At 44.4% G+C, this 140,269-nt stretch overlaps 11 protein-coding genes across 33 annotated transcripts; 4 read left to right on the plus strand and 7 right to left on the minus strand.

The window, feature by feature from the left end:
- Positions 1-745: 745 nt before the first annotated feature.
- On the minus strand, positions 746-14,188 carry clasrp (CLK4-associating serine/arginine rich protein). Of its 7 annotated transcripts, none has more exons than XM_013134661.4 (21): positions 14,087-14,188; positions 12,575-12,714; positions 12,285-12,382; positions 11,583-11,684; positions 11,321-11,400; positions 10,588-10,672; positions 10,339-10,478; positions 10,009-10,105; positions 9,539-9,617; positions 9,364-9,437; positions 9,240-9,281; positions 8,078-8,272; positions 6,968-7,291; positions 5,473-5,661; positions 5,175-5,214; positions 3,598-3,658; positions 3,323-3,381; positions 2,771-2,817; positions 2,589-2,674; positions 2,372-2,396; positions 746-1,429 (listed from the first exon to the last, which is right to left on the minus strand). In XM_013134661.4, exons 2-21 carry the CDS (start codon positions 12,671-12,673, stop codon positions 1,387-1,389), a joined length of 1,965 nt encoding a protein of 654 aa, XP_012990115.1. In that variant the 5' UTR covers positions 12,674-12,714; positions 14,087-14,188; the 3' UTR covers positions 746-1,386. The 7 variants fall into 7 exon arrangements, 6 of the variants coding, with proteins under 6 accessions (XP_012990115.1, XP_012990107.1, XP_012990114.1 ...); XM_013134653.4 differs by having other exon boundaries at positions 2,589-2,689; XM_013134660.4 differs by having other exon boundaries at positions 6,968-7,294.
- A 2,187-nt stretch (positions 14,189-16,375) lies between these two features.
- On the minus strand, positions 16,376-53,623 carry LOC105011857 (protein jagged-2). Of its 5 annotated transcripts, none has more exons than XM_010872291.4 (13): positions 51,754-53,623; positions 49,125-49,463; positions 32,789-32,843; positions 28,094-28,348; positions 27,263-27,323; positions 26,723-26,853; positions 25,832-25,951; positions 25,030-25,143; positions 22,995-23,108; positions 18,827-18,940; positions 18,193-18,416; positions 17,931-18,081; positions 16,376-17,805 (listed from the first exon to the last, which is right to left on the minus strand). In XM_010872291.4, the coding sequence occupies exons 1-13, from the start codon at positions 51,886-51,888 to the stop codon at positions 17,360-17,362; spliced, it is 2,259 nt and encodes a 752-aa protein (XP_010870593.2). In that variant the 5' UTR covers positions 51,889-53,623; the 3' UTR covers positions 16,376-17,359. The 5 variants fall into 5 exon arrangements, with proteins under 5 accessions (XP_010870593.2, XP_010870584.2, XP_019905795.2 ...); XM_010872282.4 differs by having other exon boundaries at positions 17,907-18,081; XM_020050236.2 differs by lacking the exon at positions 51,754-53,623 and adding an exon at positions 51,365-51,701 and having other exon boundaries at positions 17,907-18,081.
- A 5,586-nt stretch (positions 53,624-59,209) lies between these two features.
- Positions 59,210-61,943, minus strand: snrpa (small nuclear ribonucleoprotein polypeptide A). The gene is made up of 7 exons (XM_010872269.4): positions 61,816-61,943; positions 61,375-61,447; positions 61,107-61,279; positions 60,807-60,989; positions 60,518-60,682; positions 60,124-60,212; positions 59,210-59,960 (listed from the first exon to the last, which is right to left on the minus strand). The coding sequence occupies exons 2-7, from the start codon at positions 61,445-61,447 to the stop codon at positions 59,801-59,803; spliced, it is 843 nt and encodes a 280-aa protein (XP_010870571.1). The 5' UTR covers positions 61,816-61,943; the 3' UTR covers positions 59,210-59,800.
- Positions 61,944-63,025: 1,082 nt separating this feature from the next.
- Positions 63,026-66,602, plus strand: c1h19orf54 (chromosome 1 C19orf54 homolog). Of its 4 annotated transcripts, XM_010872213.3 has the most exons (7): positions 63,026-63,211; positions 63,703-63,874; positions 64,290-64,358; positions 64,592-64,716; positions 64,945-65,074; positions 65,699-65,769; positions 65,856-66,602. In XM_010872213.3, coding segments are annotated over exons 1-7 (900 nt in total). In that variant the 5' UTR covers positions 63,026-63,210; the 3' UTR covers positions 66,188-66,602. The 4 variants fall into 4 exon arrangements, with proteins under 4 accessions (XP_010870515.1, XP_034148113.1, XP_034148148.1 ...); XM_034292222.1 differs by lacking the exon at positions 63,026-63,211 and having other exon boundaries at positions 63,218-63,874; XM_034292257.1 differs by lacking the exon at positions 63,026-63,211 and having other exon boundaries at positions 63,218-63,874; positions 64,290-64,325.
- Positions 66,585-81,619, minus strand: itpkcb (inositol-trisphosphate 3-kinase Cb). 3 transcript variants are annotated; one of them, XM_010872237.4, is made up of 8 exons: positions 81,497-81,619; positions 77,995-79,527; positions 69,800-69,899; positions 69,505-69,718; positions 69,173-69,377; positions 68,979-69,080; positions 68,809-68,880; positions 66,585-68,607 (listed from the first exon to the last, which is right to left on the minus strand). In XM_010872237.4, exons 2-8 carry the CDS (start codon positions 79,183-79,185, stop codon positions 68,353-68,355), a joined length of 2,139 nt encoding a protein of 712 aa, XP_010870539.2. In that variant the 5' UTR covers positions 79,186-79,527; positions 81,497-81,619; the 3' UTR covers positions 66,585-68,352. The 3 variants fall into 3 exon arrangements, with proteins under 3 accessions (XP_010870539.2, XP_034148097.1, XP_019903028.1); XM_034292206.1 differs by lacking the exons at positions 77,995-79,527; positions 81,497-81,619 and adding an exon at positions 74,289-74,397; XM_020047469.3 differs by lacking the exons at positions 77,995-79,527; positions 81,497-81,619 and adding an exon at positions 72,478-72,903.
- A 482-nt stretch (positions 81,620-82,101) lies between these two features.
- Positions 82,102-91,859, plus strand: gfm1 (G elongation factor, mitochondrial 1). The gene is made up of 18 exons (XM_010872199.4): positions 82,102-82,292; positions 82,436-82,588; positions 82,701-82,833; positions 82,954-83,158; positions 83,244-83,360; positions 83,450-83,600; positions 83,698-83,852; positions 84,042-84,126; positions 84,257-84,394; positions 85,585-85,686; positions 85,805-85,861; positions 86,695-86,832; positions 87,013-87,095; positions 90,019-90,181; positions 90,348-90,492; positions 90,616-90,776; positions 90,873-90,926; positions 91,130-91,859. The coding sequence occupies exons 1-18, from the start codon at positions 82,218-82,220 to the stop codon at positions 91,259-91,261; spliced, it is 2,247 nt and encodes a 748-aa protein (XP_010870501.1). The 5' UTR covers positions 82,102-82,217; the 3' UTR covers positions 91,262-91,859.
- Positions 87,321-92,303, minus strand: lxn (latexin). 2 transcript variants are annotated; one of them, XM_010872175.4, is made up of 7 exons: positions 92,067-92,303; positions 89,314-89,481; positions 88,948-89,007; positions 88,546-88,711; positions 88,276-88,412; positions 88,111-88,173; positions 87,321-87,774 (listed from the first exon to the last, which is right to left on the minus strand). In XM_010872175.4, exons 1-7 carry the CDS (start codon positions 92,232-92,234, stop codon positions 87,658-87,660), a joined length of 879 nt encoding a protein of 292 aa, XP_010870477.2. In that variant the 5' UTR covers positions 92,235-92,303; the 3' UTR covers positions 87,321-87,657. The 2 variants fall into 2 exon arrangements, with proteins under 2 accessions (XP_010870477.2, XP_010870488.1); XM_010872186.3 differs by lacking the exon at positions 92,067-92,303 and adding an exon at positions 89,685-89,794.
- Positions 92,304-95,901: 3,598 nt separating this feature from the next.
- LOC105011813 (coatomer subunit delta) lies at positions 95,902-101,958 on the minus strand. The gene is made up of 10 exons (XM_010872160.4): positions 101,575-101,958; positions 100,243-100,506; positions 99,565-99,744; positions 99,257-99,462; positions 98,938-99,099; positions 98,577-98,742; positions 98,153-98,300; positions 97,914-98,022; positions 97,517-97,721; positions 95,902-97,378 (listed from the first exon to the last, which is right to left on the minus strand). The coding sequence occupies exons 1-10, from the start codon at positions 101,575-101,577 to the stop codon at positions 97,289-97,291; spliced, it is 1,533 nt and encodes a 510-aa protein (XP_010870462.2). The 5' UTR covers positions 101,578-101,958; the 3' UTR covers positions 95,902-97,288.
- Positions 101,959-102,387: 429 nt separating this feature from the next.
- hmbsb (hydroxymethylbilane synthase, b) lies at positions 102,388-110,831 on the plus strand. 2 transcript variants are annotated; one of them, XM_010872146.5, is made up of 14 exons: positions 102,388-102,538; positions 104,239-104,292; positions 104,703-104,775; positions 104,866-104,915; positions 105,112-105,167; positions 105,466-105,543; positions 105,911-105,988; positions 106,089-106,164; positions 106,724-106,837; positions 107,141-107,179; positions 107,764-107,883; positions 108,333-108,386; positions 108,590-108,676; positions 108,794-110,831. In XM_010872146.5, exons 1-14 carry the CDS (start codon positions 102,515-102,517, stop codon positions 108,965-108,967), a joined length of 1,077 nt encoding a protein of 358 aa, XP_010870448.1. In that variant the 5' UTR covers positions 102,388-102,514; the 3' UTR covers positions 108,968-110,831. The 2 variants fall into 2 exon arrangements, with proteins under 2 accessions (XP_010870448.1, XP_010870439.1); XM_010872137.5 differs by lacking the exon at positions 102,388-102,538 and adding an exon at positions 103,942-104,062.
- Positions 110,832-113,106: 2,275 nt separating this feature from the next.
- Positions 113,107-114,214, minus strand: tcnba (transcobalamin beta a). Its single transcript, XM_010872125.4, has 4 exons — positions 114,076-114,214; positions 113,861-114,005; positions 113,485-113,621; positions 113,107-113,385 (listed from the first exon to the last, which is right to left on the minus strand). Exons 1-4 carry the CDS (start codon positions 114,146-114,148, stop codon positions 113,324-113,326), a joined length of 417 nt encoding a protein of 138 aa, XP_010870427.2. The 5' UTR covers positions 114,149-114,214; the 3' UTR covers positions 113,107-113,323.
- A 9,146-nt stretch (positions 114,215-123,360) lies between these two features.
- On the plus strand, positions 123,361-139,076 carry abcg4b (ATP-binding cassette, sub-family G (WHITE), member 4b). 6 transcript variants are annotated; one of them, XM_010872103.3, is made up of 17 exons: positions 123,361-123,944; positions 125,268-125,439; positions 126,213-126,268; positions 126,442-126,691; positions 131,349-131,466; positions 132,008-132,140; positions 132,300-132,350; positions 132,470-132,615; positions 133,067-133,190; positions 133,616-133,730; positions 133,991-134,136; positions 134,251-134,349; positions 135,518-135,686; positions 136,082-136,182; positions 136,833-136,991; positions 137,182-137,300; positions 137,598-139,076. In XM_010872103.3, exons 3-17 carry the CDS (start codon positions 126,257-126,259, stop codon positions 137,821-137,823), a joined length of 1,968 nt encoding a protein of 655 aa, XP_010870405.2. In that variant the 5' UTR covers positions 123,361-123,944; positions 125,268-125,439; positions 126,213-126,256; the 3' UTR covers positions 137,824-139,076. The 6 variants fall into 6 exon arrangements, with proteins under 6 accessions (XP_010870405.2, XP_019898123.2, XP_019898091.2 ...); XM_020042564.2 differs by having other exon boundaries at positions 125,271-125,439; XM_020042532.2 differs by lacking the exon at positions 125,268-125,439.
- The last annotated feature ends 1,193 nt before the right edge of the window (positions 139,077-140,269 follow it).

Here is a 140,269-nt window from a genome sequence, read left to right on the forward strand (position 1 = left end):
ACTACGTCAGAGCACAAACCAAGCCATGAAGGCCATGGAACTCTCCTTAGACCTCTGACAAAGAACTGAGTTGAGGCGTAGATCTGGGGAAGTATTGAACATTCCCAAGCAGCGATCTCCATCATTGGCAAATGGAAGTAGTTTGGAACCATCCAGACATCCTAGAGCTGGACGTCCAGCCCAATTAAGAAACCGGGTTAGAGGGTCCTTGGACAAAAAAGGCAAAGGCCACTCTTACAGAGCTTAATAGTCTGCAGAGATGGATTCAGTGATACCACCAATCAAATCAGAGCTTGAGAATTAAACTGCCCAAATCCAGGTGTGTGCAAGCCGCTAGAGGCACAGGCCTCCCAAGAAGACTAAAATCTGTGATTGTTGCCAAAGACGCCTCAACAAAGTACTGAATAAAGGGTCTGAGTGCACAAGTTCTGTTCCTTTGACAATAAATCGGCTCAACGTCTAAAAACATGTCATCATTGTCATTGTGTGATGTGTGTAGACTGATGGCGAGCCCATCAAAGGGCTGTATAAGCAACTTCTCATATCAACTAAGTCCCGCCGGTATGTTTTTAAATTATTACCTGGGGTCCAGAGGTCTCTCAGGGTTTTGCCTATTGTATAGGATTAAATGCATATCAACAGGATGGGCCAATCATTGGACCTGTATATTTATCATTTTCATATTTGTTGAATCCTGTCCAGTAGCTAAATCCCTTAAGTTTAAAAAGAAATGGGCTCCAGAAACAATGCTTGGATTAAGGTTTATAGTAATGACAACATCAACCCAATAGGCCTACATCTGATCATTTTGGGTATTTTATTTTAATTTCTCAGTTCGATGTCTTCATTGTATTGGACTAAAACAAAAATACTTTATTGGTTCCTCTGAAAAAAACACCAAGTGTAATTTCACAGGGTAAGTGGCTGGGGCCAATGCATGAAAAAAAGTAAACGATTATCCATCTTTTCCACACATGGGCTTACACACTCCTGCAGGATTTTATCAACTTTTACTCATTTGTAATTGAAGAAAATTATGTACACAGATGAATGGGAAATATCAAATTATTTTACATCCTATTCATGTAATAGGCAGTGATGCCTACATGAGAGAAAGACAGAGAGAGAGAGAAATGGACCAAGTGGAGAGATAGAAGAGAAAGAACAGGTTAAAAGAAGAGCATTCTGCAGTATTGCTGAAGTACTATAATGTGACTATGCGTTCTAATTCAACTCGTCCAATCAGGTCTCCCCATCTGTCCCTCACTCCACCACCAATCCTTCATTCTGTCCCCCCACTTCTCCCCTTTTCTCTCATGTCTCTCTCTCCACTGAGGGAGTGGGGAGAGGAGGGGTTGCGGGGGTCAGTGGGTCCAGGCGGTGGCTTCAGTAGCGGTAGTATGGACTCCTCGAGCGGGAGCGGGACCTCCTGGAAAGAGGGCCGTTTGTAAGTTTGGAAACCAGTGTATAGTACAGATATTCACCATCCAACATGACCACAACTGTTAAATTGGACACAACTGATTAGTTAACACACAACACGTAAATCCAATGACAATATCTCTGTAGATATTGGTTCAATCAGTTGTCCTCCAGTATTTGCTGGTGCTTGCTAGATTGTGTGAGGGCATTTAACTAAACTGCCATCTAATGTATCTCCGGCTCATGGGAACGAGCAAACCTGACAGCACTCTGGTCAATGTAAAGGCTGCAGAAGTCTGCAGTAGAAATATTGATAGATCGGGTTGGGAACCTGCTGTAAATCAATAACGCCATGCAATCCAAACACACTGAATGCCATCCTTGGACAGAGTAGATCTGGGTAACAGGTTCAACATGGAGTGCGAAAGTAAAAGATGAATTAAAAACTATCAAAATGTTGATGGACTAGTTTTTCCCTCCTAGGTTTCCCTGGAATTTATGTAATGTTGCTCTCTTCAGAATGTGCCCGGCTCATCTGAAAACCCCAACCAACACATGGACCTGACAGGAATGTGGGAGGGTTTCTTAAATGTAACATCCAAATCCAATTAAACATTTGCAATTCAAACTAGCATGTTTGGGACAAAGACACAGGTGATGGAGACAGAACACATTTGAATTAGAGTGTGAGAAGACGGAAAAAGAAAGAAAAGGTGTGGTGTGCGCACATCATAGGCATTACAGACAGGGAAAAATATGTAAATATGCTAAACACTGAAGAAAGGAATATATGAAATTCAGCCAAGATAAAATGTCCTAATTTCAGTGCGACAAAGAGTTGCCTGAGAGAGACAACAGCGAGGGTGTCAGAGTGTACGATGCTCTGTTGAGATGGTGACAGCAGAGACATGGTCGTCCCACAACATGGTCGTTCCTGTAGTTCACGTACCTTCTGGAGGAGCTGTAGTCACGACCTGCATGAAACAGAGGACAGAGGCATTGAACCAACCAGGGCCCACCAGAGACTTCAATCACCACAACACTCTCAACACTAGTGACCAACTGGTTCACAACTGGTACCCAACCCCTGGTTCACAACACCCCTTAGTTGACCACTAGCACCGGCACTGGTTCACACCTTGTAACGGGGAGTGACTCAAACTCACCATATTTAGACGGGGAGGGCGAGTGACTCTGTCGTCCGTATTGTCTCTCCCACTCATCCCTCTCCTTCTCCCGACGCTCTCGCTCCCTGGAACACACACCACTGTTCACTCAGGGCCATACAGGACCTCCCTCACACACACACACATGCGCGCACACACACGCAAACACACTCCTTTCTTACTTCATCCGGATCTTGCGTGCCATGGCTCGAAGCTCTCCCTCTCGCTCCTGTAAAGTAAACACCCAGCCATGAGGGCCAATGGCAAACACACACCTATTCGGAAAACAGGTGTGGAAATAACATCCCATCATGCTCTAGGTCTTGTAGAATATGCCTGGCAGGCCCAATTGCCCAGATATTCTTTCACCCTTACTAGAGGAGATCTGTGACTTAGAGAGGGGTAATTGTTGGGGCACGTTGGCCAAGAGCTTTAGTGACAAAGGCTGAACTCACTGATGTTTCACAATGTGCCATTCAGTCAACCCAACGGAATGCTTACAGAATATTCCAGATTGATGCATAGCATTTTCTACCACCATTAACAAAAACACCAAATCGTGCAATTTCTCAGGGGAAAGAACGTGGTTGTCTCCCTCCTGCACAGTTCCAGACACTTCTGGTTATTTTGGCCTTCATATAAAAAGGACTGTCTCAGGGAAACACCGTTTCTAGTGGGACCGCCACAGGGAACGGTGGTTGGCTAACGCTTCACAGACACACAAAGACACGCACCGCTCGCTTATTCTCCTGCTGCATGACTTTCGCCTGCGCTGCTTTCTTATCCGCCTTGGCTATGAGGGGAGGGGGGACGGGGGGGGGGGAGACAACAAAAACAACAGAAGATGAATAAACACATTCAACTCAGCATACACGACAAAAGGAAATCACAGCGCATTTGGACATCGTCGCATCAGGAGTTCCGGCCCTAATTAATACACTTGTTAAAAGGCGGCAGGACCGACGTCTGGGCGGAAGTGACCCAACAGTCCCTCGCTGCGTCTACTCACACTGTCTGTTCAACGCCTTCTGCATGCGTATCTTCAGCTTCTCCTGAGGGGTCATCTTGGGCTGTAAGGAACACACACGCATCAGCGCACACTCGCAGGGCAGAAACGACAGGATGTGTGCGCGTGTCCAAATGGAGACGGGAGGCCAGAAGACCTGGGCCGCGCCACTCGGCAGCTGGCCTGGCCACAGTTACTCAGGTGTGTGTGTGTGTGTGTGTGTGGGTGGGTGTGTGTCATGCTGACTGTTTGTCATGTCCTGTCTTGTCCTCTGCAGGACTGGTAGAGCAGGCTACGTGCTGTGAGTACAGAGGAGGCCGACCGCAAGCCCGCAGCTGTTGCACACAGTGGCAGGACAGGCTCAGGTTACACTGGTGCCGACCCTCTCTGTGTTTGCCTGTACAGCAGGGCTGGGCACATCAGTTCCCGTTCAATCCAGGAAGCACAGTGAAACTCAGATTCTCTCCAGTGCTTTTTAACGGGGCAACACCCCACGTGGGTCACACTGAACTGACTCGGACAGAACAGCGCCCAGACCCTGGGGTACAGGCCGCGTGAACGCCGGGGAGGCTGGTTAAGGCTAGAAGACACGAACAAGGCGAAAACAACGTCCAGCAAGTTCAGTAACGAGAAAAACGCCAGCGGCGCTCCCCTCCCCAGTACATTCCTGTCGACACTCCCTGGACAGGCAGGAATTCAGCCACTGCTGGGGGGGGGGGGGGGGGGGGGGGGGGGGCGCTACAGGTTTAAAATGGCCGCCGACAGTTGCGTTACCCTCCATTAACCATCAGACACCTCCACGGGGCGTTTCCCTGGGGGTCCTCACAGGGGGAGTAGCTGCACTGAACCCTGAAGCGCTGCGCCTCTGAAGGGGGAGGCGGGGAGGAGTTTGCTCGGAGTCCAGGGGGAAGTGTGGCTCTCTCTTATTCCTGCGTGCTCAGACAAGATCAGGGCCTCTATTCACGTTGGTGACATGCGGCCCGCCTCACTACGCGGCAGGAGTGTAAATTGTGGGAAGAAAAGTTTTTCTGATGGTATCTCTGTGACTCATGACAGACGGGCCCTCATAGACAAAACTATTGTCTGACGATTCACTCTTATATGGCTTCCTTTGCCACCACCTTGTTCACTCACCTGGCCCTTTCAGATCAGTGGGAACGGAGCAAGGAATCCATTTAAGAGCCTCGGACAACGGCATCAGCGGCACATCCAGAGTGACGCACAATAGTGAGGGCACACGTTTTCATAACTTCCACAAACTTGTCCACACCTCCCCATGGGAATCGAACCCACAACCATGGCGTTTCCCACTACCAACTAAGCGAAACTTGTGGCAATAGGCTCACAGAGTGTTTGTTCGTTCTGTGGAGTGAAATGTGTCAGCACTGAGAACACCCGCTCGCTCACGCACGCACACACAAACACTTCATTTTCATATGGATATCTAGTCTGGTGGGAGGGGGCGTGGGGTTAAATGACTCTGGGTGACAGTGGCCTGATGGACAACCAGCTCAGCCTGTGAGGGGTCAGGGGGACGGAGACTTTAGCAAGAAACCCAGCTAGATCAAATTCTTACTGACTTTGGCAGCTCCTGTCTCTTTACCACCCGGAGTATCAGGCCTAGAAGGGGTGAGACAGAGAGAGAAAAGGCCGTAGGGCAAAAGGGAGGGTGAGAGAGAGGAAGAACAAAACAGATGAGAAAGTAGATAAAGGAGAAGTAGAAAATGTTAACATTTCAAGTCAGAGAGCGTCACCTCCAGGACACTAAATAAACAATCTAATGCAGCTGTGTGTTGTTTTAGACTACATGTAACTCTGTGTGTGAATAAATATCTGTTCACTATCTGTTCACTGTGTGTGTGTGCAGTTGTGACTCACTTTCTCAGCTTGTCACAGAGAGCAGTGGCAGAGGGCTGCCCTCCTTTGTGGGAGGGTGAGGGGGTGCAGCTGAGCTGGGGGGACTGGGAGGCACTGGGGCTACTGCTGACCCCCCTTCGGTGGCCTCCAGAAGAACGCCCCCTACCCCCCCGCCTGGCACGCTCCCCCTGCCGAGAGTCTGAGCGGGATCTGGGAACAGAGCGGGGGATATAACATGTTAATGGACATGGTCAGTTGGATGGTTTCCAGCAACATGGATTAGAATTTACTTATAAATGGTCGCCCAAACAGCTTGTCCAACCTGCTACATAGAAATGATCCCTGGGAGTTGTTCATTCAACTCTGTGGAGAATTTTGTAAAATCAAGGGATATTCCCACATTTCTTTAAACTAAAATATTTGCTAAAAAGTAGTAGTGACAATATTTATTTATGCCAAGCCACCTGCCACAGCCAGCGAACCAGGCCACGACTGCTATAGGAGCTCATTTCCACTGGCAGAATGGCTTCAAGGAAACAAGTAGCAAAACATGATGGTTAAGAGAAAAAGGCCCAACACAGTCCACCAAACCACTGCAGAAAGACTGAACAAGATTCCTGCAAAGGCGTAAACAGTACGGAATGGTTTCCCTGACAAAGGCACCAGGACATACACTAAGGCACATCCTGCATCCGACCAGGCCAGAAGAAGGTAGTCTTTCTGACCACAACCCCAATACATCTCGTCAGAGAACAACTGGGACAATATAAGACGCCCAACCAGGAGTGGCTAAGGAACACCATTTACTCATCAGAACACCATGTTTGATACAATCAGCATTGAGCGCACACACTTTTGGGTGGATCCCAGGAAAAAGAGAGGAATTATATTTCCTCTGTCCTCCGATCAGCAGCTTCCTAGACCCTCAACTGTTACATCAGACCTACATTCTCAAATATCCTCTGGGAGAATTTTCCCTCCACCAAAGCAGGAGAGCAACCCCTACTGCTTTCAGAAAGACGTTACACGGACGGCAAAAAGGTGATCAGATGTGTACAATCACCCAGCGCCCACAAATACTTCCAAGACAAAAACAAATATAGATCTTTCAGTGTAGTTGCCGATTCTTTTTTTTTTTTTTTTAAGGATTTACCAAATCTCTGGAACCCTTAGTTGGGTGTGACTAACTTCAACAAACCAAATGTTAGTTAACAACACTCAAATATGAGCACAGTATTTAAGAGTTTAAGAGTAGGCGGTTGGATCCAAAATAAACCTAATTGGAGAAAGACAAAAAATCCAGTCAAGCAAAATTTTTGTCCCCATCTCCCTATCAAATAACCAAAATCTGAATCCCCTAACCACAACAAAACGGGGATTAAAACTGGGCTCCATAAAGGCATCCACAGTGACCTCCAAATAAAGCTGAGACGTGACCCCAAGGTAGGCCGTGGGGTCACGGGGGTCTCAATCTAACAGGGTTTAGAAAGGTACATGGTTGTTGTGGCTCTCTCACCGTGTGCTTCTGCGTGCGGTGAATCGACACCCAGCATCCCGGTCCCGTCCCCTGTCCATCTCCCGGTCTCTGTCCCGGTTCCGGTCTCTGTCATTGGAGCGGGACCGTGTCCGGTTGTATCTCCTCCGTGACCCAGCTCTTTCCCCGTTAGCTCCCCTGCCGCGAGACCGCGAGTCCGAGCGCCGTCTCGACCTGGAGCGGGAATACCGCCTGTCCCTGCCTCCTCCGCGGCGCGTGTTGCGGCGGGAGCGAGAGGAGGAACGAGAGGAGGAGCCATTGGAGGAGGAGCGAGAGGAAGAGGAGGGGCTGGAGGAAGAGCGGCGTCTGCTGAACAGAGAGAAATACAGATGTATTAGTAACAAGCCACTGGCTGTCCTCATCAGACCCGTCGCTTTGACTTCCTGTTATTCATTCAGTGCTGCTACCGTATGACATGAAGATCATTAGCAATACGGTCATGTAACACCACACAGGCAGGACAGAGATCTGGACCTGAACATCTCTCCATACATCCCAAAAAGAAACAATCCTTGAGCACAATTTAGAGGTTCTTAAAATTTAAACTGTAGGGGAATCCCTATGTTCTTAAAAGGAAAACTCTTAAAACATTTATTTTTGGGGCTAAGATTTAACACTATCCCTGGTAATATATATAGTGGTCAAAACATGCTCAATGGGTTTCTTGTTTTGGGGTTCATCCAGGCCATCGATGTGTTCCTTGAGCTGATGCAAGGATTAACACGCCAAAGCAGTTCTGCTCGAAAGTGAACAGATACTGAAATGTTCAGCATTTTCAGAAGAATTATTTAAACCTGATATGAGGGGGAAAAAACTAATAAAATCTAAATTTGGTGGCACCGAGCCTCTGGGATGTACGCAGTGACAGTGGCTGACCCTAATAAAATACGACGGCAAACTTAAGACGGCGATACACAAATGGACATGTATCTCTGCATTAGCACACGGTTAGGACTGCAAAATGTGGTTATCAAACACTTTCCTAGTCTGAGCTCCACTTGACCTACCAATCTCTACAGCTGTAGTCATTGACAGTAACATGACTGACAGGAGTAAACAACCAATGGAAACCGGAAGGGGAAAGCTACCGACCGGGAGCCCCTGCTATGACCTGCGGGGTGGTGCAGCGAGTTGGCGGGGGTGTGGCCAGAGTGGACAGGGGGTGGGGCTTGGGTAGCCGTGGCAGCCTCCTCGTCACTGCCTCCGAAGCTGGTGATGAAGGTGATCTTCTCGGGGCCCGGGGAACGGGAGCGCGACCGTGACTCCGAACTTGACTCCGACTGAGGCCTGAGGAGCACAGGGGAAGGAGGCGGGATTCAGTGATGTTGTCCGTCTGCACTGAACAAAGTGTTGCCTTGAACCTTACAAGCAAGCAGCTGATCCCCGTTAGCGGACTTAGCCGTGACCGGAAAACCCGGAGAAACACTCAGCAGCATGAAATGCTGCACAGGCACCGGGCTCACCTGTTGCTTCTCTCATTCACACATTGTTCAGAACAACGACATAACCCTGACGGCTGAAAACAGATGTGATTTTAGCCCTCTTATTTAGACCTAATCAGTGAGTAACTACAGATCAATCTGCGCCATGGCGTGTGATTGACGGAAGAAGAAAGTGGGACAAACCGGGAAAGACATTGGTCATTTTCTGCCAATGCTGCCTTGTCCAAACCGCTACTAAAGAAGGCATTCAGGCCCATTGTCAGATTGACAAGTGATTTACATACCTGAAACATTACTGACTTATGGTGACAATCTAAAACTGTCTGACATGAGCTGATCTGCACAAAGCCACCCACCCCCACAGAAATATGAACTTTTCAGTTTTTCCATTCTCTTAGCAAATACCACATACCAATAAGATGACGGTAAATGTAATCAGCACTGCTGTATAAAAGAAAAAAAAACACTATACCAAAGGCACAGTTAATAAAATACAGAGAATCAGACAATGTAGATGACCCACTGCTTTTGGCTTACTTGCATTTACCAGCCGGGCATAAAATACAATACTGGCGCTTTAGACAAGGTTTACAAAGACAAGGAAGTGAGGCCTAGTGTGGAGCCGAGCTCCAGCTGTGACCCCTCTTCACTGGTCCCCACATGAGGCTCACTTCCAATAAATGTACTTATTTTGCAGTCAGCCAATTCTAAACAGCCGCGAGAATACTTGTTTTGTCCAAGTACTCAGCACGCCCCCAGAATTAGGGTGGACTTAGAAGGAAAAGAAACGCAGAGGCCGGACTCCCACTCACCGTTTGTAGGGGTCGTAGGTGGGGCTGTCTCTCCTGGCATAGCTGGAGGTCAGAAACAGAGAGGGGGTCATGGGATGGTCTTCTCTGTGCTACACCGGGACAGTAAATGAGGTGTGGTGTATACCTGGGTGGGCTGATCTGTCTGCCCTTCAGTCTCTTCTCTCTGAACTCCCTCCTCTGACGGCGAGAACGACGGCCCTGATGTCAAACACAAATATACAGTTAGTGTTGATATTAAGAGAAAGTATACTGACACAAACACACACACACACACACACACACAGCATGCACTTTCTTACCGAGTACATGGCCTTCTCTGCCTCCAGAGCTTTGGCATGTTTGATTGCCTCCACCTCATCCTTGTCTTTTCTCAGCATCCTGTCAACAGTCAGCCAAGTAAACACAGCACTAATTACCTTTCGACAGTCAGCCAGTAAACACAGCACTGATTACATTCTGTCAACATTCAGCCAGTAAACAGCCCTGACAAAATTCTGCCAACAGCCAGCCAGTAAACAGCATTGATTACATTCTGTCAACAGCCAGCCAGCAAATAGCACTGATTACATTCTGTCAACAGCCAGCCAGTAAACACAGTGTTGATTACATCCTATAAACCGTCAGCAGTACACACCCATGACATCCTACAGTTCACCTCTAACACAACAGGCAGATCAAAACATTTTCTGCATCGGCCACAGAGATGTCATGGCGACAACATGACATCCACTTTGGTTCCCACTCCAGATAACGAAGCATGTAAACTGACCTGACAAAGTCCCCCTCTGACATTCCATATGGGGTGGCCATCTTGTTCAGATCCAACTCTTGCTCTGTGTTGAGCTCATCAACATCCACCTCCACATCTGAAACACACATAATGGTATTTAGAAAAGAGAAAGAAGACAGACTCAAGATTCTGCACACATTATATCATCCAGTGGGCCTGTTGGACATTCCAGTGAGTACGACACATTAGAAGTTGTTGCTGACCGTAATGACAGTCATTTTAAATAGGTCATTCACAGATCGGTCAGCCATTGCAACAGCCACTCCTGCAACGATGAGCCCAACTACCCAGACGGGTATGGACACCCACCAATGTCGGGGATGCCCTCATCCTCTTCTGATTCGCTGTTCTCAGAGTCATCCTCCTCCCCTTTCTCCTCCTCCTCCCCAGGCTCGGTCACAGTGCTGTCCTCGTACGTGTAGCCAATGGTGGCCTTCTCCTTAGCGAGCCTAAACAAAGGGGAGGGGTTTATTAATAACTAAACACAAATCTAAAAACGAGGGGGTGGATTCTCAAACCGTACATTGAGAACGTGGAGGTTGTTGGAATGGGACTCACTTTTTCTTCTCATCCTCATTTGGCCTCTGTAATCCACCGTAGAGCTCATCCATTTGAATCTGGTACAAACACTGCTCCTCAGAGACTGCAATGGGACAGCAAGATGTGGTGAAACACTGAGAAATAAATAAGACCACATGCCCAGTGGGAGGAAGGCATAAAGACACATGGCGTTGCACAGCGGTTATGCCGGCCTTCTTAAACGCCTCTCCCAACCAATTTTTTTACGTAGTATTTTCTTTCTTTATAGAGAAAATACATTTCCATATTATGCCGTCACTTAATATTGATTACATAAAATGTGTCTGTAACATCATTTCTGAAAATTGTGTAACATATGTTTTTTGTTGTTTTATAATAAAAACATGGAAGTATAGGGGGGCCGTAAATAATTTTTTTAAATACAATTTTCAATGGTAAGCGATAACACTCTGGGAAATAAACTACAAGCGCAGTAAAAATTATCTCACATAAAAAGTAGTGAAATCCACAAATAAAAAGGAGAATCCTCATTAGTTTAATTATCTCAGAGTAAGACTGGAGAGTCCTGGAGACCAACGTCCCATACAGAGCCACGTTCCGTTTTTGCCTTTACCAGCGCATGCGTTTCCTGGCGCCCATGACCAGTGTGCATAAGAAGAGTGAAGTTAAACAGACATTTCTTTATCTCAACACTTGCTAGATTAACATTCCCGGTCCGCTGTCCTCGAATCCTTCTCAGGCGGATACTCACTGCTGGCGAAGTCGTTCTGCACCAGGCCTCTGTAACGCTCATAGTTGCACTTCCTCTCCTCTGACTCCTGTTCTGGGGTGCTGCAACCAACACAGGACACATCAGTACCCCTGACGAAAAACAGCGGTCCCACAGAGCACGTTTCCCCTTTCTCACGGCCACAACACATCGACTAGCGTGTTTTACAGCGGTAACCAACAGCCGCGAGGACACTCGAGCAGCGTAACACGTCTGGAGGACGGGCCTCGGGGGGGCCACTTACACTGAGCTGAGGAGGGGGGGGGTGAAGGTGGGGATGTAGTCCAGGTGGGCTCTCACGTCAAACCTGTCAATCATGTTGTTGGTGTCTCCCTGCCAGGGCATCCTGGGGAACCCCACATCAGAACATCTTTATTAGTATTCACAGGAGATGGGATTGTGTGGTGATGTGAAGAAAACAAGGATTAAGGCAGAGCAATTCTGAGAAGAAAATGTTACTTTCTAAATATAGAACATCGCCCAGTTGCCATAGACATTTGAAAGGTACATCTTTGACCTAATCACAAATACGAGTTAGCATGGACAATCCCAGTTTAACCGAACCTTCCTTCTACACTTTAAATAACCTATCACAGCAGGCGTTCAAAGATCGACCCACGTATGCCAAACTGTGGTTGTGACGTGAACTGTGCTGCCTCCATTCTTGGCAGAACTTGAACTCGAACCTGGGAACCTATGCGACATACGGTAGGGGGATTTCAAACCAGCAACCTTTCGGCTACCGGTCGACGCTCCAACGACTAGGCTATCTGCCGCTCAGTACACCACAGTGACAGTGTGTCAAAACGGTAACACAGTGCGCCGCTATACAGTGTGTAGCCCTTTCACACTGGCCACACTAATAGGGTGGTGAAAGCGTGTCTGCATGTACAACATGCATGTCTGGTCAGTGCTGTATCCAGGGTGTGTGTGTGTGTGTTCTCACATGTTAATGGGGCTTTCTGCGGCGAGCGCTACGGCAGAGTCCAGATGGATCTTATAGGCTCGGCCATGAACCTGAAGGAACTGGGCCGGGTCCTTTTTCTGTATAGGAGAGGGGAGAAGACGACAGCGGGTGAAACCTCACCAACCAATCACTGACGCCGCTCCTGGAGAGCAACACGGAACCAAGGCTTCTGCTCCAGGAGAGCAACGGCAGGCGAAACGCCGTCAAACCTGTGCACATCGTGACAGTCAAAGTAAAGGGGCCCAAAAGGGGCGTGCCGTGTGACTTACGATCTTCTCGTAGTACTCTCGCCGGCGCTCGCCGCGCCGTTTGTAGTCCACCATCATGCCTCGCAGCTTGCGCTCATGTTTGCGGGCCTCCTGCCACATAACGGCTCCGCTGGGGGTGGGGGCGCGGCGGGGCACGGTGGCTGGGGGGGGGGGGGGAGACCGGTGGATATAATGAATACCACACTAAATTAGTTCAACAACAACAAGCACCATAGGGGGATTTTTATAAGAATGCACTACACTCACACTTTATGAATATGTTTATGAGTATGTTAATCACACACACAGACAATCGGTATGGTAAACAGTATCAATATATAATGTATGTCTTTTTTTCAAGCAGTCATCAGTGTATACGCAAAGTACCATCATGTTCCTTAAATTAAAGGGTCCCAATGGCTCTACTTCTTGTGGAGTGTCCAGAACATGCACCACCAATGTTTCATTATGTAATGGTTTGAAGGGTGGATCCCAGAAACTTGTGAAACAAAGTTGGCACACACCTCAAATGAAAAACATCACGGCATGGTCAGATGACGTAATGTAAGATGTTACTGTATAAATGTGAGTTTTGAACAAAGGGTTTATCCTGCAGGTGGACCTGGCAAAGGGTTTATCTGCAGATGGACCTGGCTTCTGTGATTTTCATTGTTTTATGATTTTCATTAAAGTCTCATTTGATTCACAAGTTCCGGAGTTATTGCATATTTTTTGTGAAGAGGGGAAACTGTTTTTCCACGACATAATTTCGAAAGGTATTCCCAAGCATGGAGCCTTAGATCCATTTTGTAATTTTATTGTCACACGTTTCCCCCCTGTATAGATCTAAACTACAGAACGGATCTAGAATACGGATTAGCAACAGCTGGCACGTACAGAAGAGGGCTTTCTGATCTACCGACGTAATACCTATGTCAATCTGAATAACGCCATCAAATCGCTGGGTTGGCCTATTCATCGTGTAGTCAGCTAGCTACGCAGTTTTCAACAAGTATAAACACTGCCTTGAGATTGTTCCTTGACATCTTTCAATACCTTGCAGGCATGGCTATATATGTAGTTACTAAAAAGGTAGGTATGGATGTTAACACAATTTGCACATCCCTACAAGGCACTATACTGTAAGGGCAACCAAAACAACATGGAGGGATATCATAGCACGCTAGCTAATGTTACCTAGTTTCACGTTGCTAGCAGGATAGCCTATGTTCTTTTGCAGACTGTGTTTACAGTATTAGTAAGGTCTTCAGAAAATACGTTTTCGTTTGTTCCTGATTTTGCCACCCAATGCTAGTCATGACATATACTAATTGGCACACTAATGTTAGTTAGATTAGCTACCGTTAACGTTAGCTGTTTAGCTAGCTACCATTCAGCTAGCCAGCCTGTAGCTAGCACTGAGCCAGGGCCTGCATGTGTGGTTGAAAATATATGTACACATAAGTTTTACGTTGTATAATACGTGCATTAAATCTTATGGGTAGTTGATTTATCCAGCAGATATTTGAATACCTGTTTTTGTAGACCAACACCACACACTTGAAATGTTTCTTCTGATTGCTCGGCTGAACGTTGGCAGCCGAAATCATCGCTTTCTGAACGGAAGTAGGTAGATTCACTCTGCTACCCGGATGTTGTCAAACTATTTCAGTACTTTTCAAATTATAATGATTATAAAATGAACTACACATGTATTACTTTGAAAACAGTTTAAGTGGAGGGACATGCCTTGCAAAACATTTCCATTGAAAATCTGAATATAATTTCAAGGGAAGTCCACTGCTGATTGTTTTATTGGCAACTCTTCTGATTGTATGTTTTGAAAAACGTTTGAACATAAAGTAAGAATTATAAAGCAATAATTAATGTCGTTTTGTTTTAACTGTTGCAAACTAGGTAATATAAGAGCACAAGTTTTTTTTTCTCACATTGACTATGTCTATTGTCCAAAAGATGGCGCGAGAGGACCTGTCCTTTCAGGTCCGTTCAGGTTTTGTTCACTAATGATTATCTCAAACCAGACGCTTTTGCCGAAGGATGGCGCTGAAGCAAAACCCAACACCTTAACGGGGAAATGTATATTTATCCAACCAGGTAAAATGTGTTACTTTACAGAACATGTTTTACACAAAAACTAATATATGTTTGAGATTGATCCAACATTTTGTATTTTATTTTAGAGAAGTGTTCCCCCAAACAAACATACTACACACGAACAGTTATGCCATTTTATAAGGTACCTGAACCACCCCCTTACGTGCTGACGTCCACGCCTTACCCCTTTGTTACGTAAATAAGGTATTCACTTAAATTAGGTGGATACAAATGATGGATAAAGACAAAAATATTACTTGCTTTAGCCCTCCAAAGCATGTGGAGCCCACATCCAAAAATTCTGGTTTCCAAGAGCTGTTGGTTTCTGGCCCCTGAAAATAGACCTAGGAGGAATTGGCATAAACATGAAAAACACCCTCTGTGACTTTAACCTTGAACCCCAGATCATGGAATCAAAGCAAGATGGGCCATGCATACAAAGACTCCAGACACCAAACTGGACATAGACAAAGTACCACTTGACTAAAGAATATGACATCACTATAGACTCAGTGGGTAATACACCCAGCAAAAATCCAGGGACGATGGATAATCAACGAACAAGGAACTGAAAACAGTGAACTTTGACCACTGGTGTATTTTGATGATGGGTGGGTTGTGAAGTTACATCCTGGGCTGCTGAGCAGGTGTGTGTGTTGGGTAGAACCTCAGTTTCCTATGTTTCCTCATACTCAGGGTGGGGACGGGAAGCCCATGGTCATTTCCACCCTTTACCCTGTGTACAAAGGGCAAAGGTCACATTTATCATGCCCATAAGCCTTCTCACTCACACTGCTGTGTAATTCCACTCACTTCCTGTCTCTCACGTGTAAATCACATACAGTAGATTCATTCTCAATGTATTGCCAACCCATCTTGACACAGACAGACAGACAGAGAAGCATACTGACAATAAACCCTCACAGACCATTACATTATATTGAAACTTTAACGATCCAAGGAAGGAAATATGTTTTTTAGAATGTTCTCTGAGAATAATACAATGCATTTATTTGTGTCTGTGTAATTGTGTCAGATTTAAGTCATTGCTGTGAGGTTGTCGTGAGTGTCGTGTGACCTAGTGACTCAGTCATTTAACACAATATGGAATATCCTCTCAACACTGGCCTTCCCATGCTAAAGAAACAGGCTGAACTGGACATAGAACTGCATTACCTCAGATTTTTTCTCTCTCTTTCTGTCTTCTTCCCTCACTAATAAAAATTATAAGATTCGACTACCAATTGAGGTAGTTGAAGAGCTTTACATAGTAAAGGGGAAACTCAGCTCATCCAGCTAATTTATGCCAGAACATGCAGCAGGCGTCTGCTATGAGGTGAAGAATTATAAATGCCAATTAAGGACGAGGAGGAAGATTAGGTGGCCATGATAGGAATAGGGCCAGGAAGCTGTGACCACAGTTATTACACCCATTTAAGGTTTCAATCCTAAATACTGCGACCCTGTGCATGCAAAGTCCTCTTCTCTGCCCTGGGGCGTTGGGATTTGATCTTACGACCAGAAGGAAGAGTGCTGCCAGCATTCCAACATCACCGCCAGCAGCATCCTGTCACCAGCCCAGGGACCGACGAGGACCCAAGGCTGGATCCAACACAGCATCCATAGAGCTATCCATTCGCCTTATCCATTTGGGTTGAAAAACAAATAACTCTTTGACCCGCGGCTTTGGAAGGTAAATGCCTTTTATTTACATGCTGACATCCCCAGACGAATGGATGGAGAGGAAGGACACATAGAACCAAGTGAAAAGGGGACCTTCAGAGACAAACCACAGTACAAAAAGAGCAATATCGATATTTACAACATATATACAAAATAACCATTGTACACATAGGTATAAAAACATTTTACATCTTTGTGTTGCAGAAACGACACAGGCAACAAATGTTGTTTTATTTCAGTTCTTTCATGATTCAATGGATTGGGGTCAGGCTCCATTCTTTTTTAACCTTTCCATTTTTTTTATACAGTACAAAGTTGTATTTATTGATCATTCTTCTTCTGTTCTTTTTCTTTATTATTTTTTGTCATTGTTATTTCCCCTGGCAACAGGCATGAAGGCCTGGAATGGTTGTCACAGACACTTCGCACTGACAGATACACACACGCACACGCACACGCACACACACACACACACAATAATTATACCACAGTTTATCCTTCAAATAATGAATGTGGAAATGGACTTGTTAGAAGTTACACCACATTGCCCTTTCTCCGCTTTGCCTGGAGCTCTAGGTTCAGTCATCAATGATAGGCCAGCCAGGCCAGTAGAGTGACATCAGATGGACATTGACACATGAATGGCTCCAAGGGGTCCTCACAGTTGTTCCCTCCTTCAGTCCCCACGGAGACACACAGGCCAACCTGACTCAAGGCCAATGCACAGGATTAGATCCCCGGTCAGTAGGTCAGGAGGGCATGAGGTTGCGGATGAGCTCCACACTGTTTCTTGATGAAGTCCATCCCCAAAATAGTTTCAGACCAGCTTAGCCACTTTGTAGGCCAATCGTTCTACACCGATTTCAGCCAACATAAGGTCAGCCTGAGACATCTCAGCTCACAAAAGATGAGGGGTCAAGTCAGGGAGAGATGGGTCAGGGTGGGGTCACCACCACAGGAAGCTATGCAGTGGGCGCGAAATAATAAAAGCCCCTGAAAGTTCAAAGGTCACACCTCCAGTTCCTGGCTGTCCGAGTGGTGGAAGCGGTTGAGCTTTTCCCGCTCCAGATTGGATATGTCCTGTTTGGGGGCGTGGTTTGAGGATTTAAGTGCAGGGGAGGGGTGTGATGGGGCCGGGGATGGGGGCAGCGTGAGTTCAATCTCCTCGCAGAAGTGCTGTGCAGGGGCTGTCATCCGAACGGCGGTGTGCGGGGTCAGAGGTGGCGGGGGAGGCGCGGCTCCTGCGCGCTCCAGGTTTCTAATGAGCGTGACGGACTCCCTCTGGTTGTTGATGCCCTCCTCCTGGGGTCCACCCGGAGTCTTTTTACGTCGCCGGTGGAGACGGGAAAGGAGGAGGGCACATGCTGTGCAGCCGCAGGCCAGCACCAACGCTGACAAGCCCACCAACACCATGTAGAGATTGACTCCTCCCACAGCCGGCCCTGACATGGCACCTATTGAGGCAGTGAGGCAGAGAGGAAGGAAGACGCATGTTAGTCAGTCAACAAACACGCCCGACAAACACGCCCGACAAACACGCCTGACAGGCACGTACCTGTGTCGTCCCACTGCAGCTCACCTGGACAGTGTTGGCCTTGGCAGGGGTCCTTAAGACTCATGCACTCGTTACCGTAATAACCATCAGGGCAGGCACACATGTACCCCCCCTCTGTGCTTCGACAGGACACCCCCTGCTGGCAGGGGTTGGGATCGCACAGATCCACCGCCACCTGGAACCAGGCGTCGGTGTTAGACAGGTGCAGAGATGATAATGCAAAGAGGATAATTCCAAGAAGATAATGCAGAGAGGGTAAATGTGAGACTGGAGCGGGATGCTTTACCTCACAGAACCTCCCAGCGTATCCCATGGGACAGCTGCACAACACCGCGCTGCCCTCCTTCCAAACACACTGTCCACCGTGCTGACAGGGGGCGCTGTCACACAGACTGGGGCTGGTGCGGCAGTCCCTCCCAGAGAATCCCGGCAGGCAGGTGCAGTGCAAGCCGGACCCAGAGTCCTCGCAACGTCCTCCGTTCAGACATAAACCCTGGCAACTGTTGTTCCCTTCAAAACAGAGACAGATTAGCACACTCAAAGCCACCCACACACAAACACAGATACAGACACACACACATACACATAAGCTGTAAATGCCAGGAGAGGGCATGACAGCGATTCACACTGGAATATCTTTATTTGTCTTCATGACATTTAGAAGCTGAGCTACGACATTCAGTAGTCAAGAAGTCAAATAAACGTGATATTGCTTGTGAAGTAATTTCAGACCACCAAGCTGGTTGTGCATTATTAGAAATGCTTTCACAGACAACAGGCAGCCCGCTGTGGAATTTAGTGTAGACTCAGTAAAAATGCATGGAGGGGGCAGTTTTAAATGACAAGAAAAGAGTTGTGGAGAAAAAAAAAGGATCAGAGCTGTACTAGACCATCTCCCTCCGCCTTGACCTGATACTCACTGACATCACAGCTCGGCCCCACCCAGCCTGGCAGGCAATCGCACAGGTATCCACCAATCAGATTGCGGCAGGTACGGGCATGAATACACACACCTATCTCACACTCGTTGGTGTCTGTGGAGAGATGGGGAAGTAGAGAGGGTGATGGAGTTTAAGGGATGGTTTGACACAAGCCCAGGTAAGGAGAACTCCACCCAAATATCACTTTTAGTCAAATTCAAGTAAAATTAGCTGGCAGGCTGCTTGTGTGTTTGTGTGTGAGTCATTGTAGTGTTTCCCCGCATTCTGCCCCATAGAGCTTTTGTTTTTATAACTAAATGTTTTCATATCTTCAACCAAAACCTACAAACCCAATTCCAAAAAAGGGACACTGTACAATTGTGAATAAAAACAGAATGCAATGATGTGGAAGTTTCAAATTTCAATATTTCATTCAAAATACAACATAGATGACATATCAAATGTTTAAACTGAGAAAATGTATCACTTTAAGGGAAAAATAAGTTGATTTAAAATTTCATGGCATCAACACATCTCAAAAAAGTTGGGACAACTGTGTGGCATCCCTTCTTCTTATTATAACAGACTGCAAATCTCTGGGGACTGAGGAGACAAGTTGCTCAAGTTTATGAATAGGAATGTTGTCCCATTCTTGTGTAATACAGGCTTCTAGTTGCTCAACTGTCTTAGGTCGTTTTTGTCGCACCTTCCTCTTTATGATGCGTCAAATGTTTTCTATGGGTGAAATATCTGGACTGCAGGCTGGCCATTTCTGTACCAGGATCCTTCTTCTATGCAGCCATGACATTGTAATTGATGCAGTATGTGGTCTGGCATTGTCATGTTGGAAAATGCAAGGTCTTCCCTGAAAGAGACGATGTCTGGATAGGAGCATATGTTGTTCTAGAACTTGGATATAACTGTCAGCATTGATGGTGCCTTTCCAGATGTGTAGGCTGCCCATGCCACACGCACTCATGCAACCCCATACCATCAGAGATGCAGGCTTCTGAACTGAGCGCTGATAACAACTTGGGTTGTCCTTGTCCTGTTTAGTCCGGATGACATGGCGTCCCAGTTTTCCAAAATGAACTTCAAATTTTTATTCGTCTGACCACAGAACACTTTTCCACTTTGCCACTGTCCATTTTAAATGATCATTGGCCCAGAGAAAACGCCTGCGCTTCTGGATCCTGTTTAGATACGACTTCTTTTTTGACCTATAGAGTTTTCGCCGGCAACGGCGAATGGCACGGTGGATTGTGTTCACCGACAATGTTTTCTGGAAGTATTCCTGAGCCCATGTTGTGATTTCCATTACAGTATCATTCTTGTATGGGATGCAGTGCCGTCTGAGGGCCCGAAGATTACGGGCATCCAGTATTGTTTTCCGGCCTTGACCCTTATGCACAGAGATTGTTCCAGATTCTCTGAATCTTTGGATGATATTATGCACTGTAGATGATGATGATAACTTCAAACTCTTTGCAATTTTTCTCTGAGAAACTCCTTTCTGATATTGTGCCGCTATTTTTTGCCGCAGCATTGGGGAAATTGGTGATCCTCTGCCCATCTTGACTTCTGAGAGACACTGCCACTCTGAGAGGCTCTTTTAATACCCAATCATGTTGCCAATTGACATAATAAGTTGCAAATTGGTCCTCCAGCTGTTCCTTATCTGTACATTGAACTTTTCCGGCCTCTTATTGCTACCTGTCCCAACTTTTTTGGAATGTGTAGCTCTCATGAAATCCAAAATGAGCCAATATTTGGCATGACATTGCAAAATGTCTCACATTCAACATTCAATATGTTATCTATATTATATTGTGAATTAAATATAAGTTTATGAGATATGTAAATTATTCCATTCCTTTTTTACTCAAAATTTGTACAGTGTCCCAACTTTTTTGGAATCGGGTTTGTAATATAACTAAAAGGAACCCGAGATAAGAAATAACACAAAGTTACACAAAACTCAATAAATGGTTGCTCACATTGACTGCAACCAAACAGTTCTGTGGTTGTAGATCAGCCTCTCACAACACAATGGAATGATTGAGACCACTCTTCCATGCAGAACTGCTTAAACTCAGGGACAGTTTTTAAGCCTAAACTGCTCATTTAATTTGGAAGGCCATTCCAGAATGTTGAATGTATTGCTTTTCAGTCATTCTGTAACTTTTGGATAGTTGTCTTACTGTACGACCCAGGTCGGCTTCAGATTCAGCTCACGTGTATCTCACTTGACATTCTCTTTTAGTGCTCTCAGACACGGAGCAGACTGCATGAGGATGTTAGGTCTTCCAGGTCATTGTGAAGAAAGACCCAAACCCCACCAGCACACTTGCCCTTTGATACGGGATCAATACTGTGGAATGCGTACACACAGGGACAATACAGATCCAGGGATGTCTGGTGAACAACAGCTATTCCTCAGGGCTGCTTTGCTGCCTCTGGGCCTGGTCAAATTGCCATCTTTGAGTCAACCTTGAATTCTATATGGTACCCGAGAATTGTTGTGGAAAATGTGAGACCATCGATCAAAAAAGATGAACTGTTATAAGATTCATGGATCTTAGAACAGGACAATCCAAAACACACAAGCAAACCTAAAAAGACAAACGGAATGACAGAGTCAAAGCCCAGACCTGAAACCCTTTTTAAATGCTCTTGGTGGACCCTGGCATGCAAGAAAGCCCTTGAACATGACCCAGTTCAACCAGTATTATAAATAAGAGTAGTGGAAAAGAAACCTCCCTGTCGATGAAAAACACTAACAGACCCGTTACAAGAAATGCCTACACAAAGTAATTTCAGCCAAAAGGGGTAACACTAGCTATTGAAACTAGAGGTGTACTTAACGCCCACCCATCAACTGTACTTCCCACAGTTCTGGGTGTGGTGGGGGGGGGTGTCTCTGAACATGTTAGAGGGGGGGCAAATGGAGCGGCGGAATCACTTCCAGTGTAGCCACAGAAACAGCGGTCAGTCTCAACCACATCAGACGATAGCCTCAGGGGGCCCGTCTTCTCATTCAGGTGATATGCTGAATGAGAAGGAGGCAGCCAGGTAACAGAAGCCCTGATGCTGTCATAGGGGATTCAAACACCAGAGGTGGGAAACAGCGGAGGACGTCCTGTATACTGGTCTGGGAACAGCCCGGGGAGTGCGCGTCACCATCCGGTGGCGATGGGGAGGGTCTCAGGTACATACAGAGAGACAACTACTGTAATTCAAACTCGTTCCATACAGTGCCTGTTGCCTTTCGTGCCCTGTTAAGGTGTAGACAACCAGGTAAGGGGAGTCGCTAAATTATCATCAGTGACCTTGATGCATCAAATACAAAGGAGGAGGGAAATTCTCTCCCGTTGAATGAGTCTGACTCCTGGGATGTGAATGCGTGTCGAGTAACTCAAATGAAACGCTTGGTCCTGTCCTGTGAGTCAGAACTCTGTCCTGTGAGTCAGAACTCCGTCCTGTGAGTCAGAACTCCGTCCTGTGAGTCAGAACTCCGTCCTGTGAGTCAGAACCTGTCCTGTGGGTCAGAACCTGTCCTGTGGGTCAGAACTCTGGGTTGTGAGTCAGAACATTTCCTGTGTGTCAGAACTCCAGGTTGTGGGTCAGAACCTTTCCTGTGGGTCAGGAACCTTTCCTGTGGGTCAGAACTCTGGGTTTTGGTGCGTGTTTTGTGTATCTATGTATGACTTTGTATGATGCAGTCTTTGTGTGTCAGCATGTGTGTGTGTGTGTTGGTGGGAATGCGTAGCAATGTACTGTATGAAGTGGGACTGTAGAAGATGATCAGGTGTCAGTGTGACATATCACTACAACACTCAGGAATATAGAGACTGTCATCCTGAAATATGTTTCCACGATGAGCCCCAGGCACGTGTGTGTGTGCGTGTGTGTGTGTGTGTGCGTGTGAGTGTGTGTGTGTGAGTGTGTGTGCGCGACCTGATTCGATACAACTGATGTATCATGTGTGATTAAAACTGAAAATGCGTCAGGGCTTCGGGGGATTTTCTTTTCAATATAAAAGCGCAGGTCCAACAGACAGGGCGACGGGCATACTGACTCAGACCTGTTGGCGGGGTTCTTTACGTGGATAATGTACTACGTCTATGCAGACGAGATGCTACTGCTCCATAGTGTCCATCTTACTGACCCAGTTGGCAGGTCCTGCCGGTCCATCCAGGGGGGCAGAGGCACTGGAAACCCTCCACAGACTCCTGGCACGTCGACCCACGCCCACAGGGTCCGGAGTCACAGTGCCGAACCGCTACAGGGGAGAGGTCAGCCGTTAATGACAATGAGAAGACCGTCAACTCACACAGTTGTGTGCTTGTTTCAGGCTTCTTGTCTGCATTCACAGTGTAGTTCAACAACTGGCTGCTAACAAATGACTAGAATTTAAATGTGCAAATGTAAATCTGTGTGGCATTGCAAGTGTGTGTGTGTGTGTGTGTGTGTGTGTGGGTGTGTGGGCGCGCGTGTTTGTTTTCATTCCCATTTTCTTCCTCTGGTTCCTGTTTAAACACAGATAAAATAATAAAATAAATAAATAAAATAATTTGCTGCACATTGTTCACACCTCACAGGATCTCTCGTAAGCCTGCTTTCCCATCCAGAATGAGAGGGATGGGGGAGAGGGGGGGGGTAGAGAGAGGGGGGAGATGGTGAGAGATAAGGGTTGAGGGGACAAAGGAATATGGGAGAGGAGGGAGCCTGTTTCTACTCTGAAGAGGAATGAAGAACAGAGAAAGAGAGATACAGAGAGCGAGAGGTGAACAGAACAAACAGAGCAGGCAGGCTGGGAAAAAGGAAGTGAGAGAGAGGAAGGCAGGGTGAACTCAGCCTCATATGTCGTATTAATACAGTAACTCTGGTATTCCCATCCACAGACACTGTAGCCAACGTCTCTCTTTGGTCTGCTCCTCTCTCATATCCGTGCCTATTCACCCGACAGTTACACCACTGTCCACGACCCCAGCCCTAACACAAAGGTGGACCCTGACGGTACCCATTAATCCCTTCAAAGCCACAGGGGAAGACCCTTAAAAAGTACCCTCCAATTAACATTCAATAGAAATCCCTCCTGAAATCAGGTACGGTCATAAGTCCCCCAGAAAGGATCCTCCACTACACCTTAGAGGCAGAGGGAGGCGACAGTTCAACTGTGCGCCATGTTGCTTACAAACGGCCGCATGATTGTAGCATTCCAATCAACATCCTTACCACAATGTAATTACCTTGGGAGGTTTTGTGTCAACACGGTCTCTTTCGATAGAGAGCACGATTGAAAGCGGCGAAGAAAGGGAAAGAATGAGAATGAGAGAGAAAGTGTCTGAGGGAAGGGGACAGAAAGGGCCTGCAGCGGTTATTCTCTCTGTCTGTCTGTGTTTTTCTTTATCTATTGTTAAGTCTGTCTTATCTATCTATACATTTTTCTATCAACCTACTAACCCGTTTATCAATCTGCTGCACCTATCATCATAGTAAAATAATGTTGTGGCAAAATCAGAGGCCGTGATACCAGTTATCAGATATCCTAGTCTGCACAGCAGGTGGACCCCTAGCATTTCAGACCAAAGGCACATGGGTATACTTATTTATCTTCTGTGCTTGCATCATGCACCCACACACACACACACACACATGCACAAACACACACACACACAGAAAGATCACATGGTCTTTTGACAGCGCCAAACGCAGAACCAGACTGACACTGTAATCCGCCTTAATGTGTGACCCCCTGGCCTCCCATTGAAGTCCAACATTCTGCAGGCTGTGTGGGCCCGGTCAACTGGTGGGATGAAGGTGCAGGCAGACACAGGTGATTGGTCCTCTTGTCTTAACATCAGTCACTCATCTTATTTTAAATGCTTAAGCCTGTTAGCTAATTGGATTGCTGTGAAGCTCTGGCAAGGATCAAAATACATCCCTATCCCCATATACCGTCAACACACCTCATGATAACCTTCTCCACTTAGCGAGACATGGGCTGGGACCCACACACACACACACACACACACTCAGAGACAAACACTCCGTCTGTGATTGGGGAACCGCATGTCTGACGTTGGCCTGGGTGTCCTGTGAATTAGTCTCATGCTGGATGATGCTGATTACAACCTGGGCACTGGCTCTGCTCCGTTCACAGCCAACCATGGGGGGCTGTGTCCGCGAGTTCTGATTACCTTCTAGGCAGGTGGGTCCGGTCCAGCCATTGGCACAGACACAGTTGAAGCCAGACGGGTCCTCGACGCAGCTGGCCCCATTACCACAGGGGGACGACAGACACGCGTGTTCCACTGGGGATGCAAAGGTGGTGGAGAGAAAGACCGAAGAGAGGGAGAGCATATTCAACGTTGTTTTGTGTGTCCATTATTTTACCACGTAAGTAGACTGAAAAGGGAACCGTTACTGGGGGAGGTGAAGGGATGAGTGAGCCAATTGGAATTAGGGGTCTTTAGGTGCCCAATTGCAGTCAGGATGCGGAGTAACATCCCTGGTGTTACAGTCTTGGTGGCCTCAAAGAGTCAGGACACCCATTTAAAGTGCCTCCTGGAAGAGGGCACCCGGCCCAGGTCATTAATGACCTCATGGGGTTTTAATGACCTCAGGGGTTAGTGACCTCAGGGGCTTAATGATTTCAGGGGTTAATGACTTCAGGGGTTAGTAACCTCAGGTTTTAATGACCCCAGGGGTTAATGACCCCAGGGGGTTAACCCCATGAGGTCACTAACCCCAGAGGTCACTAACCCCAGAGGTCATTAACCCCAGAGGTCACTAACCCTGCCCTGGGGCATCATGTTGCCTCCTTCTGAACCCCAAACCCCATATCAACAGCATCTGCTCTTTTGTCCAGTAACTGACTTCAGAGACAAGCCAGCAGTGGAATGTAGAGTCCTATGAATCTGGTCTAAAACTGCCTATTGGCCATAAGTCCATTCATGCTGGTGTTATGCACAGAAGGAACGCCAAACTAAATGAGCTCACCAATATCACAGTTGCGCCCAAGGAAGCCCTCCCTGCATTCACACTGGTACTCATTAGGCTCTGTGTTGGAACAGGTGCCCCCGTTCTGGCACGGCTGGTGGGTACCACAGTAGTTCAGATCTGAAAGAGAGAGAGAGAAAGATGCAAGAGATGACGAGAGAGGACAGAGACAGACAGCAAGATACAGAGAAAATAAGAATGTAGGATGGCAATGGGATGAATAAGACAGATAGGGAGATAAAGGAAGATTTACATAGAGAGAGATAAGGTTATACGGTAGGGAAGATGGGACCATGGCGACAGAGGGTGAGAGAGTGAGGAGGTCAGGGGGAGTGAAGGAGTGGGGAGGTCAGGAGGAGAGGAGTGGGGGAGAGAGGAGTGAAGGAGTTGAGAGGGAGGGAGAAAGGAGAGGGAGAGAAAACAATTCTTTATCTGTTGTCCTTGATCTGAGAAGCACACAGAAGCACTCTGCTACATTAGTGGGAACAGATACACAGAAATACACACTGAGCCACCTGAATGGGGGGGTGGGGCACCCGGAGCTCAGGACCCCACCTAGCTGAGCAGCACCAAGCCCAGCTCACATTCACTTTACCCAAGGCTATCAGCTTTCCCCTCACAACGCTCCACTGCTGGCCCCCCCACGGCTCCCACACCGGGACACAGGTCAGGGAGGGAAATGTTGGGGAGATGTTGGTACAATGTTTCATTAATGTTCTGGGAACCAATTCACGGTCACTAAGAGTTCTGAGGGTTCTGACGCACGAGCACCCTGACCCTGTCACCTCTTTTCGACTCATAGTCTCCTTGAGACCAGGAAATGACTGGTACTCTCACACACACATACACAAACTTTGATAAAACACACACATACACAAACTTTAAGCTCACCTTTGTCACACAGCAGGCCCCCCCAGTTGACGTCACACACACACTGCCACGGTTCAACACAGCTTCCATAAACACAGCCCGGGAACGTCAAACACTGATCACACAGAGCGCCCTGGTAGCCATAGTGACACCTGCCGACACACAGGAAGAGGGAGCTTCATTCAGGGAATATAGAGTTAATATCCAGGGAATATAGAGTTAATATCCAGGGAATATAGAGTTAATATCCAGGGAATATAGAAAGTTAATATCCAGGGAATATAGAGTTAACATTCCGGGAATATAGAGTTAACATTCAGGGAATATAGAGTTAATATCCAGGGAATATAGAGTTAATATCCAGGGAATATAGAGTTAACATTCAGGGATTATAGAGTTAACATCCAGGGAATATAGAGTTAACATCCAGGGAATATAGAGTTAACATCCAGGGATTATAGAGTTAACATTCAGGGATTATACAGTTAACATTCAGGGATTATAGAGTTAATAATATATACAAGTATATCGAGGTAAATCTGTTTGAAGGAGCAGACTCACTTGCATTCTCCAGGCACTGTGCAGAAGCCATGGGTCTGGTGACACCCTTGTCTGCACACCGCTGCAACACAGAAATCAAAACACATCTAATTACATCACTGATCAAATCACTGTCCAGGAATTCACTTTGGATATTTCAGAGTTCCTCTATTTTGTGTTGTACCCCATTCTGGGTATAGCTTCCCTGGGGTTTTCATTCAGATACCATTGTGGGTGGTCATTAATGTCTCTAAGGTTATTTTACTGACAGCTCTTCGGTCCAATCAAGACCCTGCAGTGGAGGAAGTAATGTGGGCCAGAGGAGGAAGTAAGTTGGACCAGGAGGAGGAAGTGAGGTGGGCCAGAGAAGGCCAGCAGAAATTGGGAGAGCCACAGGATGTCATTACTCCAGGCTCATATCCTCCATGATTTCCGACATGATTTCCTTGATTCAGTCTCACATCAGCACCTTAATGATGACTCACCAGCAGGAATCATGCCATCCAGAGGGCCGGAGATCATATCATTTTGACTTTTGGTGTGCCAGGGATTTTCCGGGCTTGGTAGTTACGATGTTAACAATAGGTATGAATGACGTACAAAGAGCTACCAGTCATAACCCAGGAGGAACCATTACTTGCATTCCATCTAATCATAGGGCACACCGTCCTGACCCAGATGTACCCGTCACCTGGAACACAGCCGGATCTCAAACATAAGAAAACCTCTAAAGTGGGCTAAGACCCTGAAAAGCACCTAATCAAGGGTTTGTAAAAACTCCCTCCCAGCTCCTGTGAATGTGACAGATGAGACTCCGAAAACAAAGCCCGTCCGCCCAGCAGCGGTCCTCACCCTGCACGCACTCCGGCCCGGTCCAGCCATCTTTGCAGACCTTGATGCCGGTCTGGTCACAGTCGAAGTGTCCGAAGAAGTCGTCTCGGGCGCGGCAGAAGTTGTTGCAGAAGGGCCCGTAGTAGTTGGCGTCACAGCGGTAGCGGAGGCGGTACTCCAAGCTGAGGGTTCGTCCGTGGTGCCGATAGGTCTGCCACTGCTCTCCCGAGTTCAGCATGGAGGACAGGAGGACACGCTCAATCAAACCAGCCTGACCTGACAGGCACACGAGGGAGAGAGTGAGTGAGACGGAGGAGGACCTGCCCTGAGGGAGGATAGGACAGACAAGACGGCATTCGGGGAAGGAGGCACCCTATGGTTGAGGTCTACTGAGGAAGGATAAACAGGGTTAGGAGAGGAGGAGTACAGAGTGAGGTGAAAGGGGACAGAGGGGGACAAAGGAGGACGGGGGGGACAGAGGAGAACCAAGGGGACAGAGGAGGACAGAGGAGTACAGAGGGAGACAGAGGAGGACAGAGGGACACAGAGGAGGACAGAGGGACACAGAACGGGACAGAGGGAAACAGAGGAGGATAGGAGGAGGACAGAGGAGTACAGAGGGAGACAGAGGACAGAGGGACACAGAGGAGGACAGAGGACGTCAGAGGAGAACAGAGGGAGACAGAACGGGACAGAGGGAGACAGAACGGGACAGAGGGAGACAGAGGAGGATAGAGGAGGACAGAGGGAGACAGAGGAGGACAGAGGGAGACAGAGGGAGACAGAGGAGGACAGAGGGGGACAGAGGAGGACAGAGGGGGACAGAGGGGGACAGAGGGAGACAGAGGAGAACAGAGTTTGGGTGGTGACATGGTTAGAGAGCAGGAGCCTGGGGGGATTTCCCAGAGGGGCTGTAGTCTCCACCTCAGTTATAATCCCCCCTGACAGGGTATTAACTCACACAAAGCACTGTGGTGTGTCTGTGTGTATGTATGTGTGTCTGTGGTGTGTCTGTGTGTATGTCTGTGTGTCTGTATGTGTCAGTGTGTGTGTCTGTCTGTCTGTCTGTGTCTGTCGGTGTCAGTGTGTGTCTGTCTGTGTGTCTGTGGTGTGTCTGTGTGTATGTCTGTGTGTCTGTATGTGTCAGTGTGTGTGTCTGTCTGTCTGTCTGTGTCTGTCGGTGTCAGTGTGTGTCTGTCTGTGTGTCTGTGGTGTGTCTGTTTGTGTGTATCAGTGTGCGTGTCTGTCTGTGTGTCTGTCTTTGTCTCTGTGTGTGTCCCCGTCTGTGTGTCTGTGGTGTGTCTGTAAGTGTGTCTGTAAGCATGTCTGTGTGTATGAGTGTATGTGGTGTGTGTTTGTGTGTGTCTGTGTGTGTGTGTCTGTGTTTGAGTGTGTGTGTGTTTGTTAGAGCTAGACAAAGACTGGGAGTGTGAAACACAGTCTGGATGTGTGTTTAAGAGATGGGAGATGGAGCTAGAGATAGACTGAGAGAATGGAGCCGATAAGTGAGGGGGAGAGAGGGGGGGAGAGAGAGGGGAAGAGAGAGGGGAAGAGAGAGGGACAGAGAGAGGGACAGAGAGAGGGGAAGAGAGAGGGGAAGAGAGAGGGGGAGAGAGAGGGGGAGAGAGAGGGGGAGAGAGAGGGGGAGAGAGAGGGGGAGAGAGGGGGGGAGAGAGGGGGGGAGAGAGGGGGGGAGAGAGAGGGACAGAGAGAGGGGGAGAGAGAGAGGGGAAGAGAGAGGGGGAGAGAGAGGGGGAGAGAGAGGGGAAGAGAGAGGGGGAGAGAGAGGGGGAGAGAGAGAGAAAGGGAGGAAAATAACTAATAGCACATAACAAACCTCCTGATGGAGGGATGAGATCATCTGGATTGAAAAACAAAAGAATGAAAACAGGGGCATATGTTGTCTGAGCACTGTTTTTGTGTGCCTCCATGTGTTTCTCTGTGTGCGTGTGTGTGTGTGTCTCTGAATGTGTGTGCATATGTACGTGTGTGTGTGTGTGTCTGTGTGTTTTATGGAAGGGGGTTAAAGGGGGGGTCAGGGAAGATAGTGGACACTAAGCAGGTTGTTATGCCAGCTGACACTGACCAATATCTGGTCAAGACTTGGAGCGTTCTGTTACTGAGTCTCTGGCCGCGTCTTGTGTAGCTGTGTGTAAATGTGGTTGTGTATAAGTGTGGTTGTACATAAGTGTAGGTCTGTTGTAATTGTGCATTTGTGGCGTGTGGCTATGTGTGCAAGCGTGGCTGTGTGTGTGTAACTGTGCATTTGTGGTGTGTGACTTTGTGCAAGCGTGGCTGTGTGTGAGCGTGTGTTTGCGGTGTGTGGCTGAAATTAAGGAACCAACTGCTACAGCATGTGTTTTTCTTTTTTCTTCACGTTATGCCTCTGAGTCCAGTAGCTAATTTCAGGAATCTGCGGAACCCTACTACTAACTGTCAGGGAGAGAGAGACATCATAAAGAGGGCGAGAAGAAGACATGTAGCGAGAGGAACACATTGAGGGGAAAATAGCACCAAACAAACACCCACAGCCACAGAGACACACACACACATCAATAGAGAAACACACGCACATGTCAGAGTGAATGTAATCTCCGTTCTTAGTAAATGTGTCCCAGTCCTGTATGTTGGATCTGTATTATTTGTCCTTGACGCTGTGAGAGAACACACCGCCGGGATGAAAATTAAGCCCTGTCCTACCTTCTCGTCCAAATCACCTGAGCCAACAAATCAATGAACAGACAGATAACAGCTATAAGCTCAACAGGCAAACCCCTCGTACGCGTCTCGAAACGCACACAGAACGGGGATGTATGGGAGAAAAACCAAGGAAAGGAGAGAAGCGAGATTAACAGGGAGAGAAAAGAGAGAGAGAAGGGGAAAGAGGAAAACGGAGAAAGATGGAGAAAGTGCGAGAGAAAAAGAGAGCCAGGAGGATACAGAGAGTCCTGAAGATCAAAACCAGTCATCCCACAGTCACCCAGTCACCCAGAGAGCGGATGAAGGTCAGTGTTGAAGCGTTGTTGATATGTTCTCCGTCTCTCGGCCAAGCACTATCTCAGCGCCCTACATGGTGTACTACTCCCTATCTCAGCGCCCTACATGGTGTACTACTCCCTATCTCAGCGCCCTACATGGTGTACTACTCCCTATCTCAGCGCCCTACATGGTGTACTACTCCCTATCTCAGCGCCCTACATGGTGTACTACTCCCTACGAAGTGCTGAATGTAGGGCACTTTTCAGGGGATACAGTGCAATTCCAGACTGAGTCCCTGGATCAGTGGTAGACCGGTACCGCTCAGTGTCATAAATCCACCTTGCTTACAGCCATGTCTGACTGTCTGTCCTTGCTTTATAGGACATCTGCTACACAGCTGAATGTGTTTGGGATGAGCGTAGCTGGCAGCAGGGAGAGAGGCTTAAAACCAAATATCAGGAAGAGAGAGACAGAGGGAGAACACGAAAGAGAGAGAGAAAGTGACTATTTTAGGAGCTCAGAAGTACGAATGGACGGGAGGAGAGACGGAAGAAGATGAAGATGATGAAGAGGAGGAGATCTGAGCTTAGCTTCCCAGGCTCTCGTTATCTCTCCAGGTATCTGTTGGCAGACTTCTGCCTTCTTCTGGGCTGGAAGTACCCAAGAACAAGGAGCCAGGAGAGGAGTAGCAGAAGGAGTTTGGGATAGATACATCTTTGTATTTGCATGTAATGACTATTGAAGTGTGTGCATTGTGAGTGTGTATATGTCGCTGTGTGTGTGTGTGTGTGTGTGTGTGTATGTGTGTGTTTGTGTATGTGTGTGTTTGTGTATGTGTGTGTTTGTGTATGTGTGTGTTTGTGTGCATCTTGGTGTATGTCTGTCTGTAGAGAATGTCGCTCACATTCTTAGATGATGACCCGAAACAACAAGAAGCGCAGCAGGAAATTAAAGAGTCAGACTGTGAGACCCCAGAAACATACACACACACACACACACACACACACACACACACACACACACACACACACACTGGCTGTGCCTCCTTTAGGAGACAGACAAGGAACAAAGTGAGGACAGAGGGGAACCACAGCCACGGGTCCCTAAGGCCACATTCACCCTCCCTCCCTCCCTCCATCCATCCCTCACCCTCCCTCTATCCTCCTTCCCCCCTACCTCCTCCCTCCCTCCCTCACCCTCCCTCTATCCTCCTTCCCCCCTACCTCCTCCCTCCCTCCCTCACCCTCCCTTCCTCTCTCACTCCCTGTTCCCTCAGTTCCTCACCCTCCCTCCCTCCATCCCTCACCCTCCCTCCTTCTATCCTCCTTCCCTCCCTCCCTCTCTCCCTCCCTCACCCTCCCTCCCTCTCTCCCTCCCTCACCCTCCCTCCCTCTCTCCCTCCCTGTTCCCTCAGTTCCTCACCCTCCCTCCCTCCATCCCTCACCCTCCCTCCTTCTATCCTCCTTCCTTCCCTCCTTACCTCCTCCCTCCCTCACCCTCCCTCCCTCCCTCTCTCCCTCCCTGTTCCCTCAGTTCCTCACCCTCCCTCCCTCCACATTTTCCTTTAACATATGTGGGAAAGTTTGAGAGTCTGGCTCAAACAAAGAAAACAATGTAGTCGTTCTCCGCAGCTACCATTTCTCTTTTTCTGTCTCACACACACCAGCATACACACACACAGACACACACCCAAACACACACAGAGACACACAACGGATACTCTGTCACCAGTCATACCTGGTTCTGTTTGGTTGTCATGATCCAGAGCCTCCAGCACCAAGGAGAAGGATTTCTGAGAAGGACAAAGAGACAATAAAGTTAATTCAATTGTTTTGTCACAAAGTGCTTACAGACGCCCACATGAGCCAGAAAGAAGACTTGTCAAAAGAGGTCTAGTGATTAAAATAGGCACCAGTGTTGTTTCCCGACAGTGTGGAAGTTGTTCTAAACCTGAAACAGAGAACTAAATCCATACAGCAGCACTGATGTGATTTGGGATGCCAGGCCCTTATAGACAGGTAATAGACAAGTCTTAATACAATAAAGACTAGCTCCAGGCTAGGGATGTCACGAGAACCGATACTTCGGTACTAAGTTGAGGCCAAAACTCTGAAAACTCATGACGCTACTGTTGGTACCGCTGGTACCAGGATCCAAAACCTGACAGGTGGAGGTAAGAGCGGCTGCAGCCCTGCCTCCACTCGATGAAAAGAAAAACTTTCCAAACTTTGCGTTCGAGGCGGATGATCAGGGAGTAATAAATTCACAAAAACCACTATGCAAACGGTGCCTTCAACCCTTCGTGACTAAAGGAGGAAACACATCCAACTTAGCAAACCACCTCAAAAAACAGATTTTTTAGCGGTTTAAATATTTCCGGACTCATGGTCTGTCACCATGTCAGTAAATCTGAACTTCTGTTGCCCTCTGAGTAGAGGTGTGTGTGTTAGCATCTGCTGTTTTCTTAAGTGCATGGGATTTATTGTTATTGAGTTTTTTACTGTGGTATCAAATTGGGTGTTGAGAATCTAGGAATTTCACTGGTATTGGTATTGACTATATTGGCTATAACAGATAGGTCTTAATACAGTAAAGACTAGCTCCAGGCTATAACAGATAGGTCTTAATACAGTAAAGACTAACTCCAGTCTGTAACAGACACATCCTGATAGAGTAAAGACTAGCTCCAGGCTGTAACAGACACATCTAGTAAAGACTAGCTCCAGACTGTAACAGACATCGTAATACAATAAAGACTAGCTCCAGGCTATTAGAGACATCTTAATAAAGTAAAGACTAGCTCCAAGCCGTAAGAGACACATCTTAATACAGTCAAGACAGGCTCCTAGCTATAACATGGCCTGTAAATTGGACCCAGACAAACAGCTGACATTGATCGTGGATTAAAAACCTCCCGTCTCAGCGGAGATAGATAAGAAAAGCCAGATGGGTCTTTTTCATTTTCACATTCAGTCTTTGGTGCGTACAGCTTAGCGATTAATAATTCAGACCATCTCCATCCCTCCATTTCTCCCTTTCAACAAAACACCCCAGCACTTGCCATGCAAATAACCCTGACGTGCATTCTGGGTAGAGTATCCTCCTAAAAGGCTACGTGGATGTTCAGTCACGCCTCAGCTCTAAGGGCCCACCGCTGAGGGGATGAGTGGATCAGGGAGCGAGGATGGGAGGGCGGTGCGGTAGTGGGTCTAAGGTGAGCCGAGACAGAATAAAGAGGCTGGAATACAAGTTATCCAGACAGTGGGCGAATGGCCAGCGAATTATCCAGGCAGGAGACAGAGGGTGCGGCAGCGCTGACTGCAGGTTGAAACATTCAGGTGTGGAGAAAAGGATGAAGACGGGGAGGGGAAGGTTCAACGGGGGTGGTGATACATTAATGTCGGTCTGTGTGTCTCTGTGTGTGTGTGTGTATGTGTGTCTTTCTGTGTGTGTCTGTGCCTCTGTGTGTGTGTGTGTCTGTGTCTCTGTGTGTTTGTGTGTCTTTCTGTGTGTGTGTGTGTGTCTGTGTCTCTGTGTGAGTGTGTGTGTGTGTGTGTGTGTGTGTGTATGTGCCTCTGTGTGTGTCTGTCTCTCTGTATGTGTCTGTGTGTCTTTCTTTGTGTGTCTGTGTCTCTGTGTACCTATGTGGGTGTGTGACCTCAGAGGTAAGGAGAAGATGAGAGGTTGGACATTGAATAAATAGGTAGCTAGATGGGTGGGAGTCAAGAGAGCACATCAGGAGACTCAGAGAATACAAATACTAGATTAACTGGCAGGGTGGATGAACTGACAGGATGGATGAAGAGACAGAATGAATGACCTTTTAAGATGAATGAACAAACAAGACTGACAAACTGACAGGATGAACAGACAGGATGGATAAACAGACAGGCTTGGATGAACTGACAGGATGGATGAACTAACAGGGCGGATGAAGAGACAAGGCGGATGAAGAGACAGGGCGGATGAAGAGACAGGGCGGATGAAGAGACAGGGCGGATGAAGAGACAGGGCGGATGAAGAGACAGGGCGGATGAACTGGCAGAATGGATGAAGAGACAAGGTGGATGAAGAGGCAGGATAGATGAACAGACAGGATGGACGAACAGACAGGGTGGATAAAGAGACAGAGTGGATGAACTGACATGATGGATGAGGGAAAAAGACGAAAGGTTAAAGTGACGTCAGCATACATATAGTGAATGCATCAGGAGGGGAAAGTGGCCAATCAAAGAGATAATCCCATAATACCTGAATTTTCCAACAATAGGATTTTCCTATAATAATTTCCTATCAAGTGAAAGACAGACTCAGCTGACCATGTTGGCAACAACTCTCTTAAAACAGCCTGGAGAAATATTGCAAAGCAGAAGTATCCCTTTAAGGGAGAGAAAACTGGGGAGGAGGTAAGGATGTGGAAAACAGTGCCAAGACACACACACACACACACACGTACACAACACAAGGGCACGTACGTGCACATTCGCATACACACACACTCACTCTCTCTTTCTCGCTCTCTTCTGACACCCACGACCACTGTGGATTAGAGAGGTGGAGTAAGTCCTACCTCAGTGTACACCTCTCCACTATCCCCCCTTTGTTGTTTACAACCCACCCCTATTCAGTCCATCACACACACACACACACACACACACGATGCTGTAGCCCAGATCAGTCACATCGTGCTAATGAGAGCCATCGAGACGTCCCAGAGTGCCTGGAGGGTATTTGTGGCTCGGCCCATTTGGATCCACTGATGTTTATCATCAAATTTCTCAGCACAAATGGACCCTCCTAATAGACAAGAGTGGCCAAGAAGGCGGACCCTAAGAACGTTGCCTGTTCTACCTCTTCTATTTCCACAGGGGAGAGGACTAGGCTCAGGGGTCATTTTGGCCAGACATTATCATTGATTTGGATGTACCGTCTGAAGAGTTTGGGGTGGGAAATGAAGCCATGTGGGACGGACACACTCACAGCATTACATCACAGCTGGCCCTTTACCAGAGTCCTGGCTAATGACACCTTTCCTATCCCCTTTCCTTCCTGTGATCCCTCTGAATCTCTCTGTTTTCTAACCACACCCCGCCCACTTCCTGCCCCGCCCTGTACCTGCTCCCAAGAGAGGCCTCATATCACCCACACAGACACACAGTGCCCAGGTTGTTGATACACAATGATATGCCACGGTTAGGAAGGTACCTCAGAGCAGCCCAGTTGGGGTCCTACTCTGAGAACGACAGTAACCGCAGTTACAGAACGTGTTCTTTAATTACTTTACATAGGTGATCTTGTGACTGCCTGACTGTAAACAGTATACCCTCCAAAAAAATCTGGGTTAGGCTCCTGTGCTACCAACCAGATTGTCCAACTCACTACTAACACATTTATTCTTACTGACAGAAACACAGACATGTATCTATAAAGACACTTTTATCTACTGTCTCACTGACAGAAACAAAGACACATCCACTGTCTCACTGACAGAAACACAGGCACATCCATTGTCTCACTGACAGAAACACAGATACATCCATTGTCTCACTGACAGAAACACAGATACATCCATTGTCTCACTGACAGAAACAAAGACACATCCACTGTCTGACTGACAAAAACACTGACATGTCAATTGGCTCACTGACAGAAACACAGACACGTTTATAGGCTGTCTCACTGACAGAAACACAGATACATCCATTGTCTCACTGACAGAAACACAGGCACATCCATTGTCTCACTGACATAAACAGAGACATATTTGCTAGTTGCACATTTCCCTCTCACTTTGACCCAGAGGTACCACCAAAAACAAGTATTTTCCTCAAACACATCTAACCACACATGCCTTAGTTTCAATGGAAAGACGGAGAAAACACCCACCATTGCAAATACATTGACCTAATAGGCTAAACACACCAGCAAATCATCTCCCACATCATCTAACCCCTGACCCCCTAACCCCTGACCCCCTAACCATACCATTCCCTCACAGAGTTATTGTTACTCAAACTGAGGGCAACACGGACACAACCAAGTGGCAGGCTTTCTTGTGCGGTCCGCCACAGCCTGGGGACGAGGTTCCACCAAAGATTGGTTCCACTTTATTTCTTCCAAGTCAGGCCTGAAATACACAGAAGCAGTGCTAAGACAAAACACATGCCGATGTAAGTGTGTGCGTGCATGTGTGTGTGTGTGCGTGCGTAAGCGTGTGTGTGCATATATATATGGGTGCGTGACCAGAAAGAGAGCGAGAGGAACGGCCAACGGTAAACAGGCGTAATGAGACTCAGGGACGGTGTAATAGATGCGTTGATATTTGTAGCGTTAGTCAGCCGAACAACAACAACAACAACACCAACACCGTGAAACTGGTGCCATTTGGGACTTTCACTGCATGAGGCCTGACAGATACACAGAGTTTATGCACTGTTGTTCCACGCCTGTTTGTGAAGTGGCATTGTTGTCTGGGGGTTGTGTGTGGGTGTGTGTTTAGACCAACTCACACACACACACACACACAGTTCTTTCATAGTTTAAAGTGAATGTGTAGCTTAGGGTGCGTGTCGTGTAGAGCTAAGCAGTGGGCTCAAAGTGTGTCACGGCATTGGGTTCAGAGGCTGAAATAAACCATTAAAACACTTTATTTTCCTGGATGATTCGTTCCAGAGGACACTCAACTGGGTTTTACTAACAACACAATGTACCGAAAACATCAACGGAATGTCTAGCATGGCCCTTTTTCATCTTCTCCTAAAGCCCTATCCTCTGAGCCTTTCACTAATTCTGCCCGTCGTAACATTTCCATGCATAACATGTCTGGGGTGGATGTTGTTGCTGTGTGCTGGGGCCTGTTTCCATTAGGACATACCTCAGCTTCACAGCTCCAGGTTTCCGCCATGCCATCAGCGACTGCTCTGAACAAACTGTTAGCATGTCGGGACAACCAGAGGGAGTTCCCTAAAATGGGACGCCGTTACGACAAGGAAATTAAACAAGCGCAAATGGCCCGGGATCTAACAGGTTGCCTTCTCCTCCTCGCCTGTCCACCAGCATTAAAACAAGGCCTGGTTTCATTATAATGCACACACACACAACTTCTCTGAGCTGACGACCATTCTCTTTTCCTTTCTTCTCATCTCTCGGTCTCTGTTTAGCCTTGTATGCCGCTTACTCAATTTATGATGGGCACAAAAACCCTCTACTCCCCCAACTCTCAAACATGGGCAGGGTAGCATGGTAGGATATCCCGGCATGGCCAGGCTGTACAAATACAGCTCTACGACAGGAAGGACTCCCAGCCCGGAGAGAGGAATTTCCCCTCTGCACACACGCACCAACATGCACTTATCCACACACCCACACATTACTGCATTATCAGCATACAACAGTGCACATATAAGTATAATAGTTAAAACTGCTATAACAGTTCATAGTCTCCCCCCCCCCTCTCTCTAACAGTCTACATTCGACATGAACATGAACAGCACTCGAATCATCCAGCTACCAGTAGAGTTACCATCAGCCCCTGTGTAATACAGCACACCAATCTCCTGAAGTACAAACTACACTGCCGTAATTATATACACACACACACACTCGGTGACAGCGTTGTCATGACAGCGATGCATGCAGCTGGATACCATGGCTGGCACCTCAAGTGCACACTAGAATGTAACCACAGAGAATTTTGATTTGCCTCAGTCTTTACACGCTACGAAAATGATTCAGTACCCTGAAACACCTTTACAATGACTAACACAGGAATACTGCCTGCATTCTAAACCAGTTAGGACATGGAAATCATAATGAGTTGTCATTGTTCAGCTCTGTGAAAGGGAAAATCTCTGATGAAAACCGAGAGAACAGATGTCCAGTCCTTGGTTATTGGTGAGACCTGCGCAAGAAGAGGGCTCACGGAAGAAACATATTTGATCAACATTATCATTATCAAGCAGTACAGCAACAGATGTAGCAGTGAGTGTTGAGAGAATTGCTACTCCTCTATTCCAGCCCCACATCCATGATCTCTTAGAACAAATGGACTGATTCAAGACCTGAATGCTAATTGCCTGAAAACTGTGGCACATCAGACATTATTAACCAGATGGTTTGAATGACGATTGCCGATTGGCTGCAAGCTGTGGTGTGACATATGACAAATATACCAAGGGTATGACATCACATGCCTTTTTACAGCTCTAATTGTGTTGGTAATCTCGGGGGTCTGTTGTATATTGCCAATACACCGTGGCTAAGCGCTCTGTCCTGGCACTCCACAATGCGTTGTGCCTAAGAACTCCTCCAAGCCACGATGTATTGGCCGTATACCAAATTCCCTTGTGCGTTATTGCTCCCATAATCCACGGTATAAAAAAAACTTGTACTGTTGATATTGCAGTGTTAACCAATTTATTATAGAGAAAGGGCACCTCAGTGGATTGGTTAATAGACTGGGGCTAAGAGCTGTTCTTAGGCATGACCACACCCTCTCATGTATATACCCTAACCACCTACAGTGGGGAGAACAAGTATTTGATACACTGCCAATTCTGCAGGTTTTCCCCACTTACAAAGCATGTAGAAGTCTGTAATTTTTAGCATAGGTACTCTTGAACTGTGAGTGAAGGAATCTAAAACAAAAATCCATAAAATCACATTGTATGATTTTTAAGTAATTAATTTGCATTTTATTGCATGACATAAGTATATGAAAGCAGAACTTACTATTTGGTACAGAAACCTTTGTTCGCAATTACAGAGATCATACGTTTCCTGTAGTTCTTGACCAGGTTTGCACACTCGGCAGCAGGGATTTTGGCCCATTCCTCCATACAGACCTTCTCCAGATCCTTCAGGTTTCGGGGCTGTCACTGGGCAATACAGACTTTCAGCTCCCTCCAAAGATTTTCTATTGGGTTCAGGTCTGGAGACTGGCTAGGCCACTCCAGGACATTGAGATGCTTCTTACGGAGCCACTCCTTAGTTGCCCTGGCTATGTGTTTCGGGTCGTTGTCATGCTGGAAGACCCAGCCACGACCTATCTTCAATGCTCTTACTGAGTGAAGGAGGTTGTTGGCCAAGATCTCACGATACATGGCCCTATCCATCCTCCCCTCAATATTGTGCAGTCGTCCTGTCCCCTTTGCAGAAAAGCATCCCCAAAGAATGATGTTTCCACCTCCATGCTTCACGGTTGGGATGGTGTTCTTGGGGTTGTATTCATCCTTCTTCTTCCTCCAAACACGGCGAGTGGAGTTTAGACCAAAAAGCTCTATTTTTGTCTCATCAGACCACATGACCTTCTACCATTCCTCCTCTGGATCATCCAGATGGTAATTGGCAAACTTCAGACAGGCCTCTCTTCAGGTCATTGACCAGGTCCTGCCGTGTAGTTCTGGGCTGATCCCTCACCTTCCTCATGATCATTGATGCTCCACCAGGTGAGATCTTACATGGAGCCCCAGACCGAGGGAGATTGACCGTCATCTTGAACTTCTTCCATTTTCTAATAACTGCGCCAACAGTTGTTGCCTTCTCACCAAGCTGCTTGCCTACTGTCCTGTAGCCCATCCCAGCCTTGTGCAGCTCTACAATTTTATCCCTGATGTCCTTACACAGCTCTCTGGTCTTGGCCATTGTGGAGAGGTTGGAGTCTGTTTGATTGAGTGTGTGGACATGTGTCTTTTATACAGGTAACGAGTTCAAACAGGTGTAGTTAATACAGGTAACGAGTGGAGAACAGGAGGGCTTCTTAAAGAAAAACTAACAGGTCTGTGAGAGCCGTAAATCTTACTGGTTGCTAGGTGATCAAATACTTATGTCATGCAATAAAATGCAAATTAATTATTTAAAAACCATACCATGTGATTTTCTGGATTTTTGTTTTAGATTCCGTCTCTCACAATTGAAGAGTACCTATGATAAAAATGACAGACCTCTACATGCTTTGTAAGCGGGAAAACCTGCAAAATCAGCAGTGTATCAAATACTTGTTCTCCCCACTGTATTAACTTATAGTCTTTATCCCTGGCACCTCCCCTATCGTCAGGCCTATCATCATGGCCTCTGTTTGGGACCTCTCTGTAGTCCGTTTCTCAGAGAGGGTGACTGGAACCGGAGAGACACACAGCAGTAGAAGAAGAGACAGCGATAGAGATAGATAAAGGGAAGGAGGGGTGGAGGGGGAGGAAAAGAGGGAGATGCTACAGTCTGAGGGAGTACAGTGGCTGGCTTGGGAACACTGGAGTGTCCCCGTGATATCAGCTTCTCTCTGCTTGTCTCAGACCTTAGGCGCATGCACGCACACACACACGCACACACACAGACTCAGAATCTCACATTAATGCACACACATGCATGGAATTTGGAACAGATATTGACCCATTTACCCCACCCTGCTTTCCCAATAATTACTCCATTATACTCTCCTTTTGCTTTTCTTACATCCAGGTAATGATCAGTATCAGCCCCCCCCCCCACCCAGAGTTAATTGGCTTGACAAAGATATGTGATTCCAGGCCTAGCATTGTAGCACGTCCCCTGCCAGACTCTCCCCCTCTCACCTCCCTGGCCCACAGACAGCAGCCCCCTCCAGCTTCTGCAGGAAATGACCTCATCGTGTGTGTGTGTGTGTGTGTGTGTTTGATACCCTTCACTCATACAGGGTATCAAACTGAGACACAGGTGTCTTTTGATGTTGAGCCCTGTATTAAAAAATATATAAAAACCAATTACCCAGACATAATACACAAACAGCAATAACAATTTATAGTAAAACCCTCATTTACCATTATAATTTAAACTACCTGGACTTCTTACTTAAGGTCACCTTGCAAGGCACTCCATGAGTGGGGGGCATGGTAGAGAAAAGAAGGGTTCCCTATGTCTGTGTTACCTCTAGGACCTGCCAGCCTTGTGAGCATTTTTGATAACTGCTGTTATTCAAAAAGAAAAAAGTGAGATTAGATAGTTAGGAGGTTTCTGCAGGACAACCTTAAAGAAAGATATCAAGCACCAACAAACCCATCTGGTATTTGAAGTGTCCCAGCCAACTGAAGTGTGTAAATAAAAGACAATGTCGGAAATACGCACCAATGATAAAAAACTAAATATTGGTAAAACATGAAAAACCTATTAGGACATGCTGCTGGCCCCCATGGGGACACAGTAAATGTCTGGCTAAGGGGTTATGTTTTGGGTAAAACTTACAATTAACATGCAATCAGAGTTATTTTAAGATGTCGATTTATTATGGGTTCAATGTAGGGATTTGGTTAGGGTTATATTAAGATTTACGTTAGGGAGAGGAAACATTCGTTTTCAAGTTTGAAGGTTTATTTGTCATTTTTGTGTTACTCCAGTTTCTACTACCCCAGTAAACTGAATGAACGGTTGTGTGAGGAACAAATCCATCCTAAAACTAAAGACAACACACATGTACACTCTCTTCTCCTAAAATAAGTTGTCAGGGGAGGCTGGTCTGCAAAATTACCCACAGACAGCGAGCAGAACTGAAAGCAGAACAGACAGCAGAACATGTGTTAGTAAAACGTAGTGGTTTCGAGACTGCTGCTTCCAAAACACTATAGTGAGATTAAGAATGGAAAGACATGAATGACAATGTCCTTGAAGAGGACAAGAACCACACTTGGGACTCTGGGGTTTAATCCAATTCAGAACAACACATGGGACTCTGGGGTTTAATCCAGTTCAGAATGACACATGGGACTCTGGGGTTTAATCCAGTTTGGGAACCACACTTGGGACCATGGAGTTTGATCCAGTTCAGAACTAAACTTGGTACAAGAACCACAGTGTCCCTGCACAGGTTTGCCTCCAGTTATAAATCCATGGTTACCTACTTCATCTGGTTCTAAACATAAAGGGCAGCAGATAGCTTAACATCACCACAGGCAGAGAACTAAAAGAACTGACAAGAACAGAAAAGGATGGAGCAAGAAAAAACAGAGGAAGGGAGTAAGAGTGACAAGAGAGTAAAAGGGAGATAAGACAGAGTAGGAAAAGGGAAAGATGGAGAGGAAGAGAGGAAAGGTGAAGGAGGAGATGGAGGACAGGTGAAGGAGGAGATGGAGGACAGGTGAAGGGGGAGATGGAGGACAGGTGAAGGGGGAGATGGAGGACAGGTGAAGGGGGAGATGGTGGACAGGTGAAGGGGGAGATGGTGGACAGGTGAAGGGGGAGATGGTGGACAGGTGAAGGGGGAGATGGTGGACAGGTGAAGGGGGAGATGGTGGACAGGTGAAGGGGGAGATGGAGGACAGGTGAAGGGGGAGATGGAGGACAGGTGAAGGGGGAGATGGAGGACAGGTGAAGGGGGAGATGGAGGACAGGTGAAGGGGGAGATGGAGGACAGGTGAAGGGGGAGATGGAGGACAGGTGAAGGGGGAGATGGAGGACAGGTGAAGGGGGAGATGTTGTTGAAGGTGAAGAGACAGAAGGGGAGGTGGGAGACAATAGAGTCAATAGATTTCAATAGATTTCTATAATTTATTACACCTGCCTGTGTCCCTAGTGCCCACACACTTTTGATTAAACCTATTACAGACACGGACATACACACACACAAGACAAGGTAATGGTGCAAATCGAATTCCTCCTAACTTTTTCCTGTTAACATAGAAAGTCCAATTACAATCGAATTTGCACACAAATTAAACTATTAAAAAGCTTCCTTCCCAGAGTCCTCCGGGTTGTTAACTTCAATGTAAAAAAAAAAAAAGCATGAGGCTCAAAACCAGACGGAATTTTGTGTGTGTGTTTGTGTGTGTGTGTTCTGATACAGTGTGAGTGAGCATGGGTGCTAGTTCACAAAATGTGTCAGTTGATTTGTGCACTTTAGTGCCGAGTGCTTATGGAAGTGCATATGGGCAAAAGTGAGGGCTGTGTGCGTGTGTGTGTGTGTGTGTGTGTGTGTGTGTCAGCCCACAGCTGAGTGTGTATGGGAAAGTCATTGATGGACAAAGGAGCAACCAGATCAAAGGAGGAGTAGAGAAAGCAAGTGAAAGAGAGAGACCCAAAAGAAAGAATGTTCTAAATGTGTTCTCTGTCCCCCTCTCTCTCCTCCTGTACCCCAGAGACTGGGTCAGCCTAACTCCCACACAGCAGGAATGCACAGGTAAACCCAATGCACACATGCGCTTGCATGTGTGTGTGTGTGGGTGTGTGTGTGTGTGTGGGTGTGTGTGTGTGTGCACACGCACCCACGGTTAAAGAGGGCCGTTGTAGAACTGAGCAAAACCAACCCAGAACACAAGAGACTGCAGGCTAAATATTAATTAGCATAATTCCCCTAGTTTGCATGTTGGAAGCAGAGTTCACTTCAGACACAGGATGTCCAAAAATGTGCTTGAATAGCCAGCTGTCAATGAGTCAACAAAGACCACTTTAAGGCCCTAGTAAAGAAATGCCAGATGTGTCAGGCTTTCTACTCTCAAATGGGAATCAGTTTAACCACAAACCCTAACTTAGCAAGTCTTAGTCACCCTTAGTAACACTTACATAGTAACCCTTAGTGACCATTAGTAGCCCTTACTAAGGAACCCTTAGAAACTCTTACCTGGTAATCTCAACCCCCTAAACATACACAATCCAAAAATACAACCACACACACACATACATGAATACACAGAGCCACAGACACACACACAAAAGCCAGGTGAATGTGAGTAAAACCCACCAAGATCTCAGTTTCTCTGAAAGTGAACCTGATTTAGGTCTTAAGATTTGAGGTCAAGATAACAAATGACTGACCTAGGATCAAAGAATGAGGACCCCAGCCAATTCAGTTTTCCTTAACAGGGTTTTTGTAGGAGCCTATCACTAAGTCATTAGTCACAGGACTCTTAAAAGGCTAAGCCCAAACCCTTCCTCAAAACCCAGCCTAAGGCAACAACAGAACATTAGGCTCGAAAAGAGCAGAAAGCATAGCAGGACACTAAAATTGTTTTGTGCAAAGTCATCCTGTATCTAGATGACAATGGGACGGTGAACATGAGGTACAACAAGCAGATCTGGAGTAATGATTCCTGCCATGTTGTTTTTGTAGAACAACAAGACTTCAGAGAGATTATATGCACCTTTGTCTAAAAGCGCTTCCTGGCCACTCCTTCTGGTGCACAACCCATTCACGCCATCCATTCATTTACAGTGTCTAAGCTCCCTTTATCACACGGACAAAACAGACAGTCCCCACGGCCCCCGTTCAGCCAATCAGATATCAGAGTGGATTCAGCAAGAGATCTGAGAAATTACCTCACAGTTCTTAATGCTTTGATCTTTTATATCTCCACGGAAACGGCTTAAGCTAAAACATCCCAGAACTCTAGCTATCTCTGGACCTGGGGGTCAAACAACAGCCAGAGCCTTCAGTCTGTATGATGAGCCCGTGAAGGCTGGGGAGACAACACATTCACAGAAGCACAGACACGCATACAAATGATACACACCCAAAACCCAAGCAAATTCAAATGTGCGCGCACACACACACACACACACACACACACACACACACACACACCAACTAACACACACTCACTCATTTCCCTAAAGAGATTAGTGGAGAGAAAGCAAGAGGGCAGGAGACAGAGTGAGCTCACCTTTCATCATAATGACTGTGTTCACCTGCTGGTCCCCTCACCCCACGCCCCAGCCCTCCCACCCCCACAGATAATGTGAGTCTTTCAGCCACGGCTCTCCCCATGGAAATGCATTCATGCTGCCTCTCAGTGTCTCTCCTATCCCCTGCAGCCCGGCCCAGCCCATGGCCCGGCCCTGAAACCGATCCAGGTAGACTTTCTGCTGGGGAACTTTCTCACACTCAGACCTGCAACTTACATGGAGGGGCACAGTTTACTCACACACACACATACACACAAAACACCCATCTACATCTATACTCTGGTATTTTAATGCCAAAACATCTGGTTGGAAACTATGAAGTTGTGGGTTGACTCTGTAAACACAGAAATGACACACACACACTTCCACTAGTGAATGCACTGACAACAGCATAGAAGCCTGCAGTGTTTGTGTGCATTATGTGTGTGTGTAAAACATGTGCTGCTTATATTTGTCTTGTTTCACACAAGTTCCAAACAAAAAGCATTCAACCTGTATGATTGTGTTTGTGTGAAATGGAAATTTATTAATTACATATCAAACTCCCCCAGCCAGGAATCAGACAGAGGTTAAACTGTGTGAATAACAGATTTTTCTACCTTGTCAGGTCTGGGATTCAAATCAGCAACCTTCCACACAAAACACTAGGCCACCATTTTCCCACTGTCTCTATGTGCCTGACTGTGTGTGTCTGTGTGTGTGTGTGTGTGTGCCTGACTGTGTGTGTCTGTGTGTGTGTCTGTGTGTGTGGTTCTGTCTGTGTCTATCTGTATGTCTGTCTTTGTGTGCCTGTCTGTGTGTATGCCTGTCTGTGTGTGTGTGTATGCCTGTCTGTGTGTGTGTGTATGCCTGTCTGTCTGTGTGTGTGTGTGTATGCCTGTCTGTGTGTGTGTGTGTGTGTGTGTGTGTGTGTGTATATGCCTGTCTGTCTGTGTGTGTGTGTATGCCTGTCTGTCTGTGTGTGTATGCCTGTCTGTGTGTGTGTTTGTGTTTGTGTTCCAGATGCTTCCAGTCACAATGAACAGACCAGCACACTCCAATGCCAGGCCAGCTGGTCAGCACGACCACAGTTATACCCAGTCCACCGGGGGCTTTGCACAATATTAAAAACATTATTACAACGCAACACAGCATAATTACAACCATGCCCTCAAACCTCATCCCTGTTATTCGAAGAACCAGTCAACCTCACGGAGGGATTGAAAGGCGTTCCAGACCAAAACCAGAGAACAGAATTCACTCACTGACACAGTGAAGGGAGAACCGCTCCAACCTCCAGAACACCATTTGGACCAGTCCTGTTGCCCCTGGCAAATAATTTAAAAGGGATTGCACTTGCTGCGGCTCTGGCAGCAAAATGACTTGGACCAACAGGCATTAATTACAGTTAAAGCCGGGAAACTTCTCCTAACGAGCGTGGATCGGTGGATGGACAGGATCGGATGGGGGTGTACACTGCTCATTGGTAGCATTAGTGCCCCCCCCACTCCTCCACCACAGGTTAGAACCTTCTGTCCCCTCCAGAGGTTGGGTTGTTTTGTGTCCCCTTCCCTAAGAAACCACCCACACCCCATCCCCTAGCAACCAATCTCAGGGCTTTAGTAACAGGCGAAAAAGACATATTTGTCAGCAGAAGCGGCCATACAGAGACCCCCTTGAGCTTGGAGACAACACACTGGACTGTCTTCAGTCAGGGAGATTTACTCCAGGCCCCCATCAAACCCTGAAGGCTGGTTTCACAGACACAGAGATTAAGCCTAGCCATGGCCTTAAAACTCAAGCTCATAGAGGTGCAGTTTCGCAGAAATGGATTAAGCCTAGTCTAGGACTAAAAAATCTAGTTCAATAGAAAACTACATTGAGCTTGTTTTTTTTGTCATAGACTAGGCTAAATCTGTGCTTTGCAGAAAACAACTCAGAATCTTGATTCAGCTTGCTTTTTTTTGTCCGTGACTAGGCTTAATCTGTGTCTGTGAAAACGTCCCTAAACCTCACGGCTCCAAAATTCCTCTTCACTTGTATTTGTTGTTTCTATTCTCCCCTCTTCCTGTTGTCTTTGGTTGAGGGAGGGGTGTACTCTTGTGTGATTAATTCGCTTGCTCTTTAACAAAGACACAAGTCGTAGCATCCAGCCTGAACTCAGACACAAAAACTGATTCAGAAGCAAACATCATTCCAGTACAGAGAGGAGCAACATCACAACAAGTTACAATTAGGAAGAGAGAAGTAGAGACAGAGAGAGTAGAGACAGACAGAGAAGTAGAGAGACAGAACGGAATTGAGAGAAAGCGAGTAGAAAGATAGAAAGAAGTAGAGAGATATAGATTTTGGGCAAGTGGAAAAACGCTACTATTTTTAAAATATATTGTAAGACTTTGAGAACTACTGTCATTATGGTCCTTGGTCTCTGTGAGAACTACCGTCTACACAGTCCTTGGTCTCTGTGAGAGCTACTGTCTACACAGTCCTTGGTCTCTGTGAGAGCTACTGTCAACACAGTCCTTGGTCTCTGTGAGAACTACCGTCAACACAGTCCTTGGTCTCTGTGAGAGCTACCGTCTACACAGTCCTTGGTCTCTGTGAGAGCTACTGTCTACACAGTCCTTGGTCTCTGTGAGAGCTACTGTCTACACAGTCCTTGGTCTCTGTGAGAACTACCGTCTACACAGTCCTTGGTCTCTGTGAGAACTACCGTCTACACAGTCCTTGGTCTCTGTGAGAACTACCGTCTACACAGTCCTTGGTCTCTGTGAGAACTACCGTCTACACAGTCCTTGGTCTCTGTGAGAACTACCGTCTACACAGTCCTTGGTCTCTGTGAGAGCTACCGTCAACACAGTCCTTGGTCTCTGTGAGAGCTACTGTCAACACAGTCCTTGGTCTCTGTGAGAGCTACTGTCAACACAGTCCTTGGTCTCTGTGAGAGCTACTGTCAACACAGTCCTTGGTCTCTGTGAGAGCTACTGTCAACACAGTCCTTGGTCTCTGTGAGAGCTACTGTCAACACAGTCCTTGGTCTCTGTGAGAGCTACTGTCAACACAGTCCTTGGTCTCTGTGAGAGCTACTGTCAACACAGTCCTTGGTCTCTGTGAGAGCTACTGTCAACACAGTCCTTGGTCTCTGTGAGAGCTACTGTCAACACAGTCCTTGGTCTCTGTGAGAGCTACTGTCAACACAGTCCTTGGTCTCTGTGAGAGCTACTGTCAACACAGTCCTTGGTCTCTGTGAGAGCTACTGTCAACACAGTCCTTGGTCTCTGTGAGAGCTACTGTCAACACAGTCCTTGGTCTCTGTGAAAGCTACTGTCAACACAGTCCATGGTCTCTGTGAGAACTACTGTCAACACAGTCCTTGGTCTCAGTGAGAACCCTTTTAAAGCTTAGCAGGTTACCATAGCAACCACAATTCTAGCTGTACTTATGTACTCACCGGCCAGGCATATTTAAAGGGAATGACAATGTGCCCGGTAGTGTCATCACTGCCATCTCCTCCTCCTCCTACACCATCATGACCTCGATGACGGAGGGATTGGGTGTTGCCTCCCAGGACGGTGGTGCTGCCCACCCCAAAGGTGCAGGTTCCACCCGGGGAGACCCGGGCCTGGTACTCCTTGAGGCAGGCCTTGAAGAAGGTGTCACACTGGTCCCTGAGAGAGCAACCCTGCCCCCCAGTGGCCTGGAGGTCACAACAATTCCCATTCAGCAGCACACCATGGGGGTTCTGGAAGTGACGGATCTGCAGCTCAAACATGCCCCCCGCCAACACCGGCTGGAGGGAAAAAGAGGAGACTTGGGCTTAGGTTTCACACGTATGACACACACTCACACACAACAATGCATTGTCATACAAAGAGAGGGTGAATCTATTAAAACAAAACCATGTCTCGTTCCCAGTGTTTTTGATGATGAACACACCTGCTCAGTGCCTGGAGTATTACATGTCATACCATTGTTTTCCCGCTATGGGAATCTGGGAATTACACCCCATGCCATTTTCTTTCTCTGTCTCTCCTGCTTCATTAGCGACTAGCGTCACCATACACTAAGAGACAAATAGAGGGAGGGACTGATACAGGAAAGATAACATCAATTCAAACTGCTTTTTCCTCTCAGCAGAGGAGAAACAGAGAGTCGCGCACTCATTGTATTGATCTATTTCTCTCTCTCTCTCCGTTTATCTCCCACTATCGGCCTCCATCTTCCCCTCGCTTAACTCCCTCCCTCTGTCTTCCTCATTCACCTTTCCCCTCGGCTGTGTCATGCACTTCCTGCACCTCTTGATCTCAATCCTTTCTTTCTCTGTATTGGTACCCCTCTCTTCCTCGCTCTCCCCAGGGGGACTGAGACTCCTTCTCCCGCCCTTCACTATCTGGGAACAGGCTGTAATTCTTGCCCTCTCTCTTTCTCACTGTACTCAGTCTCTTCTCTGTATTGTTGCCAATCTTCTTTTCATCCATCAGCTCCTCTCTCCATCACTTCACCCCCTCCTCGCCGTCCCTCCCACTCCAAATCTCACCCTCTGTCTCTTCCTCCCCTCCTCTCCGCCTCTCCCTCTCTGCCACTCTGCCTCTCCTTCTCTGCCACTCTGCCTCTCTCTCTCCAAAACGCCCTCTCAGTATCTTCCTCCCCTCTTCTCTCTCTCTCTCTCTCTCTCTCTCTCTCTTTCCTCTCGGAGAGTGTATGAACTCCTCAGCTGGGGGGGCAGGAAGGGAAGACGCAGCTCCAACCAAGCTCACCCAGAATGACAGTAACAGCAGCCGGACAGGTGTGTCTGCATGTGTTTGTATGTTGTAGAGTCAGGAAGTAATGGTTTCCAACCACTCTAATGTGACTGGGAATCAGTATACAACCACAGAAGCGTTGCTGTGTGGCGCTTTGTCCCTCTCCTGGCCCTGAGCTAGGGGGATAAAGTCTTCCACATCAGACCATGTGTGGAGATACATGCCCTCTCATCACTCCATTTGGCTTTCTTCCTCTCCTCTTTCTCCCTTTCTCAGCCATTCCAGGCATTCCTGCGTTTCAGCGCACTGTCTGACCACTCCAAGCACTCAACCTCGGCTGTCACTGTGGAAAGCTACGGCCGTTAGGTCCTTGTGAAGTCCAAACTGAGGGTAAGACTGGCACCACAACACGATCTGAACTAACTCAGTTGAATGCATTCACTCACACCTCTGTTACACTCACAGACCATTAACACTATTGAGTGTTTTAATAACTGGGTTATAAAAGGGCAAGTTTAAACTGTAATGATAACTGTATCAAACCACGTCCATAACTGAATACCCAGACCTCAGAAATACAGTGTTACTCTACTGCTTCATGATACTTCAGTATCTTCAATGGCAAAATAGATGCTGTAGATATCAACTCCACTGCTCTCCTCCATTATAACGGTGCATGGTCCACAATGCACTGCAACCTGGGTAAGGGTGTGTTGTATTTGTCTGGAGATTCAGAAAGCCATGTGGACGTTTCTGTACATTCACACACCCCAGTACTGCATGTCTGGCCTATAACACACACACACCTTAATCCACAGGCACGCACACATGCTGACACCACATACAGGCAACCAATCACACACACACAATGTTTTGGTCTTGCCCCTGCACTGGGCAATGTCATTTGCCAGTTGGGCCATCAACTATATATAAACACAAACATACCTACATACATATTTTTCAGACAGAGTGTTACTTGCTGGATTTTCTGCTGGGTTTCTCTGAACTTGACCATGAATGTGGAATTCCTGCAGTATTTGACCGAATGTGCATTTTTGTCTTTAGGGTCGTAGTGCCTTGATTGTTGTGTATTGCGGAGCCTCCCGAAGAAAGGGCAAACGCCCGTTAAGCAACAAGTGCATGATGCGTGTCAATTAAGACGCACAACAGGTGGGAACAGCACCATGAAAGTAACAGGAGACATGAAAACAGGGAAGTAGACATACAGACAATTATTCTCTTTCACTCTGCTGTGGAGAAAAAAACCCAGAATGTAGCCTTAAAGTCAATGCACGGTTAAACAACGAACGAAAATAGCGCTTAATCGATACGGCTTACCTGCGGTAGGACAGCTAGCGCGACGAGAAAAATCACAGTCCGCCTACCAGTCCTTATCTCTGTCCTCGCGCTGCAGCCTGCGCCTCCGCTGGAACAATCAACCCGGAATCGCCCGTGCGCTCTTTCTTTCTCCATCTCAATGTCACGAGATCGAGGACTTAAAACAACTCAGTGTCCCCTCTAAAGGCCTTCATTAGCTCGCTCAGAACGCCCGTTCATCGTCTCGTACTGGAATTCACAGAAAGCATTATTGCTCCTCTTGCAAGGTTCCCTCTTGTGGAGTTTGCCTGGCTGCCCCAGTCAACCCTCTCGCCGGTTTCTCCCTCCCTTGGTGTGGTGTCCAGGGTGGGTCACCACAGAATAAAAACACTCTCACTCCACCCGGTCGATCTTCCCTCCACCTGCCGTTAAGAGGCTTTGAATGTCCGACCTGCTGGCTCACTGACTTTAGCTCTCATCCCAATTATACACTCTACCTCTGCACAACACACTCTCCCTTCAAAACACTAAACACACTCATCGTCTACACTCTCTTTCCTTTGTGAAACGCACTACAATTTAGACATACATGGGGTATCTTCCTCTCCGCTTTTCCAGGCGCTTTGTCTTATTTTACTTTTTTATCCACTGGATGCTGTGTCATTCTCTGTCCGTAAGCTTTCCAAACCCTTGTAGTCACTTTGCTGAGGGTCAACCGATGCGAATCACCCAGGTCCCAGGAAACCACGCGTGCGTATCCGCTGTAGAATAACTCATAGAAGAGAGGCTCTGTGAGTGAGACAATGAGGGAGAGAAGCAGAATGCGAGACAGAAAGTGTGTGAATGTGCACGAAGGGTGTGTCCTCAGGCAAGGCACATCCGTCGTTTTATGTGCACGCGGTCTGTGCGCTCGCACCCCTGGTCAGTTCCCATGGGTTCCCACCGCTGGTGGAATGCCTCTCATATCTTTCCGTGTATCAACATCTCACAACAGAGCCATTCAACAGTTGGCATACGTCTTGTTTAACTGACACTGTGCTTTTATAAAAGCATAGCTGTAGGAGCTTATGGTAGCCTAAAACAAAATTGCATACGAACTCTTAAAATAATCACTATTTTCGTATATCTTCTTGTAACATTAAATTATTACAAAGGATGGTGTAATCAAGTGTTTGTGTTAAATTATTAATTCATGTCCACATTTTCCAACCGTGTGTGCCCTTGACTGCCCAACGCCGCATAATCTAAAGATTGAAGTCTATTGAATACATTCAATCTCCACTACCATAATAAGAACCCTAATTGCGACGTAGTAAATCAATTTTGCCGAGACGTTAACGTGACAGATAGTAACTGGCACATCGCCGCTTTGATCTCAAACGGATTAGGCCAAGCGGAGGCTCGGAACTATAGAGACCCATTCAAATCAGGCCAGTGCGCAAAACAAAGCCCACAGAGAAAAAATAAAGTTTGGATTTTTGATAGAGCTGCGGATTGGCGGTTTAACATCGTTGCAAATGTTTAACTCGTAGCCTACTGTAGGCCACCTACCCGGACAATGTCACACGTTCCATTGATTAGTTATAACGCCAAAACAGTCTATATACCGTCAATATGAAGTAATGAGAAGCGTAGCCTATATCCAACGATGAAAGAGATGTGGGTTGTGTCTTTTTGCAGTTTGGCACTGGTACCACAAAATATTTTCCACGGTCAAACTAGTTCCTTCAGTTCGCGCGTCCGTTGAAACCATAGGCTGCTGGACAATGTGACCGCTTCTTCCCTGAAATATAATGAGCCAATTTTAGTGACCCCTTGTCCTCCCCCTCTCTTCCCTTTCCTTCTATGTGAAAGCAGGGATGGACTTGTTGCTTATGCTGACGTCCCTGGCAACCAGTAACTCCGTGGCTCCACGCTGTGCAGTGACCCGGGGAAAGAACAGAGAGCTCTTGAAGCGCGCTGTGTTCATTAGCATAGAGCAGCAATGACCCCGAGACGTGTTGCATTTTAATTATCCACCATTCAAAATAAAGCGATCTCCAAGATGATTCTATATTATTTTGGCATCTGGTTACGTGTGAAGGGCGTGCTTTTGTTATCTTGAGTGACAGCTACATTTACAGCGCAGCTTGTTCGGTAATTGCTTGGAACAAACTTAATATTAGGGGTTGAGTGTTTGGCGCCATCTTTTGGTTACGATCTTTAAGCCACCTTCCAGAAACCAAGTCTCCAAAACAGGCGTTATGATTACGTTTAATTACATTGTATGGGCCCATTTGTTGACGCTGAAACGGAATAGTCTTGTTGTTGATCTTACTCTCACATTGATGTGGACTAATTAAGGCCCACTCTTCCAGACTACACCACTTAAACTCAGCAGCGGGTTGTTGGGGATTAAGGGCTTATTTTATGTTCGCCACATAATCTCAATTTGTTCAAGTTGGGACATTGAGTAGCATATTCCAAAACGGTAGCTCTACTAGCCATTGTGAAGACTTGTGTCATTGTATTGCATAAAAAGGCCGCTTTATGATTAAACACCGGAGCGTTCAAGACCAAAAATATTTACGTCACCGATAAAAACACTAGGGTATTTTGTGCATGAACGTGCATATTTATTATGACTTTTGTATTCCTTTTATTTGCTATGTGTATATAGGGTTAGTAGGCCGATCGTAAAAATAAGATACGAAAAACTTGAAACAAAAGCAATTTTTTTCATTACAATGCTTAATTACGCCATTTTGCTAATTGCTCAGTCATCTCAATACTCACTTCTATACATATACCCAGAATTTTAGGGTACTTGAGTCATGGTATGAGATGTGCAAACATTTTCAAACAGTGCACTCCAGTGTCCACTCGTAGACGTGCCTTCTTCAATTTAGCTTCAGCTCTCGGAGGGATTCTCTGACAGAGAGCATAATTCACGATTCCTTCAATGACCGGAAGTCCTATCTGCATTCCTTATTAAACTCATTTTAAACGTAGTTTGAAATGTCCTTGTAGCATATTATGTAATACTCTGTTTTCGTCTGGACAGAAGTTAACAAAAGCCGGTGGTTGGTAACGGTAAGTAATATTAACTTTTGAAAACATCGGTTGAATCTATAAAACGTACAGTAAATCGGTGGATGATATTGAATTGACGACAACAATATACAAACAAATATTAATTAATCATACTGCAGTTTATGTACTGGGGGTGAATTCAGTTTCAGACCAATTCTGTAGAGAAAACCTGTACTTTAAATCAAATGTCTAAAAAGTTAGATAGAACAGTACATCTTGTTACACTATCAAAATGCATTCAACCCATTTAGAAGTAACAACACCTTTGTAAATATTCTTATGAATGCAGATGCCTCTGCCCCAGTTTTGAGAAACAAAAGTAATACAGTGCATTCAAAACATTCAAACTCCTTCAGCTTTCATAACATTTTGTTACTTTACATTCATATTCTAAAAATGATTGAACTGTTTTCTTTCCTTATCAATCTAAAATCAATAACCTAATTGCCAAACTTAAAACCCAGAGCTTCAGAGTTTCTGCACCCAGATGAGAGAACATGGCAGAAGGACAAACATTTCTGCAGCAGTCCATCACTCAGGCCTCTATGGAAGAGCTCCTAGATGGAAGCCACTCCTGAGTCAAAGGCACATGACATGGTGCCTGAAGGACTCAGACAGCATGAGGAAAAAGATTAGACTTAGATTAGAAGATAAGGGCCAAAATCGAACTATTAGAGCTAAAGGTCAAGTGATACGCCTGGCCAAAGCAAGGTACCGATCATCACCTGGCTAATACCATCCCTACAGTGAAGCTTGGTGGCTGGACTTTCATGCAATCGGGATGCTTCTTATCACCAGGAACTGGGAGACTGTTCAGGATTGAGGGAAAGATACACAGAGTGAAATACAGAGTTCATTGAGGGAAAAACCTGATACACACACAGAACACCAGACTAGGATGATGAATCTTTCAGCACAACTACTACCCAAAGCACATGGCCAAGGCTTCAGGACAAGTCTATGAATGTCCATTAGTGGCCCAGCCAATGACCCAGCCCAATCTGACATGAAACCCATTGAACCTCTCTTGGGAGACCTGAAGTTAACAGTTCACTCATGCTCTCCGTGTAATCTGACAGAGCTTGAGGGGGATCTGTAACGAAGAATGGGATAAGCAGCCCAAATCCAGGTGGGCAACGCAGGGTAGAGGTATAACCAAGAACATTCAAAGCCTGTTCGTTACCACAGGCACTTCAACAAAGTACTGAATAAAGAGTCTGAATACATATTTACGTGAGATTTAAAAGTGTGCCAATGTGTTTTCACTTTCCATTATGGTGTATCGTGTGCAGATGGACGTAAAAAAAAAATATATAACAAAACAAAATGTGGAGAATGTGAAGTGGTCTCAACACTTTCCTAAAGCATTGGTTCTAATCTCATTTTAAATCGTAAGTGCTTTAGTAAATAGTGACGTTGTCCAAATAATACCGTTTGATCTCAGACTGCATAAACAGTGTATAGATCCATTTTTATTACATTACATAACTTATTAACTATAATAGGTCAAACCAATTCTCCCAAAGTAAGGCCTCCCCAGAAGAGTCTTAGACTAAATGTGAATCACTCTTCCACAGTAGAGTTGAGTTGCCTGAAGGTAAACAGCCCATGAAACTCAGAAAGTTGATGCACTGAATCCAGGGTTGGCCTTAACTGTTCACTTTTGGAAGGCTGTGGAGGTTCTAATGTTAATAAACCGAGACCTGTGCGATGTCCCACACACACCCGGCCCAGAAGTATTCTCAGCTGAAAGATCCCAGTGTGGGACGCAGCCAAGCACATGGGACACACACACACACACACAGCGCCTAAGGTCAGCGCTTTCTCAAGGCAAAACATGGGCATGTGGAAAGGCTTGGGAAACCTCAGAAGAATAAGCATCTTGTGTACACTGGCTGTGGAGCTGACCTAATAAGACAATTATACAGGGCACAGTTTAAGTTGACAACAGGAGGGCCTTGTCTACACTGGACACTGTCCATGACACAGGCCTATAACCTTTTCAAGCTTCATTTACAAGTCCCCCAACCCTCCCCCTCAAATGCATCTCAATCTCAGAGGGGTAGGGGCACAACACTTGTTTTCCAAGGGTCTCATGAAAGCAAAAGATATTATATTTGGTCCACTTATTCCAACTAATAAACAAACTTTAAGCTGATTGGCTAATAAACATGTCATAAGCACTAACGACAGCGCGGTGGATGTTACCTTGCGATGACCCAAAACCTAACCAAAGGCACACAAGAAAGACTTAAGACACCCATCAAACAGGTGTTGTACAGAAAAACAGTTAGACACTGACCGGAGGAAAGCTGGGTTTGGAGTAAAAAGAGGCATCATAGTACAGGAAGAAACAAAACATCACAGAGCATGTTGGAGGTTATATGATGTTGTGGTGGATTTTTGGCATCCAAAGGCCCTGGGAACCTTCTCAGGACACATGGACAGACACTTAAGTACTAAGAGATTTTAGGACTAAAGCTTTCTAGCCCCGCCAGGAGGCTTAAGATGTTTCATCTTCGGATCATGCAGCAAGCTGATGATCCAAAGCGTTCCTCAGCATTCACATGGGGGAAATGTCGCACTGACCACTGAATAAAGCTTTGGCACATCCCTCTCGGTGTGGACCTAACGTCCACTGAAATCCCATCCAACGAGCCAAAGAAGAGTGTGCCCCAAGCAAGGGCCAAAGGCTTGGAGGGAACCTGCCCGGATGAGTGCTGCTCTCCTGCCCAATCAAACGTAGGAAGTGTTGCTACCTTGGCAACAGGAGGACACAGTAATACTATGGGCAGGGGTGGCCAATAATTGACGTTTCAAAAAAGGTTTTTACCTCAAACTCGTTAGGTTTCTCATATTTGAAGTGTGAGATCAAGCTGATCGATTTTTTCAAAGCTTTTTCTGCACATCTATGATGCAATTCTTGCCTTGCGAGTTCAATGGAAAATCTACAAAAACCTTGTTTTTTTTAGCCCATGACTGGGTTTAATTTTGTGGCTGTGAAACCAACTCTTGCTGTTTATAAACAAAATGGATATACCATTTAAGTCCAAAAATGTATGCAGGCTAAAGCAGAAAAACACACTTCAGATTTACTCATCAGGCCTAAAATGGCAGAACAAAGACTGCTGACCGGAACTCACACAGGCAATCAATCCCAGACATTTGAAAAGGACATTTTAGAAATTAAAACCCCAAAACAAATTGGGCACAAAGGGCAGATAGCATTGATTAAAGAGGCCATTTGTCAGATTCATGAAAGGATTGGGATAAAACTGCAGCCTCTAAGACCAGACAGGGAAGGAGCCTTCACGGAGACATTTGATGACAATGTCCCAGATAGAACCCAAATGTTTTACCTCAAACTCAAATGAAAACATTCTCAAAATACTTGCCTAGAATTATAAAAGCTACAAACTGAAGTTCTTACAAAAATGCAAAACCCTCAATGACACAAAATCAGTTAACTGGACCTGAACTCGAACCACACCAGCTCTATGCGGCATGCCCCATAAAAGGGACAGATTGATGGGTTTTAATCAATGCAGCAGCCAGTGTGCCAAAGCGAACGGAAACCAAATGAGGACAGACGCTTTGTGGTCATGTGGGGGGGGGGGCTAATTGGTGAATGTGTCTAAAAGTTGGTTAAAAGCTTAATAGAACTCTATATCAGTGAAAATAAAGCATTTCCTGGATTGGAATACATCAGTTAAGAGACAGCTCCCCTTAAAGCAACATACCATTCTGCCTGCAGCCTAAAAAGACAACACTCCATCTTAACTACTCCACATTTACAGGACTGACTGAAGAGTTCTGAAGAGAACCAGCCCAAATATCATTGAAACATGCGTCTTTAGAACCAGAGAAAACATATCAAGGGTCCAAAAGAAGCAGTCAGAATGCTGTTGTTAGACAAAACCGCCACAATCAGGGTGTTCATGACCATTACAGCCAAAGAGTCGGTATTGAATTATACCTTAATGACAGTAGGCAGACATGCCCAGGCATATCCAAGAACAATCTGGTCAAGTAAAATCACCTCAAATGGAGACCAACTCGATCTACAGTCAGGATCAGCCCCAAAAAAATAAAGGATATAGTACTTCTAAAGGTCGCAATCAGTTCAGTGCAAAATAAGGGGAAACAAAAAATATTCAGCATTTAGAGCAAGCTCTTAATTAAACTGAACACCACATTGTTTCATAGAACATAGCCAACATCAGTACATGACGTTTCCAACCATGAGATTCCACAGCTCTGAACTGGGCATCAAAAACAGGACCCAACCCTGATACTGTTTGACCCAATTGGCTCTGATATTAAACAGTTAACCGAAATCAGAGATCTTACTCTGAGATAAGGCCCCAGGTCCCCCCAGCTACAGCAACATGAAACAGACACCACATCAGTCATTATAAAAACATGTTTAATCAAACAGCTCCAGGTACAATGTCCGGGATGAACCAGACCCTGGGTGCAATGCTTTATGACCGAACCTGGAAAAATTTAAAAATACTTACATACAGCTGATTCGATCCAATCGGGGTGCCGAAACCAAGTGATAATTGACATTTATCTTAACCCGCACCAGCTATATAAAGGCTAGCCCACCATACTCTACTCTGGCAGCAAGAAGTAAAAATATTAACCTCAAATGGCATCATTTTTAAATTAAGACACTGAACTTGGTTTAGAGCTAAGGCAGGGCTTCAATATGTCAATGCCTTCGCTCTAAACCAGCAGTAACCTAGTTATTCTAAATGACTATAGGATTGGAAAAAGGGAAATTACACATCAAAAGTGGAAACAAAAAGAAAAGACAAGGAAAACCAGGGAACCATAGAGGTATGGGTGCCCACAGATCAATCATGGGAGGGGAGCTTCATGATCCCTGCAATGCAGTGTGCATTCTTAACAGAGAGGTTAGTAGTCAGTGCTGCCCGGGTCCATGTCTAGAGGTCTCTGGTGCGTTGCAGAACTACCAATGTGTTGTGTATTATTTCTTGGCGAAGGAGATCTTCATTGCATTTGTCTGGGTGATCTTAAAGCCTTGGAGTGCCTCTCTGGCTGCCCCAGCCTGGACGTCGTTATCGAACTCCACAAAGGCAATGTCGTGGCGACCAGGGACAAGACGCACCTCCTTGAACCCAGGGAACCTGAGATGGGGAAGAAAGAAAAAAACACATCAGCACAGATCTATTGGATAGTGTCAATAGGTCCACATTCTGTGGTAACTGACAGAATGAAAACTATTTGACTGGCTTCTTTTCACACTACACAGGCTGACAAAACAGAAAGACAATTAAGTGAGGCACTCACTGGTTAAAGAGCATAGATAGCATGAGCTCGTTGGTCTCTTCGGGAAGGTTGGTGAGGAACAGGATGTGGTTGGGAGGGTTTTCTGCAACCTGGAGGGGGGAGAAGAGAATTTATCAACAGAAACATCGAGTTTACAGTAGCAGATGACCCACAAGCAAACATGGTTAAAGCAACACACTAAGAGGGTGAAGGGTTGAGACAGCCAATTACTGTCTCCACCCAACTCAGAGCCACGTGCAGGCAGTGGGTTAGATGACTGTTTGAGAACCACAGGTTCCTTGCCTGAGGCTGCACTGCGTAGAAAGTTCTTACAGAATCCCTTTTGGTTCTAACCGAATTATTTAACAAAAAGGGACAGATTACAAATCAATTAGCTTTGATAACAATTCCATACCTGGGCGTGGGGCATCTGCCCTGGCATCATCCCGCCTGGTGGCATACCACCAGGGGGCATACCACCAGGGCCCATCCCTGGGGGCGGCATCATGCCCGGAGGGGGCATGTACGGTGGCTGACCTGGCATGGGCATCATACGAGGAGCCCCACTCATGGGCATTCCCTTCAGAACAGCAAGGTTTGATGAAAAACAAAAAATAAGAGTTTAGGACCCGATTCTGGCTACAAACATTGCTTTTTTTCCCCCTCCTTGGGCTTTAAAGACATGCTCACAGCTGAACACTTACAGGCATGGCTGTTGGAACTCCAGGGCCCATGGGCACAGCAGGGGCTCCTGGCACTCCCTTCTTGGCTCCTGCACCCTCTGGGCCCTTAACCTTGGTCCTCTTCTCCTTCTTACGGTCTCGCTCCACATAGGTGCCTTTCATCTTAGCAATGATGTCAGAGTCTCCCTTGGCATACCCGATGCGCTAAGAAAAAGGGAGTGTTTGTGAAGACAGAACTAGGGGTCAGGCAGGTCTGTTAGGTAAAGACATGTTGTGGAGGAAGGCTAGTTTGTGGGTAACATGATATTAGCAGTAGCTCACCATAGGTTTGTCATAGAATGGGAACCCCTGCATGGAACGTAGGGCATTAGAGGCACTGTTGATCTCCTTAAAGATGACAAAAGCCTGACCCCTCATCTTCAGGGAGCGTGCCACCAAAATATCCAGGATTTGGCCAAACTGAGAGAAGATGGCGTATAATGACTTTTTCAGCTCTGACGGGACAAAGAGCACAGTACAAATCAATTTAAGCAGAGCAGCGTTTTATGTAAAATCGTGTAAAAAAAATGGAGGGGTGGCCATCTTTTACCATCTTTTTTAATCTTCTCGTTGAGGTTGTTGATGTATATCGTGTGATTAAGGCGCATATCCGGTGCAGCCATCTTAAAAGAACACAGAACAATTAGCTCGCTAACTAGCCAAAGCGTTAGCTCTCTGTTCAATCTCCTTATTAAGTTACCTAGCTAACAAGCAAAAAAACGTGGTAGTTACCAAATTACCTCGTTTTAAAGCAATATACATGTGAATACAACATTTTTTGCTACTGTAGCCTGCACTGTCTTTACAAAACGCGTTAGCATTAGCTAACTAGCTGTAACAACCAGTTGTCTGGGTGATGTTGGCTAACGTTGATCGCACGCTGCCGTAGTACTAGACCCCAATTCGTTATTCTGTAACCGTGGTTACCTTATAATACCTTGCCTAGAAATTATGTTAAAAAGATACGGAATCATTTGGAAATTTGAATTACCTTTCCGCACAGCAAGCACGCACAATCAAGATCCAAACTAAAAGCCAAAGACGATAGCCCGTCTTGCGTTTGGTATCAAATTATAAGCGCGCCGGCACGTTCAGTCACAATGGTGACGTTTGCCTTTCGACTTTAAAATAAAAGTCCACCGTTGAAAGTGAACAACCGGATAAAAAACATAGAATCATACAATATTTGGGCTAGGTAATGCTTATCAATAAAGTAATCTTGATGTATAGTTAAAAACTAAATACAATCCCCATAGTTTTGTTTTCAGTAACAGATACATCAATTAAAATGTCACTATACCGTATTTTATACTACAAGACGTAATTTCATACAGCCTATGTTTGAACTTACACATGTTGCACTCTACAGCCCAAACCGGAGATGAAATGTGGTATTACTTATAAAATCTGGCATCAGCCAACTCTGTGACACCCACAGAAAACATATTTGCGTCTTAGCTTCCACTGTGGGACACTAAACACAACCATTCAGATTATAGGCACCACTAAAGTTGCTACATTCTCCAGCAAGGCCAGTAAAATTGCAAGCAGCAAAAGGAAACTGATGCACAGTGGCTCTCGAAAACTAACTTAGAGAGGAGCCAGGAACCTCCATATTTATATAACATGTTACACATTTGTGTTAAGGCACATATCCATATTTTTTCATGTTCAGCTGACCAGAGGGTCAATAAATTCTGGGTGGGCTGCATACACAGTCTTTAGTCAGAATCCAGATCAGCTGCAAACCCAGGTGGGCTATGGGCAGTGAGAGCAGGAATCATCAGACAGAAACTAGATCTGCAACACAACCAGGAGAACTTTGTACAAGGAGTTGTCAGGGCAGGTAGTTCAGCGGCAGGTTCCAAGGGCTCAAGTCCTCCTAAAATTCAAGAGGACACCAGAAGAAATATAGGGAGCATTCCTTGGATCCCAAAAAATAAATAATCTTATAATTCAGAGTGACACTAGTCCCCCGTCACATAAACGAATGCACCTTTAAATATTGGGACTGAAGACAGAACAGACTGGCTCTAGTCTATTGCAGCGTAAATCTAGACGCACTGGTCTAGGGATTGAGACAGTTGCTCATCGCGTTCGGTAGGAACTTTTAACTTGAAGGCAAAGCGTTTTTTCTTATTTTACATATTTTGATTGGCTGGTGTAATTTCCGGATCCTGTCCCAAAAACCTTCACGTGACTACTTTAACTGTCCACGATTCTGTCCTTTATGCCTATTCACGAACATCAGCTAGAATTTCGCTGTACAGAATATCCATGGTTGTTTGTCATGTTGATTTACTTTTAGTTACCCATCTAAAGAAAGGGATTTAACCAATCCGTATGGGCTTCTCAACGTGCTATTTACTTCGATCTGAACGCAAGCAGTATGTGTAAAACAGATTGACTACTTCCCAATAATGTGTACTTAAGTCATTGTATAGTCTTTCTGAGTAGTCTTTCTCTTAGCGACTTGTTCTGTAGCTAACCTGTAGGAAATGCCACAGAAATAAAAATAAGCATGGGAGTGTCGGCGATACGGCATGATATGATTGCTACGTTTGTTACCATATACGGCTGCAGTAACCTAACTACTATTAAGAGCAGAACAAGAAATATCTCATCGTGTCTACACTTGAAGTCGTGTCTCTACACAACTAACCAAACCGACTACGATTCATATTTTAGAGTTATGAAACTGCGATATGTAAAATGAATGAGATGCCATATTTAAATAACAATGGGATGTATTCAGATTTGCCAAAGTAATGTTTACGGAGACTATTTTTATTATATGTTTATTAATATTTATCTGCCCACTTACAAATTATAAAAAGTGAAAGAATGCCAGTAAGGATTGATATAGTTGTGCAAACAGTGACAGGACGTGGGCATATGTCAATGGAGCATCCACCTCCACCACCACCCCCACCTACACCTTCCTTGGGGCCGAGCCAGAAGAAGCTGTATCAGGCCATTGCAGCAGGAAAGTCCCCTGTCAAGGGGGATCATGCGGAGGCCCGGTTACTACTCAGTCAGAGGGAGAGCAGGTTAGTTTAGCTGCCTGTGTTGGAGCTCAGCCTACTCAGGTTAGGCTGTGCAGTGATGTTATATAACATTTCTGTCTGCACTGTTGTGACTGGTGTGGTTGTAGTTGACATGTTTTCGAATATGTCATGCAGATTATCAAAAGGTGCTCACAGTGATTGTTCAATAATCACACAGCCAACACATTGAGCTCGGGATACTCTACATTTGGGCATTCAGTTTAAAAAACATTCTGTCCATGAAAGCAAAAGTGTATGGATCCTGTGTTTTGGACACATGCAATTTATAAATTATAGTTACATAAGTTGTTAACTCCACCGCTGACATAAAAAGAGCTTGATTGATGGATTGAACTGATTTGTTACTTGGTGGTAGTAACAGTTTGTAGATTGACTGATACTTCCCCGGTTGATGTAGTTTCAGGAAGGACCTGCAGTGGATGCTGTTCAACAAGTACGTGCCTTCCTTGATCCAAGATGGCCCACAGTAAGTCACGTAAGGCTCTAAGCTTTTCAAAATGGAGCCTTCCTCCCTTGAGATAATCACCGATCATGTATGTGTGAATTCACACTTCATTAGTTGATGTCTCCATTGCTCGTAGTTTCCGTCCTTCAGTGCAATGTTGTACTTCTTGAGGTATGTTCCCGCTGTGGAGGCATGTCCCCCTACCTTCTGTGTGCCTCCAGCTGAGGTGTGCCTGTATGTGTTTTACTGTGTAGGTGTGGTCTGGTGGCTTTATGGATGGCAGGTCACCTACGTCAGCCCCCTGTGAGTGTTTCCATGGAGGCTGTGGTCCAGACAGCGCTGGACAGGGGCTACACGGCGCAGGGGGAGATGTTCTCAGGTAACGCCCCAGTCCTCTCTATGTACACCCACCAAGTTATACTGATACACCAGGGTTTCCCAAACTCTCATCGGCTCGGGGCCTAACCGGACGTTTCACATTTCTGTTTTAAACCCCAGAGTGGCCCACCTGATTGAATTAGTCAACTGATCATTAAGCCTTTTGTTAATTGAATCAGGTGAAGTGGCTAGGGTGTGTTAATGAGCCTAGTTCTTGTGTGTGATTCAGCTGGTGACATGGCCCTGCTCGCGGAGGAGGTGACTGGCTGGAGGGCCGAGCTCCTTTCAGGAGGGATGAGGGGAGACAACACTAAGGCCGTCCTGAAACATCTTGTTGACGGACAACCTGTCCTCATCCCGGATCCTTTATACTGTCTCACACACAGGCTGTTGAAAGAGATCCACCTGGGTCTCCCCAATGGTGCCAGAGCAAAATCACAGCCTTGCAGTACATCTGAATCATTGTAGCAAGGAATTAAAAGGCCTGTGAGCCTTGCCTGTGGTGGGTCAAATTAGCTGAGCATCAAACAGGCTAATTGGGGTTGATGTCAGACAAGGTTGCCTTGCGTGGTTGGTTGGATGCATGGAAGCTCAATCGTGGATGTTGGCCGGTAAATGCATTTTCCCAGTGCGTGGGTGCCGGTGTACTTCCTAATTGAGCAAGCGACGTGATAAGCAAAACGGCTCGGGTTAATAATGCCACTTAACACCAATTCGGTGTTAAACAAGGTGGGAGCTTCAGTAATGAACCGAAATGTGTGAGCCACCTGCAATGTCTCCATTGGCCCAACAAGGTGAAAGTGTGTCATTTGTGGAAGACAGCGTGTTAACTGTTTCCTTGTTATTTGGTGTTTTTGTATTTTACCACTTTACACTGACATTTCTATGTAAATACCTGATTCCTACAGCAAATATTTATTAGATTATGAAAGTAATGTAATGTGTGTTTTTTGTGTTTGAGCTCCTTGACTGTATAAACACAGATATGACGAGGACTTCAACCATGAGCCATGTCAACGCAACGGACACAGGGCCCATTGGGCAGTGGCCTCAGGTCAGACCACAGCATTTTCACTGCATCACACACACAGCCCAAGCCGTGGCATTTGACCTTTCCTTTAACTTCTCCATTTCTCCCAGGTGTCTTGCTGGGTCTGGACCAGGGGAGCGTGTGCAGAGAACACACCCAGCCCGATCCCACTCTCCCCTGGCTACTCCTGCCCCAGGATAGCCCATCACACCCCTTCCCCACTGCAGGGATAAGAGAAGCCTACATCTTAGCCAAGCAGGGTAAGAGCCTGCGCTACCAGCTGTGGAGCCTGGACAAGGTGTCGGAGAGCAACGCCCAGCTGAGGGACATAGACCCCCATAGGGCTGGGGATGGCACACAGTACATGTTGCCCAAGGGAGGAGTGGAGGCCGGGTTGGCAGGCCAGGTGGTGCTGCTCCACAATGGAGGACAGACGCAGTAACTACTGGCCGTTTGTCATGGAACAGCACAGCAGCGCAGTGTCTTGGTATTCAAGTCTTTATGAAACACCAGGTGACGATTGAAACAGTTCTTATTTTTGTCGCCACACTCTAGACACCGACTCGATCCTTTACTTTGCATCACATTCACTTATGGTCAAAACAGGCTGTTATCTTGCTGACAATGAGAATGTTGTGACAACCTGTATTTATGCTGGGAGGTATATATTCACTGTTGTCAATAGTTCAAGTATTATTGAAACATGACCATGTTGTCTATGAGGGCCTCTGGATATGAACAACAATCACAGACATGAATTCTTATGTAATCTTAATGCAATTACAGGAAATAAATGTTTGGTGTTAAATGATAGAAGAAATAAGCTTCTGAAGAATGAATGCAAGGATTTTGTTTCCAGTTTATTGCAATGAATGGCCTTCTAGAAAAAGAGAAAAGGGACCAGTCTAAATCCCAAGAACAGAACAATCTTCCCCAGCATCTTGTAATGCACTGTCTCCTGAAGTACAGCACAGAGGAAAAAGGCTTCTCCCAATTAAAAGACATCAGACCTCCACAGCCCCCTACCATAATACACAGTCGAGCTCTCAGCCGCAGTCTGAAAATCTGACATGTCATTGGCTAAGACAATAAAATATGGTATGTAAGATACATATTCATATAATACTTTGTAAACAAAACAATACGTTGTTCCATAATGTGCTTTTATGTGTGGAATGTTTGAGAGAGTTGTCCACAGTAGAAATAGAATTCCAGTTCCATGGGGTCAATGCTGATTTACAGTGATATATAGTCACACAGAAGCCATCTATTATCCAGATAGAGGAATCTGCTCACATACAAAAACAAATTTGGACATAGCTGAAGGATATGGAACAAGACATATGTAGGAATGTTGGCTAACAGATCTACAGTCTCAGCAACTCTTGACGTGGCACATTCAGTGAAGTCATTATGGGAAGCTTGGGTATGCACATTGATATCTCAACTCACAGAGGAATGGTAGTGTTTAACCATCATTCCCATACCCTGAAAGAACAACTATACAAAAAAACAAAACAAAGAAAGATGCAGAAATCTCCTGCAGTTAGAAAAAAAGTCACCCCAATGACTTGGAAGAAATTATTGTATACTAAATAAAATACAAATCTTCCAGTTATTTAAAGACATACATTTCATCATAATTCCAGTTTAAGGTGACTTGTTCTACTAGGCTAGTCATTTCCGATGTCAGGACAATCATTGCCCATCCCAGAAAAATAAAGTAACATTGAACATATAATGGTCACAATTCTGACTTTGGGTCAAATTTCATTAATCAGAAAATATTTAGCTTATGGCAGACTGAACCCATAATCAGACATGGGCAGGACTCGCTTTGTTCAATGGCTTTTGCGAAATAACCCTATAGTGCAATACAGTGTAGTTAGTCATGACCACCCAGTCATATGCCAACTCTGCGGGAAAATATAAAAGAAAAAACACAATTCTATCTAGTTCAAACAACTGGGTCAACTGCCAATCAGATACCATGTTGGTTAGACAGAGCCAATCAACAACAGCCTCTAGTTTTCATCATGTGTCAAATCAAACCTACAAAAATATAATATTACAGGCATCAGTTTAACTCTCCAACAAACTTTAGAATGGTAAAAAATATATATATTTAAAAAAAAAAAAAAAAAGCCTACAATCCAAAATCTAGGCACAGAAAAAGTACAAAGACAGGAGAGGCTAAGGCAAAATATATATTTTTAAATAAAGTGATTTACATAAATAAGCTAAGCACTGGAGTTTAAATATACAGGTATTTCCAATGTTCTAGTGTTGTCAAATACATGTATGTAAAAGAGGTTTGATAAAGTCAAACTGTCCATAGTTAAAATAACACATTCTCCATTACATCAAAGGACACTTATAATGAAAGAAATGAACAACAGGTGACCCGTCTGTTGGCGTGGTTGGGTTCTCCACATGATTGCTGAGGAGGGCCACAGCGACAGACCCATCGTCTAACATGCATTGTGTGCTTTCTCTCACTGTCAACCCCCCCCCCCCCTTCCCTTCACACCATTTCTCCAGTCTCAGATCCAATTATGGTAAACAAAACAAACAGTTCTCTGTCAGCTCCCACTTTCATCTTCTGCTCTAAATGGGATGTAGTTGGGAAGTGTCTCCGCCTCCCTCCTCGCTTAGGCATTGGGGGGGAAGCATGGTACCCAGGACGTCAATGAGGTTGTCCAGACCCCACAGGTAGCCGTCCTCATGGTTGCCCTCCGTCCAGGGGGTCCGGTGGTCCAGGGTGACGGGGGAGGGCAGGGGCACTGTCTTCCCGAAGTCTATCATCCACACATGGGCCTTCCCCGATGCATCGTGCACAAACAGCAGGGAGCTGCCCACCACCTGGAACAAAACCGGGCCGTTGAGATCGGTCTGTGTGACTGGGTTTTCTGTGGTCTATTAAGGAATCTGAAGTGTGTTTAAAGTGACAGCCTTTTTGAGGAAAAGTATGTATCCTGAATATTGTCACACACGGTCTTGTTATTCTATCGGTTTACAGAACATGTGTATAGAGAGGTGTGAGCGCGCGAGTGTGTGTCCTACCTCATGTGTTCTGAAGAACTGTGATTCCTCCAGAACTGATCGCAGCTCCTTCAAACGTTCCAGATAGAGTTTCTAACAGGAAGAGAAGAGCAGAGGAGTCAAATGGACGGTCGGTCCGACGGGTCTCAGCCGGGTCTCTCGAAATTAAACACTTATTCACAAGCACCTACCAGGATCTGAATGTCGCCACCCACAAAGTCCCCCAGGGCCTGCATCACCTGGGCCCGGTCTTTGGTCTTCTTGAAGTTGGTGTTGCATGTCCCATCCGCTCTCTGCATAGCACCAAAAAACAGCATTAGATCTCACGACTGTGAGAAGCAGCGGGTCATTGTGCCCCGCCCCGACCCGACCCGCGTCGCCTGACCTTGATGCCCTCGATCCGGAAGCCCAGGGTGGCGGTGGAGCTGAGGGTCTCCCGCCACTGCATGTATCTGGGCTTCAGGATGGCCTTCTGCGCCCTCTCCTGCTCCGTGGGCGCCCCGGGGTCCACCGCCACCATCTTCTCATACATGTCCTTGCGTAGTCGCGGACGCTCCCTGGCCTTCCGCAGCTCCTCCTCCAGGTAGGTCCTGATGGCACAGGGAACACTGCTTTAGTGGGCGTGGAAATGATCTAACGGTGGCCAGCTTCGAACCCCAAGGGATTTCTGCCTTCTCAGAGCCGAAACACTGAAGCCTCACCCCCTCCGGTTCTCACCTGGTGCCCATTTTGCAGTCCATTATGGAGGGGGAGTCGAAGTCAGCCAGCAGGTCGTCCATCAGGTTGAAGTCCTGCTCGTCCCTACGCACAACGCCATGGTAGCCAGGGACGAAGGGCCGCAGGATGTCCTCCATCAGCTTCTGCAGACACAGCTGTTCAGTCTCACAGTATCGCTTCAACAGACGCCCATCCTCCCCCGCCTGGAAGTTCCCTAGGAGACAGAGGAAAAGTGAGCACAGGGAGTGTGGGAAAAGAAATACAGAAATGGCGGTAAAAAGGGAGCGGGGTATACCTGCGTGCCCGGCGAGCTGCACCCAGGGGTAAACCCTCTTCAAGGACACGACAAAGGGGGACCATTGTACCATGGTCTTCAGCTTCTGCCACGGCTTGACCTGGCAAAACAGAGTGGCAACAGGCAGGTTACAAACCCGTGAACCAGCCACAGCGGGTACACGGTTCAGCGGCTCCAAATCGATCCTACTGGGACGCAGCAGTAAACTGGATTGATACGTTGTCTTGCTTATCAACGGGTCACTGACAAACAGGAAAAGGTCTGTGGGAGTAACATGGAAAAACCCTGATCTAAAGAAGCGCTGAAACGGACACTCACTTTGTGCCGACTAGAGGAGGCAGAGCATAAACCCAGCTCCTTTGAGTCAAGGCTAGGTAAACAACATCTCACACAGCCCCCATTCACAAAACATTGACCAGAACAACCACAGAGATTACACAGCAAACACAGACGGCCCTGGCCTACACAGGAACGTGGAGTTTGATCAAGTATGTGTGGGAGTGCGTGTATTAACACAGAGTGTGCCCCGGCATCTGTGAATAGGTGAAAAATACAATGCGTGTACAGACCTGGGCTATCTTTACTGTAAAACACACTGCGAGCATATTATGCGAGGGGCTTTCGACGCAAGCGAAATGAGAGGAGGACACTGCATCAACAACATGTGACTGATTAGTAATTGATGTGTGAGATTTTAAAGGAGGGTTACAGGGTGGGGCATGAAAACACGTTTGAGAAGGAAATTGTGTGTGGCTTAAGTTGTTCCACAGGTCTAAGCTGTTGCCTCCGGTACATGAAGTTCTCGAGTACAATTCCTGCAAAAACACTAGCCTGGAAAAACAACCAAACATATATTTTCTGCATGAAAAGGAAGTAACACATAGATGAGAGGAAGAAAAATAGCCTTCAGAGGTGATTCCAGGAGAGGTCATCAGAGGTAATTGTACAGAAGGACTCATAAACCTTTTACAACTACTCACAGACCTCTGAAGAAAGTCCGCCCTGGTCCAGCCAGCCAACCCTCCGGCCAGCCAACCCTTGCCAATTTGTCTCTCTCTCTAAACTGATGTAATGTGATCGCTCGTCTCTTTAGTCAAAGGTGTTGTACTAAATCCAGGGTAAAGAGCAGAGATGGCGCTGGCATAGCAGTCCGAGAGGCCGGTCTACATCAAAACACTGACGCTTCTGAGCCTTAAAGCTCCTTTATCAGCTTAACCCAAAACATAAACCTAAACCCATAACAGACTAAATTAAAAGCACTCTCACATGGGACAAAAGCTCATAGTCATCCAAACAAGTCTGCACTCGACAGATTGAAAACAAAGACAATAAAGCCCCTTTCTGTCAAGACCAAAGCATTTAGTGGGAGATTAAAGGCACAGCCTGGTGCGCTGACTTCAAGGCAGTGAAGCACTAAATCTGCAGGGGTGCATTCAGGCCTCAGCCACCAAATGCTAACACCCAACTATTCTTCTCTACACATAATAAAACCCTGGTGTTGACCACAGTGCCACTCCAGGGAGTAGAGCTACCCCCCCCCCCACCCCAAATGGCTACTCCACCTGTTTCTCTCTCCAGCAGGGGCACAGGCCTAACAGTTTAATGCGCGGTCGGGGGTAGCACAGCTTACACCGTCTCCTCTAGATTAAACTTCCCTTAAACATCGCCTGACCTGAAGTAACCTGGATAATGAACGGCATCTCACTTAGTTTTTCTTGCAAAGTTTAAGATAGCATTTGTGCTTTATTAAATAAAGTGCTCAAAGGAGAGACATTGAAAAGAGCAGTGGGCTGGATTCAACCCACACTGCAGCAGCATCACGTGCACCAGTGGCGAAGGCTTAGACCACTGGGCCATCTCCAGCTACACCCCTCGCCCAAACCTCTCTTCACAATCCCCACCTTTCAGCTTCCTCCCTCCCTGATCCAACCCTGTATGTCTCCACAAGGAACAGCACAGGCCTTTGTCTCGTATCCCCTCCCCTCCTCTTCCTCCCTCCTTGCTACACTACCGGAATGCTGGGAATGTTGCTAGCCCCGTCAGTGCAAGAAGTGCTAACACACACACACACGCACGCACACGTCAGCAGTGACATTCTGGACGTCAGTGTTGACCACAAGAGGAACCACCAGGTCAGATTCTAAAAGCTGTGAACCTACTGACCTACAACCCTGGAGGTTATTCTGAAAACGATCGTCATCATAAATCCCTGAGGCTTAGAAGCGCCTTAGCCCAGATAGAAACAGTCAAAGCCCCAATGCACCAGGAACGAGCACCCACTAGATAATCATGGCAAGGGTTACAAACCTGGTACAATAAAATGTGGCGTCGGCCTAAAACACACACACACACACACACCTGACTCCGCCTGGAGATACTCACAGCTCCTCTTCTACATGTCCATACTAGCTACAGCCAAAGCGGATGGATTTCTCTCACGAGACGGATTACCCGACTCACCTGTGCAGACATGCCAACAACAGAGAACCCTAAACTCCTGCATACCCACGGAGCCACATGTCCTCACGTAAGTATACCCATCCTCCTGAGCCAATAAACCGACCTCACCTCCTTCACCAATAACGTAGTGCACACACAGCAGGTCTTCATCTCAGCCTCTCCCTACAGCGTGTCGACGCCTAAGCCGTTTGTGCCTCCACCTCGGCCCCATCTGTTACCTGGGAGACGTAGCTGTAGTGCAGCAGCAGGCCGACGCTGATGCAGAGACACGCCGACACCGCGAGGAGTCGAGAGCGCAGCCGGTCCCACGCGCTCCGCACCATCGGTGCGGCCCGGCTCCCGGCCGCCGCGAGTGTCCGGCCCCGTCTGACCGCGCCTCAGCTGGTCACGCGGGGGTTAGCGTGTAGCCCGGCCCCTCAAACTCGGGTCCATCTGCTAGCCTTAGATTAGGCTGTCAGCCATATCTCTGACTGTTACCCTCTGTATTTATCTGTCTCTTCAATCTGTCTCTCGCCGTTAGCCTTGAAGCATCAGCAAACCAATAGGATTGCTTTGGTTTACTAACATGGCAAACGTCTGTGGTCGTGAGTGACCACACTAACAGCGAGCCCTCACACTCCCCAAGGCTTGTCTTTAACATAGACTCGTCATCTCGCTCTCACTAAAGTGTTTCCCTTATCATCCCCCCCCCCCCCCCCCCCCTTCCCTCTAATACTTTCACCGCCTTTAACCGGTCACTCTGTTCTCTCTAATCCCCGGTCCCCAGCGGTCTTGTCCTGAACCTGTGTTCTCAGAAAACCGCTGTGGAGAGCCAATCTCTCATCAGGTTCCACAGTGAAAAACACCACCACGATAATAAATACGCTTCAGAAAGAAACCTATAAATAGAAATTGATAGCGAGATATGTATCAAAATACAGGGAGAGAGCAATATAGAGAGTGTGTGATAAAGAGATAGATGTATTTTGGATTATGCTCAAGTTCTCCATCTAAATACTGCTCAAACAGAGCCAACAGTACAGATTGAGATATCGCTCAGTATAAAGATAAGGACGTGGGGGGATGAAACTGGATACGCCCACTTATGTTTATTCAGGTGATCTCACTCCTGGTTGCCTGTTGCCCCGCCCACAACGGGGGGGGGGGTACACCAATGTGTTTGCACTTGAATAATGCTGCATTATGTTTAATTACAAGCAAAGCCCTGGGAACAGTAGTGCTTTGTTCTTGATCTGTTTTCTCATTGCAAATTCACCCAAAACAGTATTTTAAAGTATGAAGTATGGGTAATTCAAGGCTATTATAAAATGTATGAATGTAAGTCACTGTGTATAAGGACATCCAGTAAATTACTAAAAAGGAAATGGAACAACCTAAACTAGCCATGACCTTTTCAACACTGTGACCAGAACATACATATGCAGAAACAGATAAGCATGTGAGGAAATATATATATACAAAACATATATACAAATAATGTATATGTTCTCATGTCTGAAGGTTGTTCTTGGAAGGATCACGTTTGCTTGCTTTCTCAAGAAATTAAAAACCGTTTAGGCTTAAACAACATTTTTGCCTAATGTATTTTTAAAGATGTGGGTCTATAAAGTGTGTCAACTAGCCACGTGCTTTTCTTCCTATGTGAAACATGTTTTAATTCCAGGGTTGTTATATTGTTTCACCAGACCTCCTGCACATTTGGCAGGTCGCATCTGAGAACAAGGTGGAAGAGAGCTCTTCCATACTGTCACCACTCTATCTATGGTACAGTAGCCTTTCAAGGGGCCAACTCTGACTTTGGGAGTCATGGTGAAGCCAAATGTATTAATTAGATCGTATGTTCGGGGGGGGGGGTGACTAATCTTGGTTAACCAGAATGTAATTATGCATGGCGTAACTATTCAGGCATTTGTGTCCATGTGTAATTTCTGCAGTGTGTTAAAAAAGAATGAGAAAGAATTTGACTAGACTGGCTAAAAAAACAAAATAATAATAAACCCAAAAACAAACAGTACAGCTCTTTCCACACCTTCCCCCTGCAGACATCTTCACACAGCTGTCCTGTTTCCCTTTGTCACAAAGAAATTCCTCAGACACTATCCACAGATAGGGAGAGGAACCTGTAAAACAGCTCTTACCTGCAGAGAGACAACATAAGTATAATGCATTCCGTCACTTGCTAAATTACCGGCACCCTTGGTTAAACAAAAAGCTGCAGGAAATATATGGGGTGGTCGGAGTGACGTTGTTACACCCTCTTCAATTCAACCCACAGTTTTTCAATGGGATTTAAGTCTAGAGAATGATATGATCATAGCAAATGTTGATTTCGTGGGGTTTAGTTATGGATTTCGATTTGTGCTTTGAGTCAGTGATTTGTAGTTAGATCCATTTTAACACATCTCCTTCTTCTAGCAAACACGACCTGGTTTTTGGCCAAAACATACCGGCTTATAGTAAAGTACATCATGAGTTTACATTACGAAGCTTATAAGCACCTGTGGAAGCAAAACAGCCTCATGACATAATAGATTCTCCTCCATATTTTACACAAGTCATTTCCTGTTCATGCAATCAAATTATTTTCATGTAAAATGGGTGAAGTGAAAGTAGAGATTTTCAGCCATAAACAATAGTTGTAGTGTTGGTGTTAGAAAGAGAATATATGAGCAGAAAATAACTCATACCTTCTGTAAGGCTCAGTGCGGTTATCCTTGCATGGGGATAGAGCACAGCTTGTTCAGCATTATGTAACCCAAACATGGTACGACACCAAGAATGCCCACAGCTGTGAAAGGTAACTACTTTAATGAGAAAAATGTCATTTTGGTTGATTCCCCTTTACTTCATTAACAAAGTATTGTATAGTCCACATCCTTCTTGGCCAAACCGCAAAGTACTACGTGTGACGCAGACCCAACACTGCCCACGCATCCCCAAAAAAAACATCCTTGAAAGGACATATAGGGGTGTGAGCATCAAGCTCTGCGGACGCTGCCCATTAGCATGGAGTGGTTATCTGGTTAAAATTAAAGAGAGGATGGAGCAAAATTAAGGGAAATACTGCATGACAACATGCTTCCGCCAGTTATATAAAAAACTACAGCCAGGGAGGAAGTTCCTCTTTCAGCACGGCCAAGACATTAGAGTGGCTTAAGGACATAAATGTGCGTCCCACAGTGGCCCCAGTCTTGTCCTGATTTAAAATCCCATTGTGAATCTGTGGCGCTATTTTAAAGCCACGGAACACAAGCCCGATCAGAGTCCCTCCGACACAGTGTGCCGGTGCTTTCTCACCGCGAAATACTTTAAGTGTCCACAGGTGGCTCTCTACCCAACATGTGGGTGGTTGAATACATATGCAGCATATTTCAGTTTTCTACTTTTCTCAAAAATATCTCCCAACATCAAACCGATGGCAGCTTAAAGTGTTTTATTTTGAGTGTCAGTGTTTTAAAATGAAATAACAAAACGGAACATTTGAATTGACCATTTATAATTCAGGAAAATGTGAGAACTGATCAGAACTTTGAACTCTTTAACAAGGGCCTTATCTGATCGTGAATCATGAAGTTTATAGTCATATGGGATATTCCTTGTTTTAATGTTCACAACACCAAAGTGTCACTATTGTAGTGTTAATGCTGCTGTAGTTTTTCAGGGCTTGTTTACATAGAAACCACATCCCCTCCATTCTGCTCTCCAAGGCATGAGCAGTGCAATTCACAGCTTAAACCACAGCCAGTGAAAACAAATGTTTTACACTTCTCTTAACACTTGTGTGGCTAGATACATTTTTGTAGTTGCATAATTGTAGTTGGTGTACGAGTTGATTCTTGCGTGTGCACGTCAAGTACAGTATGTGCTGTAAGCATCTGTGGAGTACTGTGACGTGTGTGTGTGTGTGTGTGTGGGGAGGGTACTTTATCACTCCCCACTTATCTATATCTTCCTCTGCATTCTGTTCCACTGCTAGGGTTTTAGGGGAAAACCTTAGGGCGTGGGGGACACAGCCGAACAGGGGAAAATAGACGGAGAAACAATGTCACGATATACACAAAAACAGATTCATGGACTATGTACTAAGTGAACTGAGAAATGAAAGATGTTAAATTCAAAATACGAAGGGGGGGGAAAGAGCACTCGTGGAAGAGAAAAAAAAATAAACAAGCACCATATATGGCAAGGATGTTGCCTAGCAACACAACTGCCTTCAGACCAATTTTCCATGACACACTAGCCGAGCTGTGAATGCGAGATGGAATCAGGCTGTGCTGTGTGTGTGCGCGCGCGCGCGCGCGTGTGTGTTAATGGGTGTCTTCAATTCAGAGTATGCATAGTGTGAGTAAGCAAGTATTTTAAGTACGTCATTGAGCACATTGTCTGACAACTGGTTTGGGCACAATTTGAAAGCATGGCCACAGTTTTGTAAGCTGATGACACGCAAGGGAGAGAGCGCTATGGCTTAGTAGTGAATTCTGGATGTTTGGGTACATTTCCTGAGAAACACTCCCTTTGCACATTTACTCACACAGACGCAAAACATGAGAAAACAGCCTTAATACTGGCTATACAGAAAGACAATGGAAGTGTGCGTGTTAGTCGTATGTAAAGTGTTAGTGATACGTAGCGTATTTCTGGGTAGCGCATACATTCTACTATTTACTGCAAAGGCCCATGTCAGTGGTGACTTCCAGGATTCACATGATTCATTTTCAGGAAGACAGCCTGAGTTCCCATTGGTCTATACCCAGGAAAGACATCCTGTTTTTGAACTCTTGTCATTCCAATCATTTTCTGTTGCTGCAAAGGCTGTATCTTGCAAGATATATATATTTTTTACTAATATAAAACATTGGGATGGGTTTTACAAATATTTACTCAACTTGACTGAACTCATTCTCATTTACAACGATTGACAGCCTAGGAAACAGTTACAGGCAAATGAAAGAGGATGAATTGGTCATTTGGAAGCTGGGGATAATTAGGTGGCCATACTTGAAAATCTAGCCAGAACACTGGGGTTAAAACCCTACTCTTACAATAAGACGCCATGGATCTTTTGTGACAGCAGATTCAGCGCCAATGTTTACCAAGCTATGATTATTATTGACAATAAAATGTAATTCAACAGATGTTCTAAACCATTAGCGCTAAGGTAAGTTGAGGTTAGTCATAAAAAAGCTGAAAAGCACGCTGGTTTCCAGTAAACTGCTTACACCAACTGATCCTTTCGTAGCTTTGTAGGAAAACAAAAGCATTCCAGTTTTGCTTAAATAGCTCAAGCCTAAATATTCAGGAGATGGTGTTTCAAATATTGGACATTTGGCACCCCCATTGCCATAACATAGCACAAGCCCAATTGTCTAGGGGCTTCTTATTTAAGTTTGTGCATGTGGAATATAATTGAGATACAGGGACATCATTTAAGAGTAGATCTGACAAACACCGAAAAGGTTATTCTGGTAATCGTGAATTCCTCAGTAGGGCAGATGCTTGCGGTAAATAATCAAATATACTGAAAAAACAAAGACTAGGTGTCGTCAATACCATGAACAGCACAACAACGTGTAAAAGTATGCTCCCTTTTCAGTGCTCTTGTCAACGTGAGGATTTCGCTCAACCAAGGCCCTTCTAAACAAAATTTTAAGACAATTTCCACAGAACGTAAACCTTCAGTCAGGAGATAATCTACCATATTTTACGCTCACTTAAAAAATAAACAAAACACTCACCCACGTGCCCTCGTCCGGACTGCCGAGAGTGTAACATTTACTCGGGGAGAGACTGGACTCGATGTCACTGGAGGTGATGTCATCCTCGGACTCCTCAAACGACGAGGCGGAGGACAAGCAGCCCGCTGAGGACGAGTTGGAAAGCTTTCTGTCACCCCGCGTCAAAGCCGGGGAGCCTCCACAGCCACTATCCGAGCAGGGAGACTCATCTTCAACGCGTGGGTCCAGGGATGATCCGCCGACTTCAAGTCCTACAGTTCTTGTATCTAGAGTGTCCTGACCCCGAGTGGGACTTGGGTCTCTGGTTATGATCAGCTTTGGGATAGTACCGGGGAAACTTTGGCTACATAGTGGACTTTGGATCGGTTCTAGTGGCTGTTTTGCAGAGTTGGTCGAGGGATCCTCCTGATTCTCCGACTTAACTGAACAACTGAGTGGGCAATTGCCTTGGTCAATGTCCCTGACAGCGTTGGGCTCGCAGGAAACAGTGGTAAAGTTCGATTGGGTCTTTTCGACCTCCGTTTGAGGTATATTATTCGTTATGGGTTCTAACAGGCAAGTCGTCAGAGGCTTGTCCAGACGCAAGCTCAGTGATGCCAGGGTCTGTCGCACATTCTCGTCACCCGAGGTGAGCCGCTGGACTGAACCATCCGGTGGTACCATTCCTGACAACAAACGGACATCGGAAGCAACCCCACCCTGTATATTGATTCCGAATGACTTGTTTTCCATTTCCCTTGCCGGGACATTCCAGGCATGATCCTCTCCAGTTGTTTCTGGGCCGCCGTGCTGCGTGATTACACTGCCGGTTCCGTCGAATCTGTAGGCCTGTGTATTCAAGCCCCTCGCATCGAAGGACGCGTCGGTTGCTCCCTCCGTCAAAGCGTCGCCTTTAAAAACCAGAGTCTTTTCATAATTAATTCCAGATGGGCATTCGGTGACCGAAATTCCGTGGCCCTCCACCTCCGACTCGGTCCAGCCTCTCAACAACTTAACTCGTCCGTCACCACGACCGGTTTCCGAATGCCCAGGTCCAATTACCAGCCCTAACTCTGACTGACTTGGTGGGGTTCCATCGAGCGACTGCAACTGCTTATTTTTTATTAATTTCCCATAAAACCGGTCACTCGCTTTCCATTTGGCTTTGCGCGGAGAAGCAGAGTACGAAACGCCAGAGTGCTCTTGACCCATTCTGTAAGCATAGGACCACACATTCCCCACAAGTCACACCTTCCAAGATAATGGTCGGATGGATTAACGAATGGCTGCCTGCCACGTCATCCACTGTGCAGTCAAGCACTAGATTGGTGTAACAGGCAAAATATTTGATCTGAACCTGGCAATCAAAATAAACTGAGGCTGAGCGTTATAAAAATTGGCATTTTCGTCAACAATGTCTGTGCAGAGGATTCAAAGCAATGTGTTCATCAGAAACAAGGCGAAACAAAAAAAATGCGTTAGGTATTCCACTCGTCGTAAATGAGCATGGAAAATAATAGGAACACGTTGATCAAATATTGGAATGTCCCATATCTGCAAAAAAACAAAAACATGAAATGTTTAATATGTTATGCCAAAACACTTCACATAGGCTAACCTTTCTTACTTACCTAGAAAGTCCTTCCCTACCTCAAACAATTCCCAACTGTAGACAGTGTCATTACTGACCTAATTAAGGAAATATTGCCTAAATTAAAACAGAGTGCTGCGTTTACATTATCTCAATGTTGTTGTATACAGGAAAGGTTTAAAGATTCGTGCTGCTTTTTGATGCCAGTGACTTCAACCATGCAACATTCATGTGCTGATCGGAACTAAGAAACTATTTTGAATGGTGCCGCATTCAACCGATTAGAAAGTCAGAGGTGTCCTAGTTGTCTAGTACTTACCAACATTTAAACGTGGCCATAATTTGTATCTTCATGTTTTTCCCAATTGTTTTCCCACTCAAGTCTGTCTCGTTTCTAAAGCCAGAACTGTGATCTAGTCACACCTAGATTATCACCTAGCATACAAGTTATACATGGCACAAGGTTATAAGAGCCTAGCTATTGTTGGCCTACTTCTGATATTGGATATTGTCCTACGGACTGTAATTAACTATTACACAGGGACGAATTCAAGACGCTACATGATATTATTTAACAAAAACTTTTGGTCTTAAATTTGAAAAATGTCAATTGCTTCTGAAAACTAACAAACTTCTGGTTGGCTGCAAAATATGTCAGTGTTATTATTGCGAGCAACTGTAAAATACGTTCTTATCTTCAACCACGACCTTGGATGAAAGAGCTTCCTTAACTGTTTTGCTCAGGGACAGAACTACAGATCTTTTACTTTGCTTACTTGACAATTTTTCTCTAATTGTCTTTTGACCAATCAGATCAGCTCTGAAAAAATCTGATGTGAAAAGGCCAAATAAAACCAATTGGGCTGACTGTGTAGATGCAGCCAACATGACTTCAAACCAAATGTATTGCATATAACAGACCAATAATTCACAACAATGGGGAGTCTTGTTTTATTCCTTCTGTTTCTATTCCTGTACCTGCATCCCTGACAGTTAGACCTCTGGGTCTGGCTGGCCCCTGAGGGGGTTTCCCTCTTGGACCCCGGCTTGCCCTTGAGCAAGGCTCTGGTGCCAGTGCGACTCCCTGACCCTGGCCATTTTCTCCTTAAAGGGTTGTCTCTGGCTCAGATTTGCGTGGTGGCTGAATGGACGTCTCAACACAGCTTTTTGAGATCCCTCCGCCCCTAGCTTTTCACATGAATTGTTTTTAGATTAGGAGGACGGAGTATTGTCCCCTACACTGGCACTGAAGTAAACCCCCAGGCCTCATCAGGCATACTTGTAATTGTTATCAATGAGTCATTCCTGTGGAGTGGCACCAGCTCCATGTTCCCTGACAGTTACAGTCACAATCAGTGGTTTTTGTAAGCAGCATTGAGAGCCAGAATGGATTTTAGCTATAACCCCAAGTTTTCTACTGCCCCCCTGTGTTGCAACGTTTACAGTACAACATTGACTGCTTTTTCCTGGCTTCATGAGACAAATCAAAATGCGTTTCATCTGTGGAACAAATTCTTGTTTTTTTTAATGGAACAATAAGTACTGACAGGCAAAGTGAACTATGACTTGGGAATGGGGTCAGTTGGTGTCTCTAAACCTGCCCTGTATAGTTGACTACATTGACTCATAATCATGCTGGTTGACTGTCATGTCTAGACAGTAAAGAACCAGGACAGTCAAGTCAGGAAGGAGAGCTTAGATAGGAATTTAAACAGAAAAATTATGGAAATATTTACTCATGCAACACACCCACCCACCAACCGCCCTCTCAAATCAATGTGCAAAATAGCCTGGTTTGACCAATGGTCAAATATTATACCACATTTGTAAAGAGAAACATGCTTTTTAAGAGCTGATGTCATCATCAAGCATCATCAAAACATATTCTTTAGAGTAGCAGACTTTCAACATGAACTACAATTAGAAACATACCTCTTAGTTGTGTTGAAGTGTATCGGCCTGCCTGCTTGACGCTGCAACTGTCATTCTTATCCTTGCTTGTTTAGGCTAGGAAGAAGTCTCTGGTGTGATGTGGGTGTGACGTCTTTACACTGTGCCAATATTGTGAGGAAAGAACACAACTTTGGTCTGAAAGAGGAAGAACATATTAAAACATATGCTCAGGGAACATGGGGTATTTCAACACACCAGACGTTTTATGACACACAAAGACAAAACACCCAAGGCGCTTATAATGAGAACAGTTATGTGATTAAGACATCTAGGCTGAAACTGTTATTCAGATTAAGAAAAAGTACAGTGAATAGAATTGTGATAAATTGAAGGTATGCATTTCATATAACTAACTGAATACGCAGAACTGTTCTCTGTTTGGCGAGGCATAGTGTAGTTCAAATGAACCTTTGTAATTCTTAGGACTCGGGTCTTAACGTAAGGACCAACAAGTATTTCGATCTTTTTTTTTCCTGCTGTTCCCTTAGTACTTGAGTCACCCGCCTTGCCGATGCGCGTCACTACCGAGCTTGGCGAAACATATTTTCTCATCCGCAACTTTGCCTCTTTCGACATGCCGTAGTCCAGGAAGTAATCTTTGACCGGCGTGCGCTGACTGACTTTCATAGGTTGACTGACATCCAGTGGGGTGTTGTGTAAACCGGGTTTAACTCGTGCTGTCAACTGTCACACCTCCAAAATGCGTCTTCTGAAAGCCGGAATGACCTTAGGTCAAACACATTTTAGGAAACCTGGAACCCTAACATTAAAAAAGGTATGAAATAAATTCTCACACAGGTCTTGAGAATGGGACATCGACTGAGATGGAGTATGTTGTCACTGAAACACGATTTCTTCCCCCTACAGTATTGCGTTTGATAGCTAATAGCCTAATAGACAAACGTATCTATTTTCCAGGTGTTGATGAACAGTTGTCGCTCGTGCTCCTCCGGTATCGTTCCCAACGAAAGAATCCGGAACATCGGAATTTCGGCACACATCGACTCCGGGAAGACTACACTCACTGAGCGCGTCCTCTTCTACACGGGCAAGATATCAGAGATTCATGAGGTGAGCTATTCCCTCATCAGAATATATTCGCGTGTGTGTAAGAGGCAGACAGACAAAACGGATTATTTTTTTAACGTGCTGTATGCACCGACGTGGTTTAATCACTTTCCAGGTGAAGGGAAAGGATGGAGTTGGTGCCACGATGGACTCCATGGAGCTGGAGAGGCAGAGAGGCATCACCATCCAGTCAGCTGCCACATACACTATGTATAAGGATCACAACATCAACATCATAGACACACCAGGTATAAAAGGACCAGTGTCAGACCCATGGGTTGAGAGATAGGTGTGGTTGTCCCCAAGACCTTTTGGAACTGTGGATTTATTTTTGCTTTCAACTATAACCCCCCCTCTGTCCCGACCAGGGCATGTGGATTTCACCATCGAGGTGGAGCGGGCCCTGCGTGTCCTGGACGGGGCGATACTGGTGCTGTGCGCGGTGGGGGGCGTCCAGTGCCAGACCCTGACCGTGAGCAGGCAGATGAAACGCTACAACGTGCCCTTCCTCACCTTCATCAACAAGCTGGACCGCATGGGTGCCAACCCCAACCGGGCCCTGCAGGCCTTGAGGTCAACAGACTGACCCGCACTAGTCTGGGTTTCCTTAAGCTCCTGTCTGCTGCCGTTCTAACTCTGCCTTGTGTTCCTTCCTCAGGACCAAGCTCAACCAGAACGCGGCCTTCGTGAACATCCCCATTGGCCTGGAGGGTCACGTGAAGGGGATCATAGACCTCGTGGAGGAATGCAGCATGTACTTTGAGGGCCCATTTGGGTGAGGTGATGTCATTTACCCACATAAAGAACAAAAAGAAGGCTAACTGTAAACCTGACATGGCCTTCTCTCCTCTGGGCTCCCTGCAGACAGAAGATCCGGTTGGATGAGATCCCAGCAGAGTTCCGTGCGGAGGCTGCAGACAGGAGGCAGGAGATGGTGGAGTGTGTGGCTAATGTTGACGAGACCCTGGGAGAGATGTTTCTGGAGGAGAGGATTCCCACTGTGCCACAGCTCAAGGTGTGTGTGTGGTCATATTTCCTGCCGGGGGTGGGGTGGGGGGTTGGGGGCAGTGAACTGCTAACCCCCCTGGCCCATGACCTTTCCCCCCCTACAGGCAGCCATACGCAGGGCCACAGTGCAGCGCCTCTTCACCCCGGTGCTGGTGGGAACGGCCCTGAAGAACAAGGGGGTTCAGCCTCTCCTTAACGCAGTGCTGGACTACCTGCCCAACCCCACGGAGGTCAACAACTACGCCCTCCTCAACGATGAGTATGTATGAACTCTGGACCTCTGCGTAACTGTCACTGTGAGACAGATGTTTTTTAGGTCATTGATATGCCCTGCTCCGGTCAGACTATGGCCTTGGGCTCAGGAAAAACCACTGTAGCTTTACATGTGAACCAGTCTTTCCAGTTCCATGCCTGTTGTCAATAGGAGCATTGTCACCTTGTGTATCAGGGATTCCAGAGACAGCACCAAGATAATGATGGATCCCACCAGAGACACTTCACAGCCCTTCGTAGGTCTGGCCTTTAAGCTGGAGGTGAACTAACAAACACTGTGCGGGCAGTCTGCAACAATTATAAATTTGAACAGTACAAAAAAAAAAAAAAAAAAAAAAATCTTCTTGTCGGACAAATATTGTTTTTCTCTCCCTTCCCTTTCTGCTTTAGGCCGGTCGGTTTGGTCAGCTGACGTACGTGCGGGTCTATCAGGGCTGTCTGAAGAAGAGTGAGTACATCATTAACACACGTACAGGCAAGAAGGTCCGTGTGCAGAGGCTGGTGCGTCTCCATGCCGACCAGATGGAGGTGAGAGTCAGGAAGTGTATGTAAACAGGATGTGAACAGCAACAACGTCTGTGTGTTCTCCCTGTGGTTGTCGGGGAATTTAAAGCATTGTGTTTGGACTTGCGATATGTTACATATTAGGTTTTCAGTTAATTTATACCATGTGGTTTCATGCGATCCAATGTTGTTTTAAATGATTGAAGCATCCTACTTTTCTTTTAATGCCACATGTTAGGCTACTCTGACACCGACACACAGTCTATGGAGATCAATATCAATAGGCAGTCGAAATGAGTGGACACAGATTTGTGGTCTGTTACGAAATTACAGTGCAAAGAGTTTTCAGTTGGACCGACTTAACGAAATTGATTCTTTGGGAAAACTGGGAAAGGCGTTTTAGCTGCTGCCTGTTGTTTGACAAGCCCAAATAGACAAATCAGATGTCATATTTAACGTGTGCTGCCCAATTGCAGCCACTCCCACTGAAGGTCAAATGCATAGACCTGTGTGTGCCTGTGTTACAATCTATATTCCACTGAATATATTTCTGAACTGCAGTAATTATTTGACCAATATTGGATTTTCTTTTACATTGACTCCATTCTGCAGCTATGTACAATATTACTGAATGCACTGTTGTAATAGATGAGCAAACAATCCAATTATTTGCCCAGCCAGAGATCGATAACCTAACATAGGCTTCAGATTTAGTTAAACATTGCATTGGTTATCAGACACAGGCTTTTGGTTGAGTAGCCAGTAAGACCTACTGCTTGAGTGAAGTGCAAACTATTCCACTGATTGAGATGGTAGCATACAGTTCTGGTAAAAGATTAACAAACTAAAAGGATCATAAGCACTCAACTCAACCTAGTAAACGTTTCTTAATCTTCTTGTGACTAAATAGGCCTATTTAAACAAATATTTGTTTAACAAGGCTTGTCAAAACTGTGCTGACATTTAGTCTAACACAAATTGACCATACCAATCAATTGCTTTACAGTCATCATCATTTTGTACATCTATCGCACAACCACTGCCTGTGTTTACTGGGCTAATTCGTTTTTTGGTGGTAGCACAAAAGATCCGTTGGGAATGATGCCCCGACAGCCAGCCCCGTTGACATCCCTTTAAATGCATTTATGTTCTGAAACTGTTTTCATTTGGTGTCATAATAAACTGTCTCTTGGTCTATCTCTCTGTTCGCTCAGGATGTCGAGGAGGTTTATGCAGGGGACATCTGTGCTCTGTTTGGGATCGACTGTGCCAGCGGAGACACCTTCACCTCCCGAACCAGCGCTAACCTCTCCATGGCAAGTCTTTATGACCTGCAGAGCACCAATTCACTGCAGAGCACAATATGAATTTGAAGTCGCAACCTGTCATCATGTAATGACTTGGGGCTTAAATCCGTATGTGTTTCTACCACAGGAGTCCATCCATATACCAGAGGCAGTCATATCAATGTCTATGAAGCCCTCCAACAAGGTATGTATGCTACATAGCATGAGGAGCGTAATGGAAAATATAGGTCAGCCTTGGAGAAGTGTGTCAGGGAATCTTCTGTAAACTGCATATATAATCGCACGCTTTATGAATATATCAATATGCATGCATAATCACACGCTTCATGAAAATATATTAATGTGCAATCCAGACACACAGACAATGAGTTCTTGAATGATGTTATCCACACACACACACACACACACATAGACAATGAGTTCCTAGAGAGCACATGATTGTCATGAATCCCGTCCCGACACCCATCATGAGTGTATTAGCAGCCGGGCATCTCAGCAGGACGGCATCCTGTGTCCAGACATTTATCACCCTGAAATGTCGGACCTTTTGGGTTCACTGGAAGTGTGACCTGAATATGAACAATGAGGTTGTCATGAGTTACTGCTCTGAACTAAGGACACTCAGGAAGAGACAGGGGGACAAGAGGTAAACCCCGCTTTAGGGGACTTCCAAAAAGGATGGTCAGATGGCGTGATGTGTGAAAGTTTTGTGCAAAAAGCCAGGGTCCGGGCTTAGAACTTGGGGGTGTATCTGCAGAAGGACCTGGCTTTGATGTCTGTCATTGTTTTAGGATTTTCATTAAAGTCTATTTGATTCACAAGTTCCTGATTGAAGTGCATTTGTTTTAGTCAGAGTGGACTTGATTTTCCATGACAAGTGTTAGAAACTTCAGGAAGGTTTTCTGTAAATTCCACAGTCTAGTTTTATCCTTGGCCTGGAGTATATGAGCATGTACGCCAGGCATTTCTGTGATTATCTCCTTACCTCACTCGTCCTCTTTCCCTCTTGTGGATTAGAATGACATGGATAAATTCTCTAAAGGCATCAACCGCTTCACTAGAGAAGACCCCACCTTCAGAGTCCACTATGACACGGAGAGTAAGGAGACCATCATCTCTGGGATGGGAGAGCTGCACCTGGAGATCTACTCACAGGTACTGGCCTGACAGTGATCTGGAGACCTGAACATCCGCCAGTCTGCAGTGGTTTGGGTTTATCGTGTCCTACCGTGTCTCGAAGGACAATGGCATTAATTAGGGTTCCAGGTCTCCAGAGTATTTGATGGCGTTTCAGTGCAGCACATGAAGGTGAGCTTGCTGTCTCTCTGTCTGTAGAGGATGGAGAGGGAGTACAACTGCCCCTGTGTGATGGGCAAACCCAAGGTAGCCTTCAGGGAGACCGTGTCCAGCCCTGTATCGTAAGTACAGCATTGACTAACACACAGACACGCTTACGTTGGACAGGAATGGAAAGAACAATTGCAACACTTAGCCACAATTGTTACCCGTAACTTAACCCCTAAAGAGGAAACGGCCTGTTTCCTTGTGGGGACCAAATTATCAGGTTCTACCATCTTCATAGTAAAGATGTATGTTTATAGTGAAACCGGGATCTCACACAAGCGTGCATTTGATAACAGAAATCAGTTTATCCTTTCATGACTTTAATCAATAGAGTAGATTTACCAAACAACATTGACAGAAACAAACATTCTTCTCGAGTGTTATAAACAGTTAATGTACTGAAGTCACAAGGCTGCAGTAACACCATCGACATATGCTCTGACGACACCTTTCAAGCAACAGTGGTGAAGGCAAACCTAATAATGACTTAACCTTAAACAATGGTGATTTAGTAAAGGTCGTGTTAATGGTTTCACCATTCAAAGTCCTAAAAAAGAGAAGTCATAATCATTACGCAGAACTTGGTTAGGGCGGTGAAGGATGCTGGCGTGCCGATTGTGCCATTTGATGAGTGAGTCAGTTGATGCTGTCAGGAGGATCTTCACAGTTGCACTTTGGCTGCAGGTCTGTCTGCAGGACTTTAACTCCCTCTGCTGGGGACCAGGTGATCAGCATCTTCCAGTGGATGATCTCCTGCACACACACACACATTACTTAACTGTTTGGGGGAAATAATTACTTGGAGTATCTAAACTTAACCTAGCCCTAATGCCTAACCCTATCCATAATTGGAAGTTTCAACTTAAACCTACCCCCTAATTCATGTGCCTTTTTTCCATTGGGACCATGCAGAATTTGTACATTAGGTCACCTGTTCTGTTTTACTATTGTTGTGAGGATCTTTATCCACGCAAGTATACAGTAGTAAATTCTTTATACACACTCACACACACACAGGAACACACACGTCCCTTCATGAAAATAAACACGACATCTGAATTAAGACAGATGGTAGTAGGATTTAGTTACCTGGGAAACCATTTCATGCAGCAGGACATGGTACTGGAATCTCAGCTGGTCCTTCTCAGTTTCCTGTTGAGGTACAGAGAACCAAGGACCGGCGTGTGAGGAGGAGCGACAGAAAGTGTGTGTGTGTATCTCCATGGTTACAGAAGGTCTCACTTGGCGGCTCACCAGCTGCGTGAAGTTGGCCACCTGGGCCATGTTGTAGAGGGTGCTCTGATTGGACTGCTCCAGCATGATGAAACTGGAGGCCACGCCCCCCAGGTGCCAGAAGGGTTTCATGGTTGGCTCCATGTGACCGTAGCTGTCTGGTGAAGGGAACACGCATCCGTCGCGGTCAGAACGCACAGACGGGGTCGAGCCACATACGGAGCACAAAGAGGTCGTCCTTTGTGTGTGGGGACATGACATTGTGCTGTGGGCTCGTGTGTCCCTTCCTACCTGGAATGCGGTCTCCCGACACCAGGTTATGGCTGTCTCGGTGTTGCTGGTAGAAGGCTTCTTCCTGAGCCCTGGTGTTGTTTGGAAGCAGCCAATCACACGAGGCTTGAACCTGGGGAGTGCCCGCCCCGGGAAAGAGCAGCTCTGCAGAGCACGGCCCCGAAACCTGAGGGGTTAATGTGACGAAGGGACGGTTAAAGATGGGGGGAGGATAGCCGGTGAAAATAATGGCCTTGTGTTTGAAGAAAAGCACACGCAGGAGAGGGCAGAGAGCGAGGAGGAGCCGGCACAGCCTCTGCCACCGTGGCGGTGTTGCCAAGGCCACAGAAGTGTGGTGCCACAGGAGAAACAGCTGTTGTCTGGGCGGCAGTGGGTCACAGATACTGTCAGGCAGGGTCTTACGTTGCTGATCATTTCCTGGATTGTGAGTTCCAGCTGATACTTCCTACCCTCTGTCACATCCTAAAACGGCCAGAGAGAGAGCAGACGCACATAAGCAAACAGCAGCATTTGTTCTCCATAAAGTCAGCAGCACCGTTCACGCCCTGACGACTGCCTGACAACAGAATTATTCCATAGCTTTAACATTGGCTAAAAGCACATTGTCAGAAGGCTTCTTGCCCCACCCGTTTTCTCATAGTGGTGACTTTTTACCCACTATGTCGTCTCATAGCCACGCCTTTATCACAAGCCCTGCCGTGTAATATTGACTGCTCTCCACACCCACTTTTCGCACTCCAAAAAGCATGGTGACCTTTCCCCTCTTACCTCTGAACTGGCGTTGTGTACATTGCCGAGAAACATCCATCTGTAGGGCGAGCCGTAGCGGGTGTTCAGGTAGTGCTGGACCACCGCCGCGGCCCGGCGGGCTGGGTAGTAGTTAGGGTTCAGCTCACCGGTTTCCATGATGTCCGCTGTCTCCACCACCTCGCCTTCCTGGGACAATGAGAGGGACAAGGAGCAGGGTGAGGGCAGGTTAGTCTTCTCTGGTGGGACTTTGACCACTTTGTGTTTGTGGCAGGGTAGGGACTGTTCATGCCCTGCCCTTGTTCTAGGAGAGTAAATCAGAGGAAGGGACAGGAGAGGAAAAGATCAGCAGTAAGGGAAGACCTGTTAAGACAGGTAGATGGTGCTCTTGCCTGTGCCTGGAAAAGCGGTGGCTTTCTGTCTTAAGGAAACCTGCTGCTGCCAGACTGTTTGAAGAAAGACACGCAAGAGGAGAAATAACAGCCTGTTTCCTACTTCCTTTCAAACCAGGAATTCAGTTTGGACCGCCCCTCTTTAAAGAGACAGGCAACACATTTTCCTTTTGTTAATGTGATGTAAGAGCATGGAAAATGTACATGCTATGTTAAAGTGATGACAGATTGTTTTCAGATTGTGAATGTATTATAATAGCAATGATAGCCATTTAATAGCAATTCTTTTAAGAAATTCTTCAAATGATTTACTAATTTTGCATATGTGTGGCAGGTTTGACTTCACTCATAAGAAGCAGTCTGGTGGTTCTGGGCAATACGGTAAAGTAGTGGGGGTTCTGGAACCTCTGGAGACCGAGGAATACACCAAAGTGGAGTTTGAAGACCGGACCATCGGAACCAACATTCCTAAACAGTTTGTGCCGGCTGTGGAAAAGGTATGCATGCTTCCCTGCTGTCTGACAATGACAGCTCCCTGAGGAAATTAAACTACCGTAGTTTGATAAAAGTCCTATCGCTAAAGATAGAAATGCTGTGTAAACCATTTACCTCATACCATGTCCATGTCCCCCCCCCCCCCCCCCCCCCCCCCCCCCCCCGCAGGGATTCAGAGAGGCCTGTGAGAACGGGCCTCTCACTGGACACAAGATCTCCGGCATCAGGTTTGTGTTGGAAGATGGAGCGAATCACATGGTGGACTCTAATGAGATTTCCTTCATCCGTGCGGGAGAGGGCGCCCTGAAACAAGGTGGGTGTCACCCCTGTGGTTCTCACACCTTCTGCATACGTTGTCCGTACCTCTCTGCTTTTTGACAGACATATGGTATGTCTCCCCCCCCCCCTTGTTCCGTCCTTGTCGCTCGCCTGGCAGCCATGGAAAAAGCCAACGTGGCTGTCCTGGAGCCGATCATGTCAGTGGAAATCGTGGCGCCCACTGAATTCCAAGGGACGGTCATCGCCGGTGTCAACCGTCGCCACGGTGTCATCAGCGGTCAGGACGGGGCAGATGGCTACTTCACCTTGTACGCTGACGTAAGTGCAGCTCTGACCTATGAGCTCTGCAAAGACCGGATTGGCTGAATCCAATCACTGTGTGTTTGATGGCCAATCCCTGCTGCCTCTCCACAGGTTCCCCTGAATGACATGTTTGGCTACGCCACAGAGCTCCGGTCCTGTACGGAGGTAAGGCCCTGGCCAGTGATGCTGCTGTGGAATGTCATGTCATCGGTCTGTAAGGAATGTCCTGGATATCAAGTCAGGAATTGTTGATGATGATGATGATGACGATTAGTTTGTGTTTTCAAATTTGACCCGGCATATTTTCAGTTGTTTAAGACCGGAAGTGGTGTGAACCTTTCTAAAGACTGTGTGTGCGTTGTGTCCAGGGGAAAGGAGAGTATACCATGGAGTACAGCAGGTACCAGCCCTGTCTGCCGGGAACCCAGGAGGAGCTCGTCAACAAATACCTGGAGTCAACAGGCCAGCTGCCTGCCAAGAAGGGGAAGTGGAAGAACTGACCGTGGACAACACAACAAACACACACACACGTACACAAACTCATGCACACACACAACACAAAAACCCTGTAAACGTAGCAGAGCTAAAACCATATGGTAAGCCAAGTCCACAGAGGTAACTTTGGGTGGCTCAACTCGTAGTAAATGTTACCAATGAGGACGTTTCCGTCTTGGCCTCCTAGTGTGGGGCAGTAAGACTGTGGGGGAAGAGGTACTCGCTAAGCAGCGGTGGTATGTCCTTATCATACAGAATGGAATGCTTGACAAACACACGCAAACATACACAGGTCTCATTCAACTGCAAACATCTTGGGTTCTGCCTCACCAATGTGGATATTTTATATAAGAACAACATTCACCGGTGAGTGGTGTTTTCGCTCGGTTTTCTCGTACACTATTGTCAAAAAGTGTGTATTTATTAATGAATATCTTGCAAACAGCCTTGTCACACAGCCAAGCAGTTCTTATTCAAATTTGAGGCAAGCGCAAAATTTGCACTTCAACATGTGTATTAGCTGGTTCTGTACTGTGTACAGCATATGTCTGTAATGATTAAATGTCATTTATCTAATTAAACCATTTCAGATGGATTTCTTTCCTTCATTGACTTAGCACATGGTTATGTGGTTGAATTGTTAGAGTTCCTGTCTGAATTTTATTTGATTGGATCTAATCAAGAAAGGCAATTACGAAGTTTGGAAAGTTTAATTGTGTAATTTGCACAAGAGACCAGAAATCATTCGCCATATTACGTATGTGCCTCCCCCCCAGAGAAGATGATTCAAGGGGGCCGTAGCTTACTTACCCTGGCTGTGGTCTGCGTGTCCCCGCCTGGAGAAACAGCGTTTTGGTGTTGGCCAGATCCCAACACTGGCACTGACCCAGTTCTGGGCATCACAGTTCCCACAGGGTTCCCATGGACCACGGTCAGAGCAACCGGAACGATAAGCAATGTCCAGCACATAGGACACATGCTGAGATTGAAGAACAGAACACGTTTTCCAGGAAAGAGTGTGACAGGAGTCCTCTTGGAGAATGCAAGCTGTGAGGGAATGAGTGTCCTGTTGAGGGTTACACAACAGGAAGGATATGGAGGGAGGCCCCTGTTCAGATCAGCTGCTGCGTCAGTCCTTTATCCAAACAAACTGCCCTACTGCAGTTCTGGGCCTCAGATGTACATGCATACCTTGGTTTCTCAGTTAAGCTGGACTAAGAACGGTGTTCTTTCTGAACCACATTAGTAGTCTGATAATAATCAAATAACCAATGGGTTTAAATACACTGCTCCAAAAAATGAAGGGAACACTTGAATGACATGTCGGGTTTCAATGAATAAAATGTACTAAAGATCTAAATCTTTACTGTACATTGTGTAATTAGTTGAGAACGAAACGTTCTTGCGATGGCATGTATGGATGTGCCATCCTGGAGGAGCTGGACTTCCTGTGCAACCTGAATGGGCTGCAGGTACCGCCTCATGCTACCAGTAGTGACAAAGACGCTAGCAAAATGTAAAACTAGAGAAGAATCAGGAAAGATAAGGAGAGAGCAATTTTCTGGGGCCACCACCTGCAAAAAACATTCTCTTTTTTGGGGTTGTCTTGCTGTTGTCTCTCCAGTGTATCTGTTTTCACTTTCTTTTGCACCAAAACTGGTGACATTGAGTCACAATTGCTTATGCTTCCTAACTGGACAGACTGATATCCCTGAGGTTTAATTGACTTGGTGTTATACTTGGTGTGATGATTGCGTGTTCCCATTATTTTTTTGAGCAGGGTAGTAACTATTCAGTTAGACCTCTTGACACCTACTGACAAGGCTTATATTTCAGAGTAATTAACAATGCTTTGCATATTGTTTTTGCTTTCCAATGATTTACAGTTTTCTTTGTAATGAATTACTTATATCTGTTGACAACCTTCGTAACTGTCAGAATCAAATGTTTGACGCCATATGGGGCCAGGGACACACTGATAGTCTATCTCTGTTTCTGGGATTACTGATGTGTAGCTCCCTTGTCATTTGCCCAGCACCAGTAACCAGGGCCACAGACCTTGTTGACAACAGGTGTGGATAGGGTTTATAGAATATAGCCCTTCTCCAAGAAGGACAATTTGACATTTTCTGTGCTATTTCCGGGCGCTTTCTCTCTTCCAACTCGGGAGCACCTATTGAATACAAATAGGTTACTTAGGTCAAAAGATCCTCATACCACTCGTCAACAGAAACGTCAGCATGAACAGGTGCTATCCCATCCTAATTTCTCCATCCTGAACATCTGTTATAGAGCAAAGGTATTAAGCTCTCACCTCACAAGGTCCGGAGCCTGCTGATTTTCTCTCCTACCTCATCATTTTCTGTACCCGCCTGGGGTCCCAGGTCAAAATCAGCCTGATTAGAGGGTTGCAATAAAACATTTAATTGGACCTGGCTTTTAGTTCCAGATGTGAGTTTGAGGGGTATATGGCAGGGCTATTTACCCTACAAGGGACGGAGTGGGATGGTTAATTTTCTACTTCATCAGTAATCACAGTTTTAAATAAGTTCCTGATTAGGGGGTTGCAATGAAAAATGCAGTGGAACTGGCTTCTAAAATTCAATATATTTTTAATACCCCTGGTCTATGGTATCTACAGTGGTGCTACAGTTTTCCTAGACTAGTTAACGTTGTCTCATGAAACTACCACTATCTTCCTTGATAGTGGATACTGAGATATAGAAATGATATACACAAGATAATTTCACATGGGAAGAAGATAAAAGGCTTTGTTGCCCAAAACCACAACTACAGTATCTCACTAAAGTGAGTACACCCCTCCCATTTCTGGAAATATTTGATTATATCTTTTCATATGACAACACTTAAGAAATGACACTTTGCTACAAGGTAAAGTAATGAGTGTACAGCTTGTATAACAGTGTAAATTTGTTGTCCCCTCAAAATAACACAACACACACTCATTCATGTCTAAACCACTGGCAACAAAAGTGAGTACAAAATGTACAAATTGGGCCCCAAGTGTCAATATTTAGTGTGGCCACCATCATTTTCCAGCACTGCCTTAACCCTCTTGGGAACGGAGTTCACCAGAGCTTCACAGGTTGCCACTGGAGTGCTCTTCCACTCCTCCATCACAACATCACGGAGCTGGTGGATGTTAAAGACCTAGCGCTCATCCACCTTCCGTTTGAGGATGCCCCACAGATGCTCAATAGGGTTTAGATCTGGAGACATGCTTGGCCAGTACATTAACCTTTACCCTCAGCTTCTTTAGCAAGGCAGTGGTTGTCTTGGAGGTGTGTTTGGGGTCATTATCATGTTGGAATACTGCCCTGCGACCCAGTCTCTGAAGAGAGGGGATCATGCTATACTTCAGTATGTCACAGAACATGTTGGCATTCACGGTTCCCTCAATGAACTGTAGCTCCCCAGTGCCAGCAGCACTCATGCAGCCCTAGACCATGACACTCCCACCACCATGCTTGACTGTTGGCAAGACACTTGTCTTTGTACTCCTCACCTGGTTGCCGCCACACCCGCTCGACACCATCTGAACCAAATAAGGGTAGGCTGGCCGAATTTGGACATTTTCACTTAAAGGGTGTATTCACTTTTGTTGCCAGCGGTTTAGACGTTAATGGCTGTGTGTTGAGTTATTTTGAGGGGACAGCAAATATACACTGTTATACAAGCTGTACACTCACTACTTTACATTGTAGCAAAGTGTCATTTCTTCAGTGTTGTCACATGAAAAGATATAATCAAATATTTACAAAAATGTGAGATACTGTTTACACTTTTGTGAGATACTGTATAATTTAAATGGCAGTTCTTCTTTGAATATAAAACAATTTAATTTCCTGATTCTGTTAGTACAGGTGAGGGCAACGGAATCTCGGGGGTAAATCATTGGATGATGTACGAGGAATTTACATTTTAAAGGAAATGTGTGTAAAGGAGGTATACACAGGATATTGAAAGCAAACTTCCACAGTTGTGGAATAAATATTACATTATTCTATCCTTCGGCCTTACACTTCATTTTAATCGATACACCATACAGTAACCAAGGTAGTCCGTTTTCTTTCTGGATCAGAGGCTTGAGGTGGGAGGTGGCAACAGATTTGCCAGGATTGGTTGACAGTATAGAACTCAATAATTCTATTTTGTGCTAGAAAAACCAATCAACCGGATCGAACCCATTTTTTCCCACAAACGGTAAAAACAATTGCCCCATTAGGCTGTAAACTGGCCCATCTGGCAACACTGCGAGGCACATTGGAGCAGCTGAATTTAACAAAAATGTTTCTGCATTCTTATTCAATTGAATCCTGCAGTTTTACAAACATTTCAAAATTTGACTGATTAAACATTTTGCTGTTTATATTCATATTTCCAACATTTCTAAACATTATGAGGCTGAAAGATTTACCAACAGCACCAAATTAAATGTTTCCATCATATGAAACTAAAGGCACTGACATGACAGAATGTAAACAAGTTTATATATAGGAATGCAAGGCTTATAATCAATAACAGTAAAAAGTATTTTTCAAGCACCACGCTCAAGAGGACAATTAAAAGCAAAGGAAAAAAAAACACAGCATCATTATGCACTAAAAAATATACAAAGACCAGAAACTTAATAAAACACTTTAATGATTTTTTCCCCCCTCGTTTTATATTAGAACATTATGATTCTACCATAGTTAAAATGTTCCATCTTATCTTCAAAACCCATTATCCAATCAATTGCATTGAAATTCCGGAAATAAAAACAAAAATACAAAACAACAGAACCGTTTGCTTATGTTGGCAGTTAATTACTGCCTGGAATTCTCAGACAGAGGCGGTGTTACAGTCAGCAGTCATCCTCCCAACAGGACCTTCGTATTCCTTTTCTGTTAGTTTGATGACTGAAAAACACTGAACTGATATACTGGACTACAGTACACTGAACCGATCTGTCTTTTCAACTGTTTGTAAATAGCATTCTGCTGAGCATTGAAATGAGAACGTGAATTACACCTTCCATCACATTTGTTTTGTTAACTGGGAGTTCTTCTCAAGCAGTCTTTCTCTGGGTTTCCATATATTCATATTGAAAAGAGGTGAACAGATCAGATTGAGATATTGAGCAGAATATTGTAAAAGGAGAGTGATAAAAACATTTAAACATTTTGTAGGCTATAAATGTGTACATTTAAATATTAATTGCCACACATTACTGCTGATTAAAGCCATTTACATAGCTGATGTTTACTGTGGTTCTGTGTAATACAAAAGCAAAATGTTAAAAGCAGTAAGAGAACAGACCAATGCCAACTGCTCACTTACTTACTGTTTTCAATACAGCATTGTCTCCAAATCACAAGCAACACACAAAGCCACATACTGACAATCAACCTAAGTAAATAACTCCCTTTTTGTGGGCAAACAAGCAGGCTTAAAATGTATTTCTGGTGAACTGGCAGTTCTGATTTATTTGGTTTGAAATATCACTTGACCGGTCCTCTTCATTCAAAATATGGTCAAATTTGTACTGCTCAATGTAAAGCCTCAAGATGCACAATTACTTGATTTTATCTAATCCAACCACCTGGGAACTGACCAGGTCCTCAGACCGCAGAGACATGTTAACTAGGAACAAAACAGAACAAATAAGACTGTCTGTTTTGAAACCATTCCTGTCCTAATCAATGAGTCCCAGAAAGTTGTTTTGTCACTCTTAGCAGCCCCACTTCACCAAGAGCACCTCCGCCCACATCCTCTGTTGCCCTCTCAGTTACCGTTTTGACTTCCTGCCTCTCTTTGGTGGATGTTTCCCTGCCCAGTGAATTTAACTCTTCATAAATAGATATATTTTCCTCATAAAAACATATAAATACACCAATACCGCACTCTGCCTCAAGAGTGGCTGTTGAAGAGTCCTGTTGATGTGTAGTCTCTGAAAAGTTACGCCGGTAGGCAAAGTATTTCTTGTGCCTCCCTTGGATCTTGAACCATTCTGTTTAAAACAATTTGTTTTACAGGATCTCATATTTGTCGACAAGGAATGACGTTTCTACAGAGAATTTTACAGGCACATCTCCTTCGATGTGGGCCACTTTGACAACCTGAGAGGACAGGGGAAGAAGGAAAAACACAATAAATGCATGTGAAACAGGCTGAAATGTCCACAGGAGGCTCTTGCTACATCCCTGACTGTAGGCCGACGTCCAGACGCATCTTTAATATGAAACGGTGAAACTTGCCTGTATGTCACAGTAATTGCGTTTGGACACAAAGGACACGTGGACCGGGAAGAAGTCGTTGGGTTGCCCGGCTACGCTGAACTCCAGGCTGCCACTTTTGTTGTTGGCATCTATGACAGGCAGGCGCCACTCTAGAATGTTCCGTCGGCCATCATGCTTATACTCTCCGTCCACATCTCCTACCGTGGGCGCCCCAACCCCACACCTGCGCCAGAGGATACACACACGCACTGAAATAACGCTGTCTGACTGGACACGCGTAACCTAGCCCCGAATAGGACGGCACAAAAAAAAAAAGAACCATCTCCACGTTACATGCTTCTTAGTCCGAAGCCAGCAGGGTTGTTATACGGTCTCAAGAATGACCTGTTAACAGCTGAAAAGCCCTGGTACTCACGGTGTGGGGATGGCGATGACTACATCATTAAGTTCCAGGCTCTCCTCCTGCAGTTCGTACTCAATGTTCACGTCGCAACCAGTGGCGCTCTCTGAAGGCCAACAGTTAACTAGGTGCAAAATAAGACATTTAAACATTGGCCAATACAGGTTACACTACATAGATCTTAAGAAATGTGACGGTTCATAGATGGATCAGAAGGACACAATGTTGACTCAAGGCAATGGAATGAGACTCACTGGTTAGAGGTATAAGAGCATCATCTGTGGTTTGGAGCCTCCATTTCAGCACTCCTACATCGGTGTTGAGGGGAAAGGACTTCTCTGGGTTCTTCAGACCAATAACAGAGTCCGAAGTGAAGAGCTTCTTATCCACATTGGGGTGAGTCTGAACACCAGGTCAAACGCAACCAATTAAAACACTGTGGGAATAATAACTCCTGCAGATGAATTGAGATTCAATCTTTTAATACACCGGGCCACATTCAGTCCAAGTAAACGGGGATGGGATGGACTTGAAACGAAGGTGGTGTTACATTAACATTTCCGATAAGAAAAAAGTTCTTACGTTTTAAAAAAGGTTTCGCAGCGACATGCCCTAACTGACCACAACCCAGGTGTGGTGATACAGGGCCAGGGGTCAGTCCGGGTCCGGCCCACTCACCTGCAGTTGAACTCCAGTCTTGTTGCTGTTGCTGAGCATCAGGCGTATTCGGCCAACCTTGTCGTCAGTCACTCTCAAGGTGATAATGCCCAGGACCTCCATGTTCTGTAGACCGCCGTCACGGCCACACGTCAGGCTGATCTTTTCCTCAACTCGCATGTGGACACTAAGGAAGCATACACACGTGCCAGCAAGGTTTTAGGCCTGGATTTTACCCACATAGCCATCCTGCATTCAGACATTCGTGAATTATATGGATGGAGGGAGCATGGACTGGGGTAAGCGAAACGGTGCTGTTCATGTGTAACGGTCATGGGAAGCACTTCGGAGAGTGTCCATCTTAAGATCAGGAAGACCGTACCTCTCCATGTGGGCCGGTGGCGGTAAGACACTGGACGCAAGCGATGGCCTCTTTCCTGCATTAGACATGATGGTTTCTCCCTCCGACTTCAGCTTGTCCACAAAGTTGTCCACCTCTTTCCCCTTGGCACCCAACTTGAGGGCTTTGCTGGGACCGCTCGGCCTGTGGGAAAACACACCTTGGTCAGTGCCAGCCTCTTTAACGGGGGCAGGGAGACATTCTCAGGAAAAGCTCTGGGCCCTATCTGCATATCACTGTGTATTGGAGCACAACTGCATACACAATCAGATTCGAGCCCAACATTCCTGAGTCCCTGTACCTGACTGGGGCGGGAGCCATCTTGGGCTTCTCGGGTTCGATGATGCCGTCTGTGATGAAGGACCCTGAGGACATGCTGCTCATCCCAGAGCTGCCAAAGCCGCCGTAGGCCGGGACCTTTTTCCCAGAGCGCTCGGCGTCTCGCCGGATTTGCTGCAGTTCTTTGGCCTTCCGACGCATCTCTGCCTTGGCCTCTCGCTCCTGAGTCTGTGGGTACGAGCGGTGGAGGGGGATATTGATATATATATAAATAAAAGATAAAACCACTCACTCTCAATGTTTTGGCTGCACTAGCTACAGGCGTCTCACCTCTCTGACTGCCCGGAACACTTTCTCCTCATGAGAATCCATGTCTGTGAAGGTTCTGATCTGGGCCAGGTTGACGTTCTCCCTGTAGCCCAGGGCCACGATCTCATCGAAGGCAAATATCAGGTCAAAACAGTGGTCAGAGATCTCTCCTTCCTCTAGCACACGGCAGTACTCCGGGATCTGAAAAGAGAAAAACACAATTCCGTTGTCAAGGTTCAAATTCTAATTTAAAGCATGCTTTTCTAAATACAGACCAAAAGTTGTGTTTTAATTTAACTGTTATTTAACAAGATTGTTATTTAACTCGATTGAGAACCAATTCTTATTCTCAGTGAAGACCTGGCCAAAACAAAGCAGTGGATTAAATGAAGTGTAGGGCATGGGCTGGCCCAAATCTGGTCCTGGAGGGCTGAAACGCATCTGGTTTTCATAATTACCTTAGAATAATTGAGTGATTCACACACGACTGACAACCCATCATGTGATTGCAATTCACAGACAGGTTCATCTCCACAAACACACACACAAAGAAACAAGAAATGTTCTGGCCCTGCAGGACCAGAGCTGAATATGATTAGCCCATGAGCTGCCCTCAGCCTATCGTGTCTTTGTAAACAAACACTGCCCATTTTTCGCCGTACAATGGATGAACTCAAGATGTACTGGATCACATCATACCACCCGGGAGAAGAGCCGTAGTGTCTCCAGGTCTTCCAGGATGTTGCTGTTCTTGGTGGTAATCAACACCATGTAGAGCTTCTCCAGGGGCTGGTAGACGTAGCGCACACTCTCAGTCTCCACAAACGTGTGCTGCTTGCCCAGGCCCATGAGCTTGGGGAAGGCCGCCAGGAGGCCCTCGACACGTGTGCGCGTCATCTCCACAAACTGCCGCGACACAATTGCTTTGCCTCCTTTGGTGCACACCGCCGCTGCCAAAAGCACCTGGTCGGGAAAGCAGAGTGAATATTCGTTCTAATAAGTGGAATGTCTCCATCAATCGATGCAGACTGATAGCAAAGTTAAGTAAAGTGACAGTAGGTGCCAAGAATGGGAACAATCATGATTTTACTAAAAGGTGACTAATTGTTTCTCCAGGAACTAACTACTGTGCCCCAGAGTACCAGAGCGACAAGGTAAGATCCATTTACGTAACACCTGGCCGCAGATCCCCGCTTTTCCTTTTTTAAGTGTGCAGTAGAACAGTGGTCAGCTGTTAATTAATGTACCAATGTCCTATTTGTTTTAACAGAATCTCATGATTTTGCTGTATGATAGATTGATGGCTTAAATGTGTTGGAAAACAGAATGTATTGTATTATCAGTGGGGATGGATGGAAGAGACAGAAATATTGATCGTATTATCCCATGCTTGTTTTGCTGGTTATGGCTATAATAAAACTAATATTTGAATAAGTGGGCTGAAATTATTTTTTCTTCTATAACATTTTCCTGCAAGCCTGACAGCCCATGGCAGTTTATTGTGGAACCCCAAGGGTACTGGACCCCACTTTGAAAACCCCTGAGCTAACTAACTAGAGTTAAAATGACTTTACCACCCAAACCACACCACAATGACCAGTACAGGCATCCAACGCCAGCGATGGCTAGCCATGTTAATTAAATCAATATGTTTTTCACAACCTGTATGAAAACGTTAGTTACAGTACTGTGGAGTTTAAGTTAAGTATGTACAGTACGTTGTTTAATCATAACTAGTTAGCTAACTAATTAGCAGCCTAACGACGTACTGTACTATACAATAGCTAGCTGAACTGACAGCAAACACAGAACTGGAACACCATTGCTGACACTTGTGATTCAGAATTAACTAGCTAGCGAAATTAGCGAATTCAACCTAGACTACGTACAGTAATGCCGTTGGCTGATTGCCAGGGTTAACATTATGTTGTCTCAAAGAGCTAACTTAGTTATCGATATTAAAGCGAATGTTATGATTAGGCTCTAACGTAAAATAAGGAAAAACCGTGGGTTGTGACTTTCTTTTCTCACCATTTTGGTTTCTTTTTCGGAAAACGATCTTCAATCTCCTATGGTGTTCGGTCAGTCAAGTTCCACTCTAAATCGCTTTGAGAAAGTTAGCTAACTAGCTAGCTAAGCTGCTTGTTAGGGCTTCTCTATGGGTAACGTTAGAACCAATATGGCAGCCGGGCATAGCCACGTCTCCATCTCCAACCGGAAGAGCTGTTAGTTGTCTGGACAAATTACTCAGGTCGCTGGCTTTGAAACTTCAGAACTTTAAAAGTTGCGTGCTTGAGTCATGCTGTTTCAGAAAATAAAGGCAACGCTACGAAGACAAAATAATTCTCTAGAACGGATGGGCAAACGTTTTGACTTGAGAGACATATTGGCATCTTGAAATTCGAGGGCCCCAAATATATTCCTTATTTCATGTGTTTGTAAAAAACCTTATGTAGGCCAAAACATGTAATAGATCAAAAATACTTTCTACTTTAGACGTTCAGGCGCGGCAGATTGGAGTGTTTATGTTATATAAATCCCTACTAAAAAGAACTATATATATTTATATATATATAAATAAAAACACCGCGGACCGGGTTGAATCAGGCATTCAGTGTTACTGGGCTAGATATTCCCATATTTGTGCGATGAGTAAAGTAACTATATAGTAGTTTATATATAGGCAATGCATGTACCCAAGAAATCAACGTGTGTTTACTGTTTCGTTTCATGTTATACATGAAGGGAATTATATCTGTAGGAAAACAAACAGGATTGTCTCGTTTGTAGACGGTCGTGAACGCATCCAAAGCACACGGAAGTAAAATGTCATTCCGTGAAGTGACGACAGAAAAGGCATCACTCGGCAGAATTACCCGTGTTACAAATAGCATTTTCTCCCCCATTTAGCTGGGTGGATTGCATTTTAAGTAATTCAACAATTCTGACTGATCATCACGACCACACTGAAATGTCGGGAGATACGAGCTCTCAGGTGAGAAGCTTGACATGCATGCGCAGTTTTTAGAGCCAACCTCTATCACGGCAAGAAGCAGGGGTTTTCAAACTACGGTCCCCGGAACCGCAGGTGTCCAAGGCAACCGCCAGGGGGTCCAAGGACATATAGGAGAATAATTATTTTCTCTTATCCCAAACAATGACACTCATATGTCTCTTATCCATTAATTACATTTTGGATTTGTTTGTTTGTCATTGTTGCTTTTTTGCTGTTCTAGATGGTTGTTCTTAATCCAGATGCAGTTATTATTTGGATGACAAAATATAATTTTGGGATCAGTTTTGCTTTTCACACAAAAAGCTCCCGTACAAAATAAATACATTTTTGTTTGGTAGCTTGCTTTAGAAACATGATATAAACTATTTCAGTATGAGATACCTTTGTATGAAATACATGTAAGATTAATGTTACATGGACAGGGGCTCAATTAATAAACTTGCTTTAGCAACCCACAATATAATGGTATTCATTTCATCATGCATATATCAAATCTGTTTCAGTGTAATACCCAGATTATTAGAAAATATAAAAAAATGAAATAATCAATTAAATGCTAATGCGTAATGAATAATGGTTTGTATTTTTTTGTAGTTTATGCTTTTTCCACAAATTTTGGTTTGGGTTTCTTTCTATATTAGGCCAATAAAAGTGTATAAAATTGAGGTCTATGAATATAGCAATCAAGTCACTGAAAACAGTTTATGTTCACAATTTCTCAATATACCCCACATTATATACTATGTTACGTATGAGGACATATACTTAGGTGTTAAGTTCTACCATTGTTAACAAATCCAGCAGCTACACCTCTTGAACTTGTAGATGCTAATGCAATGTTATGTAATATTATGGTTTAACTAAAGACTTTATAACCAACCTTTAGCTGTTTTGTCCTTTATAATTGCAGTAGAAAATATACTGGGTTAATTCAAGAACATTTTGAATTTGTTAAACTAAGCAGAGCTGGCACTAGCTTCTCAAGTGTTGTAAGTTTATCACATGAGGTAATGTATTGGGCCATGATTACTCCAAGTTTAGATTAAGCTAATGAATGAGTGATAATAAGAAAAGCATGCTGTTGTACCACCACCTTTTTTAATGGCAAGTGGTGGATCTTTTGCGACATAATTTCACTTCTGTGCCGTCATCATTTGATTTAAAGAAAAAATTGTCATTGTCACATTGGTCGTCTTGACATCCATCTGTTTCCTAACCATTTGAAAGAAATGCCGAAAAAAAGATCTCACCAGTCCATCACTACACCTCCCTGCTCATTTTAACTGACACAATGAATCGACACTTGACTTATCAGCTAGGACCAGGGAAATGTGGGTGGAGGCATGGTAGTTCAGTATCTCTTGGGAGAGGCTATACCTCTCCACTTGTCTGCACATAGACACCACAGTCATTCACAGCGCTTCAGACGACACAAAGGGCTGCTCTGTGTGTAGAAGCTAAGGTTTACTGAGAACTATGGAGGGACCTTACAAGTACATCAGGGTAAGAGGAAAGCAAGTCCAGTTATTTTAGTATCATTATATGCCGCTGGTAAATGTGTCTTACAGTGAAATGTGTTGATACAGTAGAAAGGGAATTAAGGGAAAATACAAAGCCTGGGCTGCTGAAAGAACATTTTTGGGGAAAATAGTTATTTTTGTCATGTGTTTTTCTAACAGGATGGGAATGGGAAGGTTACCCGGGTCATAAGAATTGGAACACGAAAGAGCCAGGTAAGATCTTGTTGGTGATTAAGTGGATCTGTGTAACATCGCAATTTGCTCTCAGTTTTACCAAGTTTTTGTTATCAGTAAAAGACGTTAGGGCTTAGCTTTAGAATACGGGGGGAAACTCTAAAGTGCTCCGACCTTTGATCAGATAAGATTCCCCCTTCTGTTCCATCAGATACAAGAGTGAGGAACGTCTGCCGCTCCTGTAGCAAAGATATTCCAATTACTGCTTATAATGTTTATACTTTTATTAAGGCTTATTGTGGTACACTGATTTGGTAATGCATGGTTGGACATTCTCATGTAGAATAGCCTGTTCAATATTGTTCAATATTATCCAAGAATGAACACAAAAAGAGTGGAGCCATACCAAGTGAACACCATTTCTTTATCTGTTAATTTTTTGACCTCAGCTGGCTCGTATTCAGACGGACAGTGTTGCAGAACAGTTGAAGGGCCTGTACCCCGATGTCCGCTTAGAAATCAGTAAGTTCAGTTGTTCTGTAATAAAATGTCTTTCTGTGCATCAGAAATATAATTGGCATTCACTGACTGTGTTTGGGTTCTCTGTTTCAGTTGGCATGACAACGACAGGGGACAAAATCCTTGATACAGCGTTATCAAAAGTAAACCCGTTTATAAAATGTATAATGCCTCCTTAGAACCAAACTATTGTCCAAATCATTAAAGATCTTGACTGAATAGTGGGCATAAACTACTGGTACCTCTTGCCCTTCAGATTACATCTATCCGCCACTGTATGTACATATAGATGTGTGGTCTAGGTTGAAAGTGTGACATATTTGCTTTTTCGAAATACAGATTGGGGAGAAGAGCCTCTTCACGAAAGAACTGGAGACTGCTCTGGAGAGGAACGAGTAAGTCTAACTTTGTCATTTGCAGTTAGCATTTTAGCTGTATCCACTTGACTAGCCCTGATCGGGTCAAGAACATCTTGTTTATATGAAGTTTTTACGGATTGGTGAGAGTTTATGTGTGTTTATGTGAAATCCTGAAAGGGGAAAGCCACTACTGGTGAACTGCCCCCTTCATTACAATGTGTCTTCAAAGCGTTAAGCAAAACCATAGATCTCTTCAAGAATGGGCGGATGTGAGTTTCCTCTGAAGGGTTCCAGAATAAATGGCTCTGTTGTAATTTGTCCCTGTCTCCTATAGGGTGGACTTGGTGGTTCACTCGTTGAAAGACTTGCCCACAGCTCTGCCTCCTGGTTTCACCATTGGAGCTGTGCTAAAGTAAGTTGGCACAATAGTGCCTCTGTGTGGATCCACAGAGAAATCCCACACAGTGTCCTCATTCATCTTGGCCTCTTTTGTTTATGTTCAAACATGCTGATTTGTTGTGAAACATCAATTTTGTTCACACCCTGCAATATATTTAATGACGTCGCAGTCTTTTTGCAGGTCCCTACATGTAGTTGTGACTGAAAATATAGATGTGACACTATTGGTTTAGCCAGCCTATTCATATTTGTCGGTTATTTTGAATGCTGAATGTACACTGCCGTTTATATCTTTGTGAATATCTACAATGTTTACCGTGGAATTAAGTAGTCTCTGGTATTTTAATGGTCATTTGATTTGTGCTTTGTTTCCTTTCAAGACGAGAGAACCCACATGACGCAGTCGTCTTGCATCCCAGAAACTTGGGGAAGTCCCTGAACAGCTTACCTGACAAGAGGTACAACACACATTAATTTTTCCTATGGCTTTGTTTGGAGTTCGTAACCATCTGATCTGACGAATGGGTGCTGATTGGTCTTGCTCCTGTTTTTTCATAGTGTTATTGGCACAAGTTCCCTGCGACGAGCTGCTCAGCTTAAAAAAAGATTCCCCCACCTGGAGTTTAAAGATATTGTATCCTTTCTCAAAGTGCTTGACAAGCCATTTTGAATATTCACCATACTATTTACTATATTATTTTACCTATTTACCATACTATTTACAATAATATGACTATACTATTTACCATACTACATTAAAAATATTTACAATACTATTTACTATATTATTTTACCTATTTACCATACTATTTACAATAATATGACTATACTATTTTCCATACTACTTAAAAAATATTTTCAATACTATTTACTATATTATTTTACCTATTTACCATACTATTTACAATAATATTACTATACTATTTACCATACTACTTAAAAATATTTACCATACTATTTACCATACTGTATAAAAACATTTACCATACTATTAACCATACTATTTACCATATTTAACATACTATTTAACATACTATTTAAAATATTTACCATACTATTTACCATACTCTTTATCTCACATTAAATATGAAAACGTCACACTGAGCAGGAACTTTATTACAAAATCCGATACAAATCAAATCGGCAGTGAAAACATGCAAAGATGTTTGAGTTTGTTTTCCTTAGTTTCCCAGCGAGGAAACCTCAACACCCGGTTAAAAAAGTTGGACGAGAAGGACGACTTCGCTGCCATAATTTTGGCTGCGGCTGGTCTCAGTCGCATGGGCTGGGAAAGCAGAGTCGGCCAGGTAGCCTCTTTCAGCAGCCGACATTCCAGCACTCACTGTCAAAGAGATACACATAGATTCATCTTGAGTACTCACTTCATCAAGATTTGACTGTGCATGTATTTTTTAATCATATTTGTTATGGATTTTTTATGCAAGACACCTGACCAAAAACTCTGGGACCTAGTGAAAGCTTATTGTTATTATTATTGTTAACATATCCATGTTACTTTAGTGTATAACTACGGGCCCCGAGATACTTAGCTTGATGACGTTGTCTTGAAAACACACCTGGCCTTACATCTTTGTATCTTTGTATTGCAGATCCTGGACCCTGAGGACTGTCTGTATGCAGTTGGGCAGGTGTGTCGTTTTACCTGATTACTGTTATTACTTTAACGATGGCTGTGTTTAGCTTCCCTCTGCGTACCAATGACACAGGTCATATACTGGATAGTTTTGGTAGGGAGTTGTGGCTGGGGATGGTGACCTGGGATGGGGACCTGGGATGATGGCCGGCGATGATGGCTGGGGCATGATGGCCAGGCATGGTTGCCGGGGGATGATGGCCGGGGGATGATGGTCGGGGATGATGGCCAGGGATGGTGGTCAGAGGAGGATGGCCGGGGGATGATGGCCAGGGATGGTGGTCGGAGGAGGATGGCCGGGGGATGGTGGCCAGGGATGATGGCCGGGGGATGATGGCTGGGGGATGGTGGCCGTGGGATGATGGCAATGAACAAATATAGTGGGTTAGTAAGAACATACTCTTGATACAGCGTTTTAGCCACGGTAATTACATACGTATCATTGTATGTACTTCACAGAACAACGTAAAGAGCTGCATCTGAGTTAGTAACCAATGTGTATTAAGGTCTCTACCTGTTTGACAGTGTCAGAACTTTGGTCTTAACTGACCAAGTGTCCTTTACTTGGATGTGTTCCAGGGGGCTCTGGCCATTGAGGTTCGGGCCAGAGACAAAGACATTGTGGAGATGGTGTCTGTCCTGCATGACCCAGAAACTGTCCTGCGCTGTATAGCTGAGCGAGCCTTCCTCAGACAACTGGTATGTTTTTTCAGTTTGTATCTTTGCTCTCTCTTTGTTCTTCTCTCTCTTCCCGCTCTCTCTTGTCTTTTTTTCTCACTAGATGCTGTATGTTATTGTATTGTCCAGTTTATCTGTGTTGTTGGCTGCTGGTACTGTATGTAGATGATAATAAAGACACAGTTTGCCAGACACAGAATAGCTGGACTACAAAGCATGCTCAGTGGAAATCTCTGTTGAAAGATCTCGATTTGGCCTACTCTGTCTTGCAAACTGGCCTTTAAGAATGAACTTGATAGTGGAGCAGGAAAAATTAAAGAGCGAAATCATAATCTTCACAAGGAAAATTATTTAATGTCATGCTTTGTAAAGTATGTGAACTATACTGAACTGTACTTGACCTGAATGTCTACATGTTATATTTACTGTCTACACTCGAGTGTGATCACGTTCCCTTTCACTTGTCGTAGGAGGGAGGTTGCAGTGTCCCTGTTGCTGTCCACACCGAAGTCAAGGAATGTCAGGTAAGGGCTGGTGACATCTGTTAACATGTGTGTGCGTGTCAGTGCGTGTCAGTGCGTGTCAGTGCGCGTCAGTGCGCGTCAGTGCGCGTCAGTGCGCGTCAGTGCGTGTCAGTGCGTATCAGTGCGTCAGTGAGTGTCAGTGCGTGTCAGTGCGTGTCAGTGCGTGTCAGTGCACGTCTAACTGTTAGGTGACGTTTCCGCAGCTCTACCTGACGGGAGCCGTGTTCAGCCTGGACGGCTCAAACAGTCTCAAGGACACCATGCAGACCAGCGTCGCTTCAGACAGTGAGGTCAGACAACCGACTCCCCTCCCCAAGTCAGAACACAGATGTCTTCTCATTACATATGTCAGCGCCCCCTGCAGGGCACATATTAGGTTTATCCAGGTTTTCCTTCCTTTACATTAGGGGGAAGAACAGGTGGATGAGCGCAGCCAGAGAGTTGGAGTCACAGCAAACAACGTGCCAGGTCCGGCCCAAGACGCTGCCGAGAAGCTGGGTTTAGACATGGCCAATCTTCTGCTGAGTAAAGGGGCTAAGGAGATACTCACTGTGGCCAGGCAGCTCAATGATGCACGGTGAACTGACCCTGGGTCATTCTGGCTGGGTCAGGAGACGTGTCTTGTATGGCACACAAATCCACATTGATATTCTGGCCCTCACAGGGCTGACAGAGGACTCTATGATTAATTATAGCAATGTCAACAGCACCAGACCTGGTTTTAAATAGTTTTTTTTTTTAGTTCAGTGTTTGATTAGGCCTACCTGGAGTGCCGAATGGGCGGATTTTGCACCATGAGAACTAATCTCTGGGTCCTGTAGCGCTAGCTAAGCTCAGTCAAGCACTTTTGAAGTATTTCAGAAGAAACCAATGATATTTGAATTTGAATTGAATGTCTGGTCACCATTTTGAACAGTATTATTTCCTTGCTTCAGGCACTTAAAATGTTGAATAAACATCCTGTTTAGTAATATTGAATGTTGTCTGGAACATCTGAAAAGGTTTTGTCATTTTGATTTTCAGACAACATTATTTTTTCTCTCTCTGACAGTTAAGTGCCATGCAGAGATGGGATTTTTGGATTTAACACACCTGTTACACTTGAAAATGTAAGGGACAGGACGCACAGGTCTGCAAATAGATATATAGTTTAATACAAATCATAATGAAATGAACACAAGCAGAAGCCAGTGTTCAACAGTTTAACTCGAGGCCTTTTGGGGAAAGCATGGAAAATGTATGTTTTGTTAAATGCAGGTTGTAGCCATCATGTACTATTAGGATGCATTACTGTTGGGATCATGCCACCAGTTTCATCAATAGAGCTTTGGTTATCCTGTTCCATGAGTTACGTGTCAGATCAGTGAGTTACGTGTCAGATCAGTGAGTTACGTGTCAGATCAGTGAGTTACGTGTCAGATCAGTGAGTTACGTGTCAGATCAGTGAGTTACGTGTCAGATCAGTGAGTTACGTGTCAGATCAGTGTGTTACGTGTCAGATCAGTGAGTTACGTGTCAGATCAGTGAGTTACATGTCAGATCAGTGAGTACATACAAACTATGGGCCGAAGAAAAATCCTGAAATGAGTCAGACCGTGCCTTAAACTGTTTGTTTATGACAATAGAGTGTTTATTATTATTAATATTATGTGTATATATTAATTTCTTTTTCTCCTGATCATTGAAATACAATGTCAGGATAGCAAGCTGCAGGTAGACATACACTGGATGCAGTGTGGAATTTATTGTGATATTTACATTTTAAAGGTGTTAACATAAGTTCAGTACATTCTGATCACTGGGAGGATGGTAAAATGTTTGCTTGTTTTGCCAAACCAATTTAAAGAGTTTTGAGCAATGTGAAATAATTTCCAGCACTGTACCTTTCGGTACGGTACGTGTTTAAATATGTGTTTAAATGATGAAAGGTATTAATGGTAATGAATTGAATGTAATGTGCATTTGTTAACAAATTAAGCCTTCAAAGACCTTTGTTTTGTGCCTTACCCGGTTTAAATGGATGTGGTGTGTACACAGCCTTTCTCCCTACCTAATACAACCTGATTACCTTGAACCTGACACATTGCTACTAAATGCACCACCATTAACGTGCACAGGTTGTGACCCTGTTGTGACCCCTGTCATTTATATTTACCAGAAGGGTCGATGTAAGACAATGTTGTGTTACGTGGTGTTATGTTGTTTGAATATTTTGTTGCTTGAATGACCAAGTTTGTGCCATATTTCAGTTTGCAGTTTTAGCTGCGTTGCTCAGACTATCAAATGACTTAGTGACATGATTGATTGTGGATATGTAATGAAGTGTGAAATAGTCATGTTTTGTCCATTTCATTAAATGTCATATATAAGAGCCAGTTTTAAATAAAGCTAGCTTATACATTCAAAGAATTCTATTTTATTCCAAGTTTATTCAGCCAATTTTGTGTAGACCAGTGTTTTCAGAGACACTATATAAAAAATTTATTTAAAGATACTTTTAGATGCATTTTAGGAAATATGAAACAAATTAAATAATGTATGACATATTTGGGAATGTAAATATTTTTATATTTCAAATTTATATTTTGGGTGTAAAGAAATCATACCCATATTTTTTATTCGTCTCGCCCTAGTCAATACACTTTCCGGTTTTCAAGAAAGAGATTTTCATGTTTTCATGTTTTTATTCCATACCATGAGGTCAAAAAAACTCTTAAATTGTTAAAATAATGATGCATTTTTGTGTAAGAGAAATTTGGAAATATTCCAAATATATGTGTGAGGTCACATCTGATTAAATATGCCAATGACTGTTAATTTGGGTTCAATACAATTGGCCAATCAGGGCTGTGTATCTAAATTATGGTTTATTGATGAGTTGGACATGTAACTACTAAGAATGCACAATTTACAAATTAAGGTCAGGTCTACAATTCACCACTCTGATAGCAGTATGTGTAGAGCAAAGCTGTAATTAAAAGGGCATTATGTGAAGTTTTTGCAATGTAATACAAATTTAGTCTGTGTCAACTTGAAGGCATTGGGTCACTCCTTGCCTAGACATACTGTATGTCAGCAGGCCTTAAGAATGTCAGTGAAGAGCAACCGATTCCAGTCGGTAGGAAAGGGCCAGTTTCATGACTTTGTTATAAATTACATTTATATTAACTATATCTTGTATGGTGAAAGGAATATTATTTGTGTGTTCTACCGAGACCTGGGAGGGGACTTTTTGCTGCTTTCACTGTACCCTTAAAGTAAGTTTGTTTTGCACGTTTTTGATAAGTCTTATCCGTCTCTGACATCTGAGCCAGTATTGAGGTTAAGTATCTGGGGTTACCTCTGTGGAGGACAACTTTCCTTTCTTCTTTGTATTTGTCTTCTTTATTCTCATACAGAGAGAATACTTCAGTGGATTCAGTACTAACAGGGTGTTCACTGTTTGCACGGCATGAGTTTCACAACTCCTGTCATTGTCGTTTATTACGAAGACTTGTTTGGGGGTCTGTGAAACCTGGCACATTTTGCATTAGAAAATGTCTGTAATACAGTATATCAGCATTAATGATGGTGTTCCACAACATTTACTTACCAGAAATGATTTGGGGTGCTTAGAAATGTGCAGTTTCTTCTTGCAAACGGAAAAAAGCTGAATGCTCCCTGACATTCATTGGCCTCAATAGGACACGTGATCAACTCTCCTCAAACGAGCAATGGCAGACTGGCAAACAAAATTCCTCTCTCACTCTTGTTGGAAAAGTTAAACACTGAGCACTAACTTTCTGTTAAAGGTAGAAAATAAACACTGAATAGTTCAGGGAATCATTGTGCCATCTAAATGTGATTTTTTTAATATATTTTCTAAACTAAAAAATATATTTTTAACCAAAAGTCTAAATAAAACTTGGGGTAAAGGGAAGAGTCATTTTCAATGTGCTGGTATTGTAATTCAGCAAACTTCCAAAAGGCTGACAAAAATGAGAGATATCCCCTTTAGCAGAATACATTGTGAATTAAGAATGTCTTTAGGTGACTTTAAGCACTTTTTTGTGACCTAGGTTACCACCACATCTATCATTTAATGAGACGAATTGTGACGATTGATTCTGTCCCATTAAAACAGAGCAGTGCACCCACCCCCAGGAAATAACCCGCTGCACTCCTGAAGAAAATGTTTATTTGGTACTGATGTGGCTGAGACAAGATGAGGTCACTTTTCAAGAACATCTAGTGAATCCCAATACAGAACTTATTCTCTACAAACATTTTGGAGTGCCATCCATGGCCAAGTGTTCCTGATGAAACTCAGAATGTGACTTCCACTGAGTGACTAGGGGTTTAATGAACACATCCACTTCGGGACACACTTGTTATTTAAGATGAAATTGCCTGTGGTCCATTTTTGAATGAACCAGTCAGTTGTGTGGTATTGTGTTGTCCTAAAGTAAATAAGCCTTAGCACTCACTGTGACAACCTGACTTGGGAATATACCAGTTGTGAGATTGTTTACACATTTTATCTAGATAATTTGCTGATAATTTTTTTTTAGAAAAGTTGGAGCTCGTTAGGGGTTGTTGAACAGTTTCACGGACACGGACAAACCTTAATATTTATAATGTTAATCCCATGGTCATCATTTCGATTCATTAGTTCAGTAAAAGTTGTTCTTAAAACGCATGTTGACATGTATGATTCATAGAAACTACCACAAACATCACAGTCGGATAATAATGTCTTTATTTGTTGTTAAAACGGCTAGACTGATCTTAACTTACATTACATTACTGAAAAAGATTGCAAGCATTATTTTATGATTTTCCTTTAATGACATATGTTGATACATGTCCAATAATGATACACAATGATACATGTTGTTAAACCGCTTGACACTTTTTCAAATCATTGAACAGTAGCAGTAAGAAAGCTTTCTGAGGGTTCACCATTTTGTAAATTTCAGGATGATGGTATCATTTGGATTTGGGATGTAACAGCCGATACCTGTTGAAATAAGGTTGTTGAAATTATTAAATTACTTTCCCCATTAAAATGTTCCCTTGTCAGGGAGGGTTGGGACGAGAGATTTCCATGGTTACTCACCCACATCAGGTCTGATTATAACCCCATTACTATTCTTCACAAGGAGCTCCCAGTAAGTGTGCTCAGCATCGTCCCCGGCAACCCCGTTCACACTGACCAGGAAGGGGCCGTAGTTGGGATCTTCTCTGTAGGTAAATCTGGAAGAACAACGCTACCTGAATACTGGCATAACATGTCATCGCTGACACGCTCACCTGTCAATCATTACGTCTCGTATCAAAACTACAGCAAGAATATTAAACTGGAAACACCCTATTACCCCATGTCATGCAATAAGTAGTAAAGAACACTGTCTGTAAATTGTAATGGATGATGAGTACTCAAACTGCATGAGTGAGTTGTTCTAGAAATCAGTCAGAACTGGGAATTGACTGACTTGAAGTCTGTGTTGGTCTCCTGTAGTCTCCTCATGGCACCAAGTAAGATCCCCCTGAAGACGATCTCAGTGGTGTGGGTCACATTGGGTGCATTGGAGATGCTGTTGACTATCATCAGCTGGATGGGACTTGTTTCAACAGACTCTGTAAAAATAAGGTAAGTGTAGCTACACCGTTGCAAAGACGTAAACATTTTAACGTTTCTTTCAATTACCTTTAGTCAGAATCCCAGGAACCAGCAACAGCAGAGCTGCAGACAGAAGAGTTGCTGTGGTCATCATACTCATCCTGTGTTCAGATGGAGGATCGGCCGGGACTGAACAGTACTGCACTCCCTATCAGCTTTTAACATTACTCTGATAGCCACTCCTTTAGTAGCCTTATTCCCAGAAATGTCCGCCCAAACAGCCAGGAGACAAGTTAATGCCTGTTCCTTATCTAAACAACACACTGCCAATAATTCTTTCCTTGTCACTTCCATTTATTTGTGTTGCAAAAGAAGTCTATTGTGCTTTGTGAAGCCTACCGCTAAAGTCAATATCTTGTGTTTGTCATATTTGATGTGCATTGGCCTCAGCTGTTTTAGGGCACTTTGAAGGGGCAATCTGCAGTTGCTACATTAGACATGATTTATTTTACAAATCCTACGCCATAAGGTGGTGAGGAACTTTTGGCCTACTTTGTGATGTCACCAAATGTATCTCATTGAGTTGATCAGTGACTGTTCATGTTCAAGTGTATACTATTCTATCAGCAAATCAGGGCTGTGTGAAAAGGTACACACACTGATTTATTAGAATTGAAAGAAAAAAATGAAATAGATGACTTAGTAATGAAAAAACATAATTTTATCACCCTGAAAGCCGTCTAGGCTAAAACAAAGGATCATTTTTCTCTCAGCTTTCGTTTAAATCTTGCCATCTAGTGTGTCAAAAATTTAGTCAATGCCTTTTATGTTTATTTTCTGATTTAAAATTATGTATTAGGTTCTGAATTTACAAAAGGTTTCTGTAATATTATGAATAATACATCAGACCAAATAATATACATTTGATAAAAATACATTAAATTATGTAAAAAAAAAAAATCTAACACAAACGGTTGCAATAGGACAGTCAGGTAGATGTCACAAAAAAGTGTTCACACACAAACATTTTCTTTAACTCATAATCTTATTGCAAGTGATTAATTAACAACTGTATGTTATATTCAACAGCCTTTTTACAGTCTTTAAATTGGTGCACACTAAATAGAGAGTGAGCATGTGCAAAATAACACATGGAAATTCTGTCAATGATTGATCAGCCAACCATCATTCAAGGTCGGATTTTAAAAAAGTATAGGTCATATCTTCAATGGACTATTGCTTAACTGGCAAGTACTTTGAAAAGTAAATTTGGTTTATCAGTAAGTCACCATACTGTCACACCATTTGTGTACATACATTTATTATTAATGACAAATGTTTAATCTGAATAGAACTATGTGTTTATATAAAACGTGACCATATCCAACTAGAACAATCGTATCTGCTGGGGGGTAAAGTGTTGTGGGTTTGATTCCACAGCCAAAAGGCAATGTATTATTTGTTTATAGTTCTTCAAAACTTTGAATAGGCAAGACAATATCTCAGTCACAAACTATTAATTAAAAACATTAGAAACACCTTAAAAAATAGACATTATGTGGAGAATAAGATAACGGTTGTTTAATCTTTTGAAATAATGGGTCAACAGTGAGATATTTGTATCTTTTCAAGTAAGAATGGAAATAATGTGTCGCTGACTTCTGAAAGATCATGAAGGGAGAGGAGCCTGTAAGACAAGACAACCCCCCTGGTGCTTTAAGGGTAATTCCTAAAGTTATTTTGTCTGTGTTTGTGTGTATAAATGTACAGACACAGTACGAGGACACTGAACATTTGTATTAAGTTTCTTTCCTATACTTACTGTACACCAGAATTGTGTTTTAAAGAAGGGTAAGGCCTTGTTGAAGAGATCAGGCTTAAAGGGACATTTCACCCTGGGGGAGACTTAGGTGGTTAAGATTCCTGGCAGAGGCGGTCACGTTTCGATGGAGTCCATAATATCATCTATCCTAGTTGTCCATGGCCTTTGGAATAAAAATAGTCCCACAACACCACCACGATACTACGCAGTACTTCACAGTGGGCATAAGTAACTTTTCTGCATGGCTATCTGTCTGTCTACGCCAAATTCACCTTTGGTGTCAGATGAGACCATAATAAAGTTCCAGTAATGTTTGGCAAATTGTAGGCACTTGAGTTTGTTGTTTGGTGACAGTAAAGGCTTTTTTATGGCAAACCTTCCAAATAACATGGTTATGTAACAGGGATGATAGCTGTGGGACTTCCTGAGCCCAGGTGACACCGTTGAGGGGAAACATCCTTTTAATTACCTTCTTTACCAAACCGAAAACCATAAAAGGAGCGGCAGACCGCAAACTGATGGCACACGCTAGCACAAACAATGGAACAAACTCAGGAAAAACAGAGCAACTTAAATAGGGTCCCCAATTAGAGGCTAGGGCTTGACACCAAGACCCAATTAACAATTCTCAAGCTGTGATCCTTGGAGACACTTTGGCCACTCGAACCATCCTGCTGACTGTGCATGGGGTCAATCTTCAGACTTCCATCTATTCACATCCAGGCCAATTGTTAGCATCTCCAGTTGCTTTAAACATCCTAATTATTGCCCAGATTTTCAACTGATGAGCAATTTTCTTATATCCAGGTTTGTGCAGCTAAACAACCTTTTGTTTCACATCATTATTGTATTCTCTGGTCTGTCCCGTAATGAAATGAGAATTTGGCATGTTTGTTCACTCACATTTATACTCCAGTGAAACAGGAAGTGTTCCTTATCACTCAGGTGAATTCTGGCAATACAAAAAAAAGTTTTTAAAAAAAGAATGCCACCCACTAGACTTTCTGGTCCGTTTTTGTTCTGGGAGTCGCATTACCTCAGGAGTCACCAGGGCTAGATGGCATTCCGGGTCGTGTCCTCAGGGGGTGCCCCGACCAGCTAGCGGAGGTTTTCACCTCCATATTCAACCTCTCCCTGTCTCTGTCTGCAGTCCCCACCTGCTTCAAGCAGATCGCCATTGTTCCATTCCCGAAGAAACCTTCCATCACCTGCCTGAATGACTACTGCCCTGTAACACTGACCTCCATCGTCATGAAGTGCTTCAAGCGGCTGGTCAGAACCCACATCTGCTCCACCCTTCCTGACACCTTGCATACCGCCCCGATAGATCTACAGTCGGTGCCATCGCCGTGACGATACACACCGCCCTCTCCCACCTGGAAAAAGGCAACACATACATGAGGATGCTGTTCGTGGACCACAGCTCTGCATTCAACACTATTGTGCCCACTAAGCTCAGGACCCTGGGACTTAAAACCTTCCTTTTTGATTGGATCCTGGACTTACTGACGGGCGGATCCCTGGTGTTGAGAATGAGCAACCTCACTTCCTCTGCACTGATCCTGAGCACCGGAGCCCCTCAGGGCTGTGTACTCAGTCCCCTCCTGTACACCCTGTTCACGCATGACTGAGTGGTCACACACGGCTCCAACACCATCCTTAAATTTGTGGACGACACAACCCTCCTGGGTCTCATCTCCAACAATGATGAGACCGCTTACAGAAAGGAAGTAAAGAACCTGGCAAAATGGTGCCAGGACAACAACCTCTCTCTCATCGTCTGCACGACTAAGGACATGATTGTGGACTTCAGGAAGGGGCAGAGGGTGGACCCACCAGAGGGTGCTAAAGTCTGCAGAGCACATCATCAGCTTCCATCTCTCCACCGTGCAAGGCATCTACCACATTGTTATGTGTATTATGGCTATATTGTTTGCTTTACGTATTTCTTAACTTTTACTACGTAGATGTCGTGTGCCATATCACAAGAGTTTAATTGTTCAGAATGACACTGTGTTATTTGATAAAAAAAAAAAAACGTTGAAATTATTTGACCAGCAGATGTCGCCAGTGTGTGATATTTTGAGTGTTTCGAAACTGAAAAAAATGTCTGCAATTGTTTGAATTGGCTGGATGTTTCGAAAAGGTTTCTCCCATCACTAGTCATCTGGCCACCTGTCGAGCCCAACCTGCCCGGCGCCCTAGGAAGCATCCCGTCTTACCTAACACCACAGTCCCTGCTCCGCATTCGCCCACCAACCAGAGTTCACCCCAAATACTGTTTTGGGGTGCCTATGGGGCCCTCCAAGGGAGGCCAGGTTGGAGGGGTTCCCTGAGGAGCCACTAACACCACCACCACAGGAGTGGGTAGAGGGGCCCCCGCTGCCACCCTCGGAGGGGTGGTCCAACGAGCCCCTACTGTTGTCTCCTCGTCCTCCCGAGGCAGGGTGGCCGCCTCCTCTTGCTTCTGCTCCTCCTGATTCCTCCCCGTCTCCTGATCCCCCACGGGCTCCTGATCACCTGTCTTGTTTAGTCTGGTCACCTGTTCCTCATTAACCCCTTGTTTACTGCAGTTCCTATTTAAGTTCCTCCTGCCCCTGTGTTTCTTGCTGGTCTTTGTTGCTGTCGCTTTCGATGTTGCCTGCTCCTTGTTACTTGTATTGCTGCCGTTTTTAGCCTTTTGTTTTTTCATTAAGTCTGTTTATCAAAATACCTTTTTGTTTAAGCAACCTCTGTGCCTGTATCCTGCACCCTGGCGATCATGACAGTGAAAGGTGGATTGACTGAGACCTCCCCACAGTCTGGAAAATTGATTGAGCTTGATCAGACAATCTAATGTTGTGACTTGAATCTGAATAACTATGTTTCACTTTCCCTCAGCTAGGTTGAGGGTTAGGGTTAGCTTACCAGCTTAGCCACTCATTTGAAATAACTCCAATGATATGCTTGTTTTCTACTTCATCCTCTGGCCTCATTTGAATTTGTACCATGCTTGTTGTTACTGTGTCATACATCGCAAAAGCGTAGTAAAATAGGTTTTCCAATGCAGTTAAAAGCTTTACCTTTCACCTTTGTCTTTTTACTTTGGGTTTTTGTCATTTTGGAGAAAGGTTTTGAGAGTGGTATACATAGATTCTCATGTTTACTTTCTCACATGCTTTTCTTGTTTTGTTACATTTACTTACTGATGAAAATGCTATCAACCAGGAAATGTTGAAGTTACACATTGCATCTTGTGATGTTGTTGCAGTTTGACTGACACCCATACCATTGAGCTAGCAATGACTTTCCAGGAAGTATTCTGACTTCAATAAAATCTGTTTTTAAAATACTTAATGCATAAAAAAAAACTGCATATCACTGTTTGAGAACATATTTAGATACTTTTTATTGATTGTTTAGTCAAATTAAAACAACTGTTTTTTTTTATTTAGACATAACAGCAAATTATTGCATTCCTTATTTTGTTGCATAATAGCACTTTTCACATTATAAAACAGTATGTGTTAGGAGTTTTCTCAATGTTCACCATTTTGTATACTTCAAGATGATGATGTCATTTCGTTTTGGGATGTAACAGCCAATACCTGTGGAAATGAAGTCCAAATTAATGACAGTGTGTTTACATACAATTGTTACAAATACAAACAGCCGGAGGCAGGGCCTTTTCTCATAGAGCCCACTACTGTGGAATGATCTGTCAATTAAGGTTAGAAATGCAAACTCCAGGTGGGCTCTTGTCGCCCCTGGGATGCCCTCCCTCCAATGCCTTTTGGGGGAAGAGTCACTGGCTTGTTGTTGTCTCTCTGTTGCGCACTGGTGCAATTGGGCTGTACTCTGCTGGCAATACTCGGCCCTCATTCAGTGTGGTTGCAGCCCCCTGTCTGGGGGGGGCCACAGTGTCGCCGGACCCCACCTATCTCAGTCCCAAGGTCTTACGCTGCTATACTATTGTGCTGGGGAATTGGGTCAGTTCTCCTTCCCCACTAAGTTCTCTTTCTCCACTATAAATCGTTGTTGATATGAGGAATGCTTTTTCTGAATTTTCCCAGTCTCCTCCTGTTTTTAACTTGAGGAGGACCTGAGGTCCTGGTCCACACCTGCGGAGTACCTGGTTTGTGGGGACCGTTGCTGTCCCCGTCCTTGTCCATCTGGTCATACTTCTGACCTAGTCTAAATTTAAATAGAATAGATTTAGCCCACATGCATTTATAAATTATCCCAATTGGACTCTTAATATCTCACCCGGCACAGCCAGAAGAGGACTGGTCACCTCTCAGAGCCTGGGTTCTCTCTAGGTTTCTTCCTAAATTTCGGCCTTCTTAGGGAGTTTTTCCTAGCCACTGAAATTCAACACTACTGTTGTTTGCTCTTTGGGGTTTAAGGCCGGGTGTTTGTGTAAAAGCACTTTGTGACAACTGTTGTAAAAAGGGCTTTATAAATACATTTGATTGATTGACTGATTACATTTTCTTTCATTTTCTTGATTTCCAGAAGGCTGTTACTTTTAGAAGTACATATGAAGAGTTTTGAAAGGCTGCACACTGTATTAGGGGGATATTGGGGAAAGCTATGCTGCTTTCAAAGTTGCTAAACTTGTAAACCCACTTTTAGAAAATGCCCATGAAAGATCTAGAGTTTTTCAGACCAGCTAAATAGCTATTTTTGTGTGGGGCTATTCATCATCGTCCACACCTTCTAAAGCCTTAGTACCACCCATCTGTTAAGATTTCACATGTGAATGGACTGCATTGTGAATGGATCTCTTGTCTCCTTTGTCTTGTCAGCTAAACAAGGAAATGGGCACAAGATACATCGAGAGCAGCAGCGTTGTTGAGAGGTGTATCAGCAACTTCTGTAATTGTCCATTACTTTATCTGTCAAGGAAAACCTCCTATGGTAATGATTAACTAAGCTGACCAGTGAAGGCCACATTCGGAGAAGATGACATTCTGTGCACCCAACCACTCAGCCCTGCAAAGCAATGCAGTTGTTAGAGGCTTCGGCCATTAAGTCTTTAAAACGGTGTCCACCCTATTCATTACACATAGTATTCCTACTTTTGGGGGCGAAAAACTGTACTGAGATCAGACGTTTGATTGATGAGAAAATGTCAGCTCGGTTCCATCTCACCCCTTGTGTTTTCATTGCCCGGCGACTGATCTGACCTCAAGGAATTTTCAGGTGACTCTCCAAGTTAACCACTCCTACACAAATGTACTTGATTGGTCAAACAGTGCAGAAGAGGACCTCACTAGGAAGTGTACAGTATACTACCATCAAGACCCCGCATATCCCCATCTTGCAAGTTTGATAAAATTTTGTGTGATTTGACAGACCATTCATGACCATTCTCTCAGGTTGTTCAACCCCACCATTAACTCAGTTAATTGTGACATGATAGGGAGGACACTGTCTTTTCCCAACATACATCAGGTTGGTTCCAGAAAGAGTACAGAGCAAAGACATTCGACATGGAGACATGTCCATACTGTATACTCATTATTTATGTATTCCATATGGCCCTGAGAGTAGGAACTAGCTTTGTAAATTCCTTTCTGAAACCAACCACAAATTCTATTTATTTCTGTATCATCTGGTATGTTTCTTCCTGATGTTATGAATGAAGGCCCAGATAACAGCTCCTAGCCCATTCACTCCTCACAACATTCTGTAACTTTTTTTAAGAAAACCGTCATGGTGCAGAAAGAAACAAATGTATAAAGCTATTCTGCACACTCGGTCATTCATTTAGACAATGTTTCTCAACCCTGTTTTAGATCTCATACAGGGCAGTGGGGTAGTTTCTCAACCCCTGCATCCAGGAGCAGGGTTGAGAAACACTGATCTAAGAGAAAATAATGGAGTTTTAATGTACATTTCCTGCAATGCTGCACATTTTGCCATGAGGCTGAAAGAATGTTTCGAAGCATTGAAACTGATAATTCCACCCATTAGGCTACAGGTGTCCTGTTTGCCCGCTCTTGAATCCTGCCCTGCTTTTTGAGCCAAATCTTTTAAATCTAAAAAGCATTCGCTCTAAAAAAAATGAATCCAGCCTTAATAAAGGCTTTTCAGATTCACAGTGATTTTCATTTATGTGCTTTATTTAGCTGGCAGGCTATGTCCTTGTGGGCTCCACTGTTTTGACATTTTGGTTTTTTTAGACAGTTGTTGGTGTAGATTTTAATTTTTTTTGCTTGTTTCAGATCAGTCACTTCAAACACTGGTTGAAGTAAATTGAGTGGAGACTTAATTTCCGGGATCTGGTTGAAGTAAACATTTTAACTTTTTAGTAGAGCTTTTTGGGTACAGGAAAAAGTGTGCCTGGAAGAACCACAAACACGAAACACTATCCATGTCTTACTTGTATGTAAAAGCTGACAGGATATGGTGGCTGCGCAAGGCTAAGTAAAAATGCCTAGCCTAAAAAAGCAAAATCCAATTGCATAGGTAGAGCAAGGCTAAACGTGTAAAAGCTAAAGAGTTTCTCTCACATTTTCTCCAATTTGTCTGAGAATCAAGATTACATGGTAAATGAAGTAATTCTGAACCAAAAGTTGGATACTATGAAACCCATACAACAATGAGATACATTACACACTTGTGATAGTTAGTCATGCTGGCTGGTACAGAATAGAATTAAACTCATTATCTTGAGTCAGGACAAGTTTTGGAATTTCATAAGACGAGGACTGATTGTTTTGTGTCCTCTGTGATCTGGGGTACAGAATATTGAAGGAAAACACTTGAATACTTTAAAACCGTCTGAATTTGTGTGAGCTGTTATGCAGGCCAATCATGTTTTGATTATAAATGACATGCTTGTTGACTTGCCAATCTTGGTTGGTTACATATACTGCTGCCTCCAAAAGGTCTTGAACTGATTTTCAGTCAATTACTGATAAAAGAAAGACAATGGCAGGTTCAGTCAAAATGTTTCAAAGTTAAACTCCAAATGGTTGCTGTGACTGCCATTGGTTATGAACATACATCACTCTTCAAATGTATTGAATGAATGCAAAAGTCAAGCCCACATCCTTCACACTAAAAGTCATTGCAGTCATATCTCCCCCTACAGCTACGGTGAAGCAACTGAAAAGTTAGCAAATTTCATGTTCATGTCTGAACTTGTGTTGCTGTCTCAGAGTCCTGAGACTCTCTTAAAGTCTCTTAGAAATGCAGATTCCAGTTGACTAGCGGTGGCACGTTGGCATCGTCTTGTAGGTGGGCCTCAATATTGTCTCTGACAACCGGAAAGAAGAACAATGTTATGAACATACCTTAAAGATATGAAACACAGACAAACGTGTATAGACACCTATACACACATAGGCCCACTGTGTTATTTACTGTTCCTAAATAATTCCTGTTTGCCCTCAACCTTTTCCAAAGTCTAGATAAATAGACTGTGAAACAGATGTAGGTTTATATAACAGTACATGTAGCCTTCAGTGTCGGCAACAAAGAATAGATTAACAACTCATAGACAGATGTTTCCCTGCATAGCAAGATTCCATTCATAATCTTACGTCATTCGAAATGAGAAGGGCTTCAAATAGTTATTAGCCAACTTGCAGGTTTACTTCCCTTCAAACCTGGATAATTTAATTGGATTTGGAAGAACAAAAGTAGGAGGCCTTGCCTATTTTCCCATGAGAAAAAAATTGGCTATTTTAGCTACATCTCGCCTCAAAACGGATCCATGGTCTTCCTCAGAAACCTCTCATGTAACGCCCAAGACGCTGGCGCTGGATGCTAAACTGGCTGTAGATGCCACTGGAAGTTGCGGAATGCTGTGAAGATAACAGGCTAAGCACCGCAAGGCAAGGCAAACTTGAGAAGCGGCTAGTGGAAGATCTGTCATTGAATCAGTTGGGATTTTTTTTAGGGAAATTACATTACATTTTTTGTTACAAAAGCATAGAGCACTTACGTTGTCTTTCCTAAATTAGTTCGGAATAATTGACAGGCTCTGGCATCAAGGGATTAGGACTGGACATTTCAATTCCAAGATAGAGCTCTGCCAATCGTTGAGCACATCAGGATTTACTCGTTCTGCATCAGGATTTACATCATTCACCTGATACAGCAAGGAACAGAAGACATTCCTGTTGTCCTGATTTAACTTCAGGTGAGTTATTAATAATATTTGTATTTCACTGTCAAACAACAATATTCCGTAAACTGCGCTATTTCCCAACTTATCTTGGATATAATAATTTTTTATTAACAGTTACTTATAACTATATACGAGCAGTTGTATCAAAGGACGGACTTTGTATCAAAGGACGGACGATAACATCAGTGACATGTATTGAGTAGAACGTGATATCATATTTATTTTATTTCCATTAATTTAGACAGGATGCTATTGGTACACATAGGTATCACACCACAGATTTACGTGTCAAATCCATGTTGTGGACCGTGCTTTACAGGCTTTCTGAAGTTGGAGTGTGAACGGTTCTCCGACGCCTTCTACGAGATTTTTATTGCAGCCTACAGCACATACAGCTGACTTCCCGGTCGATCTCATTGTGTTTTTAGTATGCATTATCTATTGTACATTGAATAATCCTCTAATTTCCGGTGACTGACTAAGTGACCAATAAAAGGCAACGCGCATGTTGCCACCGAATATTGTCATTATATGGCGTTATATGATTGACGGGATATACTGTATATTTCTATGAAACAGTCGAGATTGGACTATTATTTAAACAGGTTTATTGTTAGGTTATGATCAGACAGGGGAAAACATAACTGAACTTAGTAACAAACGATTCACTTAGTAACAAACGGTACTACAACAGGCGCATTATTTATAGGCAAGTTAAATAATCCTGATGGGTTCAATAACAATTAAGACCTAGAACCTTTTCCTTCTGATGGAAATGCACATGGGAGTAAAAACTCTTTAAATTCTAATGAAATGAGACTTGCACTAATTGTATTTCCTAGGCTGAGATCTTAATTTATTAATAATAAATAATAATAATCAATAATAGATAATCTCATTTCTTACTCAGTTGTCATAAAGTGCTAGAAGAGGGCCTACCCACCAACACACTCACTTGCACACAGGCCCAACATGTTTTACAAGAGGGTGATTTGGTTGTCCCGGTAGAATAACCAAAATATTACTGCCTGTAACCAAGGACCCCAAATAGGGGTTCTAGATGGACAGAGGAAGCAACCTTGCATCCTATCTTCTTTCATTTGTTCTTATAGTGTAGAGAGTAAAACCTGCAATGGGATCTTTGGATTGAATGACCTAAAGCCTGATAAGGGAGGTCTTTCAGTTCAGAAGACATGAGGTATGGATTAGCCCAGTGTACAGTAGTTTCTAGTCTGGCTAGCATCTTGTGACATATTAGGGTTTATGTAACATGGCTGGACCTTTTTTTTTTGTCTGTATCCTTTGACACCAAGTTTCCTTTCTCCTTTCGGTCAGGAGAATGTGTCTGTGCCAAGATCTGTAACAAGTGAAATTCTAGGAGCATACCATTCCCATACATTGGATGAGAGCGGTGCTTGGTGGTGTACCTCAAACTACTGCAAGTTTCCCAAGACTCAGCTCCGAGCTTCAGCCCCCAGTCTCAGCCCTCCACCCTCCCAGATTAAGGGTAACAAGAAGTTAATTTTAATCCCCATGGATTAAGAACCCATGAGTGATTAAATGTGATTTCTGTCTTTAAAATAGAGAGGAGAAATGACTGGGAACTTTACAGTAGGCTCTTTAAAGAACAAAGTCCAGATTACATATACAGTAATCGTTATAATAAAGGATTAATCAACATATGATCATGGGAACATTTTCATTTCTCAGGCTCTTAGCATCTTCTTAGACAGTGGAAGTCCTCAGAATACAGTTTCCCCTACGTGTAGGTCCGACCTCCCTAGTGGATATTGTACAATGTGAAAATCAAAGCAAAACTGGAACTATGGACTAGACTGCCAGACATCTTTGGAAGAAGGAAGGAAAAACATCTCAGGATGCTTTTCTGAACAGTCACACAATTTCCCAGTTGATTGTGTGGTGTTGGGAAATTATTCAGCTCATCTGAGCCGTAAATAATATTATATACCTAGAACAGCTTATTATTATGTACCTAGAGAAGCTTGTTCCCCCATTCAGGTGCCAGAACCCAGGAAAGAGTAGACCATGCATTGTTGGGCTAAGCAGGAACCTGATCCTATTGGGATGTGAGGTCCCATAGACCAGACGTGGCCAGCAGTGAGCTGCAGTTGTCTAGGCGACAGGTCATGTGTCACATGATCAGGAGCTGTACCGTGTCCTGTGTGAGGAGAGATTCTAAAAAACATGATCTTACTGAGCAAAATAATTTGAAAGACGTCTTTTCAGCATGTGTGTTTGTATGTTTATGTGTGTGTGTAGGTGGCACATTTGGAAGAGGATATTCCTAACAGGATTTAATCGCCATGTGGTTCAAGGTAATATTTATTATTCTGTATAAACATTTATTTTCCTGGGTGAATGCACAAACAACACCTCGAATGAAAAAACAGATACTGAAAAATAAAGGAATAAATAATTTAAGAGGAAGCAATACAAAGTATTTTGCCTGCGGTAGGATAAGAAACATACTCCCACACCTCCGTTGCAGAATGGTGGTACGGCCGATAGTGGCATGGTGGAGAAGCCCTCTGAACCCCAGTCATTCAACATCCCGATGGAAGAGACCATCTGTAATGGGGGAACACAGGAGCCACCTGTGCTGACACATCTAAAGAAGGTGGAGAATCACATCACAGAGGCCCAGCGTTTCTCCCATCTCCCCAAGCGTTCGGCGGTGGACCTGGAATTCAAAGAGCTCTCCTACATCATCCAGGAAGGGCCATGTTGGAGAAAGAGAGGTACGGAACATGTACAGTACATAAATTGCCCCTGTATCTTCAGTGCCCTAAAATGACCAGATTTTTTCAGGTAGCAGTGCTTTCTGACTTCTGTTTTTTGGCTGGCAAACACTGAACATTGGCAAAGCAATCATTTTGCAGATGTTCCTGTCCAGAATGACTTACAGAAGAAATTGGTATTCAGTTACTTGCTCAAAGGCAGAACAATATATTCTTCACTTTTTCTCCTTAGGGATTTCAACCAGTGACCTTTTGGTCACTGTTATGGGCATAGGGCATTACTTAGAATTCATGCCCAGTCCTCAGTTGGCAAAGCAGAGATCGTGGTCAGATAACCCTACATAAATAAGTAAGGTAACTTTGAGTAGCATGATGACTTCCTGAGGTAGATAAAGGATGTAGAGGACATTAAACATGAAATGATGGTCTCTGGAGAATCCCTGTGCAGCACATACAATAAAGAAGTAATCATCAGCGGATTAGAATGGCAAATTCAGACTGATCTAGATTCTGTTTCTGAACAGCCTTTTAAATATCTATGTATAGCCTCTTTAGAAAAGGCTTTTGCCGGTATCTTTGTGTTTCCATTTCAGACATCTTTTGAAATATTGTCATGTCACTGAAGAGTAGTTACACTATAATAACATGTTGTTGTACAGAGGCTTAACAGATGTCGGCTCTGTGACACATTCCAGGTCCTGACTAGGCTTCAAGGAGGTTACAGATACCAATGCCTTTTTTCTTGATCACATACATTAATCAGCATGTTCTAACATATATAGTTATAAGCAGCACAGCTTAGTTCATATTCTTGGGCTTGAGGTTTTCACTGTCTGGAAAACCACCGGCCTCATTCCTGAGTCTAGAATGTTCTCCTGAAACAGCATTATGCATTATCATTTAAAATCTAAAGTTAAAAGTAAGTGCATCCCCTGGAATGTTGTCTTTGTTTAATGTCTTTATTTAGAATTATGGAAATCTGCTCACTCCTATTGACAGATTAAGGTAACCTAATTTAATTAATGACTCTCAAAGATTATACTTTGATATTATTTATTCATCGAAAGTAAAAAGTGTGTTTAACAAACATTGGTTGTGTTTTGAGGCTTCTTGTTTCACAACCTCGTATGTAGGCCATATTTGGGCAGTTTCTTATGGACGGTTGACTAATGACACTTCAACACTGATTGTAGCAAGAGAAGCACATAGGTCCCATGATGTTACCCTGGGGATCTTAAAGACCTATATGAGGATCTTTTGGTCAGCTCTTGGGCTGAATTTGCTGGGAAAACCTATCCTACATAGACTGCCAGTGGTCTGGAATTCTCTCCATTTGTAGATGATCTGGACAGTGAAATTATGTACTTTGAATTTCCTGTAACCCTACTCAGACTCATTGGCATCAATTATCTTTTTTCTTAGGGCCTTGGATGGGTCTTTTGATCTTGGCATGATGTGTTTCCACACCCCTATATGGTTATGTCCAATTTTCTAAACTTTATGGAAGGCTGGACCCTCTCAAGTTAGTTTTTATTGGTTTTCTAATAATTGCACTTGTTTTGCTGCAGCTGATTCTTGTTTTAGCCATGCAATTTTATGGTTAAGGTTGTGGTTTACTAAAATGTTCAGTACAAGGACATGCATTGCATTTCTGTTTATTTTAATTGCATACATTTTTTGAAAGATTTCAGTTAATTCGGTTGCCTATGTCAATGCATGTGGTTTGAATTTAGCTCAAATATCTTTCCAAATGTAAAATCTTTTCAGGGGGTGTACTCCACATGACTGTACGTAGACTCATTTACAGCAATGAACTGGGGAACAGAACAATGTACATGTAGAGTGACTATGTACACCTTGGTCAATCTTTGTCTTTCTATGGCTGTATGTTCTTGGCTGGGAGACAGGAATTGACCCCATCAATATAGGAATGATATACACTGATGAACCAAAACATTATGACCACTCACAGGTGAAGCGAAACACGTTGATAATCTCCTATCAAGGGCACATGTCAAGGTCTGGGTAGATTAGATGGTAAGTGAACAGTTCTCATAGTCAACATGTTGGATGCAGGAGAAATGGGCAGTAAAGACCTGAGAGACTTTGACAAGGGCCAAATTGTTAGGGCCAGATGACGGAGTCAGATCATCTCTGAAACGACAAGGCTCGTGGGGTGCTCCCGGTCAGCAATGGTGAGTACCTACTGACAGTGTTCCAGGAGAGACAAACCACAAACCGACGACAGGGTGTTGGGCGCCCAAGGCTCATCAATATGCGAGGACAACTAATGTGGCACAAGTCACAGAAAATGTAAATGATGGTTACAGGATGAATGAGTCACAACACACAGTGCATCCCACCCTGCTGCGTACAGGGCTACGTAGCCACAGACCGGACAGAGTGCCCATGATGACCCCATGATGACCCCTGTGACCACCGTCAAAAGCAACCAGAATGGCACCAGAATGTATTGTGGGAGGACAACAAGCCGGGTGGAGGGAGTGTGATGCTCTGGGCGACGTTCTGCTGGGAAACCCCAGGTCCTTCATGTAGATGTCAATTTGACACAAACCTAAACATGTAAACATCGTTGCAGACCAGGTTCACCCCTTCATGGCAATAGTTTTCCCTGATGGCAGTGGCCTGCCCAACTGCACACATTGTTCAGGAATGGTTTGAGGAACATGATGAAGACTTCAAGGTGTTGCCCTGGCCTCCAAATCCCTCAGATCTTCAATCCGATCGAGCATCTGAGGGACCAACAAGTCTGATCCATGGTGGCTTCACCTCGCAACTTACAGGACTTGAAGGATCTGCTGCTAATGTCTTGATGCCAGATGGGAATGTCTTGGTGTCACAGGACACCTTCAGGGGTCTTGTAGAGTCCATACCTCAGCGTGTTGGCGCTGTTTTGGCGTGGAGAACACATGGAGAACTACAGTATATTAGGCAGGTGGTCATAATGTTTTGTCTCATGTCCCCCCTTCACAGAAGAAAAATCCACAGATCTGTAGATTTAATGCCCAATATGTTACATGATATGACTACAATGTAGGTGTATAACAGCTGGTTAAGGGACTTAACTAAGAACAGGGAATCTATTTTTAAATGACACCCAGGTCAAACAGCTACACTAACTCACAGAGAGTAGATGTTGTCCTGTATATTCACATGTATGTTAGTGGAACAAAGGTTCAAGCTCAGAGATGACTGGTACCGATCTGCCAGCTGGTACACAAACAGACTACTGATTTCCTACAACTTTGTGTCCTATAGGCCCGGTCTCTCATTTCACAAAGCTTCTCTGATAATCATAACAGAATTTTCAGTTGTGTTGAAGGTGGTTCTAATGTCACTGCCATATTTAGCATTGCAGTCGCAATCCAGGCTTTGGAGGGAGCATTAGAGTATAAGTGGCAGGATCAAATTCAATCAGGGAAACAGACCGCATATATTTATCTGGTTCACACATATATGGTCACAGACACAAACACATACACACCCACAAGCACACACCCGAGACGGGTTTCCAGCATGGTAACAACAGCGTTGAGTGTATGTGTTTGTCGGCATGTAGCAGCATTACTGTGTCTTACTGTCCTTCAAAAGTTTCCTTAAAAGTATAGGCCTCCAGAACAAATGTACCTGTGTGAATCTGTACAGACACGTTTGCTGTCTGCTTGAGTGTTTGTGTGTCCATCCACGCATGGTGGAATGCTTTATGTTTTGTTATAGCCAGCCCTGTTACGATGTTGTCATTGTGTGGTCCTCACCTGATTTGGCAGAGATCCAGGTGGAACTGGCTAATGGTTTTGGAAAAGCAAAGCAAGATGGACACACTCTAGAAGGTCCAAGGCAATCATTAATTATCCTCAAGGTTTTGAGATGAGGGCGCACATGTCTCCATTTATGTAGGATTTCACAGGACACACACGTATCATGATTTATTTGTCAAATGTGCAAATCAATACAATGCCAACAGACTGGTAGGTATGATCGCTTCTGACACTTTCCTCCTATTTCCAAACTAGCATGCCTAAAATCATGAGGAGCAAGAGGGGCTAACATGCCTAAAATCATGAGGAGCTAGAGGGGCTAACATGCCTAAAATCATGAGGACCTAGAGGGGCTAACATGCCTAAAACCATGAGGAGCTAGAGGGGCTAACATGCCTAAAATCATGAGGAGCAAGAGGGGCTAACATTCCGAAAGTCACCAGGAGCTAGAGGGGCTAACATTTCCGAAAATCACCAGAAGCTAGAGGGGCTAACATGCCTAAAATCTGCAGATGTGAGCACTTTGGTACAAGTCGCTAACTATAGAACGTGCACCAGCTGGGATTTCAAAACCTCAATTAATGTCAAATTTTCTCATCAGCATTACTGAACATCCTTCCTCCACCACTCACTGACTCTCTCTTTCCACATTTCAGGAAAATCAGTAAAATAGCATCTACTTTTCTCTTGTATTTAGGCCATCCGGTGCACGCAGAAGTACTGTGGTTATGTGGCCTACCTGCCCTAGCATGGGAATTAATCCACTTTTACTCCATTCAATTTGTCACATTAATGGACCAATTCTGGACCTGCTCCTCATAGACTACAATGTCACTGATATCGTCCTGGGATTTTCTAAGCGTCTGTTCTCTGTCCAGGTTTTAAAGCCTTATTGAAGAGCCTGTCGGGGAGATTCTGCACTCGAGAGCTAATTGGAATAATGGGACCCTCAGGATCTGGCAAGTCCACTCTGATGAACATCCTGGCTGGCTACAGGTGAGGCCGTCATTTCTGTTCCTGTCTTTCTCTTTCTAAACAGTGTTGAAGGTCAAGACAGGGAATTAACCCCCGGCCACTACAAGTGCGTGTTAGATAGGAGGGTTGCCACTCTGCAGTGGCTCAGCACTTCCTTTGCACAGTTTCTTCTGATGCGGTTGTCTTCCACTGTGACTGCAATTCAGTCAAACCTGCCATAGCAAAGTGAACTCTACATCTTTTGAGATGATTTCTTCTTGCACCCATAATGATTACTGTCAAAACAAGAAGCATCTACTCATTTAGGTCCACTACCTCCTGAAAGATCTTCGGAAGTGCCTAAAATCATTAGTACTATTTCTTCATAAAGAATGTATATTTTAAATGTTGTCATTTATCCACATCAATATTATTTATTTTAGTACGGGAAAAAAGCTAGAGCGTGAGTAGAATTTGTGATGAAAATGTGCCATGTGTTTCATTATGAATTGTGTCACGGAACCAGGCGCCGTCAGATGGACTTACTTTTCAGCCATTCTCCACCCCCGTGTGTCCTCCTCAGGGAAACGGGTATGAAAGGGAAGATCCTAGTAAACGGGAAGCCCAGAGATCTCCGCACATTTCGTAAAATGTCCTGTTACATCATGCAGGATGACATGCTACTGCCACACCTCACTGTCCAGGAGGCGATGATGGTGAGAGAGCGTCCGGCACGGAAACGTTTTTGAAATGCTTTGCGACTTGAACACAAATGTGACATTTATTTTTCATTTTGTGTCATTGGAGAAAGTTCCTCCTTGGAATTAATTTAGTTTATCATGTGCGACTGTTATGTGGATCTGTTGCTGTTTCAGGTTTCTGCCAACTTGAAACTCAGTGAGAATACGGAAGTTAAAAAAGAACTGGTGAGTTGGATATGAAGATGAGTCAGCAGTGTAGTGTAGAATTGTAAATACACCTGCAATTTGAGTTTACCTACTAATGGTAGAAAAGTGTGTGTGTGTGTGTGCATGTGTGTGTGTAGGTGAATGAGATCCTGACTGCTCTAGGGCTCCAGGAGTGTGCTCACACTCGCACAAACTCCCTATCTGGGGGGCAGTGTAAACGCCTAGCCATCGCTCTGGAGCTAGTCAACAACCCCCCAGTCATGTTCTTTGATGAGCCAACCAGGTGAGACACGTCAACCTCACTCAGTGTCCACTAGATGCATCAGATTTGGGATTGATACTGTAAGCTTGTACATTCTTGTTGGGTATGTTGTGGCAAGTCCTACACGGCTAGCAGATCTTAGGATTTCAGTCAGTTTCAATCTTTCAATAACAAGGCCTGGAGCGGTCATGACCTCCAACATCGAATCTTTTCAGACCAGCAAAGTAAAATCTAGCCATGCTCTGGACATGCCTTTCTAATCATCTTGAAAGATGAATTGTAGTGTGTTAACATTTTTTTAAATTAGGACTATTTTATGCCAGATTTTGGTGGGGCTTGGTTAAAGTAAATGTATCTACCCATTATAATTAGAACAATGCACTACTGGTACCAAGTTAGGGTGCCTCTCAACTGCCCGTGTCTGCCTGGTTCTGTTTCCCTAACTCTTTCCATCTCTATGACTGGTATCCAGTGGGCTGGACAGTGCCTCTTGCTACCAGGTGGTCTCCCTCATGAGATCTTTGGCTCAGGGAGGACGTACCATCATCTGCACCATCCACCAGCCCAGTGCCAAGCTCTTTGAGATGTTTGATAAGGTACAACCAGGCATCCCACTGTCCACTTCCATCCATCAGGTTATAACACTGAGAGACAACGTGGAACTGTAGCAGTAGTGCTACTGAGTGTGGCAATACATTCTTGTTAATGTTTATCAGGCTAAACCAGAAAAAACTCTGGCTGGGCCCCACAGCTGTCTGTCTCTTCACCTGACACATGTTGTCTTGACCTTCCACAGCTGTCTGTCTCTCCACCTGACACATGTTGTCTTGACCTTCCACAGCTGTCTGTCTCTCCACCTGACACATGTTGTCTTGACCTTCCACAGCTGTCTGTCTCTCCACCTGACACATGTTGTCTTGACCTTCCACAGCTATCTGTCTCTCCACCTGACACATGTTGTCTTGACCTTCCACAGCTGTCTGTCTCTCCACCTGACACATGTTGTCTTGACCTTCCACAGCTGTACATCCTGAGTCAGGGCCAATGCATTTACAAAGGCACCGTCCAGTACCTCATCCCCTATTTGAAGAACCTGGGTCTCCACTGTCCTACCTATCACAACCCGGCAGACTTCAGTGAGTTCAGTGAAACAGAACAGAACACTACTCAATATCAGTTCCATATCTTCTAGTTGTCTTATGACCCACATTGAAGACCTGGTTATGTTTTGTTGTCATTGTATGTAGGTATGTATGTATGTCATTGTATTAACACTATTGAATAACCTATTGTATAATAACTTTTAAAGGCAGTTATAAGGACTTATGAGGATATATAGGATAGTTACACATTTTGTAAGATTATATTCATAATGAAGTTATTTTCTCGGTTTCAGTCATCGAGGTGGCTTCGGGGGAGTATGGAAACTTGAATCCTGCTCTGTTTGAGGCGGTCAAAGGGGGAATGTGTGCCATAGAAGAGAAAAACAACTCCTGTGACAAAGAAGATTCATCTGCCATCTGTCCGACCAAGTGCCCAAAAGTGATTACTAGAGCTTTACTACTAAAACACACACACACACACACACATGCACACTGAACTTAACCAATGCCACTCTGTTTTGTCTTGACCCCCCCCCCCCCTTTCTTTTCACAGGACTCAGGAGACATTGAAAGCCATTCATTTGCCACAAGCACTTTTACACAGTTCCGCATACTCTTCCACAGAACTTTCATAACAATTTGTAGAGACCAGGTAAGTGAGGAGAACTGAAGATTCAATGCTGCATGTAGTTAGTTGCAAAGAGGCTGCAGTGGGCTTATGCCCAGTCATCACCTTCGGTCTTGAGGTGTCTTACAAATACCAGTGTCTTTAAAAACGAAATATCATTATTTAACTTTTATTTATTTATTCCATGTTTGTCTCATGGTGGATTGGCAAATAGACTACTCATTCCTAGAACTGACTTTAGATAACAACAGTTTTTCTGTGGGCTATTGACTAAAGGACAAGGACTTCTGAACAGTAATGGGTTCAAGTGCCTCAAGTCGATTCAAGACACATGTAACAGCTGGTCATGATGCATACAAACATACACTCTTAAGGCTAGTTTTTTAAGCCAAGTCGTTGATGTAAAATGTCCATAACTCTGCCCAGTGACAAGAGGAACACTGCATTGTATAGGGGAAGAAGTTATGCAGGCCACGGGTAACTGTAATCATGTGTATAAGGGAAGACGTTATGCAGATCATGGGTAACTGTAATCATGTGTATAAGGGAAGACGTTATGCAGGCCATGGGTAACTGTAATCATGTGTATAAGGGAAGACGTTATGCAGGCCATGGGTAACTGTAATCATGTGTATAAGGGAAGACGTTATGCAGGCCATGGGTAACTGTAATCATGTGTATAAGGGAAGAAATTATGCAGGCCATGGGTAACTGTAATCATGTGTATAAGGGAAGACGTTATGCAGGCCATGGGTAACTGTAATCATGTGTATAAGGGAAGAAGTTATGCAGGCCACGGGTAACTGTAATCATGTGTATAAGGGAAGACGTTATGCAGGCCATGGGTAACTGTAATCATGTGTATAAGGGAAGAAGTTATGCAGGCCACGGGTAACTGTAATCATGTGTATAAGGGAAGACGTTATGCAGGCTATGGGTAACTGTAATCATGTGTATAAGGGAAGACGTTATGCAGGCCACGGGTAACTGTAATCATGTGTATAAGGGAAGACGTTATGCAGGCCATGGGTAACTGTAATCATGTGTATAAGGGAAGACGTTATGCAGGCCACGGGTAACTGTAATCATGTGTATAAGGGAAGAAGTTATGCAGGCCATGGGTAACTGTAATCATGTGTATAAGGGAAGACGTTATGCAGGCCACGGGTAACTGTAATCATGTCTGTTTCAGGTGCTTACACATCTACGGCTGATGTCACACATATCTATAGGAGTTCTGATTGGCTTGCTCTACTTGAACATCGGCAATGATGCGGACAAGGTCTTTAACAACACTGGCTTCCTCTTCTTTTCCATGCTTTTCCTTATGTTTGGAGCTCTGATGCCCACCGTGCTCACATGTGAGTTTACACATTATACATGTTATTATATCTATTATATTATATATTATATATATTATATCCCCGTCCCCCCCCATGCTATCATTTTCGTGATGTCCGCTTTGCAATTATGGCCTTCCCTCATTGCAACAACTCCACAGCAAGTTTGACTGAGTCATAAAAGACCAGAACACATTTAAAGGGATGAAACGGGAGAAAGCCAAGGGCAAAGTCCCAATTGGCACCCGCAACAAACAACGATAAATAACTCTGCTGAACCCATTTAGATGTTTTTATTCAGGATTGTCCGTTGAGCAAAAAATATCACTGTTTTCAGGGAATTCCCTAAAACCTGTATTTAATAAAATATCGTTTTGATTCCTATTTGCTATCTCCTATTCATGTCTGACCTGCAGTTCCTCTAGAGATGTCAGTGTTTTTGAGGGAACATCTGAATTATTGGTACAGCCTGAAGGCTTACTATCTAGCTAAGACCATGGCTGACATTCCATTTCAGGTGAGTTGGTCATCGGAACAAAGCCTGCACCCAGCAGAATATTTGTTCTTTTTTCAACCTTTGTTTAACCAGGTCAGTCTTGTTGAGATAAAAGGAAATCAAAAGAGACCTGAAGAATGTGTGTTTTGTGTGTGTGCTTGTAAGCATGTGTGTGTGTGAGTATTTATTTATATGCCTTGTTCAAACATGAAATATAGTGTGTGTGTGTGAACAGCACATTAGTGACACAACCCAAAATCAACCCAGTAGTTCATTATCCAATCCTATTTATAGATTTTGCCACATTTTAATTAAATGTGTCTATATTCTTTCAGTTTTTCAATAAGAAATAGAAGTAGACTCCAAAAAAACACTTAAGACTAGCCCTAAAACATTTAACGTTTTTTAAAATGGCTACTAAAATCAGTCAAAAGGGCAGTTTATGCAATTTACTGATATAACAGGGCAGGCTTTAGGGCCATGCAGGAGCAAGACAACTATTTTGGGCAGTGCATCTGTCCAGTTTAGTGGTGGAATAGGGTGTAAGAAACATTGTGTGATTGTCCCACTGAGCTATCTTAATTTGACGGCACTAACTGTTAAGTCGCTCTGAATGACATCCTCGGCTAAATGGCAAACAAATGTGTACCGTACTGCTTTCTCTTCTCCAGGTCATCTGCCCCATCATGTACTGCAGCATAGTCTACTGGATGACAGATCAGCCTCCGGAGGCCGTACGCTACCTGCTCTTTGTGGCATTATCCATCAGCACGGCCCTGGTAGCCCAGTCGCTGGGGCTCCTGGTTGGTGCTGCCTCCACAAACCTCCAGGTAGCCTGAATAACTAGCCCGTCCTTTTACGTACAAATTAACACTAACCTAATACAACCTGAACAACGTGGTGACTTATTTTGCTTGAGTAAATAATACCGATCTGATCGACCTTTTGTCCCTGACAACCAATCAAATGCCTGCAACGCATGCTGACCGTTAGCCCTTCTGCCTGTCTGTATTTATGCAGGTGTCCACTTTTGTCGGGCCTGTCACTGCAATCCCTGTCCTTCTGTTCTCTGGCTTCTTCGTCAACTTTGACACCATTCCCAAGTACCTGCAATGGAGCTCCTACGTTTCTTACGTCAGGTAGGTTTTTCCTGGCGGTGTCCAGTCTAATGTCTAGGGGTGGTTCTGTTCACGGTTTGGGGTTCAATCCCGGGGGACTGCCATTTTCACTGCTTCACATCTTCTACGTGCTGTATAGTTGTCCGCCTCATTCCGTGCTTTTCTAGCTCAATAAAATAATGGAGGGTCCTAAAAGGTCCCAATGCACAGCAATGTTGTTTCCGTATTTGCGTCACATTGACCTGTGAATCAATACGCCGGTCAAAGCGATCTGGCATTGACTAGATCGTAGGCTACTGAGTCTGTGTTGTCTCCCAGGTATGGCTTTGAGGGGGTGATCTTATCCATATATGGGATGAACCGTTCAGAGCTGCATTGTCCGGGGAAAGCGTGTAAGTTCCAGCAGCCTGAGGAGGTACTCCAACTGTTGGACGTGGAGGATGCCAAGCTGTACATGGACTTCATCATTCTGGGGATCTTCTTTGTGATTCTCAGATTAGCTACCTACCTGGTGCTGCGCTACAAGGTCAAGTCGGAGCGATAGGTCTGACTCTCAAGGCCCAATCCAATTCTGAGCAAAGCTACTGTACTCCTGCGTGTGGGTTCCACATGTAGTTGATCTCAGTACCATAAACGCTGCTCGGAAAGCCAGGAACTTCTCTTTTCTCTGATTAGGTCATGACGGGACTAGAGAGAGACATCTTCAAGCGTACTTTTTTTTTTACCTCAGCAAGTAGCATCTACAAGCGTATGTAGCTTAAGGTAGGGTGACACTGATGATGGCACACAGGTGGAAGGAAGGAACTGGCCTGCAGGAAAAACCAAGAACAGAGAATGTTTACATTTCATATAGCCTTGGCATCGCCAGAGGACATTCTTCTGTTGCACTGTAGTGTGTGTCTGTTTTTAAAGACAAACTGGTATTTGGTGTTGATTCAACTGAACTAAACAAATCACTATCTTTCACTTTCATCAGTAGTTTTGTTACAGTTTTTACTGCTGAGAAATAGAAAATAATTATGACTACTTTTACCTGTTTAAACATTATTAAAAAAACACATCTGTAGATTATTAGGCTATTAATTGGTTTATATTGTATGAAGAATACAAGTTCTTCAAAATGTATGATTTTTAGTATTTTGGTTTCTGTAATCATTTTTCAAAGCCTGTCAAGATTTTTAATAGAGTTGAAATTATTTTTTTATTTCAATGATTTCATACTGTTTACATACTACATTATCTACGGCACTGTATTAATGCAATGTTTCTGAGTTTAGATTGGTTCTAGTTTATTGAAAGGTGGCTAATATGCCACCTAACAATGGATGATTTTAATACTATAATGCCCGTTTCATACACTTTATGCATGACTAACTACCACCTTGTGCACAAGCATAAATATTTTATTTTTGAGAACTTGATGTCTTGTACAGTATATTGTCTGGGTTGCAAATTGGACATTGGTTGGAATTTAAACCCAGGTTTTATGAAAATCATTAAAGAAAAGTGAAAATAGGATTCAATTGATCAAATCCTGACTTTTATACAGCACATTGTGATACGCCTATGAGATCCATCAGGTTGGCCTGTTACCATCATTCTGTTTGGGTTATAGAAACTCAGTGTATTATAATGCACCTTTCTGGTATTTTAATGAAGACTTCTTACTTTAGTGATTATGCTGAAGGCACATGCACAGATGGGTCTCATACCACATACCTCAGTGGGCTAACAATAACCCTACTCGACCAGGACCGAGCATTTGCACTTTTGCTTATGAAAAAGTGCACTTGCCACTCTGAAAATAAAAATAAAACGTTTTTGTGAATGCTTTACATTTTTCAATGTTTTCATTTTCTATTGAAATGTAAGAAATTGCACACGCAAATTGTTCATTTGAAAACCTATTCGAAGGTATCCACCAGAGGGCAAGCACACCCTTCTTTTGAACTTACTCCTGTCCTTCACCATATCGAAGTTTCTTAAATCAAACTTAAGGATTCGTATTCTTGGACTTTTCAATTAGATTTAAGGTTATATCTACTCCATATCTAAAAATATCAAATTATCAAGTCAAATTATCAACCATATCAAATATCAAGTCAGTCCTGATGCCTGATTTTCCTTGCTCATTAGTGCCTGCTCAAGTGGAAGACCGACAGGCCAGGAAAAAACTGTTTATAACAGACCATTTGATACTATGGATAGAGCAAGGTACACCCTTTGGTTTTTTGTCGGTTTCGTTCCGTTTTCAGAAAAACATTTTACGTTACTTTCAATGAAGGAATATTTCGTGGATGAGGCTAAGGGACCGTCTTAAAAGTGCATTCGGCAGAAATCGTTTTACCTTATTACAACTCTTAACATATACAGTATCTTACAAAAGTGAGTACACCCCTCACTTCCAGTGGCAACCTGTGAAGCTCTGGTGAACTCCATGCCCAGGAGGGTTAAAGCAGTGCTGGAAAATAATGGTGGCCACACAAAATATTGACACTTTGGGCCCAATTTGGACATTTTCACTTAGGGGTGTACTCACTTTTGTTGCCAGCGGTTTAGACATTAATGGCTGTGTTTTGAGTTATTTTAAGGGGACAGCAAATTTACACTGTTATACAGGTTGTACACTTACTACTTTACATTGTAGCAAAGTGTCATTTCCTCAGTGTTGTCACATGAAAAGATATAATCAAATATTTACAAAAATGTGAGGGGTGTACTCACTTTTGCGAGATACTGCAGATGCGTTTTACAATAAGTGCCTATCCAGGTGACATGTACCTCTAAAAACAATTGTAAATCCATCTATGCAATAGCTTTTTAATAGCTCATTATCCATATGAGATGGAGATCTACAATTAAGTATGGTGTGTTCCTGTACCTATCCTCTCAAAGGTACACTTCCTATATTTTACAAATCAGTTCTCCGTATTTCATATAACAAATATATGTATCAGTACAACTCTACTACCAAACATTGATTAACTTTT

The sequence above is a fragment of the Esox lucius genome, chromosome 1 (genome assembly GCF_011004845.1).
Source record: "Esox lucius isolate fEsoLuc1 chromosome 1, fEsoLuc1.pri, whole genome shotgun sequence".
Classification (NCBI taxonomy): domain Eukaryota; kingdom Metazoa; phylum Chordata; class Actinopteri; order Esociformes; family Esocidae; genus Esox; species Esox lucius.

Coding starts and splice junctions, on each gene's coding strand:
- tcnba (XM_010872125.4), bottom strand. CDS start 114,148: ATGAGTATGATGACCACAGCAACTCTTCTGTCTGCAGCTCTGCTGTTG. Junction 114,006..114,075: donor TCCTGGGATTCTGACTAAAG/GTAATTGAAAGA, acceptor TTATTTTTACAG/AGTCTGTTGAAACAAGTCCC. Junction 113,622..113,860: donor GAGACCAACACAGACTTCAA/GTCAGTCAATTC, acceptor TTGTTCTTCCAG/ATTTACCTACAGAGAAGATC.
- gfm1 (XM_010872199.4), top strand. CDS start 82,218: ATGCGTCTTCTGAAAGCCGGAATGACCTTAGGTCAAACACATTTTAGG. Junction 83,601..83,697: donor CCACTGTGCCACAGCTCAAG/GTGTGTGTGTGG, acceptor CCCCCCCTACAG/GCAGCCATACGCAGGGCCAC. Junction 90,777..90,872: donor ACTTCACCTTGTACGCTGAC/GTAAGTGCAGCT, acceptor GCCTCTCCACAG/GTTCCCCTGAATGACATGTT.
- abcg4b (XM_010872103.3), top strand. Junction 133,191..133,615: donor TCTTTGAGATGTTTGATAAG/GTACAACCAGGC, acceptor GACCTTCCACAG/CTGTACATCCTGAGTCAGGG. Junction 134,137..134,250: donor GTCCGACCAAGTGCCCAAAA/GTGATTACTAGA, acceptor TTCTTTTCACAG/GACTCAGGAGACATTGAAAG.
- lxn (XM_010872175.4), bottom strand. CDS start 92,234: ATGTGTCCTATGTGCTGGACATTGCTTATCGTTCCGGTTGCTCTGACC. Junction 88,413..88,545: donor GTCGGGAGACCGCATTCCAG/GTAGGAAGGGAC, acceptor TCCCTTCACCAG/ACAGCTACGGTCACATGGAG. Junction 88,174..88,275: donor TGGCCAACTTCACGCAGCTG/GTGAGCCGCCAA, acceptor GTACCTCAACAG/GAAACTGAGAAGGACCAGCT.
- c1h19orf54 (XM_034292222.1), top strand. CDS start 63,669: ATGCCAGTAAGGATTGATATAGTTGTGCAAACAGTGACAGGACGTGGG. Junction 64,359..64,591: donor TTGATCCAAGATGGCCCACA/GTAAGTCACGTA, acceptor TTTACTGTGTAG/GTGTGGTCTGGTGGCTTTAT. Junction 64,717..64,944: donor GCAGGGGGAGATGTTCTCAG/GTAACGCCCCAG, acceptor TGTGTGATTCAG/CTGGTGACATGGCCCTGCTC.
- snrpa (XM_010872269.4), bottom strand. CDS start 61,447: ATGGCTGCACCGGATATGCGCCTTAATCACACGATATACATCAACAAC. Junction 60,990..61,106: donor CATTCTATGACAAACCTATG/GTGAGCTACTGC, acceptor CCTTTTTCTTAG/CGCATCGGGTATGCCAAGGG. Junction 60,213..60,517: donor GGCAGATGCCCCACGCCCAG/GTATGGAATTGT, acceptor TCCCCCCTCCAG/GTTGCAGAAAACCCTCCCAA.
- clasrp (XM_020047851.3), bottom strand. CDS start 12,673: ATGTGGCAGGAGGCCCGCAAACATGAGCGCAAGCTGCGAGGCATGATG. Junction 12,383..12,574: donor GAGAGTACTACGAGAAGATC/GTAAGTCACACG, acceptor TCTCCTATACAG/AAAAAGGACCCGGCCCAGTT. Junction 8,273..9,239: donor ACCTACGACCCCTACAAACG/GTGAGTGGGAGT, acceptor TGTGCTCCTCAG/GCCTCAGTCGGAGTCAAGTT.
- hmbsb (XM_010872137.5), top strand. CDS start 104,036: ATGGAGGGACCTTACAAGTACATCAGG. Junction 104,776..104,865: donor CGATGTCCGCTTAGAAATCA/GTAAGTTCAGTT, acceptor TCTCTGTTTCAG/TTGGCATGACAACGACAGGG. Junction 107,884..108,332: donor GAGCCTTCCTCAGACAACTG/GTATGTTTTTTC, acceptor CACTTGTCGTAG/GAGGGAGGTTGCAGTGTCCC.
- LOC105011813 (XM_010872160.4), bottom strand. Junction 98,301..98,576: donor AGACTGGAGTTCAACTGCAG/GTGAGTGGGCCG, acceptor CCTGGTGTTCAG/ACTCACCCCAATGTGGATAA. Junction 97,722..97,913: donor GTCATCGCCATCCCCACACC/GTGAGTACCAGG, acceptor CCTCTGGCGCAG/GTGTGGGGTTGGGGCGCCCA.
- LOC105011857 (XM_010872282.4), bottom strand. CDS start 51,888: ATGGAGAAAGAAAGAGCGCACGGGCGATTCCGGGTTGATTGTTCCAGC. Junction 28,349..32,788: donor TGACAACCAAACAGAACCAG/GTATGACTGGTG, acceptor TGTGCCTGTCAG/GTCAGGCTGGTTTGATTGAG. Junction 18,417..18,826: donor GGGGCCGAGCTGTGATGTCA/GTGAGTATCAGG, acceptor TCTGTTTTGAAG/GGAACAACAGTTGCCAGGGT.
- itpkcb (XM_010872237.4), bottom strand. CDS start 79,185: ATGGGTCAAGAGCACTCTGGCGTTTCGTACTCTGCTTCTCCGCGCAAA. Junction 68,881..68,978: donor GTGGCGACATTCAGATCCTG/GTAGGTGCTTGT, acceptor TCTTCCTGTTAG/AAACTCTATCTGGAACGTTT. Junction 68,608..68,808: donor AGTTCTTCAGAACACATGAG/GTAGGACACACA, acceptor GTTTTGTTCCAG/GTGGTGGGCAGCTCCCTGCT.